Raw genomic sequence first — 144,179 nt, forward strand, 5'->3', positions numbered from 1 at the left:
AAAAATAATAATTAGATTATCTCATTCTTTAACAAACAAGAAAGCACAAATGGATCTAATGAAAGTTAACCACATGAACTAAATCACATAGATTAAGGGAAGGAGAATCTCAACCCTTCACCAAGTTTGATTCTTAAGCACCACATCTCATGAGATTCCTATTAATCTAGAAATAGCTAATTTTTATAGTAGAGTTAAAATGCCAAAATAAATCTAGAGTTATTTTTATATCTTGAAAGGCTATATTGCATTATAGTTTTAACTGAATAATTTTCATCTCAATAGAATCAAGTAACTTAATTTTTACTTTCATTTATAGCTTTAAACCAAGTACATATTAAAAATTGAGAAACTAACCAATCCTCAACAAGGGAAAGTAACATCTAATTAAATTTTCTACTCTTAATATTGTGTCCATGAAAAAATTCTAAAAATAAAATTTTTGTTGTAGTAGCAAAGATGCTCAACAAGATAAGGTGTTGAGATATAATAGTGTTAAGTTGCTCAACACCAATATGGACCAAGTTTCTTAGTCACCACAAGGAGCTTGGTAGATAGGGAACTTGATAGAGGTAGAGATTGAGTTTCATCATTAATAGGAGTTGATTTACTCGACTCAAACACAAGTTGATTGTTGTGAAGGGTAACAACAACATTCCAGAAAATGCATAAAATAGTTAATGGTTTCTCCTTAGTTTTTACATAACTAATAACATGCATAGTGGAATGTGTCAATGGAGACAAGATAAAAAAAATCAATTGATTGGAGGTTGGAAAGTATACTTGCTTTCTTTCTATTAACTGAGTCAAATTGATAGAAATCTAGAGAATGAACTACAAACCCTAGAAGCAAAAAAATTGAATGCTTAAAACAAACTTATAGTAACATATGGCTGCATACAATAAGCTTGGAGAAAAAATTGTTCATACAAGACAAAGCTTCAGTTTCACAAAACTTAGAAAGTCATGCATCCATTTGTTGTTACACTCTGATGAACTCTTTTTTTTTTTGCTACTCTATTGAACTCATCTCACCCAGAATATTTGGGATTTCTCTTTTAATGAGTAAAACATTCTCCCCTTTTGTCTCTTGTTGTCCACAAAAAATCTCCCTCTCATTTTTGAAATCAAATTGACCTACCATATTTAATGTTTCTACTTATTGTAGCTTGCAATATCTTTTGATGGATAGGTGTATTGGAGGCTCAAGGGACAATAGATAAAAAAAATTCCAACACCTCCCCTTTGTCATGAGCTAACAATACAAGGATCACTGCTGATCCAAATCAACTACGCCTAGAAATCTTCTTAGATGCACAAAACTTGCTATGCCTAATAGTAAAAATGTCTGTTAGGTTCCTATAAAAGTTACAATATTCTATTTTGATTTCTCTATTTTCCACTAGCTCTCTAATGAAATTATATTTAATCTCAATGTGCTTGCTTCTCTCATAGAAAATTGGAGTCTTTATCAATGAAATTGAGGAAATTTTGTCACAATAGATTGTGGTTCCATCTTCTTGCTTTTCATTCAAACATGCCAAGATTCTTCTTAACCAAATATCTTGATATTGTGCTACATTTTTACTATATATTCAACCTCTATTGTATATTGATAAATAATTGGTTTCTTCTTGCATGCCCATGAAACTTCACCCAAGCCCATATGAAACATATAACTAGAAGTTCTCTTCTTATCATTTAGAGTTCTAGCTCAATTACTATTACTATAACCAATTAGCCTAAATTCATTATCATCGGTGTACAAAATGAAAAATCCCTTGGTACCACTCACATACCTTAGGATCCTCTTTCCCACTTGCCAATGGGAATTCTTTGGAGTTTCCATGAATCTAGAAATCAAACTAATTGTATGCATCATATCAGGGCAAGTTTCTGTCAACTACATCAAGCTTCCAACCATACTTTTATACAATGTTGGATTCACATTGCTACTACAATCTTCCTTGCTCAACTTTAGACCTATGGTTTTTTGTGTTGGGGGTGCCTTACAATTTTTCATTTTTAATCTCTCCAAGATTTGATTTGCATATTTTTCTTGAGAGACAAAAAATACATCATGCATTTTTTTTCTTCTATGCCTAGAAAGTATTTTAAGAGACCCAAATATTTCATCTCAAATTCACTGTTTGTGGCCTCTTTGAACTCACTAATTAGGAAATTACCATTTCCAAAGAAAATTAGATCATCTACATACAAGAAAATAATTGAAAACTTACCATTTACTTCCTTGATGTAGAGAGTGGGCTCACAATCACTTTTGATAAAGCCATTGCTCATCAAATATGAGTCAATCCTACTATACCATGCCTAAGGAGCTTTCTTGAGCCCATAAAGAGCTCTCTTCAAACTATACACCCTACATTCCTCACCTACAACTTCATAACCAAATGGCTGCTCCACATACACCTCTTCTTTCAACACTCCATTCAAGAAGGAAAACTTCACATTCATTTGAAATACCTCTCATTTGTGTTGGACTAGAATTACTATGACAACACACACAGTTTCCATTCTTGCAACTAGGGCATATGTCTCATCATAATCTCTACCATACTTCTATTTATACCTCTTTACCACTAATTGTGCCTTATGCCTATCTATTTTTCCTTCAACATTGTACTTGGTCTTATAGACCCATTTAACTCCAATTACTTGTTTCTTGGGAGGCAAAATAGTTAATTCCCACATTTCATTTCTCTTTGTAGAATTTATTTCTTCATCCATGGTATTACACCATTTTTTTTCTTTCATGGCTTCTTCAAAATAGATTGGATCACTATGAGAAAATAATACAAAAGTAACACTCTCATAATAGTCTTCATCATACCTTTCATCTTGGTATACGTCCCTTAAACTCTTGGTCTTTTTTAGCAAGAGGGAAGCTAGAGTGGGAACTAAATCTTTAGCATTTCTACTACTACTATTTTTCATACCAATTCAAAATTGTCTAAAACTACAAGCATGTGTGAGGTTGCTTGCCTTTTTGCCTCTGGTTAGAGCTATCTATATCTGTTGCTCTTTTATTTTTATGATCACCAACTTCATCTTCTTCATCAAAAGTTTCCACTTTACTTTAAGTTCTTGAAGATTCATCCGTCGAGCCATCCCATGACTAATTTTCAAGAAACTCTACATCTCTTGAAATAATGATCTTCTTGGTGATTGGATAATAGAATCTATAGGCCTTTGATTTTGAGCTATAACCTATGATGATGCACTTCAAACCTTTTCATCCAATTTTTTCCTTTTCTGCTTAGGCACATGTGCATATGCTACACACCTAAGCACTCTTAAGTGCTCAACTATCCATCTATGTCTTGCCCATGGCTTAAGAGAAATCTTGTTACAAACTTCCTTTTTTGGACACCTATTTAACAAATATACTATTTTTTCTATAGCCTCTACCCAATATTTAGTTTGGAGACCCTTTTAATTCATCATGCTCCTTGCCATCTGAATAATGGTCCTATTCTTTCTCTTAGCCATTCCATTTTACTACAAAGTATAGTTGGTTGTAAACTCATTCTTGATGCCATTTTTCATGCAAAAACTTACAAACAAATTGGAGGTATACTCCCCCCTAAAAATGAATTGGAGGTATACTCCCCCCTCTATCTAACCTTATAAATTTTAGATAATGTCCACATTTCTTTTCAGCTTGGGCTCTAGATTTAACAAACTTATTAAATTCTTTAGATTTTATTTTCAAAAAATACACCCATATCCTATAGCTAAAATCATCTATGAATGTCATAAAATAAGTACTCCCCACAATAGAAATGGTTTGTGCAAGGCCAACTAAATTCGAATGCACTAGCTCTAATGGTGTCCTTGCCCTTCTAGAATTTCTAGAATTAAAGGGAAGCCTATTTTTCTTACCTAGAATACAAGCCTCATACTTGTCACATGACTCTATAATATTAGACAAACCATCTACCATTCTTTTCTAGGATAATAAGTTGAAGGGGTCCATACTTAAGATGCCATAGCTTGAAGGGGTCTTCAATCACACTCTTTAGAGATGATTACTAATGTACTATTGTACATGCATGCTTAGGAGGTGCAACAAAAATTTGAGAAGATAAACATGTCTTTATCCTTAAGGGGAACATTTTTTTCCTTGTCATTTATACTATTTCTAGAACCTTCTTACTCCCATCTTTCTCATGAATGACACGCTTGTCATTTTCCATCAACAACTTGTAACCATTTTGAATGAGATATCCAACACTCATCAAGCTAGGGAAATATAAACATTTTGGATTTCTTTCTTCTCACGTTGCTTGCTGCAGACCATTATAGATCCTTTTCCCATAGTAAGAATGGTTTCATTGTTTCCCATTATAATTTTAGATTTGAAATTCTTATCAATAAAAGAAAATAAATTCTCATTTCCACTCACACGGTTTTTGCAAAAATTGTCCAAATACCATACCTGATGGCTATCTTCTTCACTAATGTTGCACATGATGAAGGCTATGGGATTATTTACTTCGCCCACATTAACATCAGCCATATTCAAATTCTTCCCTAACTGATCACCTTTCTTTTTCCAACATTCACTTGCATAATGCCCAAATTTTAAGAGCTTCTTGTTCCCTCTTGATTGCTTGCTTGTCTTGACCTTTCTCCTTCAACATTCCTTTGTTTAGAGTTGTCACAAACTCTACCTCTAGAGCCTCTATCAAAGACATTTCTTGCTCTCCCCTTGTCTCTTTTATTGGATTGACATTTAAAATCTTGCTCTTGGGTAGATGTTTTTGATCTATTAATTTGGTACTCATGGGTTTTAAGTATACCCATCATCTTATTCATTGTCAAAGTATTGAGATCCTTTTCCTATTTAGTGGTCATCACAAGATTATCATATTTTGGAGGTAGACTCCACAATATCATTTCCACTACTCTCTTCTCATAATAATCTTCTCCATTTGATTTCAACTGGTTTTTCAAACCAAAGATTCTTGAGCTAAAATCTAAAATAAACTCATTATCCTTCATTGAAGGTTCCCAAATTTCTTTTGAATCATCTCTAGCTTTACTACATATACTTTATCAATCCATTTGAAATTTTTCTCAAGGATATCCCATGCTTCCTCTGAATAATTAGCTATTGCTATCTTGGAAAAAATTGTTTCTATCATAACTGCCTCAATCAAACTTAAAGATTTTGTATCCCTTCTTCTTGACTCCTTTAGCTGAGTCTTTTGATGGTTGGTGAGGGATATAAATTGTATTGGGTCAGTTATATCATTGAAACCATTTACCACAAACTCCCACAAGTCATTTCCAACCATAATTTTTCTCATCTTCTTTGCCCAAGTGTCATAATTTTGTTCATTAAAGGATGGTGGCTACTTCCAAGTCTTTCCTACATCTCCAACCATGTGACCTACAAAAAAATGCCAAACAGCTAGAAACAATGCCTAAACTCATAAGGATGTGGAACCAAATGGCTATAATACCATGAAAAAATTCTAAAAAACTCAAATTTTTTGCATTGGCAAGATAGAACAATGTCAAGTTGCTCAATATCAATACGGATCGAGTTTCACAGTCAGCATAGGGGAGCTTGGTAGATAGGAAAATCGATAGAGGTAGAGATTGAGTTTCCTCATTAATAGGAGCCAAGTTACTCGGCTCAAACACAAGCTAACTGTTGCAATGGGAAACAAAAACATTCTAGAAAATCCATAAAAGTGTTAATGGTCTCTCCTTAGTTTTGACAAAACTCTAACATGCATAGAAAAATGTGTCAATGGAGACAAGATCAAAGAATACAATTGATTGGAGATTGGCAAGTATCTTTACTTTCTTTCTATTAACTAAATAAAATTGATACAAATCTAGAGAATGAAATACAAACCCTAAAAGAAGAAAAAAAAATACTTAAAACAAACTTACAGAAATATATGGTTGCATACAATAAGCCTAGAGCAATCACTACTCATACAAGACAAAACTTCACTTTAACAAAACTTAGAAAATCATCCACCCATTTGCTTCTACACCTTGATGAACTCTTTTTGTTGCTAATACTTTGCTGAACTCATCTCATTTGGAATGTTTGGGATGTCTCTTTTAATAAAATCTCCCTCTCATTTTCAAATTCAAATTGACCTACCACATTTAATGTTTTTGACTATTGCAGCTTGCAATGTCTTATGATGGGTAGGTGTACTGGAGGCACTTATGCATGCATTAAGAATTCAATATCTTAAACATTTCCATATTATTATCCTAGGTCAAAATAAGTTAGTAGAAATGTAAACATGCAATACCAAAAAATCAATCACACATTTTGACACAAGGATTTTAAATGGAAACTTGATTTGGGAAAAACCACTAGGAACATACTAACAAGTTTTACTTTTATGAAGTGAGCCCTGTGAGGAGCCAAACTTGTTAAAGGTTACAATGCACACTGTTAAATGTGACATGGTTAAAGGATCTAAATCACCTTATTAGGAGTGCACCTTGTTAGAGTACTTTAGAACATTCTATTAGAATGTCACCCTGTTAAAGAATTTAGTAAATGGTTGTTAGGTCAACCTTAATCCAAATAATTCATCCAAACTAATATAATTGATAGAGTAATAGAAGGACTTGATTTGGTAATAAAAAAAATCACTTGTAGATTATAGATCTCACATTCGTCCATTTTGGTTTACATTCATCCTCTTAATCTATAATAGCTTGGTCACCCTTTAAGAATTCATCTCCTTAAGCCTTCTTTCTTAGTATGCCAACTATAGAGTCTTTCATTCGACCACCATATGAAGCAACACCCTAGACTTCTTATCTTTCTTAGGTTCTTACACATTCTTCCCTAATATCTCCCTATATATAGAGAATTCAAATATTTTGCTAGTTAACCACAATCATGCATTTTAGGGTTAGGTCAAATTCATTGAATCTTCCCATCTTTCCATTTTATTCCCTTTAGAATCTTCATTTACTACCCTCTTTGAGTTCACCTCAAACTAGTTTATCTTGAATTTTGTGCCACCAAATCATCATAGTTATCTTCCATGTGCTTCACACAATTCAAGAAATCAACTTTGCCAGCTTAGATTTGTTAAATCTTTGATCTAACTCATTTTACTATCACTTGCCAATAAAAAGCTATTTCCTTAAAAAATGCTATCTTCTGATGCTCAACCAACACTGGGTTTCTTGACATACAGTAAGTCTTTACTAGTGCTCAGAACATACTAAACTTTCTTCTCTCAGCACCAACTAGATTTCTCTTTTCTTGGCACATACTGAACTTACTGCTCAGCTTCAACTAACTTTCTGCTTAGCCTACATCGACTTGCTTGACTTTCACTATTTTCTCAATTAGGCTTGGTAGCCACATTTCTTTACTTATCCTTCTTCTAGTCTTTTTCTCAAGTATTATTTCATTATATTATTAAGTAGATAAATAATAAACTATATCATCAATGTCTTGCTTGGTCTTAGTGTTCCCTTTATACACCATATAACTCAACCTTTCTCTAGGTTCTCTTGTTATCTTTTTTTTTCAAATCCTCTTCATAAATTAATCAAATGATATAATTCAAACCAAAGTAATCAATTGTCTCACCAAGAAGTAGTAGGTTTGACATCAATGACAAAATAATGATTGTAACATTACTTCTTCACTTGAAAAATCTCCTTTCAACAATCTCCCTCTTTGGCATTGATGGCAAACCAATACCAACAACAATACCAAAAGTAAACATAATACTTTTTATTGAAATCTCTCTCTCTCTATAAATATGTGTTCCTTCCTCTAATTTATCCCTCATTTGGTCTTTGAAAATCTTTTTCCTTTCTTCTCTATTCTCTTTGATATCTCCCTAATTTCTTTGATATCTCCATCATTCTAGTTCTCCCTCTTTGACAACAATGCCAAAGACTTTTCATCTATATATGTAGATATAATCAATTTGGGTTCTCCCCAAGGATAACTTTAGTGGCTAATATTTGTCAATTGGCTAATCTCACTCATCTAGGACCCCACATTTGGCTAATTGTTTATCACTTTTGGGGTGCCCATGTCACCTCCACTTTACAACATTTGGGTTACATGCTTAGACCAATTGCTAATAGTAATACAAAAGTATTTTTATTTTAGTGATGACTTCGGCAATGGAATTTAATTTTTCCATGCAGTAAATTAAATATTTTCACCTACAATTTCAAAGACTTATCTTAATCAATGGTAATATTCCCCAAAATTTGGTAAAAATTTAAGTTAGGTTATAAGTTCAGTGCATACATTTGACATGTTTCTTGACTCCAGAGATTTTTCATGAAACTTTTATCCTTTCTTAGTTTGCTTGAAAATAGATTTGATTGGGGACAGATGTCTTTATTTTTGGGATTTAATTTAAAACTTGGTATTCTTTTAAAAGTTTGGCCTGAAATAGGATTTAGGCCATTGATTTAGGATCATCCAACAATTATAAATAATATAATAATAATATATAACAAGGTCCATATAGTGACATGTATTTTCCATAATTTATAATATCTTAATTAGATGGAGTAGTAAAGTTAAAAATTTGGTAAATTTTAATATAATTTTAATAATATTTACGTAATATTATATAATTTGATTAATTTTTAATTTTTCAAATTATACATTTACATTAAAAATCTAATTTTTGATTTAAAAAAAAAACATTTTTAATTAAAAAATTAATTTATAATTAAATATAAATGTCATCATATTATTATAACTAATTAAGTTGTATCTTAAAGTATTAATATTTTATTTAAACTTAAAAATATTATATGAAATATTATTCATAAAATATAATCACAAGTTATTATAAAAGAAAAATATTTAATTAAAATAATTGTATAGTAACATATTATTGATATAATAGTTTTACATAAAAAAATATTTTTACATATAAGCGAAACCCCCCTATAGGGTGTAGATGCTTCTGTAGATATGGGAAGCTCAAGTTTCTTATCTGATTCAGAGGATGTCCAAAGTATTAAGTTTGGAGGGTGGAGAGAACATTACTCCTGCTAGAAAGGCCAAGGATTTAGACAAGAAGTCACCTTCATCAATAAAAACCTCGAGTAGGAAGAGCCCTAGAGGCCATGGGTCAAAACATCTGGACAAGTAGATGAAGAGTATAATGAGAAAGGGGATGATATGAAAACTGATGAAGAGGGTGAAGAGGAGGCAGAAACTAAGTTAGTGGAGCCAAAGGATAAGAAACAAAGGAGGTTAAAAGAGAAGGATGTTGAGGGGCTTGTGGATTCTGGGCTGAAGCTTCCTACTATTCCTCTTTCTACTATTCATCCTTAGGAACCAGACATGGAGAAGGAAAATGGTGAGGGAGGAGAGGTGGTTATTAAGGATAGGTGCATGGCCTAAAGAAAATTTAATGGAAGCACTTCAAAAATGGGTGTAGTAAGAGAGGCAATGAACCCTCAAATTTTAGAAGAAAAACAGGGTCAACTCTAGTTAGAGGATCTCATTGATCTAGCAATGGTATCCATAATGGATAATGCAAGGGAGACTGGCAAGAATTTGATTAATCATGCTAGGAACATTATGATTGAAAATTTCAAGTTGATTAAATGGCTTTATAATGAGTTGGAGGAATTCATAGAAAAAATAGGCCAGCTAGAATAGAAAAGGAAGATGCTAGATTGTGGGAATTTCAATGATTAGGGGGATCAACTTAGTTTGGTTGAGAAGAGAATCCACAATCTGGAAAATTACAACCATAATTTGGCAAATTAGATGCTTACCATTCTAATCTCTATCAATGATAATATCTCATCCCTTACTAGAATGCTGAAAACAAGGGGTCTTCTGGATGAAAATGAGAGAAGGACAAAGATAGAGCTAGGATGGAAGAGGAAGTGAAAACTAACATTACCTTTAGCAACATGGAGTGGGATATTCAAAAGAAGTTGGACTAGGTGGCTGAGGAGATCAACAAAGTCTACGAAGCAGCAAAAACAATGTAGGAGTTGGAGAGATGGATAGAGGAATAACAATGGTTTTTCTTTTCTTATCTTTTGGAATGAAAGATTGCTATAGTTTTTTTTTTCAAGTTGTTTTGTTAGTCTATTGTATTGGCCTTTATGTTGGCCTTCATTTTTTGGCTGGGCTTTATTTTCTTATTAGTAGCCTTGGTTTTTTCTCTATTTTTTGAACTGGCCCTTTGGTTGGTCTTATTTTACTAGTTGGGCTCTTACTGCTTAGTATCATCCTTATGATGTGTTTTAACTCTTGGATTTCAAGATCCTTGTAGAACCTATTTTTCTTATTAAAAAAAAAATATTTTTACATTCTAAAATATTAGGTAGTGCTTCCTCAAAATTCACTCCTATAAGACCAAAATTTATATGCCAATGAAATTTAAGTAAAATAAATTTTAAAATTTTAAAAAATTAAAAATCTCATAAATAAACATTGCAAAAATTAAAAGTTAAAATTAAAGTGAAAAATACTTACATCTAATTGGTTGAGATAGAAAAGTTTAATAACTACTTAAGTACAACCAATTGCAATAGTATAGCCTAAGACAAATACAATAATAATAAAATCATGGTTTTTAGGTATGTGTACTTTTGTCTATGATTTCATCAATAATGACAAATTCACTAGGATTGTATAGAATTCTTATACAATTGAAAAGAAATTGCCAATAAAATTAAATATTTTCATACTTAAAAAAGAAAATTTACTAATAGAAATTAATTTTTTTCCTATGAGCTAACATTTGATTCACAAAAAATTTATACTTTTCCCCAAAGGGTGTTTTCTTAAAGCTATTCATCTTCTCCCTCTATCACCTTGCATGTGACTATAAATCTTCTATTTTAGCTCCTTCTTTACTTTAGGTAGGTCCTAAAGTAAGATACACTACATCAAATTTTATAAAGTATGCCATTTAACTCAATTGATGTAGGGTACTACTCTTGCTTCTTAATTAGATTTGGATAGAGGTATCACCCCTAGTTTATCTCTAAGATACTCATGTATATCCCTAGGCAAAGTCTTTATTATTATATCATCTATATGTTCTTTTGTAATCAGATATTTCATTCTCACTTCTCTATCTTGATCCAATTCTCTCAAGTAATGATACTTGATTGCAATGTGCTTTCTCTTTGTGTGCATCACATGATTTTAATATATGTTTATGGCACTTGTATTGTCACATTAGAATACCACAAGTTCATTGATTTCTTCCTTCATTACTTTGAGTAACTATTTAATCCAAACCACATTTGTGCAATTCCCTACAACAACCACATACTTAGCTTCAATAGTAGATTGTGAAATACAATTTTGTTTCTTGTTAGTCCAAGAGACTAACCTTTTTACTAACCAAATTGTCAAAATTTACATGACATAACCTTTTGTACCATAGCCACATGTCATCAAATTGTACAAAAATACAAGTAGTATTATTCATGTCAAGATAGAATAAATTATCTCTACTCTGATCTCCACTTCCAATTAGTTTCCCATAAGTGTCATAGATCTTAGCCTTCCTACCATTAAATTCAACTTTGCATCCCGAACTATTCAATTGTGGAACACTCAATAGATTATAGTTAAGTCCTTCCACATAGTAAGCATTATTACACATGATTTTTTCTGTTAATCTAAATGATTCTTTTCTTTTTATTAGAAAGGGTGCACAATTACCAAATCTAGCACTTTCCATTTTAATACTCAAGGGTAATGAAGTTAATTCTTTTTTCTCCAGTCATGTGATGTGATCATATACTATCAATGATCCATCTATCACTTTTGTTTACATAAGATATGAATGCAGTTTCTTCATCTTCATCAGAATCATCTTATATGGAAATAGAGACAACTTCATCATCATGATCCTCAGATTCATCATTGGATTCTTCTTTAGAAATGTAATAATCCTTCTTTCCCTTGTCCTTGTAGCCTTTGTTAATATCATCTTGTCTACCTCTATATTTGTATTCATTCTTAACGTTTGACTTTTTAGTACATCTTGCTGCAATATGACCAACCTCATTACAATTAAAACATATGATGAGTAACTTACCTTTGTATTTTCCTTTTCCTATATGAAAATTCCTAGCCAAAAACACTTATTTTTCTTCTAGCTCTTCATCATATGTATCACTGTCACCAACACCAAGTTTAACCTTTCTCTTTTTCTTATCTTTTGGTTCTTTTAGTTTCATCTTAGCTTTGAAAGTAGATTCAACATTCTCAAATTTGGAATTATCAAAATTTGAAATTTCAAAAGTAGTGAGTCTACCAACAAGTCCTTCAAGGGTTAGATTACTACTAAGAGTACAACCCATTTCTTGTATAGAAGAGACTCTAATTAAATAGATAGGAAGCAAGGTTCTTATTACTTTTTTGATCATGGTCTCATCTTCAATATATTCATCAAATCCTTGAATTGCATTATCAACATCTTTGATTCTTGCACAATACTAGATGATAGTCTTATTGAAATGTCATTTTGCACAATGCTTAATGATGGGAATCTTTCCAAACTCCTCTCTTAAAAAGCTAATCTGGGATCAACTCCAAGTTTCTAGGCGATCTTACAACCTATTGAAATCTACTCAGTTAAAGATAAATGTGTCATAGTGAAGATCTTTACTAGTTTTGACCAATTTTAGATAAGATGTTCAATTTTCTTGCTATTTCAAAATTAACCACAAAAAGAGATATGTTTTTGGTATTTTCTATTTTTAAATGAATGCAATCTAACAATGCAACTATATGAATTCCTAATTTAACCAAGGGTTAGCAAAGAAAATAATGAAAATAAGGTAATGAGAGATGAAATAAAATAACATGAAAAGGAATTTTTAATGGACATAAACCACAGTAACTAAACATCTGTGAGTTAAATTGTTGAAAAGATCGGGTAGGAAACCATTGAAAGAAGGAGCATCACTTCTTGAAATCCACTGATGCAATCATCGATGGAAACTTAGTAGAAAAAAAAAGATGTTTCACTTCTCATTCAATCAAAAGGCCATCTAAAGTGCATTCATGTGAGACAAGAAGCTATGTAGGAACAATACGAAGATCTCTTCTCCAACTTGGTATGTTAGTGAATTTTTTTAAAACATGAAAAACACTAGAACTAAAATATTGCACAATCAAATCAACACAATAGGATTATTGGCTCCATTATTATCATGAAAAAGAATCAACAAAAATAACACACTCTAACAAAAATAACTACACTAAGAATGAGAGCACCAATAACATATATTATTGCATCAAAATAATGGCCTAGAATAGATGTTTCATTCTTGAATTTATAAGAAATCATCTCCTCAATTTGTGTTTAGAGTGAGAGATCTCTTAATGAAACATATGCTTCTAAACTAATAAAACAAATCAAATTATATACAAATTGAATCTCTAAAATGGTGCTAAGAAGGACTCCACCCTTCTTTATATCAATTAATGGGTGCATGAGCCTTTACATGACTTAAAACAAAGAAAGAAGCAATAGATAAGAAGGAGGAAGGTGTAAGAAGATCTAAAAGGCCCTAGAAGTTCTAGAAATGGAAGCTCAACCTTCTCTAACCATTTGTAGGAGTTTAACTATCATTATAATGCATTTTTGATGCATGGAAAGCTCTAAATTTGGAACTGGTAGTTAGCTACCAGTGCACCTTGGTGGCAAGCTCAATAAAATCCAAAATTTTCCCAAGTGTCAAAATTGAATTTCTAGCTTTAGGGTTTTCTTCCCCTTTATACCACACCCATGTTTTGATGTTTTCTCTTTAATTTCTCTATAATCTCCACTACTTGGGAATCTTCTAGTAAATCCAATGCTTTATACTTGTCTTTCATTATATGTTGGTAGTCACTAATATCCATACAATTATCTACAAAATCATCTAGTTTAGTGTCTAACTCCAATAGTACCTCTTTCATCCTAAATGCTTGTCTAATATCTTCTTCTGATGAAGCATACTCAAAGGTTTTTCAAAACTATTGAACCACTGATTGTACTGGACAAATTTATTTCTCAACTTATCTTCAAAAATATCAAGGTAGGCATCACTATGATACTTCTCAGCTTCCAAAATTTTCTCTTGTGTTTGATCTTTCAACTTCTGAATATCTTTGTAAAATCTTTCCATTATCTTATTTGTGATAGCCATCTTCTCAATCCAATCTTCCAATTCATCAATCTCATCCATTGACTATCCCTCTGTGAGTGTACAATACCTTTGACCCTTTATTATTTAAAGCACTTGAAGGTATTTTCCCTAGGTATGTACCTCATCCATCAGCCCAAAATCTTTGTCCACTATGGATACTAGTTTATCTGCATTAGTTTGAACATGTTGTAATAGGTTCAAATTAGCCTGTATAATTTGTACACCTTTAGCCTCAAATTTTTCATGTTGTTTTTGACATGCATCCAAAAATGAATCTAACTATACAATTCGCTTATCTCTCCTCTCCAATGCCTCACTAAGAGTGATTTCTAGATTTTCCAAGTCAATGGGGCCCACAACTTAATGAAAATAGCCTCTCAAGAGCTCATTTTTCTTCCTCAATATCAACAACTCTAACTCATATCTATCCACCTGCTTAAATATCTCCTTCACACCTATAGTGATAAAAAATTTAGTAGTGTCAACTATGGGATTTCCTAAGAGGACCTCCTTGATCTGTTAGTCATTAGGACTCAAATCCTTGATGTTAGCATGTGAAGGAGGGATGGAAATATGTGCAAATAATTCTTGATCTTGGTTCTTCATTATGAAGGTTAATGTTCATTCATCACCCATAGGTGGCTTAGGTTTCTTGATGGCTTCCACTAGCTCATCCATACTCTCCTCTTCATTCAAGTTCAACTACCTCTTTTATCTAACCATAACCTCCCTCTTTAGCCAGGCTAGTGTAGTGCCCATAAGAGACATGTATTTGGATGAAGAGGGATTTTGAACTACCAGCCCTTTTCCCTTATCACTCCTTTTCTAGAGTCTTCTCCTTCTAAGAGATATATACATTTGAAGTTTTTGTATCTATGTAGCCACAATTCTTGTCTCTATATCCTAAGAAGTTTTTTGAGATTCTTCATGTATCTACCCCTCTTCTGATACTTCATCACTTAGCCTTTTTTTTGACTCTTCTATGACATGAGGAAGAGGAGTGGCATATCCTTTGTCCAAGAAAGACAAGTCCTAAAATGGTGGGCGTTGGTCTGATTTTTCACAATATAAAATTAAACTAATTTTTAAATGAAAAATCATTTTGAGTCTTTGAATTGTGTAGTTTAAAGTCTTTTATCTCAGGTGATCCCTAAAAAACCCTAACTATGTGAGATAGCCTTTTTACCTTGCTTGGCGTTGCCCTATTTTAAAATAATTTTCAAGAAAATTTCAAAAATTGTTTTGGTGGGCTTATTCATCCGAGGGTTTTATTGACGACAAAATACCTTTTATTTTATGACAAGCCTTAGCATTGTTTTAATTGCAATATATTATCTTAAAAGGTAACAAGTTGAAAATTTTTTGAGCACCATTGATCCTGTTCAAATCAACAATGCCCGCATTCTTGGATTATGAAGTTGCAAGTGTTTTAAATAATGCGGGCAAGCAAGATTTCACCATGTGTCTTGGGTGTTGAAGTCTTTAAAAGACATTTATGTTGTTCAGATAAAGTTGTCCAATCTATGGGTCCATTTTGATTTGTTAGATGAAAAGATCCTGATCACTATTGATTAGGGTAAATTTGACGGTGCCTGCTTTCTCGCATTATCAAGATGCGAGGTATTTAAATAATGTGGGCAAGCGGGCTTATGACATGTCACATGGAATGATATCGTGGGCCCTCCTCTTGCTGAAAAGTTATAGCAGTTTATCTCACATGGCAAGATGTCAGCTGACACAGAATATAGAGGAAGTTTCTTATTGGTCTGATCAAGTGATTAGGTTGTGTCGTCATCTCAAGATCTAATCACTGTCAATTAGGGTAAAATCGACAATACCCACTTTCCCACATTATCAAGGTGCAAGTGTTTTAAATAATGCAGGCAAGCGGGCATGGTGGGACCTGGACTAAAAAAACAAAAAGGGGGTATGCTGAGTCATGCCATGCTGGAAAGAAATATATGAAATGAAACATGCCCATTGGTGGTGAGTGACAGGTGTGTCAAGTGGGATCGGCAATGTTGTAGACACAGAATTTTTAATTAATGAAAGAACACGTAGATTGAAAGCTAAGTTTTCATTGGTCAAAATAGTCTACGAGGCCATGAAAAACAGAGATTGTGAATCGCCATCGATTAAGGTGAAATTGATGATGCCCACATTCCTGCATTATCAAGATGTGAGGTTTTTAAAAAATGCGAGCAAGTGGGCATGCGACACATGGACAGGATCCCAAAGTTAAAAGGGTTTTTACTTTTGAAACAGAGCCATCTGATCATTGGAAATCGACGTGTGAAATTCAAATTCCACAATATAGCATGAAAATAATAGTTGCAGGAATTAATGTGATACAAAGTTTCCTTCATCCGATTTCAATGCTCTGATGTAATATGTAAATTCACCATTGTTGAAGCACAAATCAAAAAATTTCTCAAAGAAAAAGGATTTCCAGAGCTAGGGTATAGAAGTCCTCATGATTTTAAGTGAATTTGCAAGGAAAATTGCAGAAGGAAGAATAGATTCTAACAGGTAAGTGATCTGTAACAAATAAAAATCAAGAATTTGCTAAATAAGTTTTAAATTTTTAGAAGATGCCTCCATGAAAGGAATTTTCTAGGCAGACCAAATATTCAAAAAGGGGTATGCATGATGATTTTTTGGAGAAATTTCCTTTGTCGATACATGAGATAACTAAGGGGAGGGGGTTAATTCCTAAAAACCCTAGAGTAGCCATAGAAGAGGGTTTTTATGACAAGGCAAATTGGGTGTGAGATGCTCAAGTATCCATGGGGGGTTTGGAATTATTCAAGAAATGGTTTTTAGAGCGAAGATCAGATACTCCTCTGAACAATTTCTAGGAGTTTGACATTGGAAAATTAGTAGTCCCAAAGGTTTTCTTCGATAGTGATTTGATAATGGATCTGGCCAAGAAGTATGATCCAATTACTGGGTAGGTAAAGAACCATGCTATAATGAACCTCTTTAGGGTTTTTCCTAAATTAATTAGAGAATTATTCAACCTTAACCCTAACCTATGCATAAAACTATTGACATGGATGATTTTCAAGCAAGATATGATGCATAGAAAGTCTACTTGAAAAAGGGGCACAGGAGCATACTGCTAGAATTAGTAATTTATTTGTGATTACAACTAGCACCTGAGAGCCACTATTAAAAATAAATTTTAACGCTAGAGCTTAGGCATTATATGTTTCTCTTTGCAAGATTTTTGGACTGGATGAATTAGAACAAATTCCAGGCTCAGTTGTCCTCATAATGGCTAAAACTCTTCAATATGGAATGAGCACTATTTAGGCTTTTGCAAAATTTCTTGCAAAATAGATTCACAATGGATTGGTGGGAATAGCAAAGGCAAAAGTAGATAAACCTTTCTATGTATATTCAATCCTTATGCATACATGTTTGCATAAAGGACTTGTTTTCTTTTCCAAGGGTATGGAGCTGGAAACACTTAGAAATGGAGAAAAGAATCCAGTGCATTTGTGGAATATGGATATGACCTCAGAAGCCAAAAGTGTGACTTACGTGAGGTTTGACAAGTATTTTACATCTAGGCTTAGATTTCTTTTGAGAGGAGACAACCCTAGAATTCCACAAGCATTGTTAGAGCTGGTCAGACCCAACGATCATGCTAAAGGGTTACTTGTTAGTCATAACTAGGGGGATATAATTCCCTACAATGTTTCAACAGTGATAAGAGTATATGGCTTCTTGGGAAAGCCTCATGTGCTACCATTTCGTGTGCCTTTGAAGATAGGAATAGCTGAAATTTTATGGAAAATAGGCACCATAGATGAAAGGGAGTTGACTAGGAAGGGCACATTTTTCCAATTGTTACTATGACTCATGATTTTGTTTTTGTAAGGAAAGGATGGAAGCATCTGAATTTGTTTTTAGATAGATATAACATGGCAGAGTCTCATGCCAGATTTATCGACCTTGAAGGATTCTATGATATCTTTAGGGAGAGAATAAAAGCTTCCCGCATGGTGCAACAAGTTTACTATCCTGAGGATGTAATTAGAAATGTTCTTACTTTACAAGAATAAGAATTGAGAAAAGAAAAATGGTTAGTAAAACCCTTGAATTCATTAATGCTTTTGACCCCAAATATGATCCATTAAAAGAAAAGAAATATTGGGGAGCCAAGATGTAGGCCTTGATGAATAATTTTGTTGAGATAATATAGGCCATGAATGAAAAGAAGGCTACATATGTTGAGACATATCCAGATAGGGCTGCAGAAATACAGAGGAATATTAACAGTAAAAACATAGTAGCTCCTAGTCAATATACCTTACACAGAAGGTCAGGGTATGTGATGCTTCAGAATGTGCAATAGGCTCCTCTCCATAAAAGAACATGAAGCCCACCTTCAACCAGTGCTTGAAAAAGGTAGAAGTTAGAACATGGGTCTTCTTCTTCTCAGCCAGAGCAATACTCCCCAAGCCAATCCCCAATCAGGATAGATGATGAAGTATCTTTAGGGGAACAAGTTAGAAAAATTGGTGGAGAAGGAGATGTAATTGTTACTTCTACTGACCTGGATAGCAGGGAACCACAAGAGCACCCTACACCTTCCTTGGAGCTCACTGTTGCTGATTATCAAGGTAAGAAAACTGATCCTATAGTTGCACAAGCCTCTAAGAAGTTTGTAAATGATGAAAATTTTGTGAAATCTAGGGAATTTGAATAGTTTTTGTGGAGGTTAAATATAGTCAATTTTGAAAGGATTTATAAAAAGATAAGGGTAGAGTAACCAGATAAATTAGAATCTGTTATTAAGGAAGAAGTGAAGTACAAGCTTTTGAGTGACTTTTCTCAATTTACACCTAAGGCCAGGAGGCAATTAGTTAAGCAATCAGGAATCCTTATCTTTCCTGAATGGGATATAGTGAATGCTATAGTTTTTGATTCAATAATAAAACAAAAGGATGTCCAGTTGACAACTAAAGAAGAGATACTATAGGATCATAGAGGAGTCAAATTAAGTGATGACCACCAAGCCCTTGTAATTTGGTCTATTGAGAAAAGGGATACAACTAGGATGTAGGAAATCTCTACTGCAGAACATACTGGTGCATTGACAGTTTATAGGGCCGATGAAGTTGGTAGTAAACAAATAATTGGGATGGCCTCAGAAGTGCTAAAATTTGGTAGTGTTGTATCTGGCAAGGAAAAGGATAAATTTACCCAGCTTAATACTAGGTTTGAAGAAGTTCTAAAGGCATATAAGGATAGGGGCATGCAAATACAAACACTAGAGAATCAGGTGTCTCAAATGGAGAAGATACTTGGGAAGAGAATGGTTGGAGAATCTAGTGCATCTAGAATTGCATACCTTCCACAATCATCTATTAGAGCAACCCCTATTATTGAAATACCAGACACCTTTGAAAGGCCTTAATTCTACATTGCAGAGGATTTTGAAGAAGAGAAAACCAAATTTTATGTAGAATTAAAAAGTAAATATGAAGAAAAATTGAGGCAGGGTGTGATGTACTTAATGAATAGGATAGAATGGCCAACATTTTTTGACCAATTAATGAGGATTACATCCATTAGGAATGAATTGCAGAGAGATGAGGATAGGTTGAGACCTATTGTGCAAAAATGGAGGGAAAGGAACAATGATATCACATTCATGTGCATATCTGTTATCCAAATGCCTAGTCATCAAATAGAGAAGATTTTTGATTTATTGAATAAATTAGAAGGTTTTGATGACAAAAGATATTCTTTTCAGAAAAGATTAATAAATTGTTTATCCAAATATATGGCTGAAAATTTTAGCCTATTTCCTTGTGCTTTAAAGAATGTTGATACATTAAAGGAAAAAGAAGAATGGAAAAGGGAATTAGATGAAATATCTTATGAAAGGATGAATGGAATTTTTCATGAAATTGGTCACCGATTATGGGCAAAAATAGCTGAGGAACTGGTAAAAATACAGTTATTTTATAAAGCCATCAGAAATGATTTCGCTAATTTAGAGGCAGTTGCAACTTCTTTAATAACTGTACAAAGAGAAGTATTAAATTTTGATTGGCCCAAGGACAACACTTATGATGAGTGGAAAGAAAAAAAAATTTCAGAAGAATAGTGGTTACAGGATGATGAAATGGAAGAGGGGGAGGAAGAGGAGGCAAAATTAAAAGTTACTTTTGAGGTTAGTGAGGAAAATTGGGAAAATTCTCAGATTAAAGTAAGTTTGTAGGTAATTGTAGATAATTCATCACTCTCAAATTTAATGGCCACTTACTCTGAGGATGAAGAATAAATAAAAGAATAAAAGCTCTTGTCTCAATCAGTGAAGATATAACAGAAAGGGTCCACCATGCTTTTCTAAAGCAATGCATTAGATGTCATCCACATGATCAAAGCAGGATAAATGATGGGCCCTGTCTCACTACAGCAAGCCGCTCACTTTTTATTTATAGCGAGATAACACTTAAGTGACATGTGTCCTCATTTGTCAGTGGTTCTAGACGGATGCACCATAAATAAAAGAGCTGTATATGTGGGAAGTTTTCATTAGATTAGAAGGCCAACTTGTCAAGTGCAATGCCTAGTTGTCTTTCTCAGTACCACAAAATCATATGATTTTAAGATTTCTAGAAAAGTTTTAAATACTGAAGGTGGCAGCATTCGGCACATTAATAAGATGTGAAAAGTTTCACATGTGAAGTTAACAACAGTGTATATCATGCAGGATTTTCCTAGTTTCACCTTGCACAAACAAAGATTTTGAAATCTTTTCTGAACAAAGATAATTAATGCAAGGATTGAGATAAATTTGGCATGAGTGTAAAGTGATTGGTTCAAAGATAAATTGTAGAGTTATGAAGAGTAAAAAATCCAAGTTCTCATGCCATAGTTTCTGAAAATTTTCAGTTTGGTATGGTAGAAATGGTTCAAAAGAGTTCATTAGATCCTAGGTTATGGATAGTAGAGGGATTACTAGGTAAAAATACTTGGGCCTATGATTGTAATATCCCATATACCAGTTCGAATTGGTTTACAGATTATCCCATGTAGAAATATGTGGATTTTTGATAGAGGAAGATTAGTAATCCCAGGTGTCTTTATTGGTTGTGACCAAGATACTAAGATAATGAGTGGAGCAAAGAATAGAATTGATTTCAGACAAGGGGAAGAAGACTTTGTACCCATGGGTTGTATGTGAATAGTCCCTCTGACTTTTGATCAATGAATGTCATGTTGTATCAATGGATGATAATTTTTGGTTAAAAAATAGTTTTGGATGTAGACGTGGCAGGCTAATCAGAAGTTACCCATTTGGTTATATTTGTCAGCCACATTGTCTCTCTGCTCAAGGATAGCGCTTTAAAAAAAAATTCTGTTATTTCTAAAGCCTGGCATGATTGGTGAAGAGTGGGAACTAAAGATGAATTCCACAAAGTAGTTATCTTGACAAAACCCATGGGTCAAGGATATAATGTAGTTATCAGAATTGATTTTGTCAGGGATGAACTTAGCTGTTTCATATATGATAGAATCACCGTTGGAGCAGAATCAACAAAAGGAAGTGATAGACAGAAGCCTACAAGAGAATGTGTGATTGGCATAACTTCCTGTTAGTCTTTTCTTTTTGACAGATGTGTGTGTTTTCCTCTTTTAAGGACATTTATCAGTCACATATGCCCTTTTCTTGTTGCAACTCATGCTATATAAATGAGTTTTCAAGGCATTGTGATGGTCTAAAAATGTGTGCAAATTTTGTCTTTCAAGAAAATACATTATAGTCGGTCCAGTATTGTGTAGCTAATTTGAGTTTTCTTCCATTGTACTTTCTGATAGCATATTGAAATGACAGAAATAGAAATATATTGTGGGCATTCAATTGGTTTTCTATTGGATATTGTATTAGTCATATAAAAAGGATAATAAAAAGGGGATATTTACACTATATCTGTGTCATCAGTTTCTATCTCTAGTTTATGAGTTTGTTCACTTTGAAATAATTTAAATAAGGTTTAATTGGCTGAATGCAATCTAGATGGATTGTATGCTGGTTTTACTATTGCTTTTAATTCAAGGGATTATATAAATGCTCTAGTAAATCAGTAGGGTTTATGAGCTCATAAAAGGGATATGATGTAAGAATGGAGATAGGTGATTGTAGTTGGTTAATTCTTATACAAGTTATTTGAATTAGATCTCCCACCATTAGTAATTTCTTGCCCAATGGATAAGACACTGGTCCTATAAATCAGAAGTAAACAAGGATGAATTCTGTTGTTGCATATCAAATCATTTTATAAAATTAAAATCATTTTCAATACTTGTTCAAAAGTGATAAATGCTGGTCTCAACTCATTTATATATAATTCTTGAGTCTTAGATATTTGCTATTTCCAGGAATATTTATAAATTTTAGGAGAATTATAGCCAGATCTGCTTATAAGGGATGTGTATAAGTTTGAAAGCATTGAAGAATTGAGATAAACTATATGTGTATGTGAGGGTAACAGATGAGAATCAGAATGAAACTAGAAAATTTTCTACATAGCAGTTTGCACTTAAAGTTTCCCTAGGTAACACCCACCTTGGTTTAGCAGAGCCAAAAGAGTAGAAACCCATCCTTTGGTTTTGTTGATGTTGTGCCCAAATTCTCTGCACACGCAATTATTAATAAGAATTGGCTATTCTTTAGATTGTGTGAGTACTGTCATCTTGGTATTAAGCATTTTGTTGCTTAGTAGAAATTTAAACACCAACAAAATGGTGACTCCGCTGGGGAATTACACTTAGTCTTGCCATAAATAGTGAATTATTAAAGATCTGTGTCCCCTTGGGTAGAGTTGTAGGTCTTTATGGTGAAATTTTCCCATAGATTTGGAATTTGTATGCATTTTTCTTGAGATTGTCATTAAAGGATTTAGTATTTGTTTAGTTCTTTTCCTAGTCTGATAGAGTGGGTGGTGACTCAAAAGGTTTTAGCCAGTGTCAAAATTAAGAAAATTGTTGTCCCAAATTATGGAAAATAAAAGAAATACATGGGCAAATGTGAAGAAAAATCCATCCATCAAACTCCAAACTGATCTCCCTCCTAGAGGAAGATAGAATTGGGCTGTCAAAGGGAACCAGATGCAGAAGAGGAGTTATTCGCAGGACCAAGCAGTAGATAAAAATAATGTTTACCATCCCATTGTTGGAACAGTACCTTTCTCTATAGGTTCAAGATCTCATCCAACTTTGTCTGATGATGATTTCTACAATACCCCTGAAATGATATGTCAGGAAAAGGTTGTGCAACCACTTGTATTTAGTATAGAAGGTAGGACTAGCAAAAATCTCTTCTAGCGTAGCACAAACCCTTTCATGTCAGATTATTCTCCTAAAAAGGTTAGACCTAGGCACTTAGAGCTTGAAAGTTTTAATGATGAGAAAACATCTGGATCCGAATTCACTATCCCTAACCCTGATGAGAATGAAATATTGAGAGCACAACTTTCTCAGCAAGAAGCTATAAATATGAGATTTTAGAAGGAGAGGGAAGAAGTGATTACGAAGAATTATGAGGAAAAACAAGAATTATTAAGGAGAATTGCTGCTCTAAAAAAGGAAAATGAGATAGCATCCACTGCCTGGCAGACTGAGATTGTAGGACAAGTTGAACAACTTAAGAAATAGGAACATAAATTGCCGAAAACTTAGAAAATGAACTTAGAAGGACCTGTAGTACAGCAAATCAAGAACTACGCTATCCTAGAAGTTTATAACAATAGAGTAAAGAATGTGGAATCAGTTGTAGGGGCTAAGAACAAAGGAAAATAGAAGGAAGTTGGTATTATGATCAATGAGCCATTACAAGTTGTTCAAATTCATGATTCTCTGTCACCTTCCAATATTGAGTTAGAAAGGAAAAGAAAAGAGATGGATGCTCTAGCTAAGAAATTGGAGATTATAGAAAATGTGTCCGCTATTGCTGAGATGAATAATAAGATCAAGTTCTTAGAAAATGCTAAGAAGCAATCTACAACTGTGCCTAAGGATAATGTAATTGGTGGATGTGATAAAGAAAATCAAGATACTTCTCAGGTACATTTTCCTCTTTTATCTTCTATTTCACAGAGGGTAGATCAGAATAAGCCTCTTAGTGATGCTAGTACCAGCAATGCTAATGAAAATGTTAAAAGAAGTATTCCTTCCCAGCCTAGGATTGATTTGCAAAGAAGACCTATCCATTTAGAAGGATATAGGCAGATATGTTTTGATGGAATCCCTATTTTCCCTAATCCTATTCCTTAAGAGATGAGAAAAAGATTGCCTAAATTTGCTAGAAATAATGCTATAACCTGTGAGGATCACCTAAGAAGTTTTCTAGACATGATGAGTGATTATGAAGTTGAAGCAGAAGATGTTATAATGAAGTTCTTTGTTCAATCACTTACAGAAGATGCTAGAGAATGGTTTAAAAGACTCCCTAAATTGTCTATTATGGATTGGATGGATATTGAATATTGTTTCAAGGAACAATATGGTGATAAGTTGAGTCAGAGTTACATTCCAACTGAGTTCAATAACATCAAGAGATTGTCAAATGAATCTGTTATTGAGTTCAATAATAGATTCCAAAAAAGGATGTATAAGCTGATGCAAGCCATGCAGGTGGGTGATAAGGTATGCTTGATCACTTATTTAAATTCTTTTGATGGTAAAATAGCATATCAGCTTAGAGACAAGGAGCCTAGAACTTTAAGAGAAGCTTTTAGGAATGCTATTAACATTGAAAATAATCTGAGGATTTCAGGCAGATTAGAAAATAAGAGGGATGACTCAAGATTGTTTGGTAATAAGGGAAACAGAAAAGAGGATAAAAAAGGTGTAGGTGGGAAGAAGAAAGAGCCAAGTGAGATAACTCAGGTTCTCAATGCCATAAAGAATTTAAATCTTCCTTAGGTAAAAAATGATAGGAACCCCATTGAAAATAGAGCCCCTTATCAATCCAATTTCAATAGACAGAATAGGTTGCAAAACTTCCCTTATACCACTACTTGGAAAGATGGTCAGCCTAATGTTCTTTCCCCTAAGAACACTAGTAACAAGGTGACCCCTGACCCTTTGTCCAAAAACTCTATAAATTTGGTAGATGAGCCTAAATTCGCTATTGAACCTACATGGTGTTTTTCTTGTCAATTACCTCATGCTCCTAAATATTGTGTGGTAGCCTTATCATTTCCTGAAAATTAGAATGTAGTGGAAAAATGTCAGGAACAAGAGGAAAGCAATGATGATGTAGGATGTAACATGTTTGATTCACATTTTTCTGATAATGAAGGTTGTGATAGAGATGTAAATGATCAGAGTTTCTTTCAAAGTGTAAATCAACAACAAGTGTTCTCTGACAAAAGTGATCTTGAGGATAATGTGTGTAACATGGTAGGTTCTAAGGAAGAAGTGATCCTGAGAAAACTCTCCAGAGAGGAAATTGACCAAATTACTACAAATATGGTGGTTCAGGTCCAGACTAGAAGCATGGTCCAAGGAAAAGAGGGAAATAAAGCAACTGGTATTTTCATAAAAGGAAATGACCATAAGAAAAGGGAGGTTGTAAAACCTAAGGAGTCCCTTGCTGTGAAGGTTAAATTTGTGAATAAAAAGTGGGAACCAAGTAAAGGTAACAACCCTAAAAATGTGGGCTGCTCAAAAAGAATATCCGAGAAAAGGAATGAAAAAGTATCAAAAAATGTTAATGATCAAGATAAAATTCATCATAATCCATTGAATATTTTGGGTAAGCATGATGAGAAAGGGAATGTAAATAATGATAACCTTTATGATTCTTCTCTAGACATGTTTGCTATTTTATCTCAGATTAATATTAAGGTTCCTCTGTCTGAATTATTGAGAATCCAGAAGCACCAAGATAAGGCCATAACATGGTTGGGGAACACTGAGGTGAAAGTGAACCAAAAGTGTAATGAGAATCTGTTCCTGAGGAAGTGAAGAAGAAAAAGATGAAGGAACATGATACTGAAGTAGTTGTGTCTCAAATTCCTCAGATGTTTTTGGATAATTCTATTAATGAATGCTTGGGAAGTGTTGAGCCATTTTTCTTGAGTATTTTGGTAAATGGTAAAACATTAAAGAATTGTATGATTGACTCTAGTGCTTCTAGTACTATTATGCCTTTTGAAATAATGAAAGAACTAGGCCTGAAAGTTGATACTACTCAAGGAAGGTGTTGTGCAATGGATAAGAAGGAAGTTATAGTTATAGGAACTATTAATAACCTACCCTATAGATTGACAACATGTCCAAACAAAGAACTCACTATGAGTGTATTGGTTGTTGACATACCTCCTCAATATGGCATGTTATTATCTAGAAAATAGAGTGTTGCCATGGGGGGAAGTTTACAATGTGACTTATCATTTGCTACTTTTAACATTGATGGAAATTCTGTAAAAGTCAACAGAGAAACAAAAAACATATATATGATAATAGAAGATGTAGATGATGATATGAAAAATTTTGTGGACACAGATGTTAATGCTTTCAAAGCTAAGATCCTAACTTTGAAGAAAAGCAAGAAAAGATCTTAGATAGAGATGGAAGTTGATGTGAAGACAGATAAAGGTGACTTATGGGCCATGTTTTTTGGCAGTGCTTATTGCAAAGATGGAGTAGGAGCAGGTATTTTGTTAATCTCTCCTGCTGGAGTAACTTACAAGTTTTCTTTCACATTAAATTTCCCTTGTACTAATAACATAACAGAATATGAGGATTTGTTGTTAGGACTTAGACTAGCTCATAAACATGGTATAAAATGTGTACATGTGATAGGGGATTCTGAGTTAGTTATATCCTAGGTGAGAAATGTTTATGTATCAAAAACTAAAAGGTTAAAACAATATAGAAATGTAGTATGGGATATGATTGAGTGCTTTGACGCATTTGGAATAATTTGGAACGATAGATCTAACAATAAGATGGATGATCTGCTGGAAAATATAGCTATAAAACTTGATGATATTACATTTGCTGGTATATCTAAGATTGAAACTCAAATCAGACCCTCTGTTCCTGAAAATGTCCAAAATTCACAAGTGTTTGAGGATGATAAAGATATTTTAAGGTTTTTGAATTGTGAGTTTATGTTATCAAGGTAGGAAGTTGACTGTGCAACTTATGTACAAAATATAGATGGAAAAGATATAGTTTTTGGGCAGGAAGTTGTACGATTGAAAACAAACAAAATACCAAAAGCTTTGGTTGTCCTGGAAACTATTTTTGACAATCATGATAGATCTCAAATGGATATTAGTGAATATAGTGCTAAGAGTTTGGAGGAGATAAATTTGGGAACCAAAGAAACCCCTAAGAAGGTGTATATTGGTAAAAAATTGCCTCCTAAGATAAGACAAGGTTTGATAGATCTATTGAGAAAATATAGGCATGTATTTGCATGGTCATATGATGATCTAAAGGCCTATAGAGAAGATTTATTTCAACATGAGATCCCTTTGAAACTCTATGCTAAACCTTTCAGATAAAAATAGAGGCCAATAAATCCAACCCTAGCTCCCAAAATGCAGGAAGAATTGATTAAATTAAGAGATGCTAGTATCATTCAGCCCATCAAACATTCTTCTTGGGTGTCCAACTTAGTGCTAGTAAGAAAGAAAAATGGAGATATAAGGTTGTGTTGATTTTAGGAATCTCAACGTATCTTCATTAAAAGATAATTATGTTTTACCCAACATGGAAGCCATGTTGCAAAGGGTCACTGGTTCAGAATTGATGTCTATGATGGATGGGTTTTCAAGATATAATTAAGTGGTTGTCAAAGAATCAGAACAATTTAAGACTGCTTTCACTACCCCATGGGGTACATATGTTTATGTTAGGATGCCTTTTGGGCTTACCAATGCTGGAGCTACTTTCCAAAGGGCCATGGATGTGGCCTTTGCTAATATTATTGACAATTTTCTAGTTGTGTACTAGGATGACTTTATTGCTTACTCCAAGGATGAAAATGATCATTGCATGCATTAGAAAAGATATTTATCAGAGCCCTAAAATATTGAATATCCTTAAATCCAAGGAAATGTAACTTTGGTGCCACTGAAGGAAAATTGTTAGGACATCTAGTTGGAAAACATGGAGTGAGGATTGACCTTGAAAGGGTTGAGGCAATAGATAAAATTCAGAAACCCAAGAGCGTTAAAGGTATCCAATCATTTTTTGGTTAGATAAATTTCCTTAGGAGATTTGTGACAAATTTTGTAGAAGTCAGTAGGCCTATATCGAGAATGTTAAAAAAGGGATCTGAGATAAAATGGGAAGGTGAACCTAGTATTGCATTTCAAAATATTAAGCAAGCCATTAAAGATGCCTCTATTCTCAGAGCCCTTGATTATAACAAACCAATGCACATATTTTCCTTTGCCTCATTTCACACAATGGCTATAGTATTATTGCAAAAAAATGAAGAGGGTTATGAACAACCTATTGCATTATTTAGCAAGTCATTGCAAGCAGCTGAGCTAAAGTATGATATCAATGAAAAATAGGCCTATGCATTGGTCAAAGGAGTTAAAGCTTTTAGATGTTATTTAATGGGGGCTAAAGTTATCACTTTTGTCCCCACTGCTACTGTGAAAGACATTTTCTCACAACAAGAAGTATCTGGCAGGAGGTGCAGATGGATCAATAGAATACAAGAATTCAATATTGACATCCAAATTACTAAATTGGTCAGAGGACAAGGTTTAGCCAAGTTGATGGTGGATGCAAATCTAGAAGCAAATAAGATTAACCAATTGGATGATAATGGAAGGGAACATCTATGTGACATGAACATCTCTGATTGGTACAAAGATGTAATCTATTATTTGCAACCAATGAAATCCCCACCAGAGTTAACTTATAATCAAAGGAGATCCCTTACGTTGCACGCTATAAGATATGTTATAGTACAAGGATAGTTATGGTGGAGGAATATGGAAGGAGTGCTTTTGAAATGTGTAGATGAAACTGAGGCTACAAGGATTTTGAAAGATATGCATGAAGGTGTGTGTGGAGGTCATTACATGGCTAAAACCACAGCTCACAAAGTCCTTAGATCTAGTTTTTGGTGGCCAACTCTTTTTAAAGATGCTCATGAATTTGTTAAGACATGTGACACTTGCCAAAGATTCAGTGGAAAGTTGAAATTTTCTAGGAATTTCTCATTAAGACCTGTGGAGCTGTAGGCACCATTTGAGCAGTGGGGGATTGATTTCATAGGTGAGATTTCAAACAAATCTAGCAGTGGACATTCCTAGATTCTGATGGCAACTAATTACTTCACCAAATGGGTTGAAGCAATCTCTACCAAGAATGCTACAAGTAAAGTGGTGATTAATTTTATTTTGAATAACATTATAACTAGATTTGGTTGCCCATAGAAGATCATTACTGATAATGCTATGTGTTTTAGATCTGATGAATATAAAGAGTTTTGCAGAAAATATGGCATTATAGAATATACATCCTCACCTTATCATCCTCAAGGGAATGGTCAGGCGGAATCAAGTAACAAGAGTATATTAAAGATTATCAAAAGAATCCTAAGGGAAAATAAGAAGGCATGGGATTCAAAATTGCCACTAGCCCTATGGGCTGATAGGGTTACTATTAAGAAAGCCATTGGTTGTGCCCCATTTGACCTTGTTTATGGTATATAGGCTAGACTTCCCCAAAACAATATAAGGGAAATGTATAAATTCATTCAGTTAAATGAAGATGATATCATTGATGAAATGCAACTCAGAATGGATGACGTTAAATAGTTAGAAGAGGCAAGAAGAGATTCTATTGTTCAGAATGCTAAGCTCCAATCATAGATGAAGCACTTATATGATAAGAGGGCTTTTGAGAGAAAGTTTGAAATAGGAGATAGGGTACTTATGTGGAATGCTAGGGTGGAAGATAAGGGAAAACATGGAAAGTTTGACCCAATCTAGCTTGGTCCATATAACATCTGTGATAAGAATGGAGAGGATTCATATTTTTTGAGGGAATTAACTAGAGGTATTCTTGAATTGCCAGTTCATGGACAATTCTTGAAGAGGTACTTTTCTTAAAGTATGTATTTTTCATGAACAGTAGTTGTAGGGTTTCTGTTGTTTTTGTATATTCTATATATATTTTGAATCCCTATAAATAGTCTCTCTATACATTGTAGTTTCTTGTTTCCAGTTCTTGTGTGTGTTCTATGCTCTCTGAAGAAGTTGTCTTTTTTTGCACCAAGTGTGTGGTCTGGTATCCCATAGATTTTGAATTCTTACATAGACTTAAATAGCCTATCATCCCCAGACAGAGCCACTGTTGGTCTGATTTTTCACAATATAAAATTAGACTGATTTTTAAATGAAAAATCATTTTGAGTCTTCGAATTGTGCAGTTTAGAGTCTTTTATCTCAGGTGATCCCTAAAAAACCCTAAGTGTGTGAGATAGCCTTTTTACCTTGCTTGGAATTGCCTTGTTTTTAAAATTTTTTCAAGAGAATTTCAAAAATTGTTTTGGCGGGCTTATTCATCTGAGGGTTTTATTTACAACAGAATACCTTTTATTTTATGACAAGCCTTAGTGTTGTTTTAACTACAATATATTATCTTAAAAGGTGACAAGTTGAAAATTTTTTGAGCACCGTTGATAATGTTCAAATCAATGATGCCCGCATTCCTGGATTATGAAGTTGCAAGTATTTTAAATAATGTGGGCAAGTAGGATTTCACCACGTGGCCTGGGCACTGAAGTCTTTTAAAAGACATTTATGCTATTCAAATAAAGTCATCCGATCTGTGGGTCCATTTCGATTTGTCAGATGAACAGATCCTGATCACCATCGATTAGGGTAAAATTGATGGTGCTTGCTTTCCCACATTATCAAGATGCGAGGTTTTTAAATGATGCGAGCAAGCGGGCTTATGAAAGGTCGCACAAAATGATATCATGGGCCCTCCTCTTGCAAAAAAATAATAGCAGTTTAACTCACGTGGCAAGATGTCAGCTAACACAAAATACGAAGGAAGTTTCTTATTGGTCTGATCAAGTGATTAGGTTGTGTCGTCATCTCAAGATTTGATCACCGTCGATTAGGGTAAAATTGATGGTACCCGCTTTCCTGCATTATCAAGTTGCAAGTGTTTTAAATATTGTGCGCAAGCAGGCATGGTGGGACCTAGACTAAACAAACAAAAAGGGGGTATGCTGAGTCATGCCATGCTAGAAAGAAATACATGAAATCAAACATGCCCATTGGTGGTGAGTGACAGGTGTGCCAACTAGGATCAGCAATGTTGTGGACACAAATTTTTTAATTAGATAGAACACGTAGATTGAAAGCTAAGTTTTCATTGGTCAAAATAGTCTAGTGGGCACTGAAAAGTAGAGATTGTGAATCACTGTCGATTAAGGTGAAATCAACTATGCTTGCATTCTCGCATTATCAAGATGCGAGGTTTTTTAAAAATGTGGGCAAGTGGGCATGCAACACGTGGATGCGATCCCAAAGTTAAAAGGGTTTTTACTTTTGAAATAGAGTCGTCTGATCGTTGGAAATCAATGGGTGAAATTCAAATTCCACAATATAGCACGAAAATAACCATTGCAGGAATTAATGTGATACAGAGTTTCCTTTGTGTGATTTCAATGCTTTGATGTAATATGTAAATTCACCATTGTTGAAGCATAGATCAGAGATTTTCTCAAAGCAAAAGGATTTCCAGAGCTAGGGTACAGAAGTCCTCATGATTTTAAGAAAATTTGCAGGGAAAATTGCAGAAGGAAGAACAGATTCTAATAGGTAAGTGATCTATAACAAATAAAAATCAAGAATTTGCTAAATAAGTTTTAAATTTTTAGAAGATGCCTCAATGAAAGGAATTTTCTAGGCAAACCGAATATTCAAAAACGGGTATGCATGATGATTTTCTGGAACAATTTCCTCTATCGGTACATGAGATAACTAAGGGGAGGGGGTTAATTCTTAAAAACCCTAGAGTAGCCGTAGCAATGGGTTTTTATGACAAGGAAAATTGCATGCGAGATGCTCAAGCATCCATGGGGGGTTTGGAATTATATAGGAAATAGTTTTCAGAGCGAAGATTAGATACTCCTCTGAACAATGTCTGGGAGTTTGACATTGGAAAATTAGTAGTCCCAACAATTTTTGTTTGGTAATGATTTGTTAATGGACCTGGCCAAGAAGTATGATCCAATTACTGGGTGGGTAAAGAACCATGCTAGAGTGAACCTCTTTAGGGTTTGTCTTGAATTAATTAGAGAAGTCTTCAATCTTAACCCTAACCATGTTGTACATGAAACTATTGACATGGATGATTTTCAAGCAAGATATGATGCACAAAAAGTCTACTTGAAAAGGGGGCTACTGCAGGAGCATGCTGCTAGAATTAGTAATTTGTCTGTGATTACTACCAGCACCCCAGAGTCGCTATTAAAAAGACATTTTAATGGTAGAGCTCAAGCATTATATGTTTCTCTTTGTAAGATTTTTGGACTAGATGAATTAGAACAAATTCTAGGCTCAGTTGTCCTCATAATGGCTCAAACTCTTCAATATGGAATGAGCACTATTCTGGATTTTGCAACATTTCTTGCAAAAGAGATTCACAATGGATTGGTGGGAATAGCAAAGGGAAAAGTAGATAAACCTTTTTGTGGATATTCAATCCTTATGCATATATGTTTGCATAAAGGACTTGTTTTCTTTTCCAAGGGTATGGAGCTGGAAACAATTAGAAATGGAGAAAAGAATCTAGTGCAGCTATGGAGTGTGGATATGACCTCAGAAGCCAAAGGTGCTAGTTACGTGAGGTCTGACAAGTATTTTGCATCTAGGATTAGATTGCTTTTGAGAGGAGACAACCCTAGAATTCCACAAGTGTTGTTAGAGGTGGTCAGACCCAAGGATCATGCTAAAGGGTTACTTGTTAGTCATAACTAGGGGGATATAATTCCCTAAAATGTTTCAACAGTGATAAGAGTATATGGCTTCTTGGGAAAGCCTCATGTGCTACCATTTTGTGTGCCTTTGAAGATAGGAATAGCTGAAATGTTATGCCAAATAGGCACCATAGATGAATGGGAGTTGACAAAGAAGGGCACATTTTTTCCAATTGTTACTGTGACTCATAGTTTTGTTTTTGTAAGGAAAGGATGGAAGCATCTAAATTTGTTTTTAGACAAATATAACATGGTAGAGTCTCATGCCAAATTTAACGACCCTGAAGGATTCTATGATATCTTCAAGGAGAGAATAAAAGCTTCCCGCATGGTACAACAAGTTTACTATCTTGAGGATGTAATTAGAAATGTTCTTACTTTACAAGAACAAGAATTGAGAAAAGAAAAATGGATAGTATTTAGTAAAACCCTTGAATTCATTAATGCTTTTGACCCCCATTATGATTCATTAAAAGAAAAGAAATATTGGGGAGCCAAGATGCAAGCCTTGATGAATAATTTTGTTGAGATAATACAGGCCATGAATGAAAAGAAGGCTACATATGTTGAGACATATATAGACAAGGCTACAAAAATACAGAGGAATATTAACAGTAAAAACATAGTAGCTCCTGGTCAATATACCTTACACAGAAGGTCAGGGTATGTGATGCTTCAGAATGTGCAACATGCTCCTCTCCATAAAAGAACAAGAAGCCCACCATCAACCAGTTCTCCAAAAAGGCAGAAGTTAGAACATGGGTCTTCTTCTTCTCAGCTAGAGCAATACTCCCCTAGCCAATCCCCAATTAGGATAGATGATGAAGTATCTTTAGGGGAACAACTTAGACAAATTGGTGGAGAAGGAGATGTAATTGTTACTTCTACCGACCTAGAGAGTGGGGAACCACAAGAGCCCCCTACACCTTCCTTGGAGCTCACTGTTGTTGATTATCATGGTAAGGAAATTGATCCTATAGTTGCACAAGCCTCTGAGAAGTTTGTAAATGATGAAAATTTTGTGAAATCTAGGGCATTTGCACAATTTTTGTGGAGGTTAAATATAGGAAATTTTGAAAGGACTTGTGAAAAGATAAGGGTAGAGCAACCAGATAAATTAGAATCTGTTATTAAGGAAGAAGTGAACTCCATGTTTTTGAGTGACTTTTCTCAATTTACACCTAAGGCCGGGAGGCAATTAGTTAAGCAATCAGGAATCCTTATCTTTCCTGAATGGGATATAGTGAATGCTATAGTTTTTGATTCAATAAGAAAACAAAAGGATTTCCAGTTGACAACTGAAGAAGAGATACTACAGGCTCATAGAGGAGTCAAATTCAGTGATGACTACCAAGCCCTTGTAATTTGGTCTATTGAGAAAAGGGATACAACTAGGATGCAGGAAATCTCTACTGTAGAACATACTGGTGCATTGACAGTTTATAGGGCCGATGAAGTTGGTAGTAAACAAATAACTGGGATGGCCTCAAAATTGCTAAAATTTGGTAGTGTTGTATCTAGCAAGGAAAAGGATAAATTTACCTAGCTTAATACCAGGTTTGAAGAAGTTTTGAAGGCATATAAGGATAGGGGCATGCAAATACAAACACTGGAGAATCAGGTGTCTCAAATGGAGAAGATACTTGGGAAGAGAACGGTTGGAGAATCCAGTGCATCTGGAATTGCATACCTTCCACAGTCATCTATTAGAGAAACACTTATTATTGAAATACCAGACACCCCTAAAAGGCCTTAATTCTACACTGCAGATGATTTTGAAGAAGAGAAAACAAAATTTCATGTAGAATTAAAAAGTAAATATGAAGAAAAATTGAGGCAGGGTGTGATGTACTTAATGAATAGGATAGAATGGCCAACCTTTTTTGACCAATTGATGAGGATTACATCCATTAGGGATGAATTGGAGAGAGATGAGGATAGGTTGAGGCCTATTGTGCAAAAATGGAGGGAAAGGAACAATGATATCAGATTCATGTGCATATCTGTTATCCAAATGCCTAGTCATCAAATAGAGAAGATTTTTGATTTATTGAATAAATTAGAAGGTTTTGATGAAAAAAGATATTCTTTTCAAAAAATATTAATAAATTGTTTATCGAAATATATGGTTGAAAATTTTAGCCTATTTCCTTGTTCTTTAAAGATTGTTGATACATAAAGGAAAAAGAAAAATGGAAAAGGGAATTAGATGAAATATCTTATGAAAGGATGAATAGCATTTTTCATGACATTGGTCACCAATTATCGGCAAAAACAGTTGAGGAACTAGTAAAAATATAGTTATTTTATAAAGCCATCAGAAATGATTTCGCTGATTTAGAGGCATTTGCAACTTCTTTAATAATTGTACAAAGAGAAGTATTAAATTTAGATTGGCTGGAGGACAACACTTATGATGAGTGGAAAGACAATTTTTTTTTAGAAGAACAGTGGTTATAGGTTGATGAAACAGAAGAGGGGGAGGAAGAGGAGGCAAAAGGAAAAGTTACTTTCACAGTTAATGAGGAAAAATGGGAAAATCCTCAGATTAAAGTAAGTTTGCAGGTAATCGTAGATAATTCATCACTCTCAAATTTAATGGCCACTTACTCCGAGGATGAAGAATAAATAAAAGAATAAAAGCTCTGGTCTCAATCAGTGAAGATATAATAGAAAGGGCCCACCAAGATTTTCTAAAGCAATGCATCATATGTCATCTGCATGGTCAAAGTAGGATAAATGACGGGCCCTACCTCACTAAAACAAGGTGCTCACTTTTTATTTATAGCAAGATAACACTTAAGCAACATGTGTTCTCAATTGCCAGTGGGTCCAGACGGAGGCACCATAAATAAAAGAGCTATATATGTGGGATGTTTTCATTAGATTAGAAGGCCAACTTGTCAAGTGCAATGCCTAGTTGTCTTTGTTAGTACCGCAAAATCATATGATTTTAAGATTTATAGTAAAGTTTTAAATGCTAAAGGTGGCAGCATCCAACACATTAATAAGATGTGAAAAGTTTTGCATGTGAAGTTAACAATAGGGTATATTAGGTAGGATTTTCCCAGTTTCACCTTGCATGAACAAAGATTTTGAAATCTCTTCTGAACAAAGATAATTAATGCAAGGATTGAGATAAATTTGGCACGAGTGTAAAGTGATTGGTTCAAAGATAAATTGCAGAGTTACGAAGACTAAAAAATCCAAGTAAGTTCTCATGCCATAGTTTTCAAAAATTTTCAGTTTGGTATGGCAAAAATGGTTCCAAAGAGTTCATTAGATTCTAGGTTATGGATAGAAGAGGGATTACTAGGTAAAAATACTTGGGCCTGGGATTGTAATATCCCATATACTAGTTCGAATTGGTTTATAGAAAAGAATTGTTTTATCCCATGTAGAAATATGTGGATTTTTGATAGAAGAAGACTAGTAATCCTAGGTATCTTTATGGGTTGTGACCAAGATACTAAGGTAATGAGCAAAGCAAAGAATAGAATTGATTTTAGAGAAGGGGAAGAAGACTTTGTACCCATGGGTTGTATGTGAATAGTCCCTCTGAATTTTGATCAATGAATGTCATGTTGTATCAATGGATGGCAATTTTTGGTTTAAAAATGGTTTTGGATGCAGACATGGTGGGCTAATCAGAAGTTACCCATTTGTTTATATTTGATAGCCACATTGTCTCTCTACTCAAGGATAGCACTTTAAGAAATTTTTCTATTATTTCTGAAGCCTGGCATGATTGGTGAAGAGTGGGAACTAAAGATGAATTTCACAAATTAGTTATCTTGACAAAACCCATGGGTCGAGGATATAATGCAGTCATCATAATTGATTTTTTCAGGGATGAACTTAGCTATTTCATATACGATAGAATCACCGTTGGAGTAGAATCAAAAAAAGGAAGTGATAAACAGAAGCCTGCAAGAGAATGTGTGATTGGCATAACTTCCTGTTAGTCTTTTCTTTTTGACAGATGTGTGTGTTTTCCTCTTGTAAGGAAATCTATCAGTCACATATGCCCTTTGCTTGCTGCAACTCATGCTATAAAAATGAGTTTTCGAGGCATTGTGATGGTTCAAAAATGTGTGCAAATTTTGTCTTTCAAGAAAATACATTACAATTGGTCCAGTAGTGTGTAGCTTATTTGAGTTTGCTTCCATTGTACTTTCTGGCAGCATATTGAAATGATAGAAATGGAAATCTATTCTGGGCATTCGATTGGTTTTCTATTGGATATTGTATTAGTCATATAAAAAGGATAATACAAAGGAGATATTTACACTATATCTGTGTCATCAGATTATGTCTCCAGTTTATGAGTTTGTTCACTTTGAAATCATTTAAATAAGGTTTAATTGGCTAAATGCAATCTAGATGGATTGTATGTTGGTTTTATTGTTTCTTTTAATTCAAGGGATTATATAAATGCTCCTGTAAATTAGTAGGGTTTATGAGATCATAAAAGGGATATTGCATAAGAATGGAGATAGGTGATTGTAGTTGGTTAATTCTTATACAAGTTATCTGAATTAGATCTCCCACCATTAATAATTTCTTTCCCAATGGATAAGACACTAGTCCTATAAATTAGAAGTAAACAAGGATGAATTCTGCTACCGCATATCAAATCATTTTATAAAATTAAAATCATTTTCAATACTTGTTCAAAAGTCATAAATGCTGGTCTCAACTCATTTATATATAATTCCTAAGTCTTATATAGTTACTATTTCCAGGAATATTTATAAAATTTAGGAGAATTATGACAATATCTGCTTATAAGGGATGTGTATAAGTTTGAAATCATTGAAGAATTGAAATAAATGGTATGTGTATGTGAGGGTAATAGATGAGAATCAGAATGAATCTAAAAATTTTTCTACACAGCAGTTTGCACTAAAATTTTCCCTAGGTACACCCACCTTGGTTTAGCAGAGCCAAAGAGTAGAAAACCATCCTTTGGTTTTGTTGATGTTGGGCCCAAATGCTCTGCACATGTAATTGTTAATAAGAATTGGCTATTCTTTATATTATGTGAGTACTGTCATCTTGGTATTAAGCATTTTGTTGCTTAGTAGTTTTTAAACACCAACAGTGGGGATGGTGTACCTATAAACCCATGTGATTGGGGTGGCATTTGGTTCCAATCCTCTCCCAATCATTGATTTGTAGGTGTATCTTGTATCTTATCACCCACCATTTCAATTCCTATGGGCATAAAATCAAAATTAGATATGTTAAAGACATCTATTTCTTGCCCTTCTTGCTCATCAATCCACTAATGCTTCTCATCTTTAGAAATAGTAAACTTAATAGGTTCCTTAGGAATTGATGGTGATGTTATAGTCAAGCTCCTTCTTCTTTCTTCTATTATTTCCCTAGCTAAATGAATCATATGACTCAAGGGGATATTATGTTCTTCTTTTTCTTCATCATCTACCTCAAGGATGATTTTAGGCACTATAGGGATAGGAATAATCTTCTTTTGTATATTTTCCCTTCTTGTCCTTCTCACAATAGGTCCAACCCTTTCTTTCTTAGGAGTTCAAGGAGAGACTTCTTCCTCTTGAGCTGGTGGTGTTAGTTCTTGTGCCTCCTACTCTAGTTCCTTCTCCTATTACTATTCCTATTCAAGCGGGGGCACTTGTGCAATATCTTGATATTGAGCTACTTCTTCTTGAGGTTCTTCATTCTCTAGTTCTTGAGCTGACTCTTCTTGAGGTGCTTTAGATTTAGGCTCAACTTGTTCTAGAGAATCTATTTTCCTCTTATTTTTTCCTTTATCTACTCTGAAGTACCCAACATCCTTGTCATGAATATATACCACTTTTGGCCTAATTGAAGATTGGGCAGGGAATGTTGGCACTATAACTTTTGCGTGCCTTTACCCTTTACTGAGCATGTTGTGGCTTGGAAGGTTTTATTCTATAAAAGGATTCTTGATCCAGTCCCTTGTCAACTAAATTATGTGCCTAGACTTGTGATTTATATCTAGATTTGTCATCTCTATCAATCACTGCATTCATAATGGGCCTATCATATATATTGTCTCTATTATACAATGGATCCAAGATATCTTGAGTGTCTTTCTGAATAGCCTTGAGTTGGACCTTTATATTTAAGGTGCTCCCTACCAAATATAGAGTCATCCTACAATAATCTCTTATTCGAATATCATAGTCATCTATTGCATTCATCCAATGATCTTCAATGACATCTTTATGCACAAATTGTTTCCCTGCCAAATGCTAAACTTTGCCACTATTATAAAAATAGGGAAAAGGGGAGTTGTAATCTTCTAAGGGATATTGATCCCACTCTGAGTCAAAAGTCATTATATCCTACTTTTTCTTCACCTCAAATGCAGCTATAGTAATAGGCCATACCCATGCCTACTTATGTTGTTTTCTCACACTATCATATGTAGATGTGATGGTCTTGCAATCTCCAATAGAATGAGCCTATCTGATGGATATCTCGGGAGTTTCATTGGATTCATCATTGTACTAGCTACCCTTAGGTAAGTGAATATTTTAAATTGGATCTAACAAATGTTGATCTCTATGATCTTCATTGTTACCTCTACTAACATCCTCTTAGCATAATCATCCTTTATGAAATGGATGATTGTACATATGAAAGCATCAGTCACTATTTGAAATTATTTTCTTTGATCTAAGAGCTTCTTATTTACCAATTGATGATATACCACATAGGGCCAAGCATTGGCATCTTGCATGCTTTCTTTCTTGTACAGTCCTTGATAGTCAGTTGTCCTTGTTGCCAATATGTACACCAAATATGATCTCATGTAAAATTTGGGATCGGATTTAACTCCTACCAGTTGTTCATCTAAGTTTTCACTTAGTATTGTAGCCTAATAAATTGGGATCTTGGTTGTTTTGATGGTCTCTATGAAATGTATCATCCAAATGTGAAGATGCCTAGCTATCGATAGACCCATGATCCTACTATAAAGTACAATAGCATAACTAATGTTCTCCTTCATATACCCTCTAGTCATTTCTACCTTTCCTTCTCTCCATCCCAATTGTGTTCTATCAATCAAAAATGATGGTTGTATTATCTCTGTGGCCTTCTTCTCATTCTTTGTATACCATCTTTCTGTTTGATGATAAGTTATCTTCACATATTTATCCATTCTAGGAAGATGGAAAAATTTCTCAATATTCCTAAGTCTCGGGTCCAAGACTATCTCACTTGTGATACTTTTAACAACTCTTTCCTTTGACACATAGTTCTCTACTAGAGTCATAATAAGCTTAGAAGACTACACTAATGTAGAATGTGATGCAACATTGACCAAACCTGATCTGATAAGTATCGACACCATCAGGGATCTCTTTAGGCTTATTGCAGAGCACCGAGAATGCATTCTAGTCTATGTGTCCCAACTTAGTATCTTTGATTTTCAAATGATTATCTTGAAAATAAGATTTCCTTGGTGCACCTTGAAACTTGAAAACAATGGGTTTTGGAGCAATCTTTTTTGCAAGTGAGGATGATGAGAAATCCATTTTATCTTCATAAAATAGAAAGTCATCAATATGGAGAGGTGAAAATTAAACCCTAACAAAAAATAATTGCTAAAAATTAGACCCAAAACACTAAAACCCTAGAAAACCACTTAAAACCCGCTTAATAGCCCTGATATGTTATTTAGTGCACCTTGTGCACCTTGATACATGTATGCTAGGTTCACTTAATTTCCTTAAAGAGCTTATTTTGTGAGTAGTTGTGCACCTGCATAGGTGTGCACATATGCATGTGCAATAGGGGGCCAAGGTTTGTTTTTACTAAGGGTGTGCACATGTGTTCCTTAGTGGGGTGCACATATACACACCCTTACTTAGTCTTAGTGCTTTGGGTAAGAATTGGTGCACAGATGTGCACCTTGACAAGGTGCCCATCTATGCACCATTACTTTAGGAGTTCTAACCTTTTACATATGATAGGTATGCACATACACACCTTGGATAGGTACACATATGCACACCTTTTACTTAGGTGCTTTTATTTTATTTTATAGTTTTGTTTAGGGTTTTGAATGTGAGAAAAGATGCACATATGTGCACCTTGGATAGGTGCATGTGTGCACACCTTGATGACTTATGTCTTTGTGTGTTTGTGTAGGTTTAGTAGGATGTTGGTGCACCTAAGTTGGAGGTGCTGAGGTGTACGCATTGATGATGTAGAGGAGAAAATGGGGGGAAGAGGAGGGTGACAAGGGCTTTATAGGCCTGAGATAGTGCACACCTTTGGAGGTGTGTAGGTGTGCATCTCTAGAGGAGAAAAGTGCACACTTGCACACCTTAGATAGGTGTGCTTGTGCTCTAGGTGCACTAGTGCATCTTTTAACACTAAAATCACCTTTTCATCCTCAAACACTCAATTCTGACAATCAATTTTTTAGTTAGAGTACTAGGTAGGGCCCAGACACTAGGAAGAGTCCCAGAAAAAGACCCAAGCCCCAAACTAGGGGTTTTGGTGATAAAAAAATTTACTAGGGTCCCTATTTGAAGGAGAAATGGGGCATGCATTGTGAAACCACAACAAGTCTCACCTTATTGCATTCTTATTTCATCAAATTTTCCTCTAAGACTTTCACCTTTTTCTCTCAACACATTCTTATCTCCTCCATAGATCTTCTCTAGGGCATCCCATATCTTCTTATTAGATTCACATCTTTTGATGTTATTAATCTTTGAATAGCTTAGGGCAGATGCAATCTCCAACATTACTTGATTGTGTTTCTTCTTCTATTTCAATTTCTTAGTAGATGGGGACCCAGTGGGATCAACTTGCTCAATGGAGATAGTTGACTATGCATAATATCCTAGTCCTAGAAGTAGCTTCATCAAAATTTTCCATATCGAAAACTTTTCCTTGTTTAACTTGGGCACCTCCTTTCTATACATCTTGATCTTTACCTTTAAGTACCTTCAAAATTTTTCTTCACAAGCACTTGGTGTTTTGATACCAACTGTTGGAATGTTTATAATAATTGAGAGGGGAAGTGGGGGGGGGGGGGGGTGTGGGTGTTGAATTATCTATCCAAGGTCCAAATGTACAAATAATAATTTTCAGTCCTTCAACTTATACTTATCCATGAAATAACTTTGTATAAATGTAAACATGCAATACCACAAAATAAATCATACATTTTGACACAGATTTTGTGTGAAAATCCAATTTGGGAAAAAGCACCAATATCATGCTCCCAATTTTTAATCTTCTAAAGTGAGCCCTGTGATGAGAAAACCTTGTTAAAGGTTAAAATGCACATTGTTAAATGTGACCTAGTTAAATGATTTCAATCACTCTATTAAGAGTGAACCTTGTTAGAGGACTTTAGACCATTCCATTAGAATGTCATCATATTAAAGAACTTACTAAATGAGTTTAGGTGAACCTTAGTCCAAAGGATTTATCAAAACTAGTACCATTGTTCGAGAGTAACAACAAGACTTGATTTGATAATTACAAAATCACTTGTAGACTATAGATCTCACATTCATTCCTCTATTCTACTTGGAATTCATCCTCTTCATCTCTAATAGCTTATTCACCCTTCAAGCATTCATCTCCTTAAGCCTTCTTTCCTAGTACATGCCAACTACACACCTTCATTCAGCCACCATATGAAACAACATAACCTAGACTTCTTGTCTTTCTCAGGTTCTCACACATGACAAGTTGCTTCTACCTTGATATATCCTTATATAAAGAATTTAGATCTTTTTTCATTTAACCACAATCACCTATTTTAGGATTAGGTCAGATTCACTAAATCTTCCCATGTTTCCATTTTATTCCATCTATAATTTTCCTTTACAATCCTCTTTGAGTTTTCCTTAAAATGGTTTATCTTGAATTATGTGCCACCAAATCATCATAGTTATCTTCTAAACACTTCACAAAATTCGAGAAATCAACTTTGTTAGCTCAAATTCATCAAATCTTTGATCTAACTCATTTTACCGTCACTCAAAAATAACAAGTTGTTTGCTCAGCAAATACTATCTTCTAATGCTTGGAAAACACTGGGTTGTTCAACATACACTAATTCTTTACTAGTGCTTGACACATACTAAACTTTCTTCACTCGACACTAACTAGATTTCTTTTTTCTCGATACATACTAAACTTACTACTTAGCTTTAACTAACTTTCTGCTCGGTCTACACTAACTTGCTTAGATTCCATTGTTTGCTTAGTTACACTTGGAAGCCACATTTCTTTACTTAACCTCTAGTATTTACTCAATTATTGTTTCATTATAGCCTTAAGTAGATAAACAATACACTATATCATTAATATCTTGCTCGGTCATAGTGCTCCTTTTATACACCATATAACTCAACCTTTCTCTAGGTTCTCTTGTTATCCTTTCTTTTGATGCTTCTTCATTAATCAATCAAATGATATAATTCAAACCAAAATAAGAAATTATCTCACCAACAAGTTGTAGGTTTGACATTAGTGACAAAATAATGATTGTTCCATGAGTTCTTCACTTTAACAATCTCTTTTTAACACTAATGGCCTAATTGTCCAATGTGTATAAATATAAAAATCCACCATCAATTTAAAGGCTTTGATCTTTTAGTGAGTCATTTTTTTTCCATTTTCATACACCATACACCATTCAATGTATGGGATGATGCTTAATGCATTACTATAATGAAGCCTTCTAACTATCAATGTGGAAAAACCTCATTGTTTTACTACATGATATTCCAATACTTTATCAAGGAATTTATAGATAACATAGTGTTTAATAAAATAAAAACTAAATTGCGTTCCACAAGTATTTGGTGGAGATAGGGAAATGAACAGAAATTCTCGGTGAAAGTCATTCCATTAGAAAGAGTGAATTGGCCAGAAAGAGTTTTTTTTTTTTTTTTTTTTTTGGTTTTTTTGTTTTTGCAGGGGGGAGAGGAGACTCATGAGACTCATACACATTTTAAGAAATAAGAGTTTGGAGAAAGAAATCTCTGGATAAAATGTATTAAAGACAACAACAAAAAATCAATCTTATTTTTTTAGATTCGTCAAAGTATAGTGATTTTTTTTTCAATTTTATGCTTTTTTTATTATAAAATATATAGATCATCATGAAGAACAAATGCTGGAAATTTTGTTGTGTTTTTTATTTTTTGAATACTAATCAACATTACATTTTGTCTCGAGCTTAACCATTAATTTCAGTATTAAAGTTCCCCCCATTTCTTTTTGCCCATGACCTTGTGTATTTTCTTTCTATATTCAAGGTGTAGTCAAGTTAAAATTAATATATTTATATGTTTAGTTATTAACAAGAAAAAGTATAGTGTACACATAATAGCAAGAAATTATTTTTACCCAATTCATTGTCGAGTTTCCTTATTTTCTATATTCAAATACTACTAGCATATCTTCATATACTTATCTTTGATAAATAAATAAACTCTAGAATTTGTTAGTTTACCCTGTTTAATTTCACAAATACAAACCATATTAGTTGTTTATCAATAGTTGTAAATAAGAAGAATACTCAATTTTCTTTAAAGATATGACAAAATAAATTGAAAATCAATGTCATCTAAATTATTTATATAGTCAATGAATATTTTATGCTTAGAGATAAAAGTAATTTTCAAACACAATAATGAGTTGCATGTGTGAAATGCACCGGATTATCCAATTCCAAATTGAACCCTTCGAAGGAGCTAGCCTCCCTTACCTCATCTACATCCTTTCCTTCAATTGTGCCAATAAGAAATATGTCACATGTACAAAATTAAATACATATAAAGAATACATGAACATCATCAAAATGATGCTATCATCATAATCATGATAAGTAGGAGACATTTTTCTATAAGAAGTCAAATTGTAATATTGATATTATGATTCAACTATGTAGTTTTTTAGTCAAACACATGGACCACATATTTCATGAGTAGTGGGTCACAAACCCATCTTTCATGAGAATGATTGGAACACTTAACACATCAGATCTAGGTGATGCTCACGAGAGGTGAACCTACAGGACTTCCTAGGAGGTTACTCATTGCAGTACTACTCTAGCTTGAACCCTCTTAACTGCAAAGTTCCCTCCATGGTTAAACACACTTTACTTGCACCTTCATATGCAAAACCTTCACCAAGTGTTGTGCCTTATGAACCATTCATTAGAAAGACCTTTAAGCTAAGCTTAAGGGGCTTTTTGATGAATAAGATGAATAAACTTAAGGGGCTTTCTAATAAATAATTCATAAGGTACAACACTTGTGAAGGCTTGGCATATGGGATTCCAAGTAGAGTGGGTTTAGCCATGTAAGAAATTTCGTAGTTAAGCATGCTCAAGATGGAGTAGCACTTAGATGACCGACCCCTCGGGAAGTCCTGATGCTTCACCTTTGTGAGCATCACCTAGATCCAATATATGTTAAGTGTTTCATTCATTTTCATGAGAAATAGGTTTCATGAGAAATAGGTTGTGTGAACAACTACTCATAAAATATCATAATACAACTAAACAAAACTACTCAAAGTAAGTCTAAGTCAACCATACTAAAATGCCAAATATATCCTGAAAAATAAGTAGTCAAAGATGAAATTGTGACAGATAATACAACACCAAACCAATTCAATTATGATATAAGTGATTTGTATAATATGAAAAAATAAAAAATAAATACTCAAACTTTCTAAATATTTGAATATCACCTAAAAAAAATCCTACCAGATCTGTGCTGATAAAAATAGAGAACAAAACAAAGCATCAAAAGAATAAAATTGAATCGATTACATTCAGAAGAGGAAAAATGAATGAATAACTACACAAAGCAAACGACAGTTCTTTAGTTAAAACATATCATGGGCAGAGTGACTAATACATGAAAAGCTACATATCCATGCAAACAATTTGTAGATCAGTAATCCAAACAGCCAAAACAAAAGACCAAGTGAAAGATTTCCATTGAAAAAAAAGAACATTTATTATATTATATGATCATTCAGCTCATCTAATATCTAACATAAATTGGCTTTGCAAAGCAATTATTTTGAAGTCACTTCCTGCTTAATAACTTAATTAAGTCCAACATCCATTTGTTAAGCAAAAACCATAAGTACCATCACCACAATGTCCAAGTTCGCAGCAAAAGTATGGAACAGGTTCCCACTCTTGACGACAATCACTGTCTGTTTTGCAGATAAAGTCACAGTAATCACCCAAAGAAACCACCATGCCCACTTCAAATATGAACATCAGCAATAGCGCAAAATGCTGCTTTCCCATTTCTTTCTTGTGATACTTTGAATGGAAAGAAGGGCTTAAAAATAAGCTTCATTTTGCCCATTTGCTATCGTTACATCTGTGGCTTGGCTCCCTTTCACGCCGGCCATTAATGATCTTCCTCTCCTCGGCCAGCAAACAGAAAAGCATTGGAATTTCAGCTTCAACATGATGACAAGGAAGCAAATAATAAAATATGACAAAAGCGTTGGAATTGATGCAAGCATACAAGGTTACAATGGAGGCGACTATAAATACAAATATAACATAAACACGTTTTGAAGTATTAATGCGAAACCTGTGTAGAAGGATCCAATTTTATAATATAATATAAAAAATTTAACTCTAAAACCAATAATAGCTTGTTGACATTTAAAAATTAAATATTATGTCAATTGCAAGGTATACAATATACTAATATATTATTGCATTCACTTTATTCTTATTTTTCTAGTTTTTTTTGAAGTTGTGTTATTTATTTATTCTTTTGAATAATAGAGATATTATATGATAGATTGAATTGTATCCTTCTTTTTTTTCAGTATATGTGTATTATTAGTTAGTTTTATGAATTAAGACTTTTTTTCATTATATATACATTATTATTAATAATATATTTTTACTACAAAATGAAATATATATTTCATAGAACTATATAATTATAGAAATATCTTTATTTACAATTTCTATTGTACAACAAAATATGTATATCTATATCTATATGTGTGTGTGTGTGTGTGTTTGTATATAGATATTTAGATATATACATATAGATACATATATATGTATGTATGTATATAATAATATAGTATGTATATATATACATACTATATTATTATATACATATAGACACATACTATATTATTGTTACATACATACATACATATATATATATAAAGTGTGTGTTTGTATATTTGCTCTAAAAACGGTTAGAGCTTTATATTATATAAGAAAATTGAATAATTATAGAGTTCTTCATTCAAACAGGCATTGGTAGGAATGAATGGAGTAAGAAAACCTCCAGTCTTGCCCGGGACCAACGTCCTATAAATTACATAAGTTAAAAGGGGCATACCCTAGTGTGAACTTGAGAACTAGTTATTAATTGTATACATAAGTCTTGTCAATTGACAACTGAATAATGATCAGGTGGATAGGATCAACAAGCTTGAAAAAAGATGAGAGTGCACCTGAGATAACTACAGTATTGGCCAAAGGAAGAAAACTATCTTGTGACAAATAGGTCTAACTTCCACATGGGGATTAGTAGCAAGAGTTAGTGAAAAAAACTAAGGATGGATAGAACCAAATCAAACAATATACTCAGCACCTTTACTGACTATAGCCAATTCCCTCAAGTATTGTTTTATCATATATCGAATCTGACTTTTAACCTTAATTATCCTCTAATAATCTAAGAATTAATAAGCCACCAGGATATAATAATGGAAATTAATTAATTAATTAATTAAAAAAAAATTAGTGCTAATAAATATGCCTACTGTTTAGCTTAATTTAAATATTTTCTAGTTTTAAGTACAATTTATTTTACTGTTACCTTATATATCTATTATTGATTGTTAAAGTATATTTGATATTTTGGTGAATCATTTTAAATTATTATTGGGCTTTGAGATTAGAGACACCTAAATTTGTTATCCCTCGAAATCATATAGTACAATTTTAAGATTAATGGCTGTAGGCTAAGTATTGAGTACAACTATAGCACGTTCTATCAATTATTAAACAATTTGATAGGGAAAATTAATGATATTAATCTACTATATATCATTTCAAAGTGAGACCTAGAAATCCACGATGAAGTTGGTTATGCTAATACAATCCTAGAAGAGATGAAAGATTAATCCTCTACTAAAATCACTGACACATATTCCTGAAGATAGAAAATAGAATCACCCTACAATAGCCAAGCTTGAAAGAACTAATATGGAAACATAGAGAAGAGAATGCAAAAAAACTAGCCTAGCTCATAAGCAACCCTAGAGGATTAAGAGATCCAAACATTTCTTAGGAGGATTGCAGTGGCCCTTGCATCCTAAAAGATGCAATGACAAACCAACAAAGGTTTAAATGAGGGCCTATCTAGTAAATAACCCACCAAACATATAAGGGAAACACCCATAAAACAACCTAAGAAGGGAAAAAAGAATCACCGAGTCAAATTAGAATGCCTAAAAATATAGGCGCCATTGATTTCCTAATATGTTTCCTTCATATTTTAATATTCTAAATTTAAAGCTACATGTTCCTATTTAATTTAAAATATGAAAAATGTAAACTTGTAATTGGTTTCTGAAGGTAATAATACCATAATTCTTCCATACTTCATACATATAAGGGAAAACAGATAATAAGATCCTGAATCATCAAACATATATTGATAGATTTAAAAACCAAACTCATTAATAACTATTATATTGACCCATATGAATTTCACAAATGGCGAGTGCGAGCAGAGGCAAGGGAGGGATTTAAAATTTGAATTCAGAGAAGGGCAGGATTCCTGTGGACTGTCAGAATTGTAACCCTGGTTTGGAGCATGGGCCACAGAAGGTGGACGGTTAGGGGTCTTGTACAGAGGACTAGTTGGAAAATGCGGATGGGGACCCAGATGCTCCCCCCAAGGAAGTGGTTAAGATTCCTTCGGTTCCCAAAGTGGGTTAGTCAGCCAAATTGTCATCTCTTTTTGGGATCAATCCCTCAGGTAAGTCATCTTTCCTGCTTGTTAAGATTCTTCCTGAGATGAAGAAAGGTACTTGCACCATTTCCATCCTAGATGAAATTGTGGATCACAACATTTGATCAATGGCTTCTACCTTGATTGGTAAATTTATGGGGACTAGACCTAATATAGATGGTGTGAGGTCTTTTATTAAGAATAAATGGGCTCTTAAAGGCCAAGTTTCAGTCACAGCCATGGCAAAGGGTTTTTTGTCTTTTGAATTTACTTGAATGGAAGACCTCTCTAACATTCTCTATGAAGGTTAGTGGGCTATTGGTCATTCCACTATTGTCCTCTAGAAGTGGTCTTCCAAGTTGAACCTGAATGACCTTTTTTTTGTTCAAGCCCCTATATGGGTTAGACTACCCAAATTGCCATTAGAATTCTAGAATGAAGAGGTTTTTGTGGAGCTAGCTAGATCTTTTGAAGAAATTTTGTCCATTGATCTAATCATAGCCTCTAAAAGATCTCTCAACTATGCTTGCATCTTCATAGGGGTTAGGGAAGGCATAGACGTGCCAAAAACTATGATGTTTCACTCCGAACTTGGAGTGCATGTTCAAAAACTAATCTATGAAACAGTGCCTTTTGCCTATTTCCTTTTTTTGAGGGCTGGTCACAAGAAAAATTAGTGCCCAAGGGTTGTGAAGTAGAAAAGTAAGGCTCCTATTACGTCTGATAAAGCAAAGAAGAAATCTAAGCCCAGCTGCACTTTTTTCAAGGGAAAGAAGAAATTGATCTATAAACACAAACCTGCTAAGTAACCTAAGATCTAGGATGGTAGAGAGGTTAAGAAGAATGCCATCAGGCAAGATCGAGTTCAAGGCAATGATAGTGGAAATGGTCTTACCCTCTCTGACTTGGAAAAGTAGGACGAAGTCCACAATCGTGATTTAGTGCCAAAGGAGCCTACAATGGAGGGCCCAACTATTGATGCCATAGCTAAGGTAGGAGACAATGTGCTGATTGAGAAAGAGAAGAATGTAGGAAGGCAGGAGACCCCCCGATTGGAGATTACAAGGGTCTCTGACCCAGAACCCCTGCATAATGGTGCTGCTGATCTCCCAAGGATAGAGGATCACAATCAAAATGATAGATTTATTGGTGATGGGTCTATTTAGGTGGGAAGTCTTGTTGATCCTCTAATAATTTTGCTAGAATCCAAAGGTTTGGGGATAAATATCTTAGAGCTTATTAACAATTCTTCTCTAGATCAAATATCACAATGGGAATATTGGATTGACAGTTACTCTCAAGACAAATAAATGGCTGGAGTTTGGTTAAAAAAAGAAGAAGAATCATGACCACCCTCCATTGTCCCCAATGACAACTAGAAGTAGGGTTAAGGCTGATGTTAGGGTTAAACCTAAGACTCTAGGAAGGGAAAATTTGAATCAATTATTTCAAGAAGAGACCAAAAAAAACCTGGTATATGGGAGCCAGAGAACCATCAAAGAATACTCTAGAAGTAAGAAATGAAGATCATATCTTGGAATATAAGGGGCCTAAATGGGGCTCACAAACATGAGATAGTTAGGAATATGATTAGAGGTCAAAGACAAAAAAATTTATTGATTCAAGAAATCAAAATGAGAAAAGATGTGGTAGGCAAGCTCTCTTTCAACAAAAGCATGAGTAGTGAGGCCATAGACTCAAAGGGAGCTACTAGAGGGGTGTTGATTCTCTATAATAACAAGGATTATCAGATATCTATTATCTATAATGTAGGTAATGCCCTCCTATGCAAGGTGTCCCATATTCATAGTAATGATTCTTGGTTCATCTGAAAACTTTATGCTCCCAATTCTAAAAGGGAGAGAAAGGTCTTCTAGGATAAGATTCTAGAGGTTATTAGCATTAATAACATAAACAAAGGGATTATAATGGGGGATTTCAATTCTCCCCTCTTTGATGATGATAAATGTGGAGGGCTTGCCCCGAATCAAGAAAGTAAGTTAGACCTTTCAAACTTCATTAACAACTTGGCTTTTATGGATGTTGATCTTCTAGGGAGAAAATTCACTTGGTCTAATAGGAGAGTTGGGGTGGAATGCATCCAAGTTTGTTTTGATAGAGCCCTTATTTACCCTGATTGGTTGCAAACCCACTCTTGCAGACTTTCCCTTCTCCCTAGAGTGTGTTTAGACCACTCCCCCATTTTTCTCTCTATTTGCACTTTAATGATCAAAAGGACTTTCCCTTTTTGGTTTGAGAAAATGTGGATTTCTCACCCGACTTTGGAAACCAAGATTTCTTCATGGTGGAACATTGAGGTGGAAGGTATTGCAATGTTTAGGGTAGCCAAAAAATTGAAGAATGTGAAAAGAAATATTAAAGTCTAGAACAAATCAGATTTTGACCACATTTTCCAAGGAAAGGATGAGAAGATTGATTAACTCCATATAGTTCAAGAAGAGATTCAACAAGATGGATATAATGATCAGAATTGGCTAGAGGAAAGGACTATTCTCTGTGACCTCCACAACAACATCTCTAGGGATGAACATTTTTGGAAATAGAGATCAAGGGTTAATTGGCTTAAAGAAGGGGACTAGAACACCAAGTTCTTCCACTTGTCTACTTTAAAACATCAAGCCAATAATAGGATTTCTAGCATCAAGAAAGGATAGAATTTTTTATCTAAGGATGATGAGATAGCGAATGAAGTAGTGCATTTTTTCTCTTCTCTTCTCAATAAGGATCCCTCTCTCTTAGCACTTGATCAAGAGGAAATTTTGTCTGCTATTCCTTCACTACTGCAAGCCCACCACAACTCTATGTTGAAAGCTATCCCATTCCCATAGGAAAATTTTCAAGCTCTCAATTCCCTTCTGAGTGATATGGCCCCTAGCCCAGATGGTTTCTCGACCTTTTTTTTCTAGGTCTATTGGGTGGTGGTCAAAAGGGATGTTGTGAAGGCTATGCAAGAATTCTTCAAGGCCAAAAACCTTTTGAAGGAACTCAATGCCACTTTTCTGGTTCTCATACGAAAAATCTTGGGGGTAGATTCGATGGATAAGTTCAGGCCCATCAGTCTTTGCAACTCTTTCTATAAAATCATATCCAAATTCCTAACCACAAGGCTCCTCAATGTTCTTCACCTAATTATCTCCCCACATCAAATTGATTTTTTCCTAGGAAGATAGATTCTAGACTCTATTATCACAGTTCATGAGGTGATTCACTCTTTTGAACTTGGTAAGAAGGAAGGTTTCCTACTCAAGCTAGATATGTCTAAAGCTTATGATAGGGTGGATTGGAATTTCTTGATGGCTATCCTCTAGGCTTTTGGTTTTGATACCCAAGTTTGTAAACTTATCCTTCAACTTGTCTCTTCCCCTTCTTTGTCTATTCTAGTTAAAGTTTCCCCCTCTAATTTTTTTTTCCCATCGAGAGGGCTGAGACAAGGTGATCCCCTATCCCCTATTCTCTTCATCATTTTGGCTAAATTTTAGGAAGGCTAATTATGAGGAAAAGTCAAGACCAGAGTCTACAAGGTCTCAAGCCTTCATCTGGTCATTTTTCCTTCACCCACCAACCATTTGTGGATGATACTCTTCTAGGGGGAGATGCTCCAGTCCAGGTGGCCAAATTTTTTAAGGGCTTCCTAAATACTTACACTAGGGGTTCTGGCCAAGCTATCAATTGGGATAAGAGCTCAGTCTACTTCATAAATACTCCACTATGGAGATAGAGGAAAATTGCTCATATCCTAGGAAGTGGTATTGGGACCCTTCCAGCAAGTTATCTTGGTTTGCCTTTGGGGTCCAAATCCATAGAATCTTTTTGGAACAACATCATTGATAGATTCAACAAGAAATTATTTGGCTAGAAAGGTGTTACACTTAGCTAGGTAGGCAAATGCACTTTGGTGAAATCTATATTCCAAAATCTCCCCACTTATGCCTTAAGTCTCTTTGAGATTTCGGCTAAACAAGCTAATAGAATGGAGAAGATTCAAAGAAACTTTCTTTGGACAGGGGTTGAAGAGCACAAGAGATATCATCTTGTTTCTTGGGACCATGTTTGTCTTCCCAAATATTATGGAGGTCGGGCCTTCGTATTAGAAAAATCAAACATCTCAACAATGCCCTTTTAGCCAAACAAATTTGGCACATTTTTCAGAACACCGAAGAATGGACGGATATCATGATTGAGAAATACCTAGGAAGGTAGTCTCTAAGCCTTTTGCTTCATGAGACCAAGATTCCTCAAGGATCTTACGTATGGAATGGGATCCTAAAGACAAAATTCCTGGCTAAGTCCAAGGCTAAATGGAAAGTTCACAAAGGTGAAAATGCATTATTTTGGCAAGACAACTGGACAAGCTAGGGACATCTTATTGACCACCCTAATTATGGAAGATGGGATAAGCCATGCATTAGAAGATATGGTCTGAAATTCAGTGATTATAGAACTGGTAATGGATGGTAAGACCTGTTTGTGACATCCCTCGACCTGAAGTATTTGATGATTAGCCTAAATTCTATTCATTAATAACAAGACGGATGAAGTCATTTGGGGAGATAACTCAAATGGGTCATACTTTGTCACCTCTAGGTATTTTTCATTGTGGGATAGAATGGAGAAACCCATCTGGGCTAAGGCCTATACTTTTGGCCTTACCCCAAAAATTAACATCTTCTTTTGGCTTCTACTCCAAGACAAAATCCCTACTTTGGATAGCTTAAATAAGAGAGGTCAGATTATCCCCAACAGGTGTAGTTTATGTAAGCACGACTTGGAGATAGTCAATCACTTATTTATTCATTGTCCCTATTCCTCCAAACTTTGGAACCTTCTAACTAGGGACTTTGGGGTCAGCTAGTGTCCCCTGACTAACATCCAAGAATTCTTCAGCCAATGGAAGAGCTCACACTTTGGTATGATTACCCAATTAATTTTCTTTTGGTCCCTTCCACACTTCTAATCGGGAATTTGGAAAGAGCGGAATAAAAAAAATTTTAGAGATAGGGAATCCCCTATGTTTGTTATTGGCTAAAATTAAAGGATTAATGAAGGATAACTTTTCCATCAAAAAGGAAGGAAATATTGAAGAAGGTGAGAATAATAGAGAAAGGAAAAAGGACAAGGACAAGAAAAGATAGGAGGCCAAGTGGTTCCCCCCCCCCTGTAAATTGGTACAAAGCCAATTTTGTCAATGTTTCCAAAGGGAACCTTGGCCCTATTGGCAGTGGAGACATCATTAGAAATAGCTATGGAGGAGGTGTTGTGGCTTTTTCATACCCTCTTGGACATCAAATGAATGATTTCACAAAAGCCAGTGTGGCTAGTCACATTGTTAAACTGGCCCTTGCTTCTAGGATTCAGGAACCTCTGGCTAGAGGGAGATTCTTTAAATATCATCAATTGTCTAAATGGCCACTCTATGCCTTATTGAACCATAAAATGTGATTGAGGAGTTAAAGTTTGACTTGGGTAAATTCAACAAGGCCCATATTAGCCATGTGTATAGGAAGGCCAATTTAGCTGCAGACTAGTTCCCAAATGAACTAGTCACCAAAAATTCAATGATGATTTGGCATGTCGGCGACAACTTTTTGGCGGTAGTGAATGATCTAATTCTACTAGACTGCATCCAGGAAGTACTAAAACAATCCAAAATTAATAATGGGAAGATTTTCTAGATTGCACATTGGACTGAGAGTTAATGAAAATCATGTGAAACTCTTTTCAAACCATGATAGCGTGTACATTTGCCACACTTTATGGGTTGTCTTGTATACAACCATTAAAATTGATAATTTCAAAAATGTTTTCAACTTTTGCATTTTGAAAGAGGCTGAAGTCTATAAGAGAACTATGAGTAGGTGGGGGCTTACTAAACCTAAGAAAACTATGGTAGGGGAGATAAGTAGGAGGGAGCCATTGGGGAGTTAGAGGACTAGAAGAAGAAATCAAATGTTTGGCATAAGTTGGAAAAAGATGGTATCAAAAGATTCCTAGAGAAGCTCCATGAATTTGATGTGGGGATCACCAAGATTATGGTGGATTCTTGGAAAAATGGGAGAATAAAAATCAATGGGGTCACCCACCATGTCAATGTGGAGTTGATTGCCCAAGTTACAGAGATCCCTCTCGACAGGAGTAACTTCTTCTGAGATAAGAAATTTTTGACTAATGTTGTCAAATTTTTTGCGAAGGATGAAGTTGAGAGGAATAAAATTTTCAAGGTAGAGATGTATTATTAGATGGAGTCGATTAAAAAGCTTTGGAGGTATGTTTTAAGGATCATAATTGAATATATTTCTTTAGATCTTAGCTTTGATAGGATCAGAATGCATCATTTTGTTTTGCTTAACCACTTTAGGCATGGAATCAAAATATCTTTTATTTTTTATCTTTTTGCCTCCATGAGCAAGGGTATCAAGGGTTTTAAAAGGAAACCTATTGCTAATCCAGCCCTTTGTGAGGCATTACTCCTCTTGGTCTATGAGTATCCGAAGAATCAAACTATAAGAAAATCCCTTGATGATATTGAGTGTGCTTTTGAGGAAATTGGGAGTTTGGATTTAGAGGATGTGCATAGCATAAAATTGAAAGAATAGGGAAATGCTTCCTCTAAAGGTAAAACCCCTAAGGACAAAAGGAAAGTCACCCCTTCTGTCCACATTCCCTATAAAAAGAGACCCAGAGGCTTACACCCCATTCCCCCTAAGTTTGAGCCTCAGGAGGAGGAGAAGGATAATGATGAAGAAGAGGATATAGAATTAGAGGAAGAGAAGAAGGGGGAAGATGATGAGAAGGGGAGGGAAAGTAAAAAGGAGGAGGAGGATCTAGCTAACATTTCAAGGAATCCTAAGAAAAGGAAACTAGATGAGGCTTTGTCACTAGAAACCAATGACCAGATTCCTAAGACTCCATGCCCTGGACCCTCTTTTTTTTTGTCTAAGGGGAAGATAGAAATTTTGAGGAAAGAGAGTGGGGAGGTGATAATGAAAAATAGGAGGAGGTCTTGGAGGAATTTTAATACAAATACTACAAAATTGGGGATAGTTAGGGAGCCGACAAGCCTCCAAGTGATGGAAGACAATGATGGAAAACCCCACTTTGATGAACTCATTGACCCTGCATTGGTTGTTATCTCTAATAATGCAAGTGAAATTGGGCCTAATCTTTTAAAAAATGCAAAGAACAACATGATAGACAATTTTTGGTCTATCAAATGGTTGTTCTATGAAATTGAAGACCTTAAGGGGAAAAGAAGCTAGGAAGGAAGCCAGAGTTTCAGTAGCAACCAAGGGCACAACAAAGAGAAGAGAAGCTAGGATGGAAGCCAACAACACTGCAACATCCAGGGACACAATGTTGACCATGAGGATAGAATCACCAAGGTTGAACAAAGAGTCCAAAGGATGGAGTTCTCCCATCAAAACCTAGCTAATTAGGTGATTGCCATATTGAATGCCCTAAATGATAATATTAACAGTCCAGGTGAATCACTGATGAGTGATGGATTTGGTGGGAAAAAGATGGAGAAGGAAAACTTGGACATTGGATAGGTTGAGGATGATTTGGGAGAAACCAGGGATTTGATGGATGCTCAAAACTAGGACCAAGAGGACATGGACAACTAGAAGACCAATGAAGCTACAGAGACCCTATAGGTTCTAGATAGGGAGAACTAATAGTTAGTGCTTCCTTTTTGTCTCATCTTTTACTAGTTTAGCTAGTTTTTCATTTTCTAGTGTAGCTAGTTTTTTGTATCCTAGTCGCGAGCATGTCGTTTCAGTTTGGCTTTTGATAAGTAGATGCATTGTAGCTAGACTTTTCTTAATATTTCTATTTTAGATATGTTGTAAAAACTTTTGGGTTTCAGGATCCCTATAAAACCTATTTTACTTAATCAAAAACTATTGTATTGATCCAAGATGTGAAGAATAGGAATAATAATAACACTAATTGCCTAGCAATAGATAGATCTATCAATACTATATAACATTAGAAGATTAGGGAAAAAAGGGGGACCCAAAAAGGGAAAAGACCTAAACCATGAAACCTTAGAGATATAATTTGTTACCATTCAATCTACATAAGCCAAACATTAGGAAAAAGGGGCCAAAACGAAGAAAAACCTCAAAATTTGACATCCATAGAAAACTAAACATGCATAAAAAGCCCTCCAACTCAACCTTTCATTTTCTAGTACACCATGATGATTTTTTCTATGTCCTTAGGGTTCTTGGTTTGGAAGTTTGGCAGAAATTTGAAGGAAATTTTTTGTTTACTAGACTTTTCCATATTTGGAATGTCGAAATCCAAATTTTCCAAGATATTAAGCTCCACTTCTCGTTGAATGTAGGAATCAAAGATGCCGAGATAATGTCTGAGCTAGGCCTTGCTGAGATCTTCAATAACACCTCACCACTTGAGAAGAAAATGTATACTAGCTTTCACTTTTAGTCATTCTTGAGAAAACAATACATTCTTTCGAATAACCAACCAGGGTCATCTTGGGACAATGGCCAATGCAAAGCTCCTAGGAGGATGTGCCCTATAGAGCTCAGGTAGAGGAATTCTAATGTTCTCATCTATGCTCTCAACTGCCTCTTCAAGACCTACACACCAAGTAGGGTTGAAAATATTATAGCATAGCTTGAGAATTGCCCACTTTTCCACTTTGGCTTTGGCTAGACACCCTATAAAGGAACCTACAATGTCACTGTTGGTTCTCCAAGAAAATTCATAATTGAATACCCCTTCCCCTAGGACACGTATCACAACTATCCTAGACATATCATCCACATTTCCCCTAAAGGCCATGGTACACACCTTTGAGGAGTGGAATAGAATGACATTAGTCTCCATATTAACTCTTTGTCCAAATGAAGCTTGACAAAGACAAGGAAAAAAAACAACATAAACCAAGACTCAGATAAATATAAAACTACTAAACTTAAATGAAGGATTCAGAAGGGTCAAGATTTTTAACACCATCTGCTAATGCCAGCTAAAGAAAAACATCAACATGATGCCATCAAATTGTACCTAGTGTCAAGAAATGATGAATTAATCAATGATTAATTAGGACGTTGCAAAGATGGGTGTTATAGAAAATATCACAAAGGAGGCCAACAAAGAAATAAGGGCTAGTCCTAGATAGTAGTAGGATTCAAAAATATGATCCTAGATACACTTACTACTTACTTAAATCTTCATATTATTTTCTTTTATATATGATAGTGCTATTTTTATTGTTATTTAAATTACTTTTTAAAATTAAAACTCTTTTTAATTCTAAATTTTTAACTTTATATTTGTAATTCTATAAGAAGTCTTAATTGATAGCTAATAATTCTTCTCTATCTGCCCCTTTGTTTGCTAACTGATCTGCTACTTTATTCCCTTCTTGGAAGATGTGAAGAATCTATATATCTTCAAAAAGTTCCAGGAGATTTATAACTTCTTCTAGTTTAGAGTTTAAAGCCCAATTTGGTGTCTCCCTTTTGCTAATGGCATTTAGGACAATTTTTGAATCACCTTCAATAATAAGTTTTGAGTTGCTTAAGTTTAGGAAAATTTGGAGAGCTTCTTGAAGGACTTCTAATTCAATAAGGTTGTTACTGATGGATCCTATAGATTTGGCCCTTTTAGATATCCATTTGCTAGAGTCATTATTAATGATGCATCCCATCCCAACAGTCCCTAGATTGCCTCTTGAAGCTCTATCGAAATTAAGTTTGGTCCAACCACTTGGTGGTGGACTCCATCTATAGTTGCCCCTCGCTTCTTTATTATTTTTCTTAAAACATCAGTGGGGGATTAATTAGATTTCTCAATCTCTTTTTCATTATAACATCCCACTCCGAAAAGGACCCTTCCTCTTTTAGAATTTTTGCAAGATAAGAGTTTAAGGTTTCAACAATACTAGCCTCAATTTTATAAGTAAACTCAAGAGCCGTCATTCCTTGATTGTGAAATATTCTTCTATTTATTACTTTCCATACTTCCCATGCTAGGGTAGATGGGGAAATATTACATATTTGTTCATACATGCAGCTACTAATATTAGTTGGCCATCCCTAAGATGATCGTTGAGACACTTTGGCAAAGGAGAAAACCAACCTAGCATGTGTGGAAGCCAATCCTAGCAACATTGTGTTTATAGGCATATATATAGGAGGTGATCAGAGTCTTCATAGTCATACTTGCATAACACACATCTTGAAGGGCCCTCAATACCCATTTTTCTAAGTCTGTCAATAGTTAGGATCCTCTTCTAGGAGGTAGTCCACAAAAAGAAGCCTACCTTAGGCAGATAAGATGAGTCCCAACAAAGTTTAAGGGGAATTTCAACTTCTTCCCACCTTTTTGAATGTGTCATTACTTTATATCCATTCTTAACGTTATAACAACCATCTTTGGAAGCTACCCAGATGAGTTTGTCATTTATTCCTAATTGCTTTACTTTCTTGTTAAGAATAATATTTCCATAAACCTTTTTTTATTGCTGGTTCTAGCTTAATACTATCCAAAGTTTTCCATTCCCAACTAATATTTCCATTAATATAACTTTTTAGTTTTATAATTATTGACCTTATGCCCCCAAAGTTTAACTAGTTGATCTTTAAGACTTGTTGGGATATCCATACTATCCATTGGGGGTGTCCATCCTAAGAGTCCACCTAATAGAGAACTTCATTACCATTACTAACATCTCATGTGAGATATTTACTTATCAAGGGTTTACATTTTACTATGAAATTCCAAATTTTGAATCCTTTAGGGAGTTTCCTCATTCAAAAAAAAGAATAGGGATCCCCTGCATTTAAGTATTTGTTATATAAATGTTTTGACCATTTCTAATCTCTTTCAATAAATAGCCACCACATTAGTTTAGCCCCTAAAGCTTCATTTTGCCAGCTTAAGTTTTTGATAGTGAGACCTCCTAATTCCTTTGGTTTATATAAATTTTTCCATTTTATAAGAGTCTATTTTTAAATTTTTTTTCTGTTCAGTAGTGTCATTCTAAAAGAATCTTTTAAGATTTTCATCAAGATTCTTATTAATACGTTTAGATAGGAGTGAGCAAGAAAGAGGGTAAGTTGGGAGGACATATAGGAATTCTTTGATTTTCATATCTTTACTAGCCTTTGTGAGTCATTTATCTTTCCATCTTCTTATATTCTTATTCACTCTTTCAAGGATACTATGCCATCCCTTGTTAGTTTTACTACCATTTTATAACTTTATTCCTAAGTATTTACATGGGAATGTACCTTTTTTATATCCCATAATATTATAAATCCATTTTTTCATATCAGGTTTGGTGTTAATGAAAAAGATTTCTAATTTTTCAATATTCACTTTTTGACCTGATGCTTTCATGTACTATTGAATGATTGATTTGAGGTTTAGGGCCTCTTTTATTGTACTTTCTCCTAGTAGAATGGTATCATCTACATATTGTTGGTGGGTTATATTGGGTACATTTTTAGCTACCATAATTCCACTTAATTTGTCATCATAGTGGGCATTGGTTATTGCTCTACTAAAGGCTTCCACCATGATGATGTAAAAGAAAGGAGATAGGGGGTCTCCTTGTCTTATTCCTCTTGATGGGTCAAAGAAGCTTTTGGGAGTTCCATTAATAAAGACTAAAATTTTAGATGTTAAGACATACTGAGAGATGAGATTAATCCATTGGTGTGAGAATTTGAAGGCTTCTAAGCTTTTACATAAAAACTTCCAATCAACCATGTCATAAGCTTTTTGGATATCCAATTTCATGAACATGCTTGTCACTTTATTCTTATTGGTTGAGTGTAACAATTCTTGTATAATGAGTATTCCATCTAGGATTGATCTTCCTCGAACAAAGACAGTTTGTTCTTCTAATATAATCTTGGGAAGAATAGGTTTTATTCTATTTGCTGAAATTATGGATATGATTTTATAGATGGTGTTGCATAGAGCTATAGGTCTAAAATCCCTTGGGTTTTCAGGATGATTTTTTTGGGTATCAAGGTAAGAAAGGTATTCTTGATTTTAGATAGTAATAATCTACCATTTCTTGATGCTTCAATGGCTTTCCAAAGTTCAATTTTGATAATGTCCCAAGATTTTTGGTAGAATTAAGCCTAGAATCACTATTGACCTAGAGATTTCTTAGGATTCACGTTGAATAACATAGATCTAAATTCTTCTAGAGATATAGGTGTAATTATTGCTTTATTATCCTCTATAGTAAAGCCTTTTGACCTAATTATTTTTCTACAGTGCTTTAAATTAAAACTATAATCATCCCTCTAGCTTACACCCTCTAACTCATTATAATTATGGCTCAATTACAAAATAACCTATTTTTGACATTGGCACATATCCCAAGGTGCTCAAAAACTCTAACCTAGAAAACAAATAGTTGAGCTATGAGAGTTGGAATCTTTATTTGACCCAAATGGGTATCCAAAAATGAAAACACTTTAAACAAAAACTAACACTAAACTTAGTTTTGGGTGATATAGGATTGTCCTTACACCACTGGATGCTCTTGCATCAATTTCACATAGGTTTTAGATAGAAAACCTATCTATTGAGAGTACAAGAAATTTTATTTTGGTTTGCATATTTAGTGTGATTAAAAAAGTGGATTTGTTTGTCAAGGCTTGTAGTGGAACAAATGATATGAGGTTGAAAGCTTTTCAGGCTAGGGGAATTGATTAATTTGGAAAAATCTTTATCAATAATTTGAGGATTTACCAAAGGCTTACTTATCATATTCTGATCTAGGAGGATTTGGAGCAAAGAGACCTGATTCAAATCCAATTTAGCTTAAGCATTGAAATTTCCATTGAATTTTGTCACTAGCTGAAACCGTATCATCTTTGCACAATTTGTCAAGATCTCTAAAGAAGTGGCCCCAATTTTTTTGTATTCATCTGCTGCACATCAAGTTGTTCTAGATCATTTGGTTCAATTAAGACTAAAATTGGGTTTGTCATTTTTACAGCATACTTTAACTTTGCAAGGTGTTTGAGATTGCGGGAAGGGGGATCAATGCAAATTCTCCCCAACCTTTTTCTTTCCTTGCTAGGGCTTTGGAGCACTAGCAGAGGATCTAGGACCAATGACTAAGAGCTAGATTTTGTGTTATTCACCAAAAACCCTATCTTTTAGATTTCCAACCTTGCATACTATTTCATTGTCATGCCCAAAATATAAGGGGCAAAACACACACACAATTTTTTAATATTTTTTGATAAGAAATAATTTAGATAATAAGGTCGACAAGAGTTCAGATGATTATCTATAATGGAACTAATTGATCAATTAGTTTGACATTCAGATAACCAAATGTACTAGAAGATAGAAGCAAGTTCACATTATTATAGAGAGGTGAGAACTTGGTTAGAAACATAACATAAAATAGATATTTTGGATGAACTTAAAGTTTCTTAGTAATCAATTTATTTAATTTAAACAACAAATTCATTTAACATTAAGAGACTCCGAAAACTCTAGAAGGTCAATTAAATTTAACTATTCTACCATGCTAACTATGCTTATGACATTAATAAAAAATCTAGCTAGCCTTTAATAACATACCACAGAGATAACATTATTATCGATGATACTATCTATATTTTAATTTTATAGTTTTCCCCAACATATCCATAACAATTTCATTAATTAATTTATCCTTTATGATTGAAAATTGAAGACTAAAATCAATTCAATAATCTATAAGTTAAATCTAAACTCTATTTAAAACTATTACAAATTTTAAGTTCAACATTAATAAAGTCCATATAAAAAAATTAATCTAACAAAGCTCATCGTAGTATTTAGCTTATTAATAAAACATTAAAATTATTCTAATTAAGATATTCTAATTTCCAAGTTAAAACTTTTAAATTAAACTAATTTAATATTCTAACCCCTAAGAAACTATTTAATACTAACATCTATATTAACATAAACATACTATATTACTTCTTCTAAACTTAACAATACTAAAAACCCACTAATATCTATATAAAAATACCAACCTAAGCTACATAATAATCATGATTTAAAATAATACTAACTACTATCCAAAATCATCATATCATATACTAGCCTAGTCTACTCACCTATCTCCACACACTTTACTACCAACCTAAGACATGCCCTAGCCAAGTGACTTCACCATTTGGCCTACCCACCTACCCTCCACATTGCCCCAAGCCCTCTATGCACTAACCAAGGTCTATCAGTGTAGACCTAGCCGCTTGTGTGAGTGGAGGCATGAGGAGTCAGCGAATGGGGGAGTTATAAGGGGAGTTAAAGTTTATGAAATGATGTTAGATAAAAGATTTCTTAGCTCCCCCAACTGACCTAACATGTCATTAATATCATGTAATGACACCAGTACACTTCGCCCATGCCTTGCCTCCAAATAGGATAGAGATATAATGCAATTTTATTCTTTTTGTGGGGTTTTATGAGATGGTAAGGGTAGTTATGTCAAAAGTTTATTAGGTGGATTTTGATAGGAAGTGTCAACAATAAATACTATTGCCACCCAAATTTAATTTTATAATGTATATTTGTATCAACGAATTTGGTAAAAGATTTTCTTTTATTTTTATTTTTATTTTGAAAAGCATCAAGCAAGAAAATGCTCTGTTGCCTTTGGGTCAAAAATTTTGCAACTCTCATACAAACTCCAGAGAGCAAATCTACTCCTGGAGGTGCGTTTTTTTTTTTTTTAAGTATAAAATTTTCTCATTAAGCTATAATGTATTGGTGTTATGAAATTAGTGGTCTCTATCCTTGTGATGACATTGATTTCTTCTAAACAAGCATATTAATACAAGGGAATGTGTAAGGTCATAATCTTTTTGTCTTTCCTCCTATAAATTATGTTTATTTAATCATCATATAACAAGGTATATGTTCCAATTTTATATGAAATTCAAGGAGATACATAATCTCTTAATCAAATTGATTTTTTCCATTATGAAACTTAACAAGGAGAGAGATCACTTTGTGATCACAATGTAGGATTTTTATTTCATCTTAACACTAAAACATCGAATTGGAAGCCTCAACATATCAAATTTCTTTTCATTAACATAATTGAAAACTTGAAAATTCATAATTCAAAGACATTATCTATCATTCTATTTTCTCACATACATATGCAAGGTTTGAAGCCACATAAAAAAAATGCAAGGAGATTTTCATAATCTTTTTCTTTCTCTATTATTCATCCTAGTTCAAGGCTCCATCAGGAAAGAACTAGTAAGAAAACCCAACATCTTTGCCGAATACATCAAAATTTAAAATACATTTTTACAAATATTACAATTCAATTGAATTTTCTTCAAGGTCTTTCACAAGAGAACTTTTCCAATGACTTCAATGCATCAAGGGAACCATGCGAGAGACAAGAACCAACATGGAGGTAAAACAACACAATAAGATGAACAATTCAAGAATACATTCCCAACCCAGTTTTGTACAATAGGTTCAAAAATGAACCAAAATAGGAGTGAGGTGGATTTTTTCAATAGGAGATGTCAATCACCATACCATAACATAGGCCTTTCGGGGCTAAAACTTCAAGAACTTCCATTCTTTTACAAGGCCCTTTCGAGACTATTTCCACAAGGATTTTTAGTCCTTTTCATATTCAATAATTCCCAATAACAACAAGGTATGGGATGACAAGTAGGGGCCCATACACCCTATCCTTTTTTCCTCCTCTAACCATGAGAGGAGACTCTACACCATTGAGGTCCAACTAATGCCCTTCCCCCATACATGGTCACTTCTTCCCTATCCAAGGGTGAGTAATGCCAAAACAATCCCCATGAAATCCCCTCAAAACACAAAACATCAAAGCAAGCAAGAGGTTAACATCAAAGAAAAGAAAGTTAAGATCCCTCCAAATTAACCTCAACATACAAGAAAACAATACAAAACAAAAACAACACAATGCCTATGCATGAGTGAAGCAAGATTCAAGCATGAACACATGAAGAAACAATCCAAAGGAGTGAAGAACTCCTACCTTCACCAAAAGAGTTATGGTAAAATGGTGGTTTGAGAAGAGCTTTTTCCCTTTTTTTCTTCTTCTTTCAATCTTCAAACTTTTCTCTAAAACTAGAGATTTGGTAACCAAAAAAACAAAAAAAACCCCCAAAATGCCTCTAAGTATGATCCTTAACTCAACTAGACTTCAAGTAACCTCAAGATGGATTTTTGGGTTACCAACTCAAGTTAAGAGACAATCCATTTTCGAAATCAACCAAAAGTAGGGTTTTTGAGTGACCCTAAAAGTCAACCAAGGAGGCTAAATGGTTGAAAATTACTCCCCACCCATACCCTTACCCCTAGGGTACCTAAATTTAATGTTTTTAGGCCTTAAAGACTTGATAGGAAAAAATAAAAGCTAGGGGAAAAGTAAGACCAACTAAAAACCTTCAAAGAAAGACAATGCAAAGATGACACAAATTAACAAAGGGGTTCAATTCCATCTTTTCCATTGGGTTTCCTGACTAAATTTCCTACACACTCATTGCACACATTAGTAGATCAAGAAATCACATGCATTATGTAAATTACATATTAGAAAAAATCATATAAATTAAAACATCCATTTCCTAATAATCAATTGTTCATCTAATTCCACTCATATTTTTGACCATTAGAATTTCATAATCCAAGTGTTAGTTTTGCATTCATTTCATCATTATACATGTTCATAAAACATTAAATGACGAAATCAAATAACTGAAGTAAAGCATGACACATCGTAAAATAGCATAATAATGTTCAATGCATCAAATAATGTTCTAACGTATTGAGTCAAGAGTATCAAAATAATAATGTATCATCAATGCTAGGATGGGTCGAGGTGAGGCCTCACATTCATTTGTCTTTGTTTGCATTATTCACATTTTTTGCATGTTTGACATCTACTCTAATTACCATGTTCACTTACCTTTATTATTATATTAAAATTTATTTACATACATACATACATACATACATACATACATACATACATACATATATATATATATATGTATGTATATATAAATATACACACATATCTATATATGTATATATTTCAAATGTTAATAAGATATTATTATATAATATATCGTTATTGTATAATATAAAGTATTTATTAAATTTTGATTATTAAAAAAAAGTCAAAATGGGGGCTCACCCAAAATAGAAAAAACAAGGCTAAGAATCAGTGAAAAGTCATCGCCACATGATTAACCAACCTATTTCCTTAATATCAAAATCTCCCACCTTGGATGAGATTGTGTCATAGCCTATTGTTGGACCAGGTGAATGAGACTCCCTATAACTCAATATCAATGAGACCATTCCTTCTAAGGAAACCATCTAGATCTTGCATACTCTTGGATACATCATTAAGACTACCAAGTTTTTTATTGGGGTATAAAGGGGTATTAAAATCCCCCTCACATGTAGCTTTAGATCCCTTATAGTTTTGAATACCAACTGAAGCATCCTTTCAAGCATGCAATCTTCCCTCTGGTATATGGGTGAATGCACAAAGTTGGGTTGCAATTCTGCGGAAGTCAAATCCACAGAATGAGACCTCTTAGAAATAGGTACCCAATTTTAAAAAATGCTCACCCATTTTCAGCTTGGGTGCCCGACCCTAAATTTAAAAAAATGGGCACTTGTTATTTTTAAAAATCGGGTACATGTTTTTTATTTTCAAAAAATGGGTACTTGTTTCTCAAAAAATTAAAAATTTGCATTTTTAAGAAACAAGTAACCATTTTTTTAAAATTGGGTACCTATTTTTTAAAAATCATGTACCCATTTTTTAAAAGTAAAAAATGGGTACTCGTTTCTTAAAAATTCAATTTTTTAAGTTTTTAGTAGATTTTACATGCCGCTTTTAGCTTTTCAAAATGGTTACTCATTTTTTGAAATTCAAATTATGGGTGCTCATTTCTTACAACATGAGGGAGGATTTTTTTTTTCTTGCCTCAAATTTTGGTTTGGGACAGGCTTGGTGAGACCAAGCCTATGCCTTGGCCTCTCAAGATTTGGCTAAGGCATTGAACTGACAAATTCATGCCTTGTCATAATTTTTAGAGGGTCTTCTCAATCAATTTTTTTATGAAACAAAAACCCATTAGAGCTCTCACTATTCTGATTTTAGAAATATAAATTTTATAGTGTTATGATTTTATTCACTATTTTTGTCTTATTTTTTAATCAAAGATGGTACCTAAATGTAAAATAGCAACATTCACTAAAACTTTAATAACCTTTTTATTTTATAATTTTTCTTAAATTAATTTATGTCATTGATCTACATTCAATTCTTTTGAAGTTAAAAAAAAAAATTGAAAAAAGTGAAATTTTGATCAAATTATGGTGTCCATACACGAGAGGTTTTAAAATTTTCCTTTATAGTCAATAACAAATTAATAAAAAAATTCGTTAAAAAAATCAAAAAAATAATTTTCATCAATCTTTTGTGTGTCAGGTAACTCCATTTAAAAGGATTCACAAAAATTCATTAATTTGTGTCAAATTATGGTGTCCATACATGAGCATGGTATGGTCCTAAAACAGGCATTTTGAAAAAGTGGTTTTTGAAGATCCATACCAAAAAAGTAATCCATCATATGGGTACAAAAATAAATTCAAAATTCAAAAAAAAGATTCCAGACACTACAATTTTTATTCTTGAAGTTTTTTTTATATTTAATCTCTAAATAACTCAAATTTTGGCATCAATAGACAAAATATTTCAAAAATAGGAAAAACACTTCCACTTTTTGGCCAAAAGTGAAACCCTTTTTCTTTCACTAACCCATATATTAGGAGCATAAAAATTTAAAAGATCCTAATTACTGAGTGCATCAATAAAAGCCACAACCAAAAAATTGAGGGTGATAGTGAAGCTCAACACCATTGAGTTTATTAGGGTTCCACATAGTCATAATCCCTCTAGAAGAACCAAAAGCTTCACAGTAGGCATATTTATCCCCTTGCCAAATGTAACCCATAACTTTTTCAAAGTTGTGTTCATTCATCTTAACCTCTTGAATGAGGACAATATCTACCTTATGATCATAAATCATGTTTTTCAAAAAAAAATGTTTTCTTGTGTTGTTTAGTCCTGTGTAATATTCCATGTAATGAACTTCATTTCCTACCTTTTTGGATGTCCTCCAAGGTCCTCTTCTTCCCATGAGAAATGTCTTCTGAAGTTTCCTTTGTTCTTGCCACTCTTTTTGATAACCTTTTAGTTCTCCTTTCAGAGCCCACATCCACATTTGGTTGTCTACACACTTTCTTCCTAGGTTTATGCCAACCCCCATCAACCAAAATTGGTGACCTAAGGACTGATGAAAATAGGAATTCCTCTTCACACGAGAATGTGACCATAAGAGTACCCTTTGGAGAAGGGTATTCTATCCACTTGGTCAATTTAGGTGATCAAATTTTCATGTTCTCCACAATTGTTTGTGGGGTTGAAAAGAAGTAGACATTCACTTGATCCTCTCTCTTCCTTGGAGGGGAATAAACTTCACCTATTAGGGATTTAAATTCCTCCTTGAAAAGATTTTAAACCACCTCTTTACCCTCATTATCAACCAATATCTCTCCTTCCTCCATTCAATCCCTTGGTTCTTCCATTTCTTTCACAATGTCAATTGATATCTCTCTTTCCTTCAATCTAGCCCTAGGGACATCCTCCATGTTTATTGTCAATAAGTACTCTTCCAATTAGTCAATCTACTTCTCCACATCACCCATAAAGGTTAGATAAGAACCTTGGTCCATCCCCTAAGAGCACCCTAGTTCTTGATTAGGAACACTTCCTTCAACAACAACCTCTTTAGCCTTTTGTATCTCTCCAAAATTCATATGGATTTTGCAATCGGTGACCATATGGCTATATTTCCTTCATGTTTGTAGCATAAGTCTACCTTCTTATAGTTAATTACCTAATTCTAGGTCCCCTGATTTGATTTCAAAGATATATTACTAGGGAGGGCTTTATTAACCACCAGATTACCATAAAATATAGCAAAACCCAAGTGAAACTTGTGGAGGGAGACTACGTCCACTTTGATAAAATACCCAAAGGAGTTAACTATCCATCTAAAGACCTTTTCATCCCAAAACTCCAAGGGAAGTCAATGGAGCCTAACTCAAATTAGGGGCATTCTCTGGAGATCAATACAAGGGTCAAAGCCCAGTTTGCATTTGGCCACTATCAAGAGATGCTTACCATACCTCCATGTTTTCACCAATATCTAATTTGGGTCTTCCTCAATAGAAAATTTGAATTTGAAGAGGGAACCTACCATTGACACTACCTCCATTGATCCTTTAAGTTTCCACTTAGTAGAAATAAATCTCTTAACCATTTAAAATGTAGGCTTGTAAGATAAAAATGTGTCTGCCAAACTCAAAGGAAAACCCCTAGAAATATTGTCAATCACATAATCCAGAAGAGGGATATCCAAACCTACTTCCCACTGAGATATAGTTCGGAAATCTTTAGGTGGAGCACCTAAATCTGAGTGTCCCATGAATGCTCCTTTCCAATTTTATTTCATAATCATGCCACATTCCCTACCTTCTCTAGGCTAGCCTTTGGACTAGTACTTCAGAGAAAGGTGAAGTCATTCAATAATCCAAAATCAACCCCTAAAGTCAACTTCTTATCAAAATCATAGTTGACCCCAATATTAGTGGGAACCACATTGGAGATGACAAGCCATAGATCTAGATAGATTTTTGGATTAGGTGGGGTTGGGTGTCGAAGAGAAGATTCCACCAGGGATAGAGGTTAAATATAGGTTGCAGAGCTATTGATACTACTAATGTTAGATTGTGGTGACTGATTAGGGAAGTATTGTACATATTCCATTATTCCTTGGTGAGGTTTGGGGTCAGGTAAGGACCTAAGTAGGGGTTTGGGGGTGACAACCCCCAATAAAATAATGAGAAAATAATGAGAATGTACACAAGATGATAAAAGAGAACATGTAGCTCTAAACTTCTTAAAAACTAAGAACCATGCATAATGAATAGAAAAGAGACAAAAATGAGTCAGAACAATTGAATCGAGTAATATTTCTACTTGCTTGCTTTCTATTCATAAACTAATTCAACAAAATACAAATGTGGAGCATAGGGCTTCAACTAGAAAAAAGATACTTTAACCTACAACTTCTACTTGTAATATAAACTTGTTGCACCACAAGGTTGCATACAATAATGCCTAGAGAAATCACTGCTTCACATGACAATCAAAACAAACTTATAGAGAACAAGGAGAACTAATCCTCTATTGCTGCAACTCTGATCCTCTACTATTCCTTCTACTCCTTCAACTCTCCATTTTTCCTTCTACACTTCTTCTAATGGGCTAACTCTATGTATCCTTATTCTCCTCCTCTGATCAAATAAATAGAGACTTAATTACTTTTGCCTTTTTGTCAAAATCTTTTCCCTCTCTTTCAAATTTCAAACTCACCTACTCAGTTAAATGTGTCAAGTAGGTAGATGGGCATTTGCCTCAAGGGCAACTAATCATTTTCAACATTCAGCCTTTTTTCCAAGCCAAACAAACCCCAATCACTACTAATCCAAATCAACTATGCCAAGACTACTTCTTAGATGCACATAAGTTGCTATACCCAAAGGCTTAGTCAAAATGTTTGTTAGCTACTGCTCAGACTCACAAAATTCAATTTTGATACCTCTATTTTCCACCAACTCTCTAATGAATTGATATCTAATTTCTTGTGCTTGCTTCTCCCATGGAAGACTAGATTCTTTGAGAGCGCAATAGAGGAAATGTTGTCACAAAATATTGTGGTACCATCCTCTTTCTTTTTATTCAAATCTATTAAGATTATCCTTAACCAAATAGCTTGACATGTTACTCCATTCACTACTATGTATTTAGCCTCTACTATAGATTAAGAAACAAAAGGTTTCTTCTTGGATGCCCATGAAATTACAATCGAGCCCATATAAAACATGTATCTAGAAGTAATCTTGCCATCATCTAGGATTTCATCCCAATCACTATCACTGTATCCAACCAACTTAAAATCATTGTATGTAGTATACAAAATGCCAAATCCCTTAGTACCATTCACATACCTTAAGGTCCTCTTCCCCACTTTCCAATGGGAATCCTTTGGTGTTTCCATAAATCTATAAATCTAACTTATAACATGCATCTTGTCAAGCCGAGTTGCTATCAAATACATCAAGTTTCCAAACATGCTCTTCTATAATGTTGGATTTATACACATTTTGCAATATCCGTTGTCAACTTTAGACCTACTATTGTTGGTGTTGGGGCTAGGCTACCATTCTGCATTTTGAATATCTCCTAGATCTAATTTGCATACCTTTTGAGAGATTAAGATGTCATCATGCATTAATTTTAAATCTATGCCTAGAAAATACTTCAAGAGACCTAGGTCTATCATTTCAAATTCATTCTTCATGGCCTCTTTCAACTCACCAATTAGGAAATTATCATTTCTAGTGAACATTAATTCATTTACAAAGAAGACAATAATCAATACCTTACCATTTTTTACCTTGATTTAGAGAGTGGGCTCACTACCACTTTTTCTAAAGCCATTTCTCATCAATTATGAGTCAATCCTACTATAACATGCCCTTAGATCTTGCTTTAGCCCATATAGATCTCTATTCAATCTATATAACTTGTGTTCTTCACCTACAACTTGATAACTAGGTGGCTTCTCCATATACACTTCTTTTAATACACCATTCAAGAAGGTGGACTTCAAATCCATTTGATATACCATCCATTTGTGTTGGGCTACAATTTCTATGATAGCACATATGGTTTCCATTCTTGCAACTAGAGCATATGCCTCATCATAATCTTTGCCACACTATTGCAAGTACCACTTGACCACTAATCGTGCCTTATGCCTATCTATTTTTTCTTCAACATTCTACTTGGTCTTGTAAACCTATTTTACTCCAATTACTTGTTTCTTGGGAGGAAAAATAGTTAACTCCCATGTTTCATTTCTTTCAATTGCTTCTATTTTCTCATCCATGGCATTACACCATTTCTCTTCTTACATAGCTTCTTCAAAATATATTGGATCACTATGACAAAATAGTGCAAAATTAACTCTCATCAAAGTCTTCATCACATCTTTCTTTTGGATATATCTCCCTTTGACTCTTAGTCTTTCATGGTGATAGGAAGGTGAGAGTGGGATCTAAATTTTTAGTATTATTGTTGCTACTATTTTGCATGCTAGCATAGGGCTTCCTTGAGATGCTATGAGCTGAAACTTGACATGTTTGAGGCTTTCCTTTTTGCTTTTGCTTGTAGCTATCCATGTTGGCTGCTCCATCATCTTGCTGATCACCAATGCCGTCATCTTCTTCAATGGTTGACACTTTACTTGACGTTCTTGAAGATTCATCTACCAAGCCATCCCATTACTAATTTTTAAGAAACTTCACATTTCTTGAAATGATGATCTTCTTGGTGATTTGATCATACAACTTATATGTCTTTGATTCTAAGCTATAACATGTGAAGATACACTTCACACCTTTATCATCTAGATTTATCCTTTGTTCCTTTTGCACATGTGCATATTCTATACATCTAAACACTCTTAAGTGCTCAACTATCCATCGATTTTTTGACCATGCTTCAAGAGGAATCTTGTCATGAAATGACTTTGTAGGACACTTGTTTATCAAGTATACTGTTATTTCTATAGCTTCTCCCCAATATTTAGTTGGGAGTTCCTTTTTTTTCATCATGCCCCTTGTCATCTCAACAATGGTCCTATTCTTCCTCTCAGCTATTCTATTTTGCTATGGACTATAACTAGATATAAGCTCCTTCTTGATGTAATTCTTCCTGCAAAAATTTACAAATAAATTGAAGGTATATTCCCCTCCTCTATCCATCTTAAGAACTATTAAATGGTGCTCACATTCTTTTTTAGTTAGGACTTTAAATTCCAAAAAATGATCAAATGCTTCATATTTGTTTTTCAAGAAATACACCCATGTCCTATGCCTGAATTCATCTATGAATGTCATAAAAAAATCACTCCCCACAATAGAAGTGGTTTTCATAGGGCCAACTCAGTCATAATGCACCAATTCTAATGGTGCCCTTTCCCTTCTAGAATTACTAGAATTAAAGGGAAGACTATGTTACTTACCCAAAATACAAGCTTCACACTTGTCACATGAATTTACAATGCTTGACAAACCATCTACCATTCTTTTCTTCGATAAAAAAATTTAAACCAAAAAAGCTAAGATGTCCATACCTAAGATGCCATAGCTTGGAGGGGTCTTCAATCATGCTCCTAAAAGTTGATTGCTAATGTACTAGTGTACATGCATGCTTGGGAGGTGCAACACTAACTTGAGAAAAGAAACATGTATCTATCTTCAAGGGGAACATCTAGTTCTTTGTCATTTGGACTACTACTAGTATTCTCTTGCCCCCATCCTTTTCATGAATGAAACACTTGTCATTTTCCATTAGCACCTTATAACTGTTTTGAATGAGTTGTCCAACACTCATCAAATTGTGCTTCATACCTAGGGAAAAATAGAAATTTTGTATCTCTTTCTTCTCACCTTACTTGGTGCAAACCATGATAGAAGTTGTGGGATTGTTTGCATTTCCCATGCTTACATCAACCACATTTTCATTCTATCTTGACTAATCACCCTACTTCTTGTAGCATTCACTTGTATAATACCCAAAATTGTGATTGTAGTAGAATTCTACATTTCTCTTGTTGGAGTTGTAATTCTTCTTACCTCATCTATACTTGTTTTGAGAGCTTCTTGCTCCCTCTTGATTACTTTTTCATCTTGAGCTTTCTGCACCAAAATTCCTTTTCCATTTCTTTGATGAACTTTATTTCTTGAGAGCCATTTCTTCCTCTCCCCACATCTCTTGAATTCTCTTGAGCCATGAAACGTTTTTGTTGGGAATATGTAGTTAACCTATTAATCTGGTGCTCATGGGTTTGAAGAGTTCCTATCAACTCATCCATGGTCAATGTGGTGAGGTCTTTTACTTCCTCAATGGTAATCACAAGATTGTCATATTTGTAAGATAAACTTCTCAATATCTTTTCCACTACCCTTTTCTCTTTATACTCTTCTCCATTTGATTTGAGATGGTTTAACAAAGTAGATATTCTTGTTAGATTGTGGTGATTGATTAGGAAAGTACTATACATACTTCATAAATTCTTTGGAATTTTTGGGCTCTATTTTATCAAGCTTTTGGTCTAACATGTAATTATTAATTATAACCCTAAAGCGGTTAAAATACTTGTATAAAAGGGCTTAGGGTTAGGGATTGTTTCATTAAGGGTGTGATCTGAAATTGGTTCTTGTGACGGTATTGAGTTGTAAGGGATTACATATTGTAATCAAGTTGTAATCACTAGATCATAAAAATATTGGACTTGTTGTTTGGTGGATGTAGCCCAGGGATTGGGTGAACCACATTAAATGTTGGTGCCTTGTGTTCTTTTTTGTGTGATCTATCATTTTCTATTATTGGTTATATTTGTATGTAATTGTTATTTCTGTCTGTGGTTTAATCATAACAATTATCAAGATGAATTCTATAATAGGTTCATTGTCCTTCATTTGAAGGTTTTCAAACTCCATTTAATCATCTATAACTTCACTACTCTGACCTTATCAATCCCCTTGAAGTTTTTCTTAAGGATATCCCATGGTTCCTTTGAGTAATTTTCTATTACAATCTTGGGAAAAATAGTTTCTAACATTGCTACCTCAATTAGACTTAATGCTTTTGCATCCTTTCTTCTTGACTCTTTCAACTGCATCTTCTAAGGATTTTTGAGGGCAACATAATATGCTAGGTTAGTAACATCATTAAACTCATTCACCATGAACTCCCACAAATCATTTGCAACCATGATGGTTCTCATTTTCTTTTCACAAATTTTTCCATTAAAGGATGTCAGCTCCTGCAATATCTCTCCTGCATCTCCTGCCATGTCAAATACCTAGAAAAAATTCCCAAATTCATGATGGATGTGGGTCCTCAAAGCTCTGATACCATGTAGAAAATATAACTTCACAATATAAAATTTTGCTTGGTAAGGAGTTAATACTCAGTGATAGGTAGTGGGTATTGAGGGAGCTCGACATGTTAAGGAGTTGAGTGGAGGTTTACTCAAAAATAGTAGATGCTGAGTAGCTCATTCACCAAAAAAGGAAATGGAGCTCAAAAAAAATGCTCATTCAATAGTGAGATTGAGTGAGTTTGGTCGACGAAGGAATTGAGTGAGCTTGGTCAACTAAGGAAACAAGTGAGCTTGGTTGACTTGGCAAGGGAGAGACCAAGTGAGCTCATTAGGAGTAAAAATTGAGTGAGATCAGTAAGCACTAAGGAGGTAATAGATGGACTCAAGTGTAGCTTGGCAGACAAAACTCAAACATGTGCTAACCAAGTTAACACAAAAGAGGACTTGATTAACAAGGAAACCAAGCAAGTTAATAAATTTTTTTTTGTCTAGTCTATTCCACCACTAAAACACAAATGATGATAATAGTGAACATGCAACTCTAAAATTCTCAAATTCTAAGCACCATGCATAATGAATAGAAAGGAGACAAAAATGAGCCAAAACAACTGGATCAACTAATATGCCTACTTGCTTTCTATTCATTATTGATTCAACTAAATTCAAATCTAGGAGCATAGGGCTTCAACTAGAAACAAAATACTTTAACTTAATACTTCTACTTGTAATATAAACTTGCAACACCACAAGGCTGCATACAATAATGCCTAGAGAAAACACTTCTTCACAGGATGATCAAAATGAACTTATAGAGAAGAAGGAGAACTAGTCATGTGCTATTGCAACTCTGATCCTCTTTTATTCCTTCATCTCTCTAAACTCTCTATTTTTCCTTCTATACTTCTAATTATGGGTTGACTCTACTTATCCTTATTCTCCTCCTCTGATCAAATAAATAGAGACTTCATTTCTTTTTGTCTTTCTGTCAAAAACAATTTCCTCTCTTTCAAATTTCAAACTCACTTACCAAGTTAAATGTGTCAGGTAGGTAGGTGGGTGTTTGGCTCAAGGGAAACTGACCATTTTTTAATAGTATTGTGCACTCTTTTAGTTTTGTCACATGTTTTAATGTATTATATATAATAGTTGTGCAATGAATCCCCTTTCTTCTTTAACAAAGACTCAAAAACCTTACTATCATAAAAATCTAATATCTAGTTTTTGTCTCATAAATAGTACTTAAATTAAATAGCACTTCAATTATTTTAGAAATTCATGCAAAAGTTAGCTCGAACTCAAAAATTGATTGGATTGTGTCCAAGAACTCAAATATTATTCTTCCTGTCATAACTTTTAATTGAAGAAACCAATATTTCTACATTAAAATTTGGTTAAAAAATGTAATATAACACAAATAATTGATGTATATTTTAATGTATTATTGATTCAAATACGTGAAACAATTTTGAAGACCAACACACCCTTCACTTTATATTATAATTTTGTGACTTGAATGAGTTGAATACAAACTTTAATTCACAAATCTAAAACTTGGTACTCACATTAAAGTAAATATATGAGATGCATATATACTTTCCTAGAAAAAAATTATATTTATAAATATTTTGTAAAAGATTCAATAGATATTTAATTTATAAATAGGAGATATTTTCTATGAAAGTTAAATTGTTCTATTTCTATTCGAATTCAACTGTGTAGTTTTTCTAGGCAAACATATTGACCCATGTTTCATAACTAGTGCTTCACATAAACCTATTTCTCATAAGATTGAATGGAACACATAGTACTAATTGAATCTAAGTAATGTCATGGAGATAAATCACTACTCATAAAACATGGATCAATAAATTTAACTCTAAAAACTACTTAGTTGAATCCTAATAACAATATCATAGATATATAATTATTAAGGTAATTAAAAAAAATTGAATTAAATTACTTACACCAATCTACTTTATTTACTACAAATGACCCATTTATAAATTTGTTGTCCACTTCATTTATTATGATTTAGACTGCGCTTCCTATGTTCTCATTTAGAATGCCATCTATAAAAAAAGGATTTTTCTTGATACATCCATTTGTAGAGAAGTAATCCAAAAAGCAAAAACAAAAGACCAGTTCAAAGATTTACATTGAAACACTGATACAAATTATATTATGATCATTCAATTCATAATATTGACTTTACAAGGCCATTATTCTTTAAATAACTTGATTCTTAATAACATAATTATGTCCAACATCCATTAGTTAGGCAAAAACCATTACCCTCGTTACAATCTCCAAGGTTGTAGCAAAAGTATAGAAAAGGTTCCCACTCTTGACGATAATCATCGTCAATTTTGTAGTAAAAGTCACAGCATTAGCACAAAAGATCGACTTAAAAATAAGCTTCATTTTTCCCATTTTCTATCTTTACTTCTGTGGTTTATTCCCCTTAAATGGTTGTTGTTAATGATTCCTTTACTTGGCCTGCAAATATAAAAGCATTGGAATTTCAGCAGGAACATGATGACAATGAAGAAAATCATATAATATGACAAGGCATTTTGAATTGATATAGGAATATATGCTTACATTATAGTAGACTATAAGAGTGTGTGTGTGTGTATATATATATATATATATATATAGAAGTTAAGAGTTATTGAAATTTAAATTTTTATCACATATAATTTAATTATCTATTATTAAATTGAAGTCTCCAAAATTATTATTTTTCTTATATATTTAGAATATATAAGTTAATAGGAGTGACACCCCAACACATTTTATGTCAAATACTTTTAAAAAAAAAAAAAATTAAAGTTAATTTTAAAAAATGGTTCATCATTTTGTGTGGTAGTAAAATAGTGAGTTTGCTGTCATAGTTGACCAAGGCTCAAATCCTAATCATCCTTGTCGATCTCTATCTCATCTTGCTCCTTCTCCCCTTTCTCACTTCCTCATTTTTGTACTCTTCTCCTTTTATTCTGCACTCCCCCCCACTCTCAATTTACCTATTTGATGCCCTATTTATCCTCTTTCTCAATCTCTTCCCACCTCCCCCTTATTTTTGAAACTCATGTCTCTCAATTCCTCAATTTTCTCATTCTCCCCCCTCTCAAATTATCTTCTCAAAGTAAAATTTATTTATACCTCATGCATCTCATCCTATCCACATTAGATCACTCTCTCTAATGCATCATTTCCATATTTGTCTATTTCTAATACTCTCTCTCTCTCTCTCTCTCTCTCTCTCTCTCTCTCTCTCTCTCTCTCTCTCTCTCTCTCTCTCTCTCTCTCTCTCTCTCTCACACACACACACACACACACACACAAAAAAAATTAATCTCCTCATTCATTTGTATCTCATCACTCTCTTCATCTCCCCTTCTTTCTTTGTATCATGTATTTTCCTTTCTTTTTCCCCCCAGTATCCCTCCTATCACAACATTTTCCAACAATTTTAATTGATTTCTACATGATGTGTCTCACCCTATTCCTATTTTATCTTATTATAATTATTCCATTTCTTGATCTCTATCTTATCTCTCTCCCTCTCCCTCTTCCTTTTTTTCTCTCATATAGCCCCCTCCCATAATCTTGTCACCCAATTGAAATTTGTGTTAGCCTCATATCTTTGAATCTATTCTCTTCCTTACTCTCATGCATCATACCCATATTTTTCAATTCTAAGAGATAATTATCCTCATTGGTCTCTATATCATCTTGTTCCTTCTCCCTATTATCTCTTTTCTTCATTTTTGTACCCTTACCCTTATATTTTTCCATTGCTCTCTCTAGGTCTCATGTATCTCACACTAGCCCTCCCCCCCCCACACACACACACACACTTACTCTCTCATTCTTAATTTACCTATTTGAATCCCTAATCTTTGTCTTTTCTATCTCCCTCTCCCCCTAATTTATCAACCTCGTGTCTCTAAATTTCTTGGTGCATTTCTCTTACTCTCCTCCTCTCACAAAATCTTCCCCCAGTTACAATCTATTTATAGTTGATGTATCTCACCCTATTTGCATTAGACCAATCTTTTTCATGCATGATTTCCATATTTTTATGCTCTAATCACTAACTAACCCCCCTCTATATTTTTCTACTCTAATAAATATCTATCCTCCCTCCCCATTCTCTCTTTTCCTTAGTTTTGTACCCTACCCATTTTATATTTTCTCTTACTCTCTCTAAGTCCCATGTTTCTCAACCCCTCTCAATTTACCTATTTGATGCACTAATTATCCTCCCTCTTAATATATGTCTCACTCTCTCCCTCTCCCCTTTATCTCTCAACCTCATGTCTCTTAATTTCTCATTTCTCTTGTTCTCCTCCCTCTCATAACAGCTTCCCCCAATTTGTTAATCTCTCTCTCTCTCTCTCTCTCTCTCTCTCTCACATCTCTAGATAATCCCTATAATCCCCTTCTCTCTAATCTCTAGATACAACCCCTTATCTATCTCTCTCTCCCTACTCTTTAGATAAACACCCTAATCTCTATCCCTCCCTACTCTCTAGATACACACAATCTCTCTCTCTCTCTCTCTCTCTCTCTCTCTCTCTCTATGTGTGTGTGTGTGTGTGTGTGTTTCCCCTACTAAAAACATAATAATATTTCTATATAGTATAAGATATATGGTTAAGGTTAGATATATAATTTACTAAATGCTTAGTACAATCATGTATAGAGTTAGGATCCAAGGCTTACAATTTCATATATATGACACTTATTGTTATGGTTAGGGTTAATAAGTGGTTAAATTTTATGCTAAAAAAAGGGACACTGTTAAGGGAAGTATGAGATTTAAGTATAGTGTTGGAGTATTTGGAGTACAACTATGATTTTGATTTAGGCTTCTTTCATCATTGAGGGAAACCCATCCACTTTTTCAGATGTGTGACGCATAGATTTTTTGCATCTTTCATCTACATTATTTCCATTTCCTCAACATGGTCAATTGGCAATGTTGTGTTCTAAACAATTTTAATTATAGTTGTGCATGACTCTTTAATTATTTATAGGCATTTGTCAAACTTAGCATGAAAGAAATCAATTGAGGCCACTAAAGTACTAAGGCTAGTATCAATATGCTTGATTCTTTGTTCAAGGCATCCATAACTCAAATATTAACTCGTAAACTTATAAAAAATATAAACATATGGAAATTATTAGAATAAAGAAGTATTAAAAATTAATATAATTTCTTTCAAATGAATAATGTTCAAAATAAGAAAAGTCAAAATCAAAACTAGTTTAAAGGAAACATTTAGATTGTAATGTTTGAAATATGGTGGCATTTTCAAGTTCCACTTTTTAAACTTTACAAACATAAACATTATACATATTTTTTAATGAAAAGTACTTAATAAAATACATATGTAATCTAATTAAATAATGACAAAATATTAACTAAATATATTATTTGTCCATCTTAAATAGATTATTAACTTTAATAAAATACAAATTTCATTGATATGGTGAAATTGCCATCCATATTAATGATAAAATTTAATGATGAAATATGAAAATATAAATTTTCTGAAACATGCAAATGTAAAACTACCATTAAATATACAAATCTAAAACATGCCAGTAAAAAGTATTTTGAAATATGCAAATCTAAAATTAATATGCAACATGCAAATCTAAAACTAATTTCAAACATGTACTTTAAAAACATGCAAATGAAAAGTATTATCAAATATATAAATCAAATAGATTTTGAATGCAATTATAAATCTCAATGAAACTAATTAAAATTGAAATCTAAATTAAAGTAGAATATTACAACTAATTTTGACACTAATTCTACATCTAAATATAAATACATAACTAAGTCTAAATCTAGATGCAAAACTAAATTTAAAAAAAAAAAAAAAAGTAGAAATCTCACTTACAAAAAAATTACTCCAAAACTTTAATCAACTCCTCCTCAAGAACTTCAATCCACTCCTCCAACAATCTCCACTTTCTACTCCCTCCAAGAACACAAAATGAAAATGAAATGAGGATCCCTTTTATTATAACTTGTGAGAGACTTATTATATCCCTCAATGGCTACCTCTTCACATTCAACAAATTTATTTCAAATTCCACTACTCCCCATTAAAGAAGAAACATGAATGTGTGTGAAAAAAAATATTTTAAGAAAATATTTCATATTAAAAAATTTAATGAAATTAGAGCTGGAAACTTATAATTGGAACAATTGTTTATTTGTCATTGATGTCAAATCTATGGATAAAACACATTGCTACCTATTATAAATGTCATATCTATTTGATTGATGAAGAGGATTTGTGAAGTTATTGATAACTATAGCACCTAAAGGAAAGGTTGAAGTTATGAAAAGGAAATTACAATGGACATTTGATTAGATAGACTTTGATAAAGAAAAGTAATTATTTATGTCAAGAAATATAGGCTAAGCCAAGTAAAATAGTAAAATACTAAGGAGTTTTGAGTAATGCTAGTGTCAACCAAGTTACAATTAGTGCCGAGAAAATCTAGTGTTACCCAACCATTCACATTGACCAAGAAAGTTAGTTGATGTTGAGCATTAGCATCAATCGATAAAGTTAGTTGATGCCAAGCAAGAAGATTTACAGAGATTGAGTATTTTAGTGTTGACCGAGTATCTAAATTTAGAGATTACCAAGTGATAGGAAGAAAATAAAATTCAAAGAAATCATAATCAAGCCAACTCAGTTGATTTATTGGGAGATGTAAAATGTTTTGAATATTAGATTGATGAGTTGGATCATTAAATTCAAAGAATGTGATTAGGTAAATACCTAACAGACATATTCCAGAGAAGTTTCTAGAGGATGATCAAGAACATGAATAGATACATTGAATTGAGTTGAATTTGATCATAAACCCTAAGATCAATGGTGGATGTAGAAAATAGTAAAGCTCAAAATGCCTATTTAAAGACACTCAAAATTGATCATTTGGTGTAATGTTTAGCTATTTCTAGTCAAGCCAAGCTGAGCCTAGCCAGTGTGTGTATGCACGTGTTTGTATATGAAGAGAGACATATAGAGTGAGGCTAATAAAAAGCACACAAGTGTGTGAATGTGAAGCTAAAGGAGAAATATCATAGATATGATATTGTTTTTGATAAGAAAATTAGAGCAGAAAGCTTAAGTGTTGATAAAAGAGTAGACTAATTTCTTGAAGGGTGACCATGCAGATCAAGATCATAGATTAGAATGAACAACTTATTAGTGAACCAACATAAGGAATAAACAAATATTTGATCCAAAAAAGTGAGTTTTAATCACAAAAATCAAACCTACTATTTTCTTTCTTATCATTGTAAAAAAATTGTATAGAAATCCTTTAATTTCAACAAAGGTTGACCTAACAGTCTTTGTAAATCCTTTAATTGGGTGACATTTTAAATGGAATGATCAAATTCCTCTTACAAGGCCACTCCTAAGAGGGTAATTGAATCCTCTAACTAGGTCACATTTAGCAATTTGTATTATAACCTTTAATAGGATTGGCTCCTAATAGAGCTCACTTTGAAAGAGTGAAAAAGAGTTGCATGTTGATGGTATTTTTTCCCAAATTGGGTTTCCTTGTAAAATAATAGTGTCAAATTTTGATGAATATTTTATGAATGTTTATGTTTGATAACATTTCCATTATGCAATGCAAGTTATGTTTATGATAGTTTTATAGAAGTGACAGGCAATAATAGGATAAATAGAATAGTGAATTGATTAATGTTTAATTGTTCAAGTGGTACATATAGACCTTGAATAACTAATTCACCCCCCTTAGTTATTCTAAAAATTTCTAATAATTGGTATCAAAGATCAATGCTTAAAGAGAAATTTTTTAAGGTACTTAAAGCCCAAGATCTCGACGAACAAGAGAGATGTACCCAAGTTGAACAAGGAGAACTTTCCTACATAGCATACCTTGATGAAGTTGCACATATCTAGTATTAGTGATGCTACTATCAAGTTTTTAGAAAATGAATATATTGAAGTAGCAACTACTCCTCTAACTACTTATGAACTGAGATAGAAGTTAGATCATAACCAAGCAATGTTGAAGATTGCCTCATCCCCAAGCTATGTTGAGCTTGATGACCTAGAAGATTGAAGAGTTGCAAAGAAGATGTGGGACATATTGAAGATGATATATGAAGGTGATGATAATTTTTTCAGAGCCAAATTGGAAATCCTGAGAGGAAAATTTGATGACATGATAATGATGGAAGGTGAGAACATAGTACAATACTACACAAGAGTTAAAGAGGTTGTTAATGCTCTATTCAAGGTGCAAATGGAGAAATCAAGATGAAATAATGATAAGTAAGGTATTGAGGACTCTAATCCCTATCTATGCCATTAGAGTCTTTGCAATACAAGAATTGATATGTACATCAAATAACAACTTGAACTTAGAAGGTGAAATTGGTAGACTTACTACTTTTGAGATGTTTAATTTTGATAACTATACACCTGCTACTATTGAATCTTCTTTCAAGTCAACTTGTTCTTAGGAAGAAGAAAGAACAATATGTGAAGAGCGAATGTGATAGTTCTAATAATGAGATTGATGAACTTTAAGCCCTCATTATAAAAAGGATTAGAAGAGATAAATACAAAGGTAAATTATCTATCAATTGTTTTTCATGCAATAAAGTTGGTCATATTGTTTGCGAGGCCTTGCCCTAACCCATCGTAGCATAGTGATACATTATTATTTTGATACTCACGACTCGAGATGTTGAGACACTATTTGATGGTTTGAACATATTATATTATTTCATGTTGTGTGATGTTTACTTTTAGAGATTTGAGTTCTTCATTTAATGCTTATCAACATGTATGTCGGTGAAGTAAGTAAATGCAGGATTAACACTTTGATTATGAAATTTTAATGATTAAGAATATGAGTAGGATGAAAAAAAACTTGATTGATTGAAAGATGTATATTTTAATTTATGTGATTCCCTTATATGTATATACATATGTGCATGTGATTTTATGGGGCTACTTATGTGTGCAAGATATTTTAGCCAAGAAACTCAATGGAGCAATGAAACTGATCCCTATGTGCCATTCGTGGAAACCTTGTTGTTTGTAACTTAATTGTATTGTGAGATGTATGAATGTATCTTTCCGTGATTAGTAAATGTTAATGTTTTGTAACTGTGTTCTTATAGTGTCACTTGACACTCGTGAATTGTTTATGTATTCCAACATGCTAGTTAGGGTTATCTGTATACCCTTTGGACCTAAGTCAGACTAAGTTAGTGACCTTTTCGCTAATTTATTTATTAATCGAGTTTAGTTACCCCTAATCTAGATAAGTGCTTAATCTGCATTTTGGAGTTGTTAGATGGTCCTAAATATCCCTAGCATTTGTGTTGGAATATTCCAATAGGAAGAATGCTTCTGAGAGGGGGGGGGGGGGGTGTGAATCAGAAGTACTGTATTTTGGCCATTAAGACTTTTTTAACTGAAAGTAGATTGCATGCATATGAACATATCAAACAATTATGAGAAACACATAAGCATCACCACATAACACATGAGACTTCGGTAACCCAGAAACCCTCCAAAAATAAGAAGGTAAAATCGGGGTGGGGATAATACCCACAAAATCATTGAAGTAATAATATTTAACCACTTCCGATGGTCTGCCTTATTAAAGGCCTGCCCTGTTAAAGGCTTTACACTGTATCAATAGTGACCTAGCTAAAGGATTTACAAACACTTAACATGAAGTATCACCCTATTAAAGGATTCAATCACCTATTTAAAGGATCTACAAAATAGCTATTAAGCTAACCTATCACCATAGGATTTTCCATTCTAATATAATTGCTAGAGAGTATTAGGTACAATAAACCTGATAGCTTACAATTCTTCATTTGCTGAATACAGGCACTTGATCTACTTTCTCTAATCTTGATCCTTTGAGATCTGATACTCTTTACTTTGAAATAGTTTTCCTTCCATACCCTTGTACATCACCTTCCTCTTTTCTAATGAGATTTCATCTTCCTTATAAATACATTCAAAAACTTAGGGTTAGGCATGGATCTACGATCCATATTAAATCTTTGCTTCCTACTCATTCTTTGCACTTTTCTTATTGGTTGCATGCCTTCTCCATTTTTCTTATTGGCTGCACGTAGATTGCATAGGAAATACAAAATATTCGATCTTATCATTTAATCCTTCGAGATTCATCATATGTCGCCCATGAAAATGGTTTACATATGAATCAATGAAGTTACAAACTCATATGTACATTCTGTGTTACTCGACACTTGCTGATTCCAGATGCTCGGCACTAATATGAAACTGGCTTACTCAGCTCCTGGTGCATTTTTGTATTGCTCAACATCATCTATGAATCGACACTTAAATATCACTCGAAACTTGTATCATGCTTAGCACCTAAAGTCATTCGGCACTTGAACTTTACTCAACACCTGATCTTCACTCGACACCTGAAGGCTACTCAGCACCTAAAGATCACTCGGCACCTGAAGTCTTTCCTGACTTAGCTCATGTTGTGGCTCGACATACATGGTGTACTCAGCTCCAATATAGAAAGTGGTTAAGTGTATTGGCACTCAAGTATCAAAAACCATTATGAGGTTAACAATATCCCCCTTTGACATGAGTGACAAAAAAACTTAACTGATCTTATGAGTACATTAACTAATCTGCTTGGTATATACAAAGAATTTAAAAACCTTTAATCAAAATTTGTGTAACTTACAATATATATACCTCAAAATTATTGTAACTCCCCCTGAGTTGGTTGTTTGTGCCATTATCTATATATCATGCTCCCCTTGGTTTTGTTTCCCCCATTCTCTCATTCCCCCATGCATCTTATAATATCTCCCCCTTTTTGACACTTATGTCAAAGGATTTTAAGGGTTAAGACCATATTTTGCCAAAAATGTGTTGTTTGCCTCCATAATCATCCTGAGAGCTGCATCCTAATTGTTCAAAGCAATTTTTAGTGACTTGTGCTGGATGGCAGTCTCTACAGCAAGATGAATAAGTCCATCTAAAGTAGAAAGATTGGGATCTTTCTTGAGAACAGTTTCTGCATAGACTTGTTCCTAATGGAGTATCTCCAAATGTGGGGTAATGGAGGACTAGAGTTGTATCATTTTTTCCTTGATATTGGCCTCATCTGCTATTAATACAACTATTTCTTTCTGAGTGTGAAGCGATTGAGCAAAATGCTTCTCACTTTGAGCTAGATCTTTTGGTAGCTGCATGCTTGAAATTTCTAAATTTCTCTCCAAGCTCAGTATCTTTTGGCTTGTCTCCTGTGTGAAGTATGAAAAGTCACACAACTTTTTGTACAATGAGAATATGTTTTCAAGTACCTTTTTCACTTTGTCTATTAGCTTTGCCAATTCAACCTGGGAGAGTGCAATTTGACTTGATACTTGCTCATTTACTTTTCCCTAGAATTTCCTTTAAGACCATTCTATAAGTTTTGCATTTGTCTCTTGGTCTTCATTTGTCACCTGGTCAAAAATATCTAATAATTTCTCAATGATATGCTTTGACTCATCTAGTGACTACAAACTAAAGGCATCCATAAAGATGTCCTTAATCTCATGTAGTGTTTGCTTTTGTTTATACTCCCTCCTAAGTATCTCTTGTCTCTTTCTCCTATTTAGTGCTTCCTGCACCTCATTGATTTGATCAATGGTTATTGTTTTTGAGTCATATCTTGGTATGACTATCTCCTCATCTAATTCAGGGTCTCCATAGTGAAGTACCCTTGCAAATTTTGTAGTACTAGATCCTAGTGCAGATATTTGCAATGGCTGTTGTGAAGGAGTTCTCAAGGTAGGAAAATTTATCAATGTTTGCATTGCCTCTTGCTCTTTAGGGGTTTCCTTTATTTTCTCCTCCTGTTGTCTACTACCTTGATCAATTATGGTAATCTTAGGAAGTGCACCTTGTGTTTGTGCTATAGGATCAGATGTAATAGTCTGTCTTATTTGTTCTATTTCTTTTTCTACAACTGCACTCGGCTTCTATATTGAGGTCTCAACTATGCCTAATGAAATAACTGTGGGCATTTGAGGTTGACCACTAGTAGCTATAGAGATGATGGAAGGTGGTTCTTATGGATTCACTTTATCTCTAACTGTGCTTTCTACTAGTTTTTGTAATTCATCTATACTGACCAATACTGGATCTATATACAATCTTGCTTGCTGTGTCGATTGGTCAAGGATTCTTTTGAGGTCTTCTGTAGTTAATGGATTGATGTTCTGACCACAAGTGTCAGGAACATCTTTTATAATTATATTTTCTGTAGGTGTGATGGGTACATGAGGAGGGCTAGAGGGTGGCAATTGTGTGTCTTGCACACTCTGGTCTAGTTGCTACTCTTTCTCAGTTGTTGCTATTACATCTTGTTCTTGTGTCTCTTCCTCCTCTCCATCTTTCTTTTCTTCTTCCTTCTTCTCTTTTTCTTCTTTCTTTTCTTCTTCTTTCTTTTCTTCTTCTTCTTTCTTTTCTTCTTCTTTCTTTTCTTCTTCTTCTTTCTTTTCTTCTTCTTTCTTTTCTTCTTCTCCCTTCTCTACTACTATCTTCTCTTCTCTCCTTTTTCTTCTCTCTTCTGGTGGAGCGATGGCTTCTTCCTTGTATTCTTCTTCAAGAAAATCTTCAATCTTTTTGTACAAGTTTTTCCATGATTTTATTGTTCTTTGAACAATTTCTTCCATCTTGTTTTGGAGAATGAAGAATGCCCTGTACTTAGGTGTAAACCTAGTATTATGCCTTTTGACTACTTTCTTTATTTTTTCCTTATTCAAGTTAGGTAATACACTTGCTAGGGTTGATTCCTTCATCTCCTTCTCCATTTTCAAACAAAAATTGTGTCTGTCTTCTACAATTTTAGACAGTTCTTTTGGCAATTGTCCATCTAGTTCAAGAGGAGTGTACTTGAACTGTGCCATCATTCCATAAATGATTTCCTCTATCCTATTATGTTCTTCTTTAGTAAACTTATTGAAATCAACTTTATTTAAGTTGCTTAAATCACCATTTCCAATCTTTTTACATAAAGTATCAACTAAAAAATGGCTTACTTTTTTAGATTGATCTTCTTCATCAGTATCAGGTTGAGCCACACATCTTCTTCTTTTCCTTGGCTCATCCTATGTTTCCTTGATTCATTTCTTCTATGTGGCTTCCTCTTTAGCCTTTTTAGTGGAAGCCCTTGTTGTAGCTTAGGTTGTTGGCTTTCGAGGTGATGGCATAGCAAATTTTTTTGGTTTTTGCTGAGTTGGAGGCTGTTCTGTTGCCTTCCTTTTCTTTGACTTAGCTTCAATTGGTGCTTCCTTGGCTTCTTCTTCCTCTGCACCTTCCTCCTTGTCTTCACCTAGGCCTTGGGTCAATTCCATTGGGCCTTGTTCTTGTTCATCTTCATCATCATCATTGTCATCTTCTTCTGCTTCTACTTCAGCCTCAATTCCTTCACCAAATTTCTTTTTAATCTTCTTCAACAATTTTTCTTTCTTCTTTAATGTGGAGGTATTCTTTAACTCCATATTTATCTTTGATCTTACCACATCATAAGTGTCAAAGTGTGGAGCATTCTTCTCTGTCTCTTCTGCCAATAATGTAGTTATTGCTGCAGAAGCTTCATCTATATTGATTTCATATCCAAATAGCCTTAGCCATCTCACCCCTAGAATTACTACTTGAATATAGGTAAAATCAATGTCAACTAAGAAGCACAAATTGTTAGTATGTTTTTCCACTAAGGAAACTGGTATTCTTGATCTTTGCTTCATGGATTTCTTGAAATCCTCAAAATAACTTGTCATTAGGGTATCAAAATTTTCTCCCATCTATTCTATATATTCATTGATTTGGGCAATGATAGTTCTATCATTCCTCCATGTAACTTTGCTGAAAGAGGGAAACTCATTCTGAACATAAAAGAATATACGAACTAGAATTGCTCCAAATTTGCATTGAGCACCCTTTGTCCTTCTTACGGTAGCTAGATTTTTAGTAATTTGTTGTAGTTGCAGTTCTACAAGATCATAAGTATGATCCTTTTTCACCAATTTGTAACCTACATCTACTACAATACATGGCACACTGTTGAGTCTACTAGATTGATAGAACTTATGGGCAATGACTCTAACAGCAAACTCAAGTAAAGGATCTTGAATGGTGTGAATTTTCATTCCTCTTTTATTTCATTGAGCACTAGTGTTCTTTTCAATAACCTCCTTCGATTCACTTCTCAAGGTTTTGAACTGATCTAGGGTAGGGTACCTAGTTACCCTATGTATGATTTCTTTGGTTAATTTGATGGGAATATCTTCCAACCAAAGACTTCCACCATGAATTCTACCTAACACAAGTTTGACCCATTCTGTCTTGAATACGATGGGAAAGCTCAAAACTCAGGTCAAACCCTTCCTTTCAACAATTTTGAATTCATCTTTTAAGACTCCATCTACGCACAATTTTTCATAGGCTTGCCTTATCTCCATATATCCTAGGGCTCCTATCTTACAATTGTAGCATCTTCTCATGTCTTGAACCATTACAACTTTTGGGGGTATTTGGGAGAGAGCTCCGGTTGGGCCATTTTTGTATGCAACTTCAGGAATGGGATGAAAATCAGGTTGCTTGACCTTATTGGACACTAACTAAACTTCAAATGACTCTATGTCCTCAATTTTCTTGGAACTTGATGCCATTTATGCAAACTAGGGTTTTCCTTCTTTTTTTTAATGAAATATGAAATTGTGTAGCTCAACACAAATGAAAATACCTCAAGATCAATGGAAATGCATTGAGAGATGTTGCAATTTTCTTGAAATGCTAGATTCTCTATTATGAAGTCACTCTGCTCTCTTTCTCTTCTTTTCTTCTTGATTGTGATGTGGAAAATTGATTGGAATCGCGATAATATACCTTATTTTCATCGCATTAAATGCTCAACTGCCAACTTGGCTTCTGATGGATTTTAACATTACTCAGCTTATACTACATTTCCACTTTACTTGGCTTGCATTGGAGTTAACCAACTCGTCATCAGTTATCAACTTGGTCGTTGTTAGGAACTTGGCATGTGTTGGAGTTTAACTCGGCATCTAAAGACAGCTCGGCAACATCATTTAGATTTTGTCTTGACATCTTGTCTCATGTAGATTTATATTTTTCATTGCTTCTTTGTCTTGGGACTGATGTGTGATATAACTTTGTATATTAGTCCCATATACTTCTCATGCTTAGTTTGATGAAGTGTGATCACTTGACCCATTGGGTGAAGTGATCCCTCCACTTGATGTGTTGCACTCATCTTTCTTTTTCCTTATATTTTTGACATCAATCTTTTCTTTGCCCTTATTTTCTTCAGTCTTGGATGCCTTTGACCTTGTAGGATAGTTTGTGCTGGTATGGCCAGTTTTTAGACAATTGAAACATGTAGTTTGGCTCAACCATCATTTATAGTTTCCCTTGAAATGTGTTCTTATGCAATTCTAGGGTGTATGTCCATATTCCTGACAATAATGACAGCTATACCTAGTGTTTTAATCCCAATGATAGTGACTTTCATTTCCTTTTGATTTTTCTAGTTGATTTGATGTCCACATAGGCTTTGATCTGCATTCAAAAGCTCTATGTCCATACTTCTTGCAATTATGATAATGTCCATCAAATCTTTGAGTCCCTGTGACATTGGATCTCTAATCTTGTGTTATATGTCCTTGCATATTGCACTTGTGACAATAACTCTTGCTCTTGGGTGTATTTGGTTGATTGAATCTCCTACTCCTGCAAATATTAGCAGTATGTACCCTTTTATTACAATAATGACAAGTGGGTTTAGAATCCTTACCTTTGTCACTTCTTTGCTCAACAATCTTTGAAGATTCTCCAACTTCAGTGCTATTGTATCCAAGTCCTGATGTATAATGGGCAGATCTTGGGGATTTCAGCAACTGTTCAAAATACTTGATGGTTTCACTTGACTTGTTGAGATTCTTTGCTACATCTTTTTCTCTGTTTAATTCATTCTTCAGTTGTTCATTCTGCACCTTCAAAGTAGAGATCTCAATATCTTTCATATTGAGTTCATGATGAAGGTTCATCATTTGGGCAAGTATATCCATCTATATGTTTGAGATCCTTGTTAATTTAGTACATTTTTCTTCAAGTCTATTTGCAAGATTTCTTTTGTCATTTTCCATCATGACTTTGTCCTCAACTGCTCTTTTCTTTTGTTCAGTGATTTCACATAACATTATGGCCTGTGATTCATGTTCCATCTTGAGAGATCTTATCTCTTCTGCTTGAACTTTGTTTTTCTCCATCAGTTCTGCTATTGCTGCATCAAACTCTTTGGTGTCTCCATTGGCACATAGTTTTGGGGTATCAATCTTCTTATATTTTATATCATTTTCAGCTATGGCTATATCCTTCCTTCTCTTCAAGGATTTTCTCAATTCCTCCCTTGCTTCCTCTACTTTGTGTAGAGCCAATTGCACATCAATCACTTGATTGTCAATAATCTTCCCAAGTTTGAAGACTTCCATCTTTAGATCTTTTTCTCCAAGTTGTTAGACTTCTTCTTATGAGAACCTTGCTCTAATACCAATTGTTGGAATATTCAAATAGGAAGAATGCTTCTGAGAGGGCGAGGGGGGGGGGGGGGGGGTGTGAATCAAAAGTACTATATTTTGACCATTAAGACTTTTTAAACTGAAAGTAGATTGCATGCATATGAACATATCAAACAATTATGAGAAACACATAAGCATCACCACATAACACATGAGACTTTGGTAACCCAGAAACCCTCCAGAAATAAGAAGGTAAAACTAGGGTGGGGATGATACCCACAAAATCACTGCAATAATAATATTTAACCACTTTTGATGGTCTACTCTGTTAAAGGCCTACCCTGTTAAAGGCTTTACACTTTATCAATAGTGACCTAGTTAAAGGATTTACAAAAACATTACATGAAGTGTCACCCTGTTAAAGGATTTAATCACCTATTTAAAGGATCTACAAAATATTTTTTAAGCTAACCTATCACCATAGGGTTTTCCATTCTAATACAATTGCTAGAGAGTATTAGGTACAATAAACCTGATAGCTTACAATCCTTAATTTGCTAAATACAGGCACTTGATTTTCTTTCTCTAATCTTGATCCTCTGAGATCTGATACTCTTTACTCTAAAATAGTTTTCCTTCCATACCCTTGTACATCACTGTCCTCTTTTCTAATGAGATTTTTTCTTCCTTATAAAGACATTCGAAGACTTAGGGTTAGACATGGATCTATGATCCATATTAAATCTTTGCTTCCCACTCATTCCTTGCACTTTTCTTATTGGTTGCATGCCTTCTCCATTTTTCTTATTGGCTGCATGTAGATTGCATAGGAAATACAAAATATTCAATCTTATCATTTAATCTTTTGAGATTCGTCATATGTCGGTCATGAAAATGGTTTACATATGAATCAATGAAGTTACAAACTCATATGCACATTCTATGTTACTCGGCACTTGCTAATTCTAAATGCTCGACACTAATATCAAATTGGCTTACTTGACTCCTATTGCATTTTTGTATTGCTCGACATCATCTATGACTCGGCACTTGTATCATGTTTGGCACCTAAAGTCATTTGGCACTTAAACTTTACTCGGCACCTGATCTTCACTCGACACCTAAAGGCTACTCGGCACGTAAAGATCACTCGGCACCTGAAGTCTTTCCTGACTTGGCTCATGTTTTGGCTTAGCATACATGGTGTACTCAACTCCAATATAGAAAGTGGTTAAGTGTATTGCCACTCAAGTGTCAAAAACCATTATGAGGTTAACAATTTGTTGGGTCCCAAATCATTTCTTAAGGCCTTAAATCATGAAATATTAATACCCAAGGGGTATGGGTATGGGTTGGGGGCATTTTCCACCCCCTTAGCCCCCTTTGTTGACTTTTGAGGTCACTCAAAAAGTTTATTTTTGCTTTAGTGCGAAAATTGAAAGTTGTTACCATGAGTTGAATAACCTCAACTCTACTTAGAGGTTAACCTTAGGTTTGGTTGAGTTAGAAACTTCTAGAGTTTTAGGTGAGTGGGGGAAGTTAGTGCCCTTTTTGGTGGTTGAATTTGGATCTTATTTAGAGGCCCTTTTTGGAGTAGTTTCGGTTGTTACCCAATCTCTACTTTTAGAGAGAAGTCTTGGAAGATTGAAGGCAAGGAACGAAAAGCTCTTCTCAATATGTTTATTTTACCATAACCTCTTTCTAAAGGTAGGATTTCTTCATATAATTTATTCTTGTTGTTTCATACTTGGTTCATGCTTATGCTATCGTGTTGTTTATTGGTATGCTTGTATGTATGTTGGGTATGCTTGGGAAGGATTGAAACCATGTTTGCTTGAATTCTTTTCTTTCATGTTTTGCTTGAATTTTGAAGTTTTCTTGTATGGGTGTTTTGGCATTACTCACCCTTAGATCAATTTGGGGAAAGGTATTTAGTTGAACTCCAATAGTGTAGAGTCTCTTCTTAGGATGAGAAGAGGGAGAGAGGGTAGGATGTTATGGGCCCCTACTTGTCAGCACAAACCACATATGAGTTTTGGCATGTAAAAATGAAAGAACAAAAGTTCTTGAGTCATAGCCCTGATTGGGCACCTATTGTGGTGTTGTTTCTGACATCTCTTGTTGGAAAAATCCACCTTTCCCTAGTTTTGATTCAATGTTGAATCCTTTTGTGAGATCCTAGTATGGATATGAATGTCTAATTTTGTCTCCTTTTTATGTTTGTTTGTCACCTAGACAATTTTCATTCCCTCCACAACCTCAGCAATGTATTATAGAAAATGAAATGGGTTCCTTGTTAAGGGCCATAAAGAAAATTTTATTTGATTATTGAAATTTTGGGATTGAAATCCTGTGTAAATTGTAATTAAAACCTTTGTTGTAATGGTAACAACGCTAGGTTTTCTTCTTGGTTCTTTCCCAAGAGAGCCTTTGAATTAGGTTGTCAATAAAATAGTGATTGAGTAATATCGCTTCTCATGAGATGTTTGTATTTTCTTTTTAGTTCTAGGAATGAATATCAAAATGAGATAAATGATGATGTTGAATTATGCAAAAATCCACTTATCAAAAATGTTAAGACAAAATTTTTGTTATGTTGGGAACTTGATTTGGCTTCGTGCTTATTAGGAGAAAAATTTACTCTTGCTTTATTATGATAGCAAACCATTACACTCTATGATTAATCTAACTTTAGAAAAATTTATATCCCCCTTGGCAATTTTTAGCATTATTCAATTCTAACACTCCGAAAAAAAAAATTTCTTAAAGTAAAAATACTCTCTAGTTTTTGTATGGGAAAAAATAAATTCTCCCCCTTTTGATAGAGAATCTTAGAGGAATCTTTATTTATCCTTGAAATAAATAAATAAACTCACTTTCAATATCTAAATAAATAAATAAATATGAAGATATAAAACAAATATCTTTTCCTACCAACTTAACTTTTTGTATTAACTACCTCCTTTCCTTGGTGCCAGCTCTTGGGAAGGGCATGAGAAAGTTTTTTAAAAAGTCAAAAACATGCTTTGGGTGACACCACCCTAGTACTCCTCCATAGGTATTTGTAGCCTTAGAAAAACCCATGATTTGACTTCATTGTGAATGTTTTGTGAAAAGAGATTATCTTATTAAAGCCTTCTCCCACCTTTTTATCTTGGTTGCCCACATCATAATGCAGTGGTCAACGCTTGGTTTGTTTGGGTAGAGTGCCACATCTTTTCAAGCACTTGGGAAGTGCTAGGATCATGAAAAAAAGGTAATAAAATTGGTAGTTGGGTGCCATGATGAGGGGAGCGAGGGTAGAAAGTTTAGGTTTAGTATTAATTTAGAGGGTTGAGGTAAGTTTGAATTGTGTAGGGCATGGGAATCACATGGGTAGTTTTAGGTTAGGCTTGTTTAATGTTAGTGTAAGGTTAGGTTAGTATTAATGTTAGGCTTAGTTTTAGCTAAGTGTAGGTGTAAGTTAATTTAGGAATGGTGTTTTATTTTTGTTTAAGTTATTTATTTTTAAGTAAAGTTTAGTTGTATAGGGTTAAGTTAGTAATAACAATTAAGTTGTTAGTATTATAAGTGTAGTGTTAGTATTAGTTAGATATTAAATTTTTTTGTAGTATCATTTACATTTGTAGTGAGTTTCTAATTTAGTTGGTTTTTTTTTTTTTTTTTTTTTTTTGTGTGTTGTTGTTTTAATATTTATTTTTAGCGATAGTGTAGTTAGTAATAATTTTTTTAAATATATTCATAAATGTTAGTCATAATAAATATTAGATTCATAAGTAATGTTAGAATAAGTTTGGCTAATATAAATGTCTTAAATATAAATTATCTTAGTATGATTTATTTTAGATTTCATTTATTCTATTTTAGTTATATTATTAATGTTATTATTATTTTAGAATAAATCTTAAATTATAAATGTATTTAGTTTTAGAATGAAGTTTAATTATAGTTCAGATTATTATATTACATGATAAAGTAGAATTTAGTTCTTGATTCCTATGCTATGAAACAATTGGACTTATACTCCACACAATCAATATTTGAATAATTACTATATATCATTCATTAGTATTTTGCTCAATAATGTTTTAAATGGATAATCTTCATATGTTTCTAATTTGATGAAAATTATGTTTTGAGTGAGTTGATTTATTTTAACTTCCATATCAAACTCTTGTACCCTAGTGAACCTAATAAGTTTAATTATTAAAAAAAAAATTGTGTTTTTCCCCTCTCATTTTGGGCATGACATTGTTGTTACATGCCCTAACAAAGGAGATAAGTATGAAAGGAAGGAAAGAAAATACAAAGGAAGAAGAGATGACAAAGAATACAGAAGCAAGGATGAAAGAGGTAAGAAATCTTGTTATATTTCTGAAGAAAAGATTGATAATGAATCTAATAATAATGATGATGAAGTTTTTTATGTTTCTATGAAAGAAGATCCCGATGAAGATGGGAAAATTGTATTAATTTTTTATATCTTTGACCATTCTCATGATCTACCCTATGAAATGCCTACCTTGTTAAAATCTTACAAGGATTGTTAGATCCTACCCTCTTAAAGGATTTTAACACTCTATCAGAAGTGTACCTAGCTAAAGGATTTACAAAAATTCACTTGGAATGTCACCCTATTAAAGGTTTTATACAATGGCTATTAAAACAACCTATCTCCATAGAATTTCATTCTACTAATACAATTTTTATAAAGTATAGTAGAATGTTTGACCTAATCACTTGCAATTTGCTAATGTTGATTTCAGATCCTTGTTCTATCTAGTCTAATCCTCACTAATCTGGTATGAAACTGTTGTGACCTTGATTCTTTGTTCTGCTAGCTGATTCTATAATGTTGTCCTTCTTCTAAGTCAATTCACCCCTTTCACTTCCTTCAAACTTCGCTAGCATTCTCTCCTTGCATGCATTCTCTTTTCACACATTCTATCTCTCACTTTGAATTATGGGGCTTCAACCTCCTTAAAAGGATTTTGTGACTTAGGGTTAGGTATGAATCTACAATTGAGATTTAACCATCTTTCCCACTCAAATATTTCCATTTTTATGATTGGTTGCATATTGATTGCATGGAGAATCAAATAGATTCAATCTTATCTTTTAATCCTTTGAGATCTATCAATATGTTAGCTCAAAAATGGTTTACATCTTAGTTTGTGAAGGCACAAACTCTTATGTTGATTCTGTGTTACTCGACACTTACTAATTATTGATGCTCAACATGTACTAAATTTTTTCTTGCTCAACACTTGAACTTTTCTTGGCATCTATCAGTCACTCAACACTTGAAACTTGCTCGACACTATCTGTTTGCTCGACATTTGAATGACTCAGCACTTGTTGAATTTCTGGTTGGACACATATTGTAACTTGACATCTATATTATACTTGGCATCAACTTAGAAATTTTTTTAAGTGTGTTGACACTCAATTGTCAAAACCAATCTAAGATAAAAAAATAACTCCCTTTGATGTGAGTATCAAAAAAAATTAACTATACATAATGAAACTAATATTCTTGAGTATAATATACATTTTGTTTAGCATATATACAAAACTTAAAAATTGTTCAAAAATGATGTGAAGGACTATATACCTCAAAAAAATTTATCTCCCCCTAAGTTGATGTGCCATATCCTTGTAACCAAAATATATCTATATAGATGGATGTGCCTTAGCTAATACTCCTTGTTTTCAAATCTGATACTCTTTATCTGATGTATTTTGTTATGCCCTATTTTGCTCTATTTACTCCCCCTTTCATTTTATCTCCCCCTTTCACATGTTCCCCTAATAGTTTAAGTGTACTTCTAGCTTTACAATTTCTCCCTTTTGTCTTTTAATTTCTCGACCTTTTTTATACTTATGTCAAAGGGTCTAAACACTTAATTGAATATTTAGCCAAAAAGTACTTGTTCACTTCCATTACAATTCTTAGAGCAAGATCCCAATTTTGTATTGCAACTTTTGGGGATTTATTTTGAATGGCTATTTCTACTACAAGGTGAACTAAGCCATCTAATGGGGAAATATTAGGATCTTTCTTTATCACATTCTCTACATAGGCTAGTTCCTTTTGCAAAATTTCCATGTAAGGGGTTAGGGAGGCTTGTATTTGCACCAACTTGGTTCTTATGTTAGCCTCCTCTACTATTAATACAACTAGTTCCTTTTGAGTGTGAAGCATTGTATTAGAGTGCTTCTCACTTTAAGCTAGATCTTTCGGTAGTTACATGCTTGATATCTTTAAGTTTCTCTCCAAGCTCATGATTATTTGGCTAGTTTCTTGTGTGAAGATAGAAGGATGACACAATTTTGAGTACAATGAGAATTTATTCTCAAGTACAGTCTTCACCTTTTCAATTTTCTTGTCCAGTTCTACCTATGATAGTGTTATTGTAGTGCTTGCCCCTACGTTACATTTTGCTATCATTGTTGAACTCTTCTAGGAAAGTTTTATGTTGATGATTATTAGTGACATTATTTTGAGAATTATCAGATATTGTTTCAGATTCAACTTATTATATGATGAGATTACTTGGTACTTTATATTTCATGTATGCATGATGATTATTATAATGTTTGCAGTTATTAATGATGATTAGTTAGATGATTCATTATCATATTTGTTTTCTTATGGATACTTACCCCATACTTTCATGTGTATGGTGTGCATGTTTGTTTTCTTTTTGTATGGTGTTTTTGATGTGGTTAAGGAAGGGAGTCATAGTCACCTGCTAGTCGAGATCTACACGATGCACCACTTCCTGGCATTTCCTATTTAGCTTAGTATATATTGTGTATGTACATGCATGGATTTTATGTAGGTTGTAGGTACCAGGTATCAACTTCCCTGAATTGCCAAGATGAGCGTACCCTATTGCATTATCTCAATGGTAAGAGAGGGGAGATAAAATTTGAAGTCCAAATCCCAACCCTTTAAGCCATTTGTCCTAATTGAAAACTGGGACAAGTATCTGAGTCGAGTACCCTCCAAATATGTTGGATGACATAATTCATGATATAAACCCTTTCCGTTTGATTTTGTATGTGTTTTGCTAAGATGGGTTTTTTTGTACTTTACTTTATGAGTCTTTGGTGTATTTTCTATTACTTAAATCTAATTAAAAGATTTAATTAATTGGAAAATTAATAAAATAAAATAATTAAAGTTGAAGATAAAAGTTATAATTTTAAAGTTGTTAATAATATATTTAGAATTCATTTTTAAAAAAATGCTAAATAATATTATTATTATTTAAGTTAATAAATATTTTATCAATTAAAAACAAATTTAAAAGTGGAAAAGATATTAAAATTATTAAAAGATTCTAGATCACATGATGCGTGCATGTGATTAAAATATATTAAGATAAAACAAGTGGATTTAATAAAGTGAGTGCATGAGATTTAAAATTAATTAATTTTAAAAGGAGTCAAGTGAATATTAAATAAAGAAATTTATTTAAATAGATTAAGGTGCATTATTTTAATATTTATTCACAGAGGGGTATGCGAACTCTTGTAAGTTGTCATGTTGACAACACATGAGTTTGCACTCTAATTCTGCACGTGTTGTCTACACTTAGGAGTTAACACATTATTTGAGCACATGGTGTCTACAACATTCAAGACACCTCATCATGTTTATCTTCTTATCGTGGAAGATATGTACTTAGTTGTCATGCTTATCTCCTAATTCTTTCTAGACACATTCTAGATGCATCTTAGAAGCCTTTATATACATGCTCTCCTAGTGTGTATGGATATCCTCACATGTTTCTACATGCTCATAGGCTTCTACAAGCTAGTATGCTTCGACATGCTCATACACTTCTACATGCTTCTAGTCACTTGGGAGTTTGATTCTTGGAGGAGCTGCGAATGTTGGGGAAGGAAGATATTTTTTCTATGGATTTTTGAGGCGTAGCAAGTTAGCATCAGTGTCCAGGTAGGCACTCGTGATTATTTCGCATGTTCTATTACGCTCTCTATCTTCCTGTCTTCATCATGTTTGCTAAATGACTATTTGGATAATTCTTGTGATGAATGTTTTATTTTGTGAAATTTTGGGTATGCATGTTGATTCTTTCCTTCTGCAAAGAAATCGAGGAAAAACCCAATTAGAAAACCCTCATTCCATTAATAAAAGAAATTGGTTTTTAAATTGGGTTTGGGATTGAATTAAAAATAATATAGAATTGAGAATTAAAATTTGGAAAGGGTTTGATTTTGAAAATGAAAACCTTAGAAAATTTGAATAGTTGATAGAGAACATCCTATTAGACTAAATCGTAAACTATGTTAAAAAAAAAAAAAAATTATATTATATATATATATATATATATACTATTATTCGAGAAGGTTTAATGTTTTAGTAAATTATATTGAAATATATTTATATTCATTAAAAATATATATATCTTGGAGGGGAGATCAGTATATATATTGGGGAGGGATGGACTCATACCCCCATAGTCTCATGCGAAGGCGGAGGCATTCATTTGTAGGTACCTTACCTACAATGGAGTTTATTATTTAAAAAAATATATGTATATGTTTGGGAGGGGGGGGTTTTACCCCACCCCATCCCCACCTTATTTTCCACCCACTGGTGGTTGCCTATACCCATTGTCTCAAGTATTGAAACTACCATCACAGGTCCTGCGACAGAGAGCAAGGCCGCGCAACCTTTACATAAGTCATCCAATGATATTAAATCGCTTTATAAAAAAAAATTTAAATGCCTCCTTTTCTATTAATATATGGTAAAGTTTTAAAATTTATTGAAGTTTTAATAATAGTTTTAATTATTATATATATGTATTAATATTAATATATGTTAAATATTATTTGTTATTTATTATATATTAGTGTTATTATATTAATAATGCTAAAATAAAAGGAAGTATTAATTAATAATAATTTGTCAATTATTATTAAAAGAGGAGGGATGTTAACATAGTGTTATATTTAGAATTTAATAATTAGCTTAATTAAATTAAGGCTAATTAATAGGGAATGTTATAAATTAAAGTTTTTAATTATTGTTTAGAATTGCAAATTGATTTATTAAGAATCAATGCATAATATAATAATTTAATGGAAACCAAATTTAATGGGAAGTGTTTAAAGGAAATGAACTCATTTTATCATGATGATGATTTTGGAATTAAACCATTGAGAGAATATTAATTATAATCTTAATGATTTAAGTTATTCAAACGTTTACCTTAGTTGATTTTAGTAAAGTTGTTTCCAAGATATTATGGGGGTTAAACTTTAATTGATTCAACTATTTTAAATGGGATAACTATAGGATAGAAGAGAGTCTTCTCTCTTGATAATAAACAATGGGTTATTAATTATTAATTAATTTAATTAATTGTAAATTAATTAAATTTAATTGATAATTAAGTTATGTGATGGAGATTTTTGATATGATTATCAATAATACCCATTTTAAGGAAATTGTAAAAGTATTATTCTTATGATTTGAATAATGGGAGATGCTCTTGGAATTGAGGGAGTTTAATTAAATTATTAGTAACATTGATTTTAGTAAGATAATGCAATGATTTTATTAAAAATCAATGGGAACTAGTTCAATGATTTAAATAAGTAAATAATTATCTTCTGATTATTTTAGAAAACAGTTTAAATTAATAGAAGGATAATTCTATGAATTATTTGAGAAATAAATGTGTTGACATCTAGAAGAATCTTATACTCTTGAAATATACTTGAAACAAAATCTGAAACCTCATATTTGTCTTAACCATGTGATTGAGAAAACAAAGCAAAATATGTGTTTGCATCTTGTTTCTCTATGCTATTTCTATTTTGGGGTTTCAGAGTTTGTCCTAGCTTCTACTAGTCTTAGGTTGTTACCAGAGGCTCGGTGGTTATGTGTTTATGATGGCATGTTGATGTTATTTGGTCTCGATCTTTCTAAACTCAACCATGGTAATGTGATGGTGTGCTCTATGAGATGTTTGTATTTAATGATTGTTATTTCTTTCTAGTCTTCTTGAGTGAAGCTAAGGTGTATGTATTTGAGATACTTGACTTAACCATTTTTGAGTCATCAGTTAGTTATACTTGGATTACTTTACAGTCACCTTGATGGGACTGAAGTGTTTGTTTTGATCTTGATGATATCATGCTATGATTTGTTTGACTTGACCATTTTGGGGTCTTGGATCAGTATTATTTGCTTTGAGATGCCTTTTTGGTTTCTTGTTGAGAACCGATGGATGTTATGATTTATCATTGATATGGATATTGAGATTTATTTTGGAATACTATATGGTTGCTCGACGAGGACCGATGTATATTGTGATTATCATTGATACCTTCAGTTGCCAATAGAGAACTATTGTGGTCATTATTACCAATGGATGCTTTTCAGTTGCTCATGGAGATTTGATGTTCTTATTGTGGATTATCTTTTGGTATTTTTCCAGTCAATTGTTTAGGACTAAGGTGATTTTGTGATTTATGATTCCATGAGCCTAGGGTAGGTTATCTACTTGTAGTGTCAGGAAGTGGCTTGCAATGTGGGCTGGGGCCCTAAGTGGCTGCCAAGGTAACTCATTGTAAGTTATTTAATAAGTGAAAACATTTACACTAAATGGGGATTAAAATGAACCTAATAAGATAATTGTATATTCTCGCCCATGCCTTGAGTGCTAGTATAGACTACGATGGGAGTAGAGAGAACACTTGGTTGTAACCTTGCATTCCATAGTATGCCTCATTAGTACAAGAGGATACTAGTGGCCACATAGGGATCACTAGGGGCTAGGATCTATTGAGAGACTAGTAGGGTAACTCTAGGGTGATTTCTGCAATGACACTTTCTCGCTTACATAGTAGATTTCCTATGTGTCTTTGTGTGCCTCTGGGAATTAGATGTCAGTCTATGTTAGAACCTTTGAGATAGCATACTTTTAGGACTCCTAGACTGAGAAAGTACTTGTGCTATGTGTTTTGATATCTTTTTTGGGACTTGAGACTATCTCCTTAGTGTGGTGGGAGTGGGCCATTTAGGTCCCACGTAGTCGGGTGGTAGTGCTTTTTTCACTCCTACCATTTGAGATCCATCTATAGTCACCATGGCTGGAGCATTCTTTGTTGGTATTTATCTTCATTCTATTCTTGGATCTTATGATGGATGTTATTTACTGGTATGTTTCTCTATATTGATGATTAGCATGTCATAAATGATTTTATTTACTTACAGAATCATCTTATGCTTAATTCTTACATGTTGTAGTATATTTTAGGAGTAACATCTCTACTATGATAATGTTGATGATCTCTTCAGTGACTTGGGATGTTATGCACAGATGGATGGCTAGGGCTCATGATGATCTAATGATGCTATTGATGATTGGGAGGAACTGTGTACTTAGATTAGTTGTGTTTTATGAGGTATGGATATCTTTTACGATGGTTGTTATATCTTTATTGATGGTTGGATGTATCATGTATGTTAATAGTTTCATTTACTTTGTTGCACTTGTATCATAGATTCGATGAGGATGATGTATTTTTATTTTTACATATGTTTAATGTTTTTAAATTTTCATACCCTATGACATGTATAGTGGATGACTGATTATTCCAAACTTAATTGCCAAGAGGAATTTAGAAAAAAGTGTATATTATGGACATTGGAATTTAAAAAAAAATTATTCTCTATTGAGGATGTGGTAGTTGTTAGACTTAGTATTAATTAGATTAAATGTGAATCAACATCTTGGGATCCTTAAGGAATGTAACTTGTTATATGTATGCTTATAGTTGTATGTATCTTATTGCTTTCGCTACTAGTTGTTCGATGTGAATGGTTTATCTTTCATGATTAAAAAAAAATGTTTGGAAAACTTAGTAAAAATTTAGGTTAATTATTTTGGATCCCTTGGTAGGGTGTTACAGTTATCTCACTGGATATTCTTTCATTCACCTTTTTTTGAAACTTCCTTTCTGACCATTCCATCAGCTTTGCATTAGTATCATGGTCTTTACTTTGCACCTAGTCCACTATGTTTGAAAGTTTCTCCATAATGGGCTTTGTTTCATTAGGTGTTTGCAAGCTAAATGCATCTAGAAAGATGTCCTTTATTTCAATTAATGCTTGCCTCTATTTATACTCATTTCTGAGTATCTCCTAGTTTTTCTTCCTCTTTAGTGCCTCTTGCACTTCATTTATCTAATCAATGTTCATGGTTTCATAGTCATACCTAGGAATGACTATTTCTTCATCTAGTGTAGGGTCTCCATAGTGAAGTACCCTTGCAACCTTTGTAAAGCTCGAGCCTAGTGCTAAAACTTGAAGTGGTACTACTTCAGTGTTCAACTTTTGTGGCATTTTTTTTGAGTCCTAGAGGTTGGTAGATTAACCAAAGTTTGAATTGCTTCTTGCTCCTTTTCCTTTGGGGTCTCCTTCTCCTCTAATCTTTCTTTATCAATAACTATTATTTGAGGTGGTGCTCCTTGTGCTTGTGTTGTAGGAACAAAAGTATCCATCTATCTTGTTTTGTCATTTACTGGCTCCTCAACAGTTATAGTGACTTTGACTATGGAGTCAACCTTAGCTGATGTATCTTGCGCAACTTTCTCTATGGGTTGTCCACTTTTAGCTATAGGAATGAATAAGATGTTTCTTGTGTTGCCATCTTATCCCTAGTCAAGTCAGCTACTAACTTTTGCAACTCATCTACATTGACCAACACTGAATTGTTGCATAATTGGGCTTGTAGAGTTGTTTGGTCAAGGATCTTCTTGAGATCCTCTATAGTCAATGGGTTTATGTTCTATCCAAAATTGTCAGGAACATCCTTTACTTTTATTTTTTTTATAGATGTAGAAGTGTCATGTGGAGGACTTGGAGATGACAATTGTGTGTCTTGCACACTTTGTTTTGTTTGATGCTCTTTAGTAGTTGACATATCATCCTTTTGTGTTTCCTTCTCCACTGTATCATCTGCCTTTTCTTTTTCTCCTTCACCTCCCTTTTCATTTTCATCCTCTTTTCCATTGTTTCTTCCTTCAAAGGGATCTTGCTCTCCTTCTTTTATAGTTGTGAGGCCATAAATTAATTTCCACATTTGAGTGGACTTTTTCACAATATCCTCAATTTTATTATGAAGAATACTAAATGCTCTAGATTCTGGTGTAAATTTTCTCCCATGCTTCTTATTTGCCTTGTTTATTTTCCCTCTTGTGAGCTCTGGCATTACTCGAGCCAATGTTGAATCTCTTATTTACTTTTCCATATTAAGGCAATAATGCAATTTATTTTCAATAATAGAATACAACTCTTTGGGCATAGAATTGTCAAGTTCAAGTGGAGTGTTCTTGAACTTTGTCATCATGATGTAGACTGATTCTTCAACTATGTTCTATTCTCCTCTACTCAACTTATTAAAATCAATACTTTTCAAGCTAGATAAGTCTACATTATCTCTAATATTATCACATATGTTTTCTAAATCAAACTTGGTGGTGTGACTTACCACTCTAAATTGGCTAGTGTCTTTAGATTCAATCCTTTCCTCATTTGATTTAGGAGGTGCAACATATTTTCTTCTTAGCTTCTTCTTTTCTAGACCTTCCTACTTAGTTTCCTTCTTTTGCTCTTGCTCCTTAGCCTCCTTTGTTGTAGCTCTTGTAGTTTTCCTTCTAGTAGGCTTAGCTGGACCTGGTTTAGCTATCTTTTTATCTTTGGGCTAAGCCTCTGTCTTTTTTTGAGCTTTTCTTTTCTTTGACTCTGGCTTGGTAGGTGCTTCCTCATCTTTCTCTTCCTCAACACCTTTTTCCTCTTCAACATCTTCACCCATTCCTTATGTCAAAGGAAGTGGCCCTTGGCCTATTCTTCTTCTTCTTCTTCTTCTTCTTCAACTATCCCTTTGCCAAATTTGGCATATAGATTTTTGACTAGTTTATCCTTCTTCTTTAGGGTTGAATTGGTATTCAACTCCATCTCTATCTTGGGTTTCACAACATCAAAAGTGCTAAAGGGTTTTGCACTTTTGTCAATGTCTTCTGTAAGAAATGCTATGATTGCTACTAATGCCTCATCAATGTTAATTTTATATCCAAGTGGCCTTAGCCATCTCACCCTTGGTACTAATGCTTAGATATATGTATAATCAATATTAGCTGAGAAACAAATGTCATTGATGTGTTGATCCACTAGAGAAACTGGTATTCTGAGCCTTTTCTTCATAGACTTTTTAAAGTCTTCAAAATAGCTTGTCATTAAGGTTTCAAAATTGGCTCCCATCTATTCTATATACTCATTCACTTGTACTGCTATAGATCTATTTGTCTTCTAACTAATTTTACCAAAAGAGGGCAATTCATTCTAAACATAGAAAAATATGCATATCAAAATTGATCTAAACTTACACTGAGCACTCTTAGATCTCCTTATTGCTCCCAAATTCTCCATAATTTGTTGTAGTTCTAGTTCTGCTAGATCATATGTATGATCCTTCTTGACAAGTTTTTATCCTACATCGATTGCAATGCATGGTACAATGTTTAGTCAACTTGATTGGTAGAATTTATGGGATATAACCCTAACAAAAAATTCTATAAGTGGATCTTTGATTGTGTCAATTTTCATGCCCCTTTTGCTCCACTTTGCCTAAGTGTTCTTCTCTATGGCTTCTTTTGAATCACTCCTTAGGGTCTTTGGCCATTCTAGGGTTGCATACCTTGTTACCCTATGTATGATTCTATTTGAAAATTTAATAGGTTCAACCTCCAACTATAGACATCCATCATGAATTCTACTTAACACTATTCTTATCCATTTAGTTTTGAAAACTGTGAGGAAATCTAGGGCACGGGTTAAGCCCTTTCTTTCAAAAATCTAGAATTCTTCCTTTAATACCCCATTGTCACAAAGTTTTTCATAGGCTTTCCTAATCTCCATGTCACCTATTGCTCTAACTTTACAATTATAACATCTCCTGACATCTTGCAGCTTAAAAACTTTAGGTGGAATAATAGACAAAGTGCCAGAAAGATTATTCTTGTAAGTGACTTCAGAAATTGGTCTAAAATACAGTTGTTTTACTTCATTGTTAACTAACTAAACCTCAAAAAGTTCCTTTTCCTTGGGATTCCTAGAGCTAGATGCTATTTATAAAAAATGGGGTTTCAAGATATAGAAATTTCATAATTGCATAGCTCAACACTTGAGTAAATACCTTAAATCATCAAAACAATGCTAAATCTTAGCTATAATCTTTGCAAAAGCATCAATCTTTGATTGGAAATCATTTATGTGCTCTTCTCACTCTTGTTTTATGTTTGTAATGACAAGAAATGATTGAAAACTTCATGTTATACCCTTTATCTCATAGCATTCAATGCTTAATGCATGTACAACTGTCCACTTAACTCTTTATGCAATTCTTCTTTACTTGACCTCCATTGATTTTCCAACAGTTGGTATCCACTGGAGTTTCCTTACTTGATTTCAATAAGAATTTCCTTTTACTCAGCAACCATTACTAATTTGGCTTCTACTAACTTTGGCAGACAACTCGACATATACTAGGATTTCACCTGACATCTGAAGGCATCTTTCCTTACTCCATAATAGTGTGAAAACTTTTGAAGACTTAACCTTGCATCTTTATTCATGCTGATCTATATTTCTTAGTGCTAACTCACTCTAGGAAGTAATGTATGATAAATCATTTAAATATTAGTCCCACATACCTACTTGCTTAGTTTGATGAAGTATGACCACTTGACCCTTTAGGTGAAGTGATCCCTTCATTTGATGTATTGCTTCCATCTTTCTTCTTCCATGTATTATTCATCTCTCCTCTAATGTGCTCAACATCTACATTTCCTTTTCCCTTGTTTGAGTTTGAGTTAGGTGCTTTTGATCTTGTTGGATAGTGCTTGCTAATATGACTAGTCTTCAAATAACTAAAGTATGTAATTTGGCTCAACCATCTACTATATCTTCCATTGAAATGTGTTCTTATGCAATTTTCAAGAATATTTCCATACTCTTGACAATAGTGATAGCTATGTCTTGTGTTGTAATCCCAATTATAGGAATTTTCATGGCTTCTTCCCTTATTTCATGACCATGTGGACTTGGATCTGCATTCAAAGGCTTTGTGTCCAAACTTTTGACAATTGTAGTAGCATCCTTCAAATCTTGGTGCATGCATGGTCCTTTTTCTACATTCATGTGCCTAATGACCTTGTTTGTTACACTCATAAAAATGGATCATTCTTTGGCTTAGCATTCTCACTAGCATTCTTGTTCCTACAAACATTAGCTATATTTCCTTTCTTACCACAACAATGACAAGTGGGCATGGAGTTTTTACCTTTGTCATTCCTATGTTCAGTAGTCTTGGATGACTCTCCTTCTTTAGTGCTTGTGTATCCCAAACTTGATGTGTCTTTACTAGATCTAGGGGATTTTAGTAGTTGCTCAAAGTACTTGATGGCTTCATTTGACTTGTTGAAGCTTTCAGAAAACTCCTTGTCTCTTTTTAGGTCATTCTACAATTGCTCATTTTGCAATTTCAATGTCCTTGAAATTCAACTCATGATGGGCATTCATCATTTGGCTCAAGGTATCCAACTACATGTTTGAGATCCTAGACAACTTTTCTGATTTTTCTTCCAATCTATTTGACAAAATTCTTTTGTCTTGTTCAATCATGAACTTATCATCAATGACTATCTCCTTTTGTTTAGTTACTTCGCATAATATTATTTCTTGTGATTCTTGCTTCAACTTGAGATTTCTAATCTCTTCAGCTTGTGCTTTGTTCTTGTCCATGAGATCTGCAATTGGTGCATCAAACTCACATGATTTACCATCTGCAAATAACTTTATAGTGTCAATCTCCTCGTATTGAGTGTCATTCTCAACTATGAAAATCTTTTTCCTTTTCTTTAGCAAACTCCTCAAGGTATTTTTGTCTTCATCCAATTGTTGCAGTAAGAGGTGTATCTCAATCTCTTGATTCTCAATGGTTTTTCCCAACTTGTAGACTTCCATCTCAAGATATTTTCTCCAAGCTATAAGGCTTCTCCTAATGAGAACTAGGCTCTTATACCAATTTTTGGGATTTACATGTGGGAAGTATACTTCTAATAGGGGGGGTGAATCAAAAGTACTAAACTTTAACCAATAAAATTTTTATCTTTAAAACATTGTATGCATAAACATATGAAAATAAAATGTAAAGTAAATGCATCCACATAAACACTTGACACCAGATATGATTACCCAAAAACCCTCCAATGAGAAGGTAAAACTAGGGTGGGGATGACATCCACAACTCTTCACTATTATATCAATAAAGTTCACCTATTAAGGTTACATATTTTTTACCATTCTCATGATCTACCCTATGAAACACCTACAAGGATTGTAAGTTTTTAAAAGCTTACAAGGATTGTTAGATCCTACCTTGTTAAAGGATTTCAACAATTTATCAAAAGTGTATCTGGCTAAAGGATTTACAAACATTCACTTGGAATGTCACCTTGTTAAAGGCTTTATACAATGGTTGTTAAACCAACCTATCTCTATAGGATTTCATTTTGCTAATACAATTGTTAAAAAGTACAATAGAATTTTGACCTGATCACTTGCAATCTACTATTGTTGATTTCAGATCCTTGTTTTATCAAGTTTGGTACTCACTGATCTAGTATGAAACTATTGTGACCTTGATTCTCTATTCTACTAATTTAGTCTACAATGATTTCCATCTTCTAAGTAAATTCACCCCTTTCACTTCCTTCAAAATTTGCTAGCATTCTCTCCTTGCACGCATTCTCTTTTCACACATTCTATCTTTCACTCTGAATTATGGGGCTTCAACCTCCTTAAAAGTATTTCATGACTTAGTGTAAGGTATGAATCTATGATTGATATTCATACATCTTTGCCACCCAATTCTTTTCATTTTTCTAATTGGTTGCATGTTGATTGTATGCTAAATAAAATAGATTCGATCTTTTAATCCTTCAAGATCTATCCATACATCAGCTCAAAAATGGTTTACATATTAGTTTGTGAAGGCACAAAATCTTATGTTGATTCTATTTTACTTGGTACTTTCTAATTACTAATGCTCGATACATACTAAATTATGTCTTTCTTGGCACTTGAACTTTGCTCGACATCTATTAGTCACTAGGCACCTGAAACTTGCTTAGCACTATCTATTTTCTCAACATCTAAATGACTTGACACTTGTTGAATTTATAGCTTGGCACATATTGCAACTCAACATCTATATTATACTTGGCATCAACTTAGAAAATTTCTTAACTGTGTTGACACTCAATTGTCAAAACAAATCTAAGATCAACAATTACGTTTGTGATGAGTTGCAAAGGAAAGGGGGTCTTGAAGTGGAGTTAGAACCTTATATTTTGGAATATGATGTAACCTACAAAAGGTTTTTAAATCCCTAATTATTTTTCCAAGTTTTTTGGAAGTTTTTGAAGTTCACCCATTAAAACCAATCAAGGGGACCTACTAGGAATTGTTAGGTGAGGTTGGGTTTTAAACATTGTGCAAGTGTTTTTATCATTCTAATTGGTGTTTTAATGCTATTTAGTCATCCTTTAACTATTAAAATAATTAGTTTTGATATTTTAACTATTTCTTTTGTTTCCCTCATATTAGCATAGTAGTGGGATGGAGTCCTAAAGAGAATTTGGGTGTAACCTTTGATTTTGATCTATAAATGTGTATGAATGTCTATTTCATTGATTTCTACAAGTTTGGAGAATATTTGGATTGTTGAAATAACATACCAAGTTAGAAGACTCGATAGCTTGCTTAGTGGCTGATTAAGTTGAAAAGCCTAATAACCTTTCTTGTTATACTCTCTACATCAAGTGGTATAAGAGCACAATAGACCTAGAGTTTGGCAGCATGGCAAGAGGAGAAGAAGAGGAGGAAGTCCCTCCAAGAGTCACCAATAATAAATTGGCAAGACTCTTAAATGACCATATTTCAAAGTCTAAAAAGATGAAAGAAAAGATCCTCAAGTTTAAGGAGATGAAGAAGAGGGTGGTAGAAGAATCTAACAAAGAAAGGGAAAGGAAGGAAAGAGAAGATATATGTGCAAATTGGAGGCCACTTCTAGAAGCCCTTGAGAGGGTTGGAAAAAGAGACAATAAAGCATGTCTACCTATCTTGACAGGTAGGATGGATCCTAATGGATTTTTTGATTGGGTAGAGGTGTCAAACAACTTCTTTGAATACTAAGAGACCCCTAAAGATCAGAGATTGAAGATTGCAAAGCTGAAGATGAAGGGTTTGACACTTGGTGGAATTAGTTGTAAAATGAGAGGCTAGATACTATTAAAAGACACATAAGAAGTTGGAAGAGGATGGCTATAGAGGTGAAGAAGTAGTTTGTGCAAGAAAACTATGAGATGATGGTGCATAAGAAATTGTTAATTTTGAGGAAAAGAGACCTTGATGTGGAAGCCTACATAGAGGAGTTTCACAAATTGACTTTGAAGTCAAAAGTGACTAAAAATGAGGTACAAAAATTGGCAAAGTATCTCAATGGACTCAGACACAATATCTAAGATGAAGTCAATCTATTTGAGTTGACTAATGTAATAAGTTCTATCAATTAACACTCAAGGTGGAAGAAAGGGAAAATAGAAAGGGTATATAGAAAAACAAGAGTAGGGGATAATTTTTTAGGGGTAGAGGAAGGTTTATAGGTAGGGGTACTTCATTTAAGCCCCAAGGAGAGACAAGTGGCTTGGGACAAGAAGTTGAGGTAGGAAATAAAGGAGGCTTTAGAGGTATAAGACCTAATGGTAGAGGGATATTTAGTGGAAGGAGCTCTATAATTTTCATAGGAAGATTCTTCAATTGCAATCATAGATTATCCAAAATATTATTTTATTGTATTCCTTGACAAGATATCTACTCATAGCACAATGATTAAAGAAAACAAACAAAATAGTAGCAATAATAGAAATTAAATCTCATGGAATGTTTTTCATAGACTTGCAGAAAGGTATCCAATGCACCTAGATTGTTTTATAGAATGCATACTAGATATTATCCAATGACATAAAATTATTAGAATAAAAAAAAATGTACAAAATAAGTTTGTTTGAAAAGGCTTTAGAAAATTCAAAGATAATACACACAATGGATCATGACGAGAAATATTTTCACAAATATTATAGTTGGAAATGCTCAACTCAACATGCACAAAAAATATAAAAGTGAAGGACAAAGCAGACAAACCACAAGGAACAAAACATGATGATTGTAACAAATGGATACATTCAACAAGCTTTCCAATTTTTTAAGTGAATAGAATTCAAAATTATAATGTTGACCAATAACTTTAGCAAATAGCATCACTTCTTGTAAAAGAATGGGAGCCCCTAAATGACTTATAGATGTTGGAACAATTAATTAATTATGTATTGTCTTTGATGTTACACAAAATGTCATATAATTATTAGTCAATACATGCTGAGATCATTCGAGCATTGAAAACACTTTTTTGTGGCTACCAAGCATTCCAAAGTTTGTTTAGTTTAGATGGTAGTGTCTACTGAGTTCACTCAGGCATCAAAGGAGAGATTGTAGAATTTTAATGTTAACTGATCTCACTCGGTTAATGAAGGAAATCTTGGATGGAACTAGTGCCAACCAAGCTCACTTGGTTATCAAAGGATTTGTGCAAGTATGCAGTGTTAACTATGTTAAATTGTTAACACAAGAAAATCATTTCCAAGTTAGTGTCTATCAAGTAGGGTCAGCCAACAAAGGATTTTCTTATTTTGGCATATTGAGTTTAATTGATTTATCTATTGATTCTAGCCAACTAAGAAGATGAATATTAGCTACTGTAAGTTGTATTTGAGCTGATTTGACAATATGAAAGATATAAATAAGAGGTCAAGTTGAGAATCAGAGTGTGTGAAGTATGTGAATGCATGGAAGATTTTAAAGATCTAATGATGCAAAGAGGAAGTAAATTAGAAGGATAAGTAGAATATCCTTATGAAACTAAAAAGATATATTCAGTCAAGAAGGATCAAGTATACAAGCCATAACTAAGATTTGTAATCAAAAAATTAGTTGCATCTAAAAATTAGGTCATCTCATTGTTACTCTCTAACCCTTGCAGCAGAGATTTAAATCTCTTAACAAAGTTGGCTTAACAGCTATTTGCAAATCCTCTAACAAGGTGACAATTCTATTGAATTTTCTAAAAACCTCTAATAATGCCACTCCTAATAGGGTGATTAAATCTTTTCAAAAGGTCACACCTACCAATTTGTTTTGTAACCTTTGATAGGGTTGGCTCCTAATAGGGCTTACTTTAGAAGAGTGAAAAAAAGTAACTAGTTGTAATTGGTAGTTTTTCCCAAATTAGGTTTCCATGTTAAATCTTGGTGTCAAATGTGTTCATGCTATTTTATTTTATGTGTTTGTAACTAAATTAAAGTAATGGTAATCATAGATAACATCTAAATTTTTCATGATAAGTGTTTACCAAGCATATTTAGTATTTACCGAGTTACAACATTTCTTTGTTTGTTGAGCATCAACAAAATTGTTTGTACTGACATCTAAGGGATCTATGATTTAATTTTGTAGTAACTAATTCACCCCTCCCCTCTCAATTACTCCTCTCATATTTCCAATAGGGAGCCTCTAAACAACTTATAGACATGTAAAAAAGATAGAAAGGCCTTTCTACATAATGTGTGGGAAAGGTGGGGTCATACATAAATAAGATGAATCATTTAACAAAATCATTAAAGGAAATGAAAAGTTGTTTACATGACTCAATATCAATGTAAAAATAATCCTCTACTAGGGGCACAGGGGGAAGTACCTACCATTTAACATTTCATCTCCAACATTAACAATAGATTTTGCATTTATTCTTAATCCTTTTCCAAGAGGGGTAGAAAATAACTACCAACAAACCTCAGCCAAGAATAACCAACTATTATTTAATGTTCTCATAGTAAGGCATTAGGAAGTTACAATTGGCAGAATGCTCTAATTACATCACATTAGAAGAATGGTTTTTCCACCATGTAGTTATGGAAAAATAAAAGGATCCCCACTCATCTCATCAAATAAATGAGGTGCCTAGTGATATCATTGTATATAGTATACTCTTCACACACTATGTAATTATGTTTACATGTGTATTTAATTTTTTTAATATGATTTTTTCATCTCATATATTAATATTTTTTTTAGGTCTTATAGGAAGGTGCCAAAAAGAGAGAATCTAGGGGTTAGGGTATTTGGTGTTTTGGTTCCAACATCTATGTCACAATGGTAAGTGGTGCAAAATTATGAAATCTCAAATCAAATGAGAGATGAAAAGATATTTTTAATTGCAACATTCAGTAAAGATGAGGGGGGTGAAGACTATTGTGAGGATGAAATATTTGGCAGGTTTAGTCTACTTTGATTATGTACCACAATATTGGTAGATTTCAAAGAAAATTTGTAGGAGATGCTCACAAAATGGGATTTTATGAGTCAATTTTAGTGATGCTTGAGTCTAGGTGGGTTGAATATTGAAGATATCCAAGCACCATATTGATGTAGGCAATTTGAAAAGACTAATAAGGAAAAATTCAAGAATGGATAGTCATGTGGTAAATTATCATTTAAAAAGGATGAGGGCTTATATAGAAATGTGAACAAACTTTGAAAAATAAAATCAAAATTAATACACACTTCCCTATCATTATTTAACTTTATAGTCCCAATTTATGTTTATGACTTCTTAAAATAAAAATTTGCATTCTTCCAAATTTTAGTCTAGCTTTAGTTTAGGTATGTCTAAGGAGACACAAATTTAACATTTAGAGACTAGCATAAAAATAACTATAATATTAAAGAAAAACTTAGATTTTCTTGTTATTATATATTGAAAGTAGAGATTCAAGGTAAGAAAAACTTCATAGATTCTTGTAAAAAAAATAACTCAAAAAGAAAAAGAAAATGATAACAAAGAAATAGTGATGAACTTGATGCCTACAACATGCCATTTTAAAAGTGTCTTTGGTACATCCTCAAACATTTCCCCTTATCTTTCATGCCTCACATATATAGTTCTCCATATGTGACCCTTCAATCAATGTTCATTTTCAACATCCATAAATATTATGAGTTTTTCATTCCACAAAGAATATAAATCTTCACATTGAACACTTAAAGTGGAGAAAATAATTGTAGAAAAAATACCAAAAAAAAAAACTTCAACAGCACCTAGGGTTGTTTCAAAGCAATAATATTTTCATCAACAATTATCATGGAAGATACATAGTCCTTCACTTCATTAATCATCTCATCCTTACCAACTTTGGTAGGAAAAATAGGTTGACCACCAACAACACCCTTCTTAAGGTCTTCATCCACCTAAAATATATTTTAAATTTAGGTTATAAACATTATAATACATTCATTTTCCTTGCTAATATTCTAGACTATTTGATAATAGTGAGATATTGCAGCCTAAATGATGCAAAATTTCAATTATAGACATTATAATAATTTTTCATTCTACCTTGGTGATGTTTGTTTGAGCCAAGTTGTAAATATTCAAACCCAACCTTATTGTTGATAAGAGTATAATTTCATCATCTAAATCTCAATCGAAACCCTCCTATCCTATGTATTTACTAGCATTTAGGGACCGTCAAAAAATGATCTCTTCAAATAGGTTTTATTGTGTGTGAAAGTGCTAGTGTCCTCTCTCTAAAATATAATTTGCACTAGAATTTTTTTTATAAAGTAATTAAAAATAAAAACATCATATATTTAATCACAAGATAATTAATCTAAATGAAAGGACAAGAGGTATGAAATGAAACTATCATCCCCTCAACATAAAATATAAGAGGGAGAAGAGTTAATTTGAAATAAGGAATTAATAGCAAGAGAAATTGGAAAATAAAATATAGAATAATCATCTCATCAAATGTAAGTGTTATAACTATGTTAATGCCCAAGGAAAAATTAAAACATCTGATCAAACAATTGAGGTATATGAAATAATTAAACCTTTCCAAAATTTTCATAAGATGATTCTGAATTAATCTAGAGCCTCCTAACATGAACCTTAGAATCTTATAACTCCATTCAAAGACCTAGTCAATAAGGACAAATCTCCCATGAGATACAACTTCTTACATCATCTCCCCTTACCAAATTCACTATTCAATTAACTTCTTTGATCAAATCTAAAATCCATCAATAAATAAGACTACTCACTCTCAAGAAAAATCAACGTTCTAGGCCACGCACCTTGGCCATGTTCCTCAACCACCTAAATGCTCTTACTCAAATTCATAGACACTCAAACTCAACTTTGATGAAAATTCCATTTGCTGATCACATTTCCATTGTATCAGATTCACTCAGTGTCTCCACCACAGGATCAAGGTATTGTACCCCTGTACCAATCACAAAAAATCTATTCAAGAACTATATTACTCTCTAGAGTTCAACCTTCATGCATTAAGCCTACAACACACTCTATAACTATCACACACAAGAAATATCCTATTTTAACTACCTCTGATCACATAAATCATTCACCTAATCTTAATCATATTATGTGGACAATACATAGTCTCATTAGTCATTAAATTGTTGAGACTATTTCAATACTCTTTTAAGACTCTCAATGCCCTTTCTATTCTCCTCATACCCCTCTAAGCCACTAAAAACAATACCATTTCATTAAACAAAGCAACATACCAATTTACTATCTCAGGATCATAGTCATAGAATTCTCTACAAAACTTATTGGCTTTCCCTATTCTTTGGCTCTCCAACTCTAGATATACCTTCTCCCTAATAGAGATAGATATTACATTACCCTTTAATAGCTCACATGACCAAACCCTCATGCCAACTTTGTGGACAAAGCCATTCTGCAAATTTATACTATCAATAACCATGTCTGTAGCTGATCATAGTTGCATTCTTTTATCCAATTCACATGTACCTTGGTGGATTATACCTATATATTTAAAAAAATTTAATACATTTCATCCCTTATCATTAAAAAAAATGGGATTGAGACAATGTAGATATGAAAAAATTACATTTTGGCACTCATAGTTTACCCTAGTAAGTGTTTGAGAAGATTTCATTAAAATATCAATAACTTTGCCAAAATTTAATGAAAATAATTGATTCAAAAGCCAAAAAGAAGAAGATTCATCTGTCCTAATAAAATAGGTTTCAAGACTTTATCATTAGATTAAGACATGAAAAAAAAATCTGCAATCAAACTATTCTTTTATGGTAGAACATAAAAAACCAAAAAAACTTAATGTTTATCAACACTTAATTGCTTACATCTACCCCTATTTGAATTCTTTGGAATTTGAATATTTGTAGAAAATTAACAACCACTAGAGCCAATTATTACTCTCAACCTACCTAAACAACTAACATTTGACTGGTTTATCTCTTAGTCCATATGTTGTAAACTGGACAATTAACTTGACAACTTATTAACTCTTTTACACCATAGAATTTTTATATCACCTCTATTACATTAAAATTAAAATTTAAAGTCCTTATATCACCTATATTACATTTAGATGAAAATTCAAAGATAGTCATATTGTCCATCTCGGTAAAGGATGTGCTTTTAAAAATCAAAGACTAATATAGATAGAAGAGAAAATTAAAATACAAAGTTTGTAAAGAATGAACAACACTTGTATATCCTTGACCTACTAGTTACCCATGTCATTCCTTGTGCTTTTCATTATTTTCCAGTCTTGGAGGACTAAGCCAAGACATCATGCCTTTCTCAAATCATGAAAGAAAATCAACCATGTATCTTTAATTGTAATTCCTTTATAGCTAGAACATTGACATTGTGTATGATGAGAATTTAGTTTCATAGAATTAAAAACATATCTTGTTCACATGACTGTGGATATTAGAATTTGACCTTATAATCATGAATATTTATTACATTTACCTTATATGTGCATGTGTGTCCTATTTCACTAATCACAATGTAGGGAATTATGACTAAACCATTGTTTATCTTATAGGAAGGTCACACTTTCCACATAATTTAACCACCGATATTCTGATGTTGAAAAATAATATAAATTTTAGTGAAATAAGAATCATCTCTTCTCTTATTAATATTAAATAAAATGCACATTTATTATTTAAATATGGAATTGGATCCCTTATGAACTAATAAACTTGGACAAGAATTTTTTTCTAGGTTTGAAATGTGAGGCCTCACCCTGAAACATCATAGCATAGACATTTGATTTACATTTTGATATTTGAGACTTTGATATTTTGATAGCTATTCATGACTTAGATGGAAAGTGGATTGTTTTATGTATTGATTTTGATACTATAGTAGTGTTTTACATTATGATATGCACTAAGAACCTAATATTGTGTATGAAATGATTGAACACCTATGGATGTAGTTTTATGACATGATACTATTATATTTTGATATGATGCTAAAAGTTAATTTAATTATGACAATTCATGATATGTAGATAGATGTTAATTTGATTAGGATGATACATGATATGCAAATGAATGATTATGATATGCAAATAAATGTTAATATGATTATGATTACTTATGACATATAGATGTTGATATTCTAATGTTTTGAACTAACTATTTAAAATGACTACGGAAGGAAATTGAAATTGAATTGTGAAATTATATTCATTTATGATATATGTATTTTATATGACCTCCTTGGACTACTGATGCTTGAGTTTACTGTGTAGGAAGTGGAACCATGGAAATTCTTGGGGGAAATATGCTCCAAACCTTTGTGGACATAGTTTAACCAAGATGAATCTTTGGAAGATTCAAAAGCCTCATTGTGAAAGTATTTTTCTTTGTAAATGTGATTTTTCTTGTATGTGGGAATGTTTAATCATAAAGAGACATTAGGAGCATGTCATGGTGATGTGGAATGTGTTTGTTAGGTGTCACTTGACACTTGTGGATTTTTTGTGTAATTGATATGTCATGCAAGGTCTTGATCATGGTGACAAATTACCCTAAAACTAATTACCTTGTTAATAAGTAAGTAGATAGACTTATTAAGGGGTTGGATGGGTCACAATCTTAGGAAATTCGAATTTGGAGTTGGTTAGGGTTTTGAGGGGTCATTAGGTTAAAATAAGTTACCCATGTGATAGTATATCAAGTTAGGGACCTAATTTTTACCATGTGGGTGTCTAGCTAGCCTAGGAAGCTCCTTTACCCATGCACTCTTCCATCAATTCAAATTTGTACTTGTTACATGTGTTTCTCCCTTGTTCCCACTAAGTCAAAAGTCACAAAGTTAGAGAAGACAAGTTTGTAAGAGGAAGTGGTTAGTTGTCTTTGCTAAAATAGTTAATGGGAGGGCCTTATTAGAGAGTCTTGGAAAAATTAGTGGATTGTTCACCCACTCTCAGAGTTTAGAGATAGTTAGGGTTTTGGAGGGAGATTCAAGGATCTCTACTACAACTGTCCTTTCCTTTATCTTGGAACAAGGTTGGTGTGTCAAAACATGTTTCTTTTCTTTCTTTCTTTTAGTATGGAAACATAAATCTACAAGTCTGGAGGATTTTTCAATGGAGCATGCATAGTATTGTGAATCTTGAATTGTGTACTTTGGTATTGTGTTGTGTAAATGCGAATGTGCTATGTGTTCTTGAAGATTTAGTTGTGGTTTTTTTTTTCTTCTTGATTTTCTTGTTTGAATGTGAGTGTTGAATTTTTTCATGGACATGAAGGCTTTACTCACCCTTGGAAGGGAATATAAGCCTTGGGTGAAGGGCTTAGTTGTGCTCAACATTGTAGTTGAGAAGATTTACCTCATGATGAGGAGTTGCTCTCTTTCATGGAGTATGGGCTCCATTGAAGCCATATACCTTTGTTTCTTTGGGAGATACAAGCGATTTGTGTGTGTGAAGAAGGATATTTTATGATGGCCTTGAGGGGCATATGAAATTGCAATATGATGTTTTATGTGGGTTATGGAATCTCCTCTTTGAAGTGCCCACCATCACTCAATGTGAGATGATTCCAATGGTGAATCATAGTGCAAGCCATGGGAGGGAGTTGTTTTGTGTTTGTGTTGTGCTCATGCAATGGCAAGTGATGTATGTGTGTAACCCATTTGGATCTTGTTTCCCCTACTTGGTGGGTGGCTCCATGGAAGCCTAGGATGGGAGGTGAGCCTCCATGGTTCCTAGTTTGAGGATGCATGTAGCTTTTGTGAAGATGGATCCCTTGAAGGTACTAGGGTTTCACCCTTGACAAAGTTGAATCAAATCAAATGTGTAAGGAGAAACCAATGTTTTATGTCCTCTCAAAAATGTTGTGCTATCAAGTCTCCATTATTATTTCATTGTGATGTAAAAGGGATTTTTTATCATTGTATATCTTTGAAAATGTATGAAAATAAAGAATGAGAAACTGTATATATATTTCACTTTTAAGGAACTATATGTTGTATTTTAATGTATCAAGAAGAAGTCATGTAAGAGATTCTTCTCATCATGTTAAATGTAAATTAATGGGTAGATGTATTTCATAAATGTTATGAGGAAGAATATTATGTATATAGTTGGCCAAATCAAAACATAGGTGCTTGATTTGCAATTTTATATGTATGCATTCAATATAATGGAAGGAAATTATTATGTTTGGTAGCTCATTGTATATGCATGTTCATTACTTCATTTGGATTCTAATTTCAAATAAGGACCTAGGTAGACAGCACCATCTTATCATTAAATATTTTCACTAAAAGCTATGGTAGGATTAAAAGGAAAAAAATTTGGCTGGAAAAGAGTACATAGTCCAAATACAAAGAAAACACTCCTTTAGGTGTATATTATGCCTTTGGAAAATGTATGGGGAAAGAAAATAGATCTTTCTCGAAGATTACAAATAAATAAAATATAAGGGAGTGTACTTGATACTACCCTATTAAGGACCTAAAGGCTAAGGGATTATAATATGATTAATGTTAGGCTTCCTAAATCATTCCCAAATTCATGAGATTTATGAAAATGACATGTAGAGATATTCTATTTAAAGCATGGTACAAGGAAAAACAAAATAAAAGAAACTTTAAAATAATCTTAAAATTTGAACCAAGTAAAATAGAAAGAAAGTATATATAGTAACATAAACCTTTACCAAACTTAAATATGGGTGACACTACATCTCCTAGGTGACACTTTTTGAGGGAGGGGACAAAACAAAAACAAAATTTGTTTAACACATAAAGAAAAATGGGGATGTGGTCCCCAATAGGTGGTCATCACTTTATGCCCACCTTGAACTATGCAAAAGGCATTATATGGTGGCCCTTTGACATGAAAAAGACCTCCCTTGTTTTAGGGGCTTAGAAAATGGAAAAATTTAATTATTTTTGAAGTTCAAACCTCCTCATAAACACCACGCACCTAGGAGAGAGAAACATGCATTTGGGGTAGTGGCTAGGTGATGTAGACATGTCCCATGTTAGAAGTATGATATCTTGGGATCCATGTTGACTGACCTTTGTAAGTAGGAATTTTGAGGGGGGGCAAGGTGAAAAATAAAACCATCATTATTAAACTTATTTGAAGGGGAAGAAAAGATGGCACATGACTCTAGACCTGGAGGGGAGTATGCTTGGGAAGATGTAAAAGATTTTTTTAAACATTGTTTCAAGTTGAGGTTGGGGCATGTGCAAATTGTATTGGGAGAAATGTTGGAATATAGGAACATTGTGATAGGTACTTTTTTTCATGTCTTGACTGCCTCATGTGAGAAAGGGGGTGAGAATATTGGTTGGGGATAATGTGTAAAAAAAAATAGTTAGTTAGTTATACCTTGAGATGGTAAGGGATTAGGGGTAAGTAAGTAACCTTATTTTAAGTGCTTGATTTTCTTAAGTTTGGTATAGTTGACTAACTAATAATGCATGATATTTAAGAGGGATAAATAGAATGTTTTCTATTAATCAAGATTATTAGGATTTATAAATTAGATTAGAATTTAATTTTGTTATAGTGAATAGACATTGGTTTTATAGGATGAATATAGTTGTTATAAGTAACTAACTTGCATATAGGTATTAGTGGAGGGATAAGTATATGTAAGAACAATAATAATAATAATAAATAAATAACTAAATAAATGATTAAAAACAAAATAAAATAAAATAAAATAGCAATCCAATAAATAACTAATAAATGAGACCTAGTCAGTAGCACTCAATTAATAAATTGCAAAAATGGTCGAAGTAAGGAAAAGGATAATGGATAAGAGTACATTAAGGGGGCATATATATGTATATATGCAATGGAGGATGAATGGAAATGGTACATATGTAGTAGGACAACTTGTAATCAAAAAATTTAGGACAATGATAAGACATCACCATGTTCGTAAACCCTAGAACTAGTGCAACCACAATTTAACTTCACTTGGTTATACAAGGTTTCTTAATTGGAATATGGCAAGTGATAGATCTACAACAATAACATCATTTTACTTCATTGATATAACTTGACATTGAGATCAATGATAGACAACTAGGTGACCTCTCATGGAAGGCGTGAAACCCTAAGTTTTGAATGGAGCCAATGTTGTTACATCAACTAATTTTATATCTCCTAAAACTTGATAAACTTCCAATCCCCTCAAGAAAACATAAAATGTCACTTGAACTATTCCCCATTTAGTATAATGTTTGTAACAAGTATAGACCCATGAATGAAAACTATAGTACTTTTAAATTAAAAAAAAATTGGTTCTATTTTGTCTCATAAAATTTAGGGCATGACATTCTAGTATCAGAGAAATTGGTTACAACAATAGAGCCTAAACCATTACGCTTAACTCATTAAAATTGAAACTTTTGTGTAGGATGCCTTCCATTACCCATAATGGTCATCAAAGGACTAGAGGACCTAAATGTGCACAAGTGACATCTGGAGGGGTAGGACATGGACTTGTTGAACCTCCACACAAGTAGCTTCAAAATCTTGATCAACTCTTTACAGCCATTTAGAATCTTATCAGAGTAGTACAAGAGAGGATTCCAGCTATAATCCCATAGCCTGAATAGCAAGGAATAGGGGAACAAAGAGTAGATAATAGGGAAATAAGTAGGAGTCCCCCACCTAGAGATGTAGAGGGATAAGGTGACTAGGAAGATGCCTTAGTTCATTAGATTGAATTGCCACTAGTCATAGAACCATTAATTGTAGTGAGAGCACCCAGAGAAATAGGGAATGAGATCATGGATTTGATCTAACTCAAGCCACCTCTTTCCATTAAAAACATAGATGGTACACATGTAGAGTCATGGTTACAGAGCTTAGAGAAGTGTTTTGGGTTGTGACCATTTGAAAGCAATTTGAATGCCCTACTTTCTATCCACTTATTACAAGGCAATTCTTCCAATTAGTGGAAATAGGAGGAGACCATATGTGGAATCATAGTAGAAACACTTACCTTAGAGGCATTTGTAGTCAGATTTAGAGATAGGTATCTTTTAAAGCATTTTAGATAGAGTCAAATTAAGAAGTTTCATGATCTTCAATAGAGGGACCTTACTATAGCATAATATGAGAGTAGGTTCTTAGACCTCCTTCCTTATGTCAAGTACATGAAGGATGAGAAGCTACAGATCTATCAATTTACCAAGGGTCTAAACTTGTCTCTACATAATTTAGTATGCCCAACTTTTTTGAGCACTTTCAGGGAGGCAATTGAGACAACACTAGTTGTGGAGGATCTTTGTAACAAATAGGAATCTCAAGATCGGTCCCACAACAAGAACTACTCCTAGCAGTTAGGACAATATAAAACCTCATGGAATTTGAGTAATTAGGGTCAATCAATAGGGTCTTCTAAGGGCCCATAGCTATAGTACAAGTCACAACAGGATAAAGGATAGAAGTTAGCACACGGGTATGAAAGCTCTAAGCTCAAGCAGTGGCAATCTTAGGGGTCCCAATGAGATTAGAGTCCACAAGCTCCATATGCATAGTTAGCTAGGACTCAAGAGTCCTCACATGATGGATATAGAAAATCCAAAAGGATAGGTGGTCAACAATAGCCTAGGTCACTAGGCATTCAGATTCAGACTTGTGAGCCTTGTTATGCTTGCAGTGGTATGGGACATATAGCCAGAGAGTGCCCTTAAGGACTGACAACTAGTAACTAGTAGGGAGCCACTTCAAAGCCTACAGTAGGAGACATGGGTAGATCCCATAGGGTATTTTTAGTGGTTGATACCTACCAAGCTGAGTATTAGGATACAAGCATTGAGGTTACAAGTATAATCAAGGGTATTAAGGTTTCTATTTTGTTTAATTTTGGAGCCATTGATTCTTTTGTATCTCCATTATAGTGGAGCATTGCAGGCTAGTGCTAGCTAGACAAAATAATAATTGGGAAGTCAAATTGGCATCTAGGGCTAAGGTGATAGTCAATTCCTATATACATGATTGTCATATTCAAATTGGAAACATGAGCATGACCACAGATCCTCAAGTTACCCCCTTAGGATTATATGATGTAGTCCTTGGTATGGATTGGCTATGTGCACATAATGCTAAGATGGGCTATAGGAAAAATATGGTTGAGTGTCTTGATGATTTTGGTAATCCTATGGTAATTTTAGGGGTACAAAGGCTAGTTTCCCTTCGTATGATCTTTGCCATGCAACTTAAGTAGTGTCTATGAAAGGGATGTTAGTTATTTGTAGTATCTATTAGTAACAAAGATGAAGAAGATGAAAGGGAACCTTCTTTAGATGAATATCTAGAACTACAAGAATTTAAGGATTTGTTTCCGTTAGAGATTTTGGATATGCTACCACCTAGGGTAGTTGATTTCCATATAGATTTGGTTCTGGGAGTTGAACCCATTTCTAGATCTCCATATAGAATGGCTACACATGAAATTAATGAACTCAAGATTCAGTTAGAGGAACTCTTGGAGAAGGGACATATTCATCCTAGTATCTCACCTTGGGGTGCATTGGTGATCTTTGTGAAGAAGAAAGATGGGTCACTCAGATTGTTTATTGACTACTGACAATTGAATAAGGTAACAATCAAGAATCAATATCTGCTTCCTAGAATTGATGACCTATTTGATCAATTATAGGGTGCCTGAGTATTCTCCAAGATAGATTTGAAGTTAGGATATCATCAATTCTAGATTGTGGAAAGTGACATTCATAAGACCTCATTCCATATAAGGTATGGCCACTATGAGTTTAAAGTGGTACCATTTGGTCTTACTAATGCCCTGGGTGTATTCTTGAGCCTTATAAATGGGGTGTTTTGTACATTTCTAGATAAGTTTGTGGTAGTTTTCCTTGATCATATATTGATATATTCACATGATGAGAAGGAACATTAAGAACACTTGAGGTAGGTATTGCAATGCTTAAGGAAAAATTAGCTATATGACAGTTTATCCAAATGTACCTTCTTTAGGAAGGAAGAACATTATTTAGGTCATGTGATATCAGGGGATGGAATTGCAGTGGATGCATCTAAGATCTAGGCCACCATGGATTGTCCAACACTCACTAATGTTTTAGAAGTTAGAAGCTTCATGGGATTATTAGGATATTATAGGTAGTTTGTGGTAGTATTTTCCAGAGTAGCTCATCCCATCATCTTGCTTTAGAGGAAAGGGAAGAAGTTTGAATGGACAAACAAGTGTCAGAGGGACTTCTAAGAACTCAAAAAGACACTCACTAGTGCACTAATCCTAGCAGTCCTGATCCTTTAGCAAATTTTGTAGTATGTGTAGATGCTTCACTGGATGGTATTAGAGTCATTCTCATGCAAAATGCTTGTGTCATTGCATATGAGTCTAGGAAAATCAAGACTAACGAGCTCAACTATCCCACCCATGATTTGGAGCTTGTAGTAGTAGTTCACGCTTTGGCAAGATGGTGCCACTTTCTTCTAGGACATCACATTGAGCTTCATTCAGATCGCCAAAGTTTGTGGTATAATTTCACACAGCCAAATCATAATTCCTAATAGAGAAGATGGATGGAGTTCTTATGTAAGCATGATTTTGATGTACATTAAATTAATTGAAAAGAGAATTTAGTTGTAAATTCCTTGAGTAGGAGGCATCACAAGATATCTTCTATGATTACTGAGACAGATTTGAGAGAGCACATACTACACCATCTTTTGGAAGATGTATTATATAGAAGTATTTTAGTTAGTCCACTCTCAGAGACCCCTAGAGGGAAGATTTTCTAATTTTTCATTGGTTTTGAATCGATTCCTATGCCATAAAGGGTGTATATATGTACCATCCTTGGGTTATTTATGATAGCTTGTCATTTTGGAGGCACATGTAGCACCCTATGCAATACATCCAGGTGTCAAGAAGCTTCATGCAAGTTTGAGGTAGTTATATCATTGGCCAAGAATGAGAATGTAGATTGCTAACATCATAGCCAAATGCCTAGAGTGTCAAAGAGTTAAGGCAGAACACAAACATCTAGGTGGACTTTTGCAACCACATGAGATACCTGAGTGGAAGTGGGACACTATCTCCATGGATTTCATTATTGGTCTTCTGATATCTACTCAATGTTATGATGCCATCATAGTGACGGTTGACACTTTGGCCAAAGTTTCTCACTTCTCACTCTCTCACGCCACCTTCACAACACCCACAGTACCATAGGTATTCTTACAACACATTGTTAGACTTCATGGCATTCCCCATAAGATAATATTAGATAGAGACTCGTTATTCACCTCCTCATTTTGGAGGGAATTACAAACATCACTCGGTACCAAGCTCCATTTTAGCATAGCCTATCATCCTCAAACAAATGGAAAAATAAAGAGAGTTAATTAAATCATAGAGGATATGTTGTGGATGTATGTGATGGACCACCAATCCAAGTGGGAAGAGTACCTTCATCTTGCAAAATTTTCCTATAATAATGGGCATCAGACTTCCATAGGCATTCCACCCTATCAAGCCTTCTATGATAGGCCTTGTAGGACACCCTTAAGTTGGGATAGGATTGAAGATAGGATATTTGTATAACCATAGTTAGTTAAGGACATGGAGCAGCAAGTGGTATTGATTAGAAAATGCCTTAGAGAAGCCCAAGATAGGCAGAAGAAATATGTAGATTCAAAGAGGATGGATAGAGAGCACATGGTTGGTGAGAGAGTATTTCTGAGAGTGCAACCACATAAGAGCCCAATCCATTTTGGAAAAGGCTCTAAGTTAGCACCTTGCTTTGTGGGCCCCTTTGAGATTTTGGTGTAGATAGGACTAGTTGTTTATTATTTAGCCTTGCAACCTAGCCTATCACACATTCATGATGTATTTCATGTATCTATATTAAGGAAGTATATTTATGATGAGTCGCACATCATAGATTGGGATGCTTTGTAGTTGGAGTCAGATGAATAGATAGGATTGGAGCCCATTTTCATTTTGGATTGATAAACCCTCATACTTTGAGGTAGAGAGCTAGAGCAAGTTAGGGTCAATGGGATTGTTATGTTGAGGTCATAGCTTCATGGGACGATGTATCTTAGATGAAGACTAAGTACCCATATCTTTTTGATGAACCCTAGGAGGAAGTTCATGCCTAGGGGGGGAGGATATGAGGCCTCACCCCAACCTATCATAGCATAGACATTTTGATTTACATTTTGATTTACATTTTGATATTCAAGACTTCGATATTTTGATAGCTATTCAAGACTTAGATAGACAGTGGATTGTTTTATCTATTGATTTTGATACTGTAGTAGTGTTTTACATTATGATATGCACTAAGAACCTGATATTGTGTATGAAATGATTGAACACCTATGGATGTATTTTTATGACATGATACTATTAGATTTTGATACGATGCAAAAAGTTAATTTAATTATGATGATTCATGATATGCAAATAAATGTTAATTTGATTAGGATGATTCATGATATGCAAATGAATGATTATGATATGTAGATAAATGTTAATTTGATTATGATGACTTATGATATACATATATTGATATTCTAATGTTTCAAACTAACTATTTAAAATGACTAGTGAAGGAAATTGAATTTGAATTATGAAATTATATGCATTTATGATATATGTATTTTATATGACCTCCTTGGACTATTGATGCTTGAGTTTAATGTGTAGGAAGTGGAACCATGGAAATTCTTGGGGGAAATAGGCTCCAAACCTTTGTGAACACAGTTTAATCAAGGCAAATCTTTGGAAGATTCAAAAGCCTTAATGTGAAAGTATTTTTCTTTGTAAATGTGAGTTTTCTTGTATGTGGTAGTGTTTAATCATAAAGAGGCATTAGAAGCATGTCATGGTGATGTGGAATGTGTTTGTTAGGTGTCACTTGACACTTGTGGATTTTTTGTTTAATTGATATGTCATGTAGGGTTTTGATCATGGTGTCAAATTACCCTAAAACTATGAGACTAAAATTTGCCTTTATTTTATGAGGTTTAAGATACTTTGTTGATACTCTATTTATCTTTGTTAAAACATTTTTGGACCTATGTTTACCAAAGCTATGACAAACCTATGGGGTAGAAACTATGCCATCTTTTACTAATATTATAAATAGTATGTAGTATTTCATATAATTATCAGAATGTGTCTTCTTACAAACATTTTTTGTGTTATAACTAACCTATTAATGAATACTAAAAGATGATTGGAGGAATTCAAAAGCTAAGCATCAACAACATTTAAGGAGAAGAGAATGCCAAGGAGCAACCACGGTGGAAGAAGTTGTAATAGTTCTAGAAGACATGAGAGCGAGTAAGGAAAAACTATGAAGACTCATTGTCTTCTTTGGATTTACTCTATGGTGAGTGGATGTTCAAACTTTATTATTCCTACCTTAAGCCATTATTTCTTCTTCTCATCTTCAATTGTTATCTTCCTATTTTCTTTCCTACAAATTTAAAGCTAGGACATTTACTTTTCTATTATGGAATAAGTGTTAATCTCCTATATATGTAGGAATCAACTCAAGTGTGTAGGAGTCTTTTTTAGCAAGTAAGAAGAAAGAGTTTCTAAGAATAGAATGTTAACTTTTATAGTTATGTTTTTATAATTCTCTGGCATGTAATGAATTTCTAAGTTGAATGGAATAGTTTTTTTTGGCTTCTATCCTATGTTAGTAGTTTAGAGAAGCCAACCAAGGAGGCCCACTTGGAAGGTGGATTAGATTAGGATAGAAGATATTTATTTTCAATAATTCATAGTATCTTAAGGAGAAGTTGTGAGTTCCTTCCTGTATCATCGCACTTTGTGAATGTTCCTACAACATATGTGAGAATAGTTTTAGTGGATGAACCAAGCTGGAATATTTGTTATCTTTTTATTATATTTCAACTATTCATAGAATTAAGTGTGTTAGTTTCCTATAGCCATAGTGTAAGTTCTATTGCTTGCATTTTTACTTTCCTGTAGCATAAGTTAGTGACTCATTAAGAGACCTAGTGTACATACTATGCCAACCATTTCAAGTATATGTTGTTGTGTTGATAAGATTAAATGCACCTCATAGTGGGAGAAATAGTACTTAGTTTGAATATATTATTCCTAAGGAAGACCTAATGCATGACTATGATACACCTATTATGAGGTGGGTCATTTTTTGTGCTGTTGCTGGGAATGGTGTCAAGCTAGGAGCATTTTTGGGTCATAGTTCCTAGATAAAGTTTTTTTTAGAAATCTCTAGTTTGAAGTTTCTTCCATGAATGTGAAAAGTTTAATTGCATGCATCAAAGAGGAATACAACAAGATGAATATGGCAGATTTCTTCCATGAGGATCTGTTAATCTGAACAAAGAAGTTGAAGGAGAAGAAGTTGAGTTATCTTTTGAAGATGCAAGTCCTATTTTTCCCATAGTATCATCATCAAAAGTTGAACCAATAGATATATCTAGTCTTTAACATTTCACTAAAGTATTGGCTAGTTTTCTTGATAACATTGCTCTGTATCCACCAGTTGTTAATCATCTAGTGCCCAACATCCCTTTTCAGTAGCAACCTCAAAATCTAATACCTCCAATCATGGCACAACCCATTGTTCCATTTCCACTTCCAAGTCTTGTATCCAATGCAAATCTCAAGAACATACCTCCCACTATTCTTCCAAAATTCTATGGCCTTGCAACTGAAGACCCTGATACTTTCTTGTTTGAGTTCAACATACTTTGTCATAGTTTTGACTACAACATTGATGCCCATCAGCTTAAATTATTTCCAAAAACATTGAAAGAATTAGCTCTATGATGGTTCATGGGCTTAGGAGCTAATATATCAGGAACTTGGGATGAAATCCAAGCTTTGTTATCGGATAAGTATAAAGAATACTGCAAAGCATCTAGTTCAAGAGGGGATGATATCTTCAAGATATTATAGAAGGAGGAAGAAATATTGGAAGAGTATGTTTCACATTTCTTATATTCACTACAAAAGAACCCTCAACATACATTATTTGAAGATTCACAAAAGCTAGTCTTTCTTAGACGTGTGAATGATGACTATCTCAAAGCATTGGACCTGATGGCTAGCGGTGATGTATATCAAGCCTCTTATGATGACCTTAAAAAGATCTATCAGAACTATTCAAGGTCAACTATGAAGAAAGGTCGAGGACCTCATTCCATAGTCATTAAAGGGATTAGTCAAGGCATTTCAATGATCAAGCTATCCAACCTATTGTCAGATTTCAAACAAGATATTATCAATGATGTTGCTACATAGCTGGACATGATGACTATAAAGAAAAAGCAAGCAGAAGCTAAATTATAACTAGTTGAGTATTGTCCTCATTGCTAGAAGAAAAAGAAGGATTGCCAATGTAAACTAGTCCCAAGCATGGAGAACTAGCATCTTCCAATTGAATACGTCAAGATAGATGGAGATGATGAGAAAGTATTCTTTATTGCTCAATGCCAACCATGGGCCCAACGTCAAGGTATGTCTTAGGACCCCTTGCAATGTTCAAATTCATATGGTAATACTATAATTCCCAAGGTCCTCCACAAAATTAATCCAATTGAAACAATGCTAGGCAAAATAACCCACAACAATCCCAATTGCCTTAGAATTCCCAACCACCTTGGCCTAATCAACAGAGTAACCAATGGCCATAGAACTAATAGAACTACTGGCAAAACTAGTAGAACTTATGGCAACCACCCCAAGGGAATTGGCAGTCTACAAACCAATGGAAGGGATGTCAACAATGGCCTACCCAAAAAGTTGGCGCTCCATAATTATCCCCTCCAGTTCAACAACCTGCTCTAATGCCACCACCTACAAATCTTGGACCTCAAAAGAAAACATAGTTACCCACACAACCTCAACCAAATCTGAACATCCAACAACCACAACAACCTATGTATAGTGCTAATACTCAGTAGTATCCTACTTATGCTTTGGTTGTTGTAGATATAAATCTAAGATCTAGTACAACTTTACTAGTGTAATACCCCAAAATTGGTTCATTTCAATGATACCAATTCTAGTCTATTTTTTATCAATCCTAAGACCTATCCCAATACACAATTCTTATTCTACTACTCACTAGTTGAATTAATTGTCAAATTCTTGAGACCCTAATCTGCATTAATCAAACTCATTATTTAATCCCTATAGTACGCACTCATATTAGCTACATTAAACCTATTTAATTTTAATTTAATTTAATCTAAAGTATTCAGACTTTATTAAATTAAATTACCTCCTAAGGCTAATGTACTATGGAATTAAATTTATTTAACTTAATAAATATGCCTATTCTAATTAATTAAACAAAGTTATTTAATTAAATGGGAAGCCATTCCTAATTAATTAAATGAATTTATTTAATTAAATAAGAAAAGTGTCTCTAATTAATTAAATAGAATTATTTAATTAATAAAAGAATATATTTATGAGAGCATATCTCATTTTATTAAATTAAATATCTCTCCAAAATCTCTCTTTAGTTCAAAAAAAGGGAAATTCCTAGTTCACCGCTGATCAAATTAGAAATGACTTAGATCACTCACTCTGACACTAGAGTCTATCTGAGTTGACCGACTCTTACACTCATATTGGAGCCAGTTAACTCCCTTTGATTTCAAAATCTTCCTTTATGATTGAACTTCATCTTCAATCCTGACCGTTGATTGAAATCGATCTCAACCATTGGAGGTTTTTAGGTAAGTCTATTTAAGAGACCCCCATCTCTTCATTTTAATGGAATGAATTAGAATTTGTATCGAATTGCTGCTATATTTCATACTCATTTAAGCTTATTACATTCTCATAGATTTTCATTGTTAGCTTAAATCTCATCTAGATCTAATATGCATACATATTTAGCATAGTTTCTTTTATATGTTCTTAGACTAGTTTGCATATCTCATTTTGGATTAATTTGCATATTCACATAGATTAATTGCATCTCATTTTCAAACCCTTCATTCTTAGAGGGTCTGGTGCCTACACCTCAAATCTAAGGACATTAATTAGGCAAAATCTCTTTAGATAGGAGGCAACAGGTCACTCTGCCAGGCATTCTGGATGAACAATCCAATGTTTATCCATGGATGATTCCATAGGTAATGACCATGTTGAAGTGTCTGTGAGGTTTAGAGGCCCACAATTCAGAGGTACATTTATGGCGCCCATCGTGGGGCCAAGAAAATCAATTTCTTTGGCCTTACTCTACATTTTTAAAATCATTTTTTTGCTCTCTATCTATATGATTCCATACAAGTTCTGAATCTTCACGCAAGACTATTCATTTTCATGCAAGGATTTTGAATCTTTGTGCAAAGATTCTCTACATGCCATGCAAGAAAGTACCTTAGCATGCAAAACTTCATGCAGCACCTATTTTCTTCACATGGGCTGTAAAATAATTTTGCATGGGCCTTAAAATAATTTTGCACGGCTCTATAAGAGATCTCATGCGAGATCTTGCAATAGTAGCTTTCTTTTTGAGAAATATTTGATCTTTAGATTATCTGATTTCACTAATGTTCTTGTCTTAATCTATTCTCTAGTTTTTTTTCTACAACCTAACTATTGCTTCTAGGATGTTTGCCAAAGATTCCTTTTAAAATCCACTTGAAAATAGACTGATTGTTTTCTTGTAGGATGCTTGTTGAAGATACACTTGTCGAAGACCATATTTCAAACCCACAAAACAATGTGTGTCTTCTTTTCCTACTTTCCAAAACTAGATAACTAGATCTTGTGAACTTCTTATAATGCAAGATAGAAGAATAGGGGAATATGATCTTCACTTCTCAGAGGTCATGACTGAGAGTGAATTAGAAACCTAGACACTTTCAAAAGATGGCATTTCAAGGAAGGCAAGCAGCTTGGTGGTTCTCCAAAACTTGTTCTCTTCTATGATAAGACAATAATTTTCTTTAAGGGAATTAGAATCTTTAAGGAAGAATGAGTCTAGATTGATTAAGCTAAGTTGGTAATTTAACTTGTTTTGTGTGTTTGGGCAAGAAAGTAAGGTAGAGGAGTATGCTCTTTCCCCTTGGGGGAAATTAGAAACTTTGACCCTTGCAATCAAACCACCAGTCTGAGTCAATCCTTTAGAGGGCCTACCAAAGTGATCCAACCTTTGGGAATGACCCAAGTGAGCACACTCCTTTCACTGAAGATTCCAACTCACTGTAATAAAGAATATTTGTAGAGTGAAAGACTCCAAAGCCAGATTAATTTCTTCCCCTTAATTCTTGATATCGCATATCAAGGGGAAGCTCTAACTATGCACTGGTTGAAACCGGCCCCTAGCTTGCTAAGAAAGCAGTGTGCACTTTCAAATGCTGGTGTGGGCTGCTAGTCTCAACTCCACTTGTAGGGCCACTAGGAATTAATACGAATGGAAGCCAAGCAAAAACCTTGTAGTTAGAAGCCACCCTGTTCACCTCCAAAAGGAGGCATAATCTTTGTACAAGGAGGGGGAAGAATCTCTCCTATAGAACTCCCCATAGGCATGCTACTAGATGTTTGAAGGTGGTATACGTGCTCATCCCCTACCACAAGGGTTCTTGTTCACCATATACTATTGAGTCCTTTGAATATACCAAAAACACAGGTGCCCTCTAGGGGGTGACATGGCTATGTGAGGTACATGCATGCACATAAGATGTGGGACAAAGGTTTTTCCTTCTCTACCAATTTTTATTTCTAGGGATAAAGCATTTTTTTTATTGAGTCATCAACAAAGTCCAAACCAGGTACAACAAAAAAGGGTCAAGACTCCCCTATCCTATCGAGTTTCTTTGTCCTTGGCAGGATTTTTTTCGAATACTGCTTGATTCTCGCTATCTTGTTTAAACACTTTTCTTGAATTAAAAACTTGAAACTTTGTTCAAGCATCTTGTGAGATCAATGTCGTTGTCTGTCCAATTGAACTTTTCTCAAAAATCTATTTACTCTGTTTGAAAAAGTCTAGAAATCTTGTTGAAATCAGTCACTATTGTAGAACTAGTCTGCCTTCTCATGCAAAAACTTTTTTAGTGTCACGCGAAATCATTTTTCCCTCACACAAAATCATTTTTTCGTCACATGAAATTAAACTATTGTCACGAGTCTTTGCGTGATCATTTGAACTTCCTCACATAAAATTAAACTACTATCACTAACTTTCATGTGATCCAGGAAACTTCTTCACGCAGCTCAGAAAACTTCCTCGCATGGCCTATACAGGTTTCTTGTGTGAGATCTTTTGTTAGCATTTCCACTTTTGGTCCGTTTTAGCTATCCGTGGCTTGCAAGCTACCTTTTTCTACGTCCATCTATCACTCTTTGTCTGAAAATAGTCTTGAAACAACAGTACTTTGCTTAGGTGAAGACTTGTGTCTCATACTTTGACTTGTCTCATCTCTTAAGTTACCTTTTGTCTTTATCTCTTAATGCTTGTCATACCTTGTGTCACATTGGTCAAAATCTCTAGTTGTTATAGCCTTTAAATTAGACCATTTGTGCCTTGGTGGATAGAATTTTGGCTATTATCTTGTCCTTTTTGAGACTCAGTCTTAGTGCAGTCCTTGTCCAGGTTCTAGCTTCTTGTCCTTGTCTATGACTATCGTAACCAAAAGCAGCAACGTGTTTTACCATCTTAGACCTAGATGTAGTCGTGCCAGGGGTCATAATCATGGTAGAGGTCATTTTCCTTTCATTAAACAATCTATATCTAGTTCATCTAGTGAGGCATCTTCACAATGTCCCTCACCTACCAGGTCATCTCAAGTTCAACAAACATTTTCCATAAACTTGCAACAAATTAGGAATCCTTTGTACCAAGAGTATATTGGGATAGGTAGAGGTCCTACATTATGAAACATGATGTCTGATCCTTTTTTAAGAGAACCTTTTCAAACACAACACATTGAAACTGAACACATTCCTATAATGACTAATCATGAACTTGAACATGGTAGTCATAGTCGACATCAAGGACCACCTAGGAATGACAAAGAGAAAGGGAAAGACCATGACACAGATGAGGAATAGGAAGAGGTGGAAATACTCCCTGAACACATAGAAAAATGTTGAAGAGACAAAAACTTTCAAAAGGTCATGGGAATCCTACTCAACAAAGAGAAAGAAAAGTACTTTCTCAAACTTTCCCAAGAGGGAGGAAAGTTATGCTCTCATTTTAATGTGGAAACCATTATCATGCCTAAAGAGGAAACTGAGACTTCTAAATTCCAAAAACAACTAAAAATTATGCAAAACCAATTGGCTTAGATGATGCATGAGAAAGAGAAACCCACAAAGACATACACATTGGACACTCTTTGTCCATTTCCATTTGACAAAAGCATTAACATGTCGCCTTTCCCATGAGGCATAGAGCTACCCAAATATGACAAGTACTTTGGTACTAATAATCCCCAAGATCACTTGTGAGAATTTGGTTCTTTGTCTATGGAATTTATACATGATCAAACATACCTCATGCATTTATTCCCTAGAAGCCTCGGTGGTCAGGCTTTGGAGTGGTTCTCACATTTACCTCCTGGTATCAAGATGTTTGATGAAATTGCCAATCTATTTGTTCAACAATATTCTCATAACATACAACATCTTGTCAATATTTGAGATCTATGCAACCTTAAATAGAAAGTTGGTGAACCTTTCCTCACTTTCCTCCAATGGTGGAGACAATTGTACACTAAATATTCTCGCAAAATTCCAGAAATGGAGAAGCTTGAAATTTTCATTGATAAGCTCTACTTGATTTTGGGTACAGAGTCCAACTTCAAGGTCCACTTACCTTTGAAGACATGATCACACAGGCTATTCATATCGAGGAATTTATGGTCAAGAAAGGTGAACTCACTCTTCAAAGAGACATAAAACAAAGTTCCACTTCCAACAAGGATAAAACCAAACATGTCAACAAGAACTGAGAAATCCTACATGATGGAGTTGTTGAAAATGTCACACCCAAACCTGTTAAAGTGGCATTTAATCTCACAGATGGCCTCAAAGTGGCCAAAAAAGTTGACGAACCTCCTCCTAACAATAAGACATCCAAGAACAAATCAAGAAACTCATGGACAACACGCCCCAAGTGAGAGTATACATCCTTGCGAGAACCTTTGGATGTGGTTTACAAAACATTGTACAACATAAGCTTATTTCACAAATGGATAACCCTCATCCCTGTAAGGACCCTCCTCATATGTGTTTATCAATTATGAACCCTCTGTTAAAACTGTTATAGGAGATAAGAAATAGATATGAAGTAATGCTTCCATTGTGAATGTCTTAATGAAATCTAGAGTAGTTGATATATCCATATCCTAATACTTAGTGATTCAAGAACTATTTCATCACCTCAACTATTTAAAATATTAATTGTTACTAATAATGATGCAAGGTGTTTTTACCTAATAATAATGTTGTCAATTTTGGTACCTCGATGATTAAGTTGTAGTTTTTAGATAGTTCATTTTTCCTTAGTAATGATGTTTATGATGTTTAATTATATCCATGCCTAATTATGATTATTAAAGTAATTTAATCAAAATTAATTAATAAAGTTACATTGATTATGAAAATTCTAATGATTAAAGGTGGGTAGAAATTTCAAACAAGTAAGGGAAGCAATGAAGTTTTAATACTAAAAAAATTAAACTTTAAAACTTATGGGGAGACATAACCCCTTAATATTCCACCCCATATACTCCCCACATGGATGCACTAACCTCCCACTTGGGCTAGACCCATGCCAGGGGATAGTCTATGTTGAGACAAACTCAGGAAGCGCGTAGCCCCTTGGGATGTGGGGGGAATTATATAATATAATTGTTTTTTTTGTTTTGTGTAGTGTGGGATGGTAGGTAGGGTAGGTTTGGGTTTAGGGGTAATTCAAAATTATAAATTATTTATTGTGTTTTGTTAAATGGTGATGAGTAGTTGCTAGTTAGTAGGTTATAGGTAGTAGTTAGTGTCTTAGATTAGTAGTAATGTTATGTTATTTTTTTTAAATGATTAGTTAGGATTTAAATTTTTATTTGAATTGGGAATAAGAGTAACATTAAAGCTTCAGTTAGAGTTGTAGATGTTTCATGTTATTAGAGAGTAGAATAATAATTTTAAGTTAGAATAGGATATGTTAATATTTTTAATGTGGCTTTTACATGGTGTTAGTAATTTAGGAACTTGATTATAAGTAAATTTAACAATGATAGTATCTTAATTATTAATTGTTCTTTTATTAATTTTAGATAATTTTATTAATAAGTGTTAAATAAGATTAGCTTTAAATTGTTGTTAGATTAGTGACTTAGTTATTTGATTATTAATTAGTTCTAATTTAAAAGTTTTAACTTGAAATTTGAATTTTTTTAATTAAAATAATTTTAATGTTTTATTAATTAGTTTTATACTATTGTGAGCATTGTTAGATTGATTTTTAAATGGACTTTATTAATGTGGATTTAAATTTATGATAGTTTGAAATGAAGTTTAGATTAAATTATAGATTTTTGAATCTATTCTAGACATCAATTTCAACTGTAAATGATAAGTTAATAATTTAGTTTAGACTTTGGAATTAAGTTTCAAAAACATAGTTAGCATGCGTGGAATAGTTAGACTTAAATTGATCTTCTAAAGCATCAAATTCTCTTAATGTTAAATGATTAAAATCGTAATGATGTTCATGTATCAAGTAAATGAAAGGAACTAGTTAATTGGTTCATTTTAAAGTATTTATTAAAACACTTCATAGATTATGACTTTATTAAATGGAATAGTTGATTAATTTTATTAATGGATTTACTAGAGTTTCAGTTCACCCTAATAATCTCTTTATGAAATGATCAGACTGAGTTGTAACCTTATTGATTATCAATGGTGATCTTGCATCTAGCTTCATAGCCTATAGCTATCTAAATCTTAGACCCCTCAGACAATTAACTCCATTGTAGTTAAACATCTCAACCTTTTTCGACCATATTATATTAATTAATCATTAAAAAAAAGAAATTGTGTGCATTTTTGCCCTTATATTTTGGGAATGACATTTTGGTATCAGAGCCTAGGTTCATAACACTTGGGCAATAATGGGTCCTTGTTAAGTGTGGACATTTAAGTATTAACATACAAAGCAAAAAATTATTCTTGCATAATTTTACAAAGCTAATGTATTCTTTCTAAACAATGATACTGATGAATAAAACTAAGCAAAACTTTAAATTTGTATTAACATTTGAAAATGGTTAACCACATTGGATACAATTAGTCTTTAGGACTTAAAAAAAATTGATTTAAGTCTAAGAATATTATATTTATGTTAAAGTATATTATGATCTTATTAAGAAACCAAAAATTATATTGAACAGAATCACCCTAAAGCAAAACCAATTAAGAACCCTAAAACAACATGTATCTTGAGAATGGAAACACATACATAACTTAGTAATAAGAGAAAGTGGTTCTCAACTTCACAGTGGGAGTCATATTTTGTCTAACCTAGTCACTCATGGAAGCACTTTCGTGCATATCAAGTATAGAAGTGATCAATTAAGATGTGTGTCAATTTAGGCCTTTCAAACATGAGTAGAAGAAGCCTACGATCTTCATAATCTAATTTTGTACCTTCGAGTTAACATACTGAATAGATTAAATGAATGGAAAGTAAATAGGAAGGTAACACTTGAAGAGTATATCACATCATCAAATTATTGGGACACCTCTAACCTAATTAAGGGTTTATATATATTGTTCTAGTAATCCTTAGAAAGCAAATTAGAGCTAGTTTAGAATCTACAAGTAACATTGGAAACCTCAAATGATAGGATCACTTGTGTGAAAAATTATTCAACAAGAAAGAGTTAGTAAGGAATGTACAAAGAAGGAGAGTATCTCAACCTTCTATAAAGAATGGAACCCTAACCAGGATAGGAAACTATCTGAATTAAATGGTGATAAGTATGTAACTTATAGTATTGAACCGACAAGGTAGAAGGTGAAAACTTTTGAGTTAGGGTTATGTTAGTCTATTCATGACTAGCAAGCTTAATGAGTAAGCATGAGTAATACTAAAAATTTTAACTATCAAGTAAATTCTCATAGACTCTAGTATTGTAATTATTGGATCAATTATAACCCTACCTTTTTGACGAAGAAAAGTTGTGATGAGGTCATCAACCTAGAATGAACTAAAGGTTTAGGTATCAAGGTTATGTAATAAACAAACTATAAGCCATGAGGCATGTTAAGAGCGATAATGATGGCCTATATCGATAGCAAGGAGATAGTCGTAAAGGTGAGTAGATAAACATTGACTTTTGATAGTAAGCATTGGTGACATTTTGATTATGGCTTTATATCTAAGTTGTTACAAACCTACAAAAAACAAACCAAAAAAAAAAAAAGTATTCATAAGTCACTTATGACTAAGAAAGTGTGAAGTATGGATTATTGGTAAGAATGGTATCAATTAGTGCATTCACAATTGATAATTAGAACTCATGTAGCATTGGAATAATGCTGACAATGATATGTATACATGTATGTAAGAGACTCATGTCATTTTGGTGAGATTGATAACACGAATTCAGTAGTGTAGAGATGGTAAAATTGATTTAAGGAAAGTGTATGGGTAGATGACATGATATGTAATTATAAGTGAATTTAGGATAAGATATTTGGTTTTGTAATTTCAACTCAGAGTGTAACTCTATTGACACTGAGGTCCCCGCATGGTTAGATTCTTCAAAAGGAAACCAATGTAATAACAAGAGGATTGAAGGGGACTTATAATTGTATCTGCACATTTTGCATTTTTTTTTTGGAGCAAGTTCTGAATAGGACAAACCTTGTAGTTTAGTAAACCCTAATTTTAGGGAAAACATCAATGAAGATAAGTATGTGGTGACTATGTGGGATCGATCATTGGTTGAATGATAGGGTCTTTAAACCACCATCTTATTCAAATTCATGATCCCTGTAATGTAATTGGGAGACCTAAGATTTCTCATTATCCTCAAAGACCCTGGTATGGCCGCATTATGTCAATAATGTGAATTTTGGAAGTAATTGGTTTTATTCCTTATTGTCCTATTTCAGATTTTGTTATTTCAATGTTCCTTCCCTTTTGCTAGTAGTGTAATGTAGGTTTGTTTAGCCAACTGTATTATTGATGATTCTACTTTTGCCTCTTGGTTATGTCTTTATTCGTGATTAAAATTCTACTATTTTGGCCACTCTTTATTTCTTTGATTTCAGACTTTTACGTTGGATGTTTCATTCTTGATGTTGAATTTAAATTTGAGGTATTTTCTTTCAAATTTTGTTGGCAAGTGACATATGATAGGCCTACCAAAAATGGGATTTCCTAAGGATTAAGTGGATTTTTAACATTAGGATATGGGGTTGTTAGTGAGAGTATTCATGCCCCACCCTCTCCAAGGACTTTGAGTATAGGGTCAATGCTATCTATTGACTGTTATGAGTAGTGAAGTGTACCCCAACATAAATTTGGTTAAGGTTACGGGTTAATCAAAAGGACTTCTAGATGGAAAGGTACATGTGTAGTGATGGACTTGTTGAGCACCCTTTCAAGATTCAGTGCATTGTGGAAACTCCAAAGGGGAAAGTGTTTAACCTTAATAAGGAACCAATTTGCTTATCATGGAAACCTTGTTTGAGGGAGTCTTGTATAGATGTTACCCCATTGAGTGGGTGTCTGGAATATGGGATATCTATGATATTTAGAGATTTTATAAGCATATTATGCTAGGTTTAAATGTTGTTGTGTGTGACCTTTATGTCTTGAGGAATATTTGACCTTGGAATTTGTAACCATGTTAGAATTTTGGACTAAACTTTTCTTTTAGTAAGAATAATTAGGTAAATATGTTATCTCCCCTGATTGTGTATGTGAATTATTTATCTTCATCTTATAAGAGTAAATTTTGAAATAGGTCTAGAGAAAGTCTAGCATAAGATGAAACATTCTAGTTGTGCTACTTCTAGGAGGAAGTCAAAAGCTAGTGGGGGAAGATGTAAGGACACTCCTCGTATGTGCTTATCAATTATGAACCCTCTGCTAAAACCATTATAGGAGATAAGAAATAGATATGAAGTAATGCTTCCATTGTGAATGTCTTAATGAAATATAGAGTAGTTGATATATCCATATCCTAATACTTAGTGATTCAAGAACTATTTCATCACCTCAACTATTTAAAATATTAATTGTTACTAATAATGATGCAAGGTGTTTTCACTTGATAATGAGGTTTTCGATTTTGGTACCTCAATGATTAAGTTGTATGTTTTTAGATAGTTCATTTTTCATTATTAATGATGTTTATGATGTTTAATTATATCCATGCCTAATGATGATTATTCTAGTAATTTAATCAAAATTAATGAATAAAGTTACGTTTATTATGAAATTTCTAATTATTAAAGGTGGGTAGAAATAAGAAGGGCTTTCTTAAAGGAAAGATTCATATTTCTATTTGTGAGGCCTCACCTCGACCCATCGTAGCATAGATGATAAATTATTATCTTGATACTCATGACTCAATATGTCGGGACACTATTCGATGCATTGAACATTATTATGCTATTTTATGATGTGTGAAGCTTTAATTTTAGATATTTGATTTCATCATTTAATGCTTTATAAATATGTATGATGATGAAGTGAATTAATGTAGAATTAACACTTTGATTTTTCCAATTTTAATGAATAGAATGAGATGAATAATTGATTTGTAGAAAAAAATGGATGTTTTAATTTACATGAATTTCTTGATATGTATTTTAACATATATACATGTGTTTCTTGAACTAATGATGTGTGCAAGAAATTTAGCCGAGAAATCCAATCGAAAGATGGAACTAAACCCCTTGTTTATTTGTGCTATCTTTGCATTGTCTTTCTTTGAAGGTTTTTATTTGGTCTTACTATTCCCCTAGATTTTGTTTGTTCCTATTAAGTCTTTAAGGATTAAAACATTAAATTTAAGTACCCTAGGGGTAAGGGTATGGGTTGGGAGTACCTTCCACCCCTTTAGCCTCCTTGGTTGACTTTTAGGGTCACTCAAAAACCCTATTTTTGGTAGATTGCAAAAATTGATTGTCTCCTCCATGTATTGGTGACTCAAACGTGATCTTGAGGTTACTTGAAGTCTAGTTGAGTTAAGGATCATACTTAGAGGCATTGTGGAGTATTTTTGGGGTTGTTACCCAATCTTTAGTTTTAGAGAAAGTTTGAAGATTGAAGGAAGAAAAAGGGAAAAGCTCTTCTCAACTTACCATTTTACCATAACTCTTTATGAAGGTAGGAGTTCTTCAATCTTTTGGAATTGTTCTTCATGTGTTCATGCTTGAATCTTGCATCAAATATTGTGTTGTTCTTTATTTTTCCTTTCTTGTGTGTTGGGATTGATTGGAGGGATCTTTGTTTGTTCTTGATGCATTCTTATGCTTGTCTTGATGATTTATTTTGAGGGGATTTCATGGTGACTTTTTTGGCATTACTCACCCTTGGATAGGGAAGAAGTGGCCATGTACGGGGGTAGGGCCTTAGTTGGACCTCAATGGTGAAGAGTCTCCTTTCATGGTGAGAGGAGGGTAAGAGGGTAAGGTGTATGGGCCCCTACTTGTCATCACATACCTTGTTGATATTGTAAATGCTTGAATATGGAAAGGAATGAAAATCCTTGTGGTAATGGCCTCGAAAGGGCTTTGAAGAAGAATAGAAGTTCTTGATGTTTTAGCTCCGAAAAGGCTATGTTATGGTATGGTGATTGACATCTCCCATTGGAAAAATCCACCTGCCCCCTAGTCAAGTTCTATGTCTGGACCTATTGTGTAAAACTAGGTTGGGGTGTATGCTTGAATTGCTCTTGATGTTGTGATGTTTCACCCTAGGTCAGCTCTTGTCTTCTCCCTGTTTTCCTTGAAGAATTGAAGATATTGGAAGAATGTACTTGTGAAGGATTTAGAATAGATTTCATTTTAATTGTAATATTATGTAAAATGTATTTGAATTTTGATGTATTGGCAATGACATGGCATTTTCTTACTGGTTCTTTCCTGATGGAGCCTTGAACCAGGATGAATAATAGCGAAAGAAAGAAAAAAGATTATGAAAACTTCCTTGTATTGATCTCATGTGATTTCAATTTTTTCATGTGTTTATGAGAAAATAGATTGATAGATAATGCCTTTGAATTTTTAATTTTCAAGTTTCAATTATGTTAATGAAGAGTAATTTGATGTGATGAAGCTTCCAATTTGATGTATAAGTATTAAGATGAAATAAAAATCCTACATTGTGAACTCAAAATTCTCTCTCTCCTTGTTAAGTTTCATAATGAACAAAATCAGTTTGATTAAGAGATTATGTATTTCCTTGAATTCAATAACGGAACATACACCTTGATGTATGATGATTAGATGTAACATAAATTATAGGAGAGAAAGCGAAAATAAAACCTTTTTACACATCCTTGTTAGTATGCTTGTTCATAGGAAATCAATGTTGTCAATAGGTTAATATTCATTCCTAGTATAATAAGAAAGTATATAACATGTCAACAATTCGACT

Source organism: Cupressus sempervirens, chromosome 11, assembly GCF_028749045.1.
Source record: "Cupressus sempervirens isolate cs-2001-9-10 chromosome 11, ASM2874904v1, whole genome shotgun sequence".
Taxonomy (NCBI): domain Eukaryota; kingdom Viridiplantae; phylum Streptophyta; class Pinopsida; order Cupressales; family Cupressaceae; genus Cupressus; species Cupressus sempervirens.